This window comes from Anolis carolinensis, chromosome 4, assembly GCF_035594765.1.
Source record: "Anolis carolinensis isolate JA03-04 chromosome 4, rAnoCar3.1.pri, whole genome shotgun sequence".
NCBI classification, from domain to species: Eukaryota; Metazoa; Chordata; class Lepidosauria; order Squamata; family Dactyloidae; genus Anolis; species Anolis carolinensis.
The window spans coordinates 246,268,857-246,413,035 of record NC_085844.1 but is presented as its reverse complement, the minus strand read 5'-3'; the positions used below and the strand labels follow the sequence as shown (position 1 = coordinate 246,413,035).

Below are 144,179 nucleotides of genomic sequence, written 5' to 3'. Positions count from 1 at the left end.
GTATCAACCTAGAGCCGTGAATGATGGGTTGTGTTGTCAAATTTCGAGGTTGGGGGGCTTGTAGTTTTGTTGTTTTGTCTGCTGCCCTCTTTTATATACAGTAGAGTCTCACTTATCCAACATAAACGGGCCGGCAGAATGTTGGATAAGCGAATATGTTGGATAATAAGGAGGCATTAGGGAAAAGCCTATTAAACATCAAATTAGGTTATGATTTTACAAATTAAGCTCCAAAACATCATGTTATACAACAAATTTGACAGAAAAAGTAGTTCAATACGCAGTAATGTTATGTTGTAATTACTGTATTTACGAATTTAGCACTAAAATATCGCGATGTATTGCAAACATTGACTACAAAAATGCGTTGGATAGTCCAGAACGTTGGATAAGCGAATGTTGGATAAGTGAGACTCTACTGTATATAGAAGACTAGCTTTGCCCGGCCACGCATTGCTGTGGCTTATGGGAATCATTTGTTGGCCAGATGGAATAGCAGTGAATAGCTTTGCAGCCTCAAAGCTTGGCCGTTTTCTGGAATAGCTGGAGTAGCACCCTCAATCAAAGAGCTGCTTTGAAGCCTGGCTCCTTCCTTTGTAGGGGAATCATTGTTTGGCCAGCTTGAATTGCACTGAATAGCCTTGCTGCTTGCAAGCCTGGCTGCTTTCTACATAGGGCATCCCTGCTAGGCCAGGTTGAATGGGACGGAGTAGCCTCGTGGCTTCAAAGCCTGGGGATTTTTTGCCTAGGAGAAATCTTGGTTGGCCAGGTTGAAAAGCACTAAATAGCCTTGCTGGCTGCAGAGCCTACCTTTCTAACTAGCAGTTAGGGGGAGAAAGCCTCTTCCTCATTTTTTGTAATTTGGACTATTTTTCTAGGTTTTTTTTATTTATTAAAAGACATATTTTGGATGATTATGTCTTTTGTGGCCAAATTTGGTGTGATTTGGTTCAGTGGTTTTGTTGTTTACTCCATAGTAAAATGAATATTACATTTTTATATATATAGATACACACACACACACATATACATACACATACACACACACATACATACAGTAGAGTCTCACTTATCCAAGCTAAATGGGCCTGCAGAACCTTGGATAAGTGAATATCTTGGATAATAAGGAGGGATTAAGGAAAAGCCTATTAAACATCAAATTAGGTTATGATTTTACAAATTAAGCACCAAAACATCATGTTATACAACAAATTTGACAGAAAAAGTAGTTCAATACGCAGTAATGTTATGTTGTAATTACTGTATTTACGAATTTAGCACAGAATATCACCATATATTGAAAATATTGACTACAAAAATGCATTGTCTAATCCAGAACCTTGGATAAGCAAGTCTTGGATAAGTGAGACTCTACTGTACATATTACATACATTTATAAGGTAAAGGTTTCCCCTGATGTTAAGTCCAGTCATGTCTGACTCTGGGGGTTGGTGCCCATCTCTATTTCTAAGCCGAAGAGCCGGCATTGTCTGTAGACACCTCCAAGATCATGTGGCCGGCATGACTGCATGAAACGCCATTACCTTCCCGCCGGAGCAGTACCTATTGATCTACTCACATTGGCATGTTTTCGAACTACTAGGTTGGCAGAAGCTGGAGCTAACAGCGGGCGCTCACTCTGCTTCCCGGATTTGAACCTGGGACCTTTCGGTCCGCAAGTTCAGCAGCTCAGTGCTTTAACACACTTTGCCACCGGAGGCTCCTACATACACACAGTAGAGTCTCACTTATCCAACGTAAACGGGCCGGCAGAACCTTGGATAAGCAAATATCTTGGATAATAAGGAGAAATTAAGGAAAAGCCTATTAAACATCAAATTAGGTTATGATTTTAAAAATTAAGCACCAAAACATCATGTTATACAACAAATTTGACAGAAAAAGTAGTTCAATATGCAGTAATGCTATGTAGTAATTACAGTATTTACAAATTTAGCACCAAAATATCACGATGTATTGAAAACATTGACTACAAAAATGCGTTGGATAATCCAGAACGTTGGATAAGCGAGTCTTGGATAAGTGAGATTCTACTGTGTATATATGTATAATATATATATATATATACACACACACCAAACATATATATATGTGTGTGTGTGTGTGTTTGAGATATATATATATATATATATATAAATCAGAATCATAGAGTTGGAAGAGACCTCACAGGCCATCCATTCCAATGTGTTGTCGAAGGCTTTAATGGCCTGGATCACAGGGTTGTATATTTTCCGGGCTGTATGGTCATGTTCCAGAAATATTCTCTCCTGACGTTTTGCCCACATCTATGGCAGGCATCCTCAGAGGTTATGAGGTATCCATTACAACCACCTTCCAAGAAGCAGGTAAGTCACATTCAAAGCACTCCCGGCAGATAGCCATCCAGCCTCTGTTTAAAAGCCTCCAAAGAAGGAGTCTCCAGGGCAGCAGAAAATAAGCTTGCTCCCTCCTCCCTATGACTTCCCCTCACATATTTGTACATGGCTATCATGTCTCCTCTCAGCCTTCTCTTCTGCAGGCTAAACATACCCAGCTCTTTCAGCCGCTCCTCATAGGGCATGTTTTCCAGACCCTTAATCATTTTGGTCGCCCTCCTCTGGACACTTTCAGCTTGTCAACATCTCCCTTGTGGTGCCCAGATCGAGACACTAGATCCAAAATCCCATTGGCTTTTTTTGCCGCCGCATCACATTATTGGCTCATGTTTCACTTGTTGTCCACGACTGTTAGGAACAGTAGGCTGTTAGGAATTGTGGGAGTTGAAGTCCAAAACGCCTGGAGGGCCCAAGTTTGCCCATGCCTGGTGTAGATGCACCCCTATCTGGTATGTAGCCACAATAATAAACAACAATGACGAATGGGTGACTTTGTATCTTGACTTCATCTCTTCTTTTCCGTTCTCAAAGAGGAAAGCACTGTGTCATGGGTTTTCTTCTGCATAACTGCTTCCTATTTTGCGTGTTGATTTTTTTGAGAGAGAATGCTAAATTGAGATTCAAGACAGCTGTGTCCTCCCTCTAAATATTTTGGATCCCTTTCCTTGATGTGTCCATGAGTTGAGGCACCTCCAGAAGATGGCACTGTGGTCAACCAAAGTGACAAGGGCCAGTGGCTTGAGTGGGCATGGAAAAGGGTGAAATCTGTTGTAAATTGATAATATTTTGGTTGCAACACGAATCAACAACAATACTGGATCCTGGCACCAATTTTCTGTCTCAGGACTTTCCAGAAGTAGAGGAGAGTCATTCAATGCCATCAGGGGATCCCAATTAGGGAAAAAACTAAAGAGCACTGACCGCTATGTAAATAAATTACTGCATATACTCGAGTATAAGCCTAGTTTTTTAGCCCTTTTTTTAAGACTGAAAAAGCCCCCCTTGGCTTATACTCGGGTGAGGGTCCTGGTTGGCTTATATTTGGGTCAGCTTATACTCGAGAATATATGGTACATTTATTATTTTTCTCTATTATTATTGGTATTATTACATGTATTATTTTTCTCTATTATTGTTGCTATTACATTTATTTTACTCTATTTTTATTATTATTAATACATTTATTATTTCACTCTGATCTTGTTATTATCATTACATTTACTATTTTACTCTATTTATTATTGCATGTATTATTTTCCTGTATTTATTATTATTATTTTATTATGACACAGCAAACAAGATAGATGTGCTGGATTTCGTATCAAAAAATTACAAGTTGAACACTTCCCAAGTGTCTAGGACTGTGTGATGTATTTTCGGATGATGCGTGCAGATCCCAGTAGGGTGGCCTTTTGCAGTTGACAGATTGTAATTATTTCAATGTCTATTGTTTCCAAATGCCGGCTGAGATCTTTTGGCACGGCACCCAGTGTGCCCATCACCACCGGGACCACCTGCACTGGTTTCTGCCAGAGTCTTTGAAGTTCAATCTTGAGGTCCTGATAGCGGCTGAGTTTTTCCTGTTGTTTTTCATCAATGCAACTGTCACCTGGGATGGCAACATCAATGATCCAAACCTTTTTCTTTTCCACAACTGTGATATCTGGTGTATTGTGTTCCAGAACTTTGTCAGTCTGGATACGGAAGTTATTATTATTATTACATGTATTATTTTACTCTATTATTATTAAAAGGATACATAAGCATGTTTACATTGAAGAAGATGAGAATAATGATTTGATCAGAGTTGGACAGTCTTATTTTACTCTTTATTTATTTATTTATTTATTTATTTATTTATTTACAGTATTTATATTCTGCCCTTCTCACCCCGAAGGGGACTCAGGGCGGATTACAATGAACACATATATGGCAAACATTTAATGCCAACAGACAAACAACATACATTAGACAGACTCAGAGGCATTTTTAACATTTTTCCTGTTATGGTTGAGCCTTATGGCTCCGATACTGGGAGACGTGGTCGTAAGACTCCTCGGGAGTCAGACTCTCTTGAGGAGCGAGAAAGGAAACGGCTGCGGGACTTATTTGCAGAACCAACTGACGAAGACTCCTTTGAGGGTTTTACCGAGGGAATGGAGGAAGAGATGGTTAGCTCAGAGGAGGATGATATGGAATGGACTCGTGTGAGGGAGGATTTGGGTGCCACCGGCAATGATAGTATGGGAGGCGACTGGGGGGTTGCAGGATTAGACCCGTGGACGAGCTGGAGGGATGGGACGGGATCCACAGCTGGGGATGCTGTGGGACGTAGTCAAAGGTGTTTTAGCTCTGATGAGGAGGATGATGATGAGGCACCTGGAATTAGGGTAACAGCTGACAGCGATGAGGAGTTGTAACTGGCATAAAATGGGGTTTAGAATCCAGGGCTAATTGCGTTGGGCAAGGTAATCTGGACGGACGCTTGGGCTTTTGTTTGGGAACTTCCTGAAGACGGGTGTGATTCGTTTGCTGAATACGTAAGTTACCAAGGACACTGGGCATAGACGGCGGGAGGAACTGTGTGGGCTTTTCCTGTGCAACTTGTGTTTAATCTTATTAGCTTGGACCTCCGTCGTCTTTTTGACGGACATTAATTGCCTACTCTGGATTGACGCTGGACTGACTGACTGACTACGACCTCGGACTATCCCTTCTGTGATTATTGGTGGAACTGGTGAACCAAAGACGTCTGTACCTGGCCTTCGACCTTGGACCGGATTGGGACCCCGCTGACCGCTTCTGCCCTGATTGATGTGTTTGGACCCGGAGTTCGCTTGCTGCACGGAGGAGTAACAACTTAGTTATTCAACCACAGCTGTTGAGTAGCAGGGAGGAATCTGCTGACAGTTATTTACGTTACATTGAATCTTTGTTTACCAGCTTTTGTTTGTTTAAAGTGCCAGACTGAAGTAAGCATTTTTGGTTTAACCTGGATTAAACTCCCGTTTAATCCGGTTTATCTTTTGAACCGTTTTTTAGTATCTTTTCATATTGAAGGCAAGTGTTTGCCTAGCCCTTTGTCCTTTACGGGCATTTTTGGTTCTGTATCTTTAATAAACTGTGTTGAATCTTATCTGGTGGCGTTCTGTCTGTGACATTTCCAGCTTCATGATTCTGGCCACAGGGGGAGCTGTTGCTTCACCGTCCAGTAGTGGCTGTACTTCCTCATTCCTTTCCTCGTGTTTTGCTGGCAGTTTTATGGTGTTGTAAGTTAGCCTCCCGCATAAAGCGTCCCTAAATTTCCCTAATTGACAGGTGCAATTAAATGATATTATTAAATGATAATAATAAGATCAGACTGAAACAATAAATGTATTAATAATAATTTTTATTATTATTACTACTACATTTATTATTTCAGTCTGATCTTATTATTATCATTACATTTATTATTTTACTCTATTTATTATTACTTGTATTATTTTCCTGTATTTATTATTATTATTATTATTACATGTATTACTTTATTATTATTAAAAGGATACATAAGCACATTTACATTGAAGAAGATGAGAATAATGATTTGATCAGAATTGGATAGTCTTATCTTAAATTTGAGCTTTATGTAAATATTCAAAAACATTGAACTTACTGATGCCTCAATTAATGTAATTGTATTGGTATCTGTTTTTATTTCTGAAATTTACCACCCTCGGCTTATACTGGAGTCAATGTTTTCCCAGTTTTTTTGTGGTAAAATTAGGTGTCTTGGCTTATATTCGGATTGGCTTATACTGAGTATATACGGTATATTTGGCCCTCTGTATCTATGAATTATCCGTCCATGGATTCAACTTTGACGACAACCCCAAGGCTGATGTGACATGCAATGAAAATGAGTGTGACACCCCTGATCTACATTGTAGGCGCACTTTCTGTCCCAGCATGAAAGTTGGTGCACGATCCTCCCTCCATGTTGGGGCATGCTTATCTGTTCTGAAAGATTTCTGCTAGTGCGGGCCAGCCTGGGCTTGGGTTGCAAATGGAGAAGCCTTTTTTTAATCACACCTGCTCTGTTTATCTAAGATAATTCTCAAGGCGCCTGAACCTAGAGGGTAGAGCCAAGCCTTTCTGGTCGGGACACATACGGGTGGCACTAATCCATCCTTCCTTCCTATAATGAAGATATTAAAGGAAACCTTTCATGCCAAGAGAGTGGATATGAAAATGGGCATTAATTCTACAAAGCATCTACACCAGGGTCCCCAAACTAAGGCCCGGGGGCCGGATGCGGCCCTCCGAGGTCATCTACCTGGCCCCCGCCCTCAGTTTTATAATATAATATATTGTATATACATATAATATTGATAATAATATTATAATGTAATACAATATAACACTAATAATAATACCATATAATAATATTAATTCTATATTCTATATTACATATAATATTACTAATAAAATTAAAGTATAGTGGTATAGTTCAATATAGTAATAAATAATACTAATATTGTGCTATGCTAATAATATAATATATTGTATGTACATATAATTTGTAAGCCACTCTGAGTCCCCTTTGGGGTGAGAAGGGTGTGATACAAATGTAGTAAATAAATGCAGTAAATAAATAATAAATAAATTTTAGACTTAGGCTCACCCAAAGTCTGAAATGATTTGAAGGCACACAACAACAACAACAACAACAACCCTAATTAACTTGACTATCTCATTGGCCAGAAGCAGGACCACACTTCCCATTGAAATCCTGATAAATGTATGTTGGCTAAAATTGTTTTTATTTTTAAATATTTTATTGTTCTTTCATTGTTCTTGTTGTTGTTGTTTTTGCACTACAAATAAGACATATGCAGTGTGCATCGGAATTTGTTTGTATTTTTTTAAAATGATAATCCAGCCTCTCAACAGTCTGAAGGATTGTGGACCGGCCCCCGGCTTAAAAAGTTTGAGGACCCCTGATCTACACTGTAGAACTAATGCGGTTTGGGACCACTTTAATGTCTGTGGCTCAATGCTATGCAGTCCCGGGATTTTTAGTTTAATGAGGCAGCAGCACCACTGTATACACATATACATACATATCTATATCTATATACAGTAGAGTCTCACTTATCCAACATAAACAGGCTGGCAGAACGTTGGATAAGCAAAAATGTTGGATAATAAGGAGGGATTAAGGAAAAACCTATTAAATGTTAAATTACGCTATGATTTTACAAATTAAGCACCAAAAACATCATGTTTTACAACAAATTGACATAAAAACCAGTTCAATACGCGGTAACGTTATGTAGTAAAATGTAATTACTGTATTTATGAATTTAGCACCAAAACATTGCAATATATTAAAAATATTGACTTTAAAAAATTGGCTGCTAACAAATTGACTAAAAACAAAGATAGAATTGCATAAAATGAACTGGGAATAGCAACATTGTTGGAAATTACATCTTTGCTGTCTAGAGAAACAACTGTGGATTGGGGCGGGAGGCAAACTGCGTTGGATAATCCAGAACGTTGGATAAGTGAGACTCTACTGTATTTGTAATTCAAAGGTGGTTCCCTGACCTTCATAAATATACCGTGTTTCCCCGAAAATAAGACAGTGTCTTATATTAATTTTTGCTCCCAAAGATGTGCTAGGTCTTATTTTCAGGGGATGTCTTATTTTTCCATGAAGAAGAATTCACATGTATTGTTGAACAAAAAATGAACATTTATTATATACTGTACAGTAGCTGTTATCACAAACCAACATAACCAGACAAACTGTGAATCCTATCAAGAATTTCTTGTTACTACCATTATTTCCATGTACAACTGGTATGTACATTTACCAATCCTGCATGCTCTGGTGTTCTGTTTGGCAGGCGCTGGGCATGCTTCCAAACAAAAACATTGCTAGGTCTTAGTTTCGGGGGAGGCCTTATATTTAGCAATTCAGCAAAACTTCTACTAGGTCTTATTTTTTGGGGATGTCTTATTTTCGGGGAAACAGGGTAGTAGTAGTAGTAGTAGTAGTAGTGGTGGTGGGGCCCTGGTGACACAGCGGGTTAAACTGCTAAGCTGCTGAACTTGCTGACTGAAAGTTTGGCGGTTCAAATCAGGAACAGGGTGAGCTCCCGCTGTTAGCCCCAGCTTCTGCCAACCTAGCAGTTTGAAAACATGCAAATGTGAGTAGATCGATAGGTACCACTCCGGTGGGAAGGTAATGACGCTCCATGTAGTCATGCTGGCTACATGACCTTGGAGGTGTCTATAGACAACGCCGGCTCTTCAGCTTAGAAATGGAGATGAGCACCAACCCGCAGAGTCGGACACGACTAGACTTAATGTAAGGGGAAAACCTTTACCTTTACAACCTTAGTAGTAGTAGTAGTAGTAGTAATACTTTATTACTTGCCTCTACTGCTTTCTCTCAGTATATACTGAGAGCTCACTATATACTTTGCTCCCTTTGATTAGTCTCCTTGAATTTCCTTGTGGAGAGAAAAAGCCTAGGTATAAATAAACAACAATATTAATAATTGGGTTGCTGTGAGTTTTCTGGGCAGTATGGCCATGTTGCAGAAGCATACTTGCCTGATGTTTAGCCCACATTGATGGTAGCCATCCTCAGAGGGTGTGAGGTCTTTTAGAAACTAGTCAAGTGGGGTTTATATATCTGTGGAATAATGTCCAGGGTGGGAGAAAGAATGCTTGTCTTTTGGAGGCAAGTGGGGATGTTGCAGTTGGCCACCTTGATTAGCATTGAATGGCCTTGCAGCATTCCCCCAGGCTGCTTCCTGCCTGGGGGAATCCTTTTTTGGGAAGTGTGTTGATACCACCATGTAACACAATTTGTGTTCCTGGGTTATAAGTGTCCTTTCTAATTGGTTCTATTATAAAAACATGGGAAAAGTTTATTAAACTGCAAAAACTTAATTTTTGTGCTGCAGCACATTTTGCTTTAGTTTTTCAATGACTATCTCATCGACTCTCAACCCATTCAACCTAGTTTGTGACAGCCACAAAAATGAAGTTTCTGGAGTGTAACAACTACTTTCTAAGTAAGGACCGCACAATTCAACAGGAAATAATACTTTCAAGCCAGGAACAGAAAATTGTTCTAATTTTGTTACATATTGTAATGTGTCAATTTTGGCCATTTTAAATATTTTCAATATTTCATCATCAGTTGTATTGTACTCAGTTGTATTATCCACATTTATCAGCTCCCCTTCTGGTCCCATTTCAGAGTCCCACTCATATCAACGGAGAGGCATTTTTGGGAGAAGCCGAATTGCTGGACGGACGGAGCAGGGCCCTCTCCGACCTGTTGGTGCTGAAGCAGCCGGAGGAGGACGCGGCGGCTGTGCGGCTTTTGGACCAGATCCCTCTGCACCATTCAGCATACATCCCTGTGCCCAGGCAAAGGTAGGGTCAATGAGGAATATGCAGCTGCCACAGACTCCGGTGGAGTCTCCTTCTCTCGAGGTTTTCAAGCAAAGGCTAGGTGGCCATCTGTCGGGATGGGTTTGATTGGGTATGCCTGCATGACAGAAGGCATTGGGATGATGATTCTTGGGGGTCACTTCCAACTCTAGGATTCTGTGCCCTGATTAATCCTGTGCTGTCCCACTGTTTCAGCTGCTTTAAAAATGTCCTGGTTTCTTTCTCTCCTCCCACTTTCCCCATTTTGTTTGGTTTATGCAGGCTGAGGTTGCATCTAATGTAATGAGCTATACAAAACACAATAATGGTTCAAAACATAAGTAGTACACAATATGTATATTAGAGCATCATATACATATTATATTCACAGAATTAATGCTCAGTCCTTTGGTATATAACCCAAAAGTATCTAACTCAGTATTATAAATCAAACAAAATGATATAAGTCTCTGCAGTCCTAAAAAGATTAGATGGGCTTAAAGGCAAACCGATTCAGAGTCTCTGCAGTTCTGGAAGGATTCCTCAGGATTCCACAGGTTTAGAATCAATAGTAAAGCCAAGGAGACAGAGTCAATGTTGATGTAGATCCTGAGTAGCTGGTTATTGCCTGGAGTAGGTGGTAATATATCCGTTTACGCCGTTTACAACTGGTTCCCGGGTTTTATCCCAGTTTCAGTAACCCTTCTTCTGGTAAGCGGCAAATGTTTTAATATTTCTTTATTGATGGCTCTGCTTCTTAATGGAAATAAGAATAAAAGGAAATTTGTCTAATGTTGTGCTCTATATAAGATACAAATCACAAATTATATAGACCTTGTGCAAATAGACATGTCAAAGCACCCCAAGGTATGCAGTATTCTAAGTTACAAACAAGGAATTATCTTTTTCCCAGATATAGTAGTAAACATATCTACTCACATGTTTGCAGTATCAATATGCTGCTGTGGATTTTGTGGTGCAAGCAGCCATTCATGGTCCCATAGTGGTTTAAATACTTGATTACAGGAAGCAGGTGAGGTTGCATCTAAACCAGGCATGGGCAAACTTGGGCCCTCCAGGTGTTTTGGACTTCAACTCCCACAATTCCTAACAGCCGTTAGGCTGTTAGGAATTGTGGGAGTTGAAGTCCAAAACACCTGGAGAGCCCAAGTTTGCCCATGGCTGGTATACACTGTAGAATGAATGGCCAGAGTCGAACAGAGCCTCCAAGATGCTGGAAATAAGATGGGAAAAACTGCCTTTACCTCTTTTTGTTTTGTCTGTCCTTGTTAATTGTATAATCAGCATTGAATTTTTGCCGTATATGCGTTCTGTAAGCCACTCTGAGTCCCTTTTGGGGTGAGAAAGGCGAGGTATAAATACTGCTGTATGCACAGATGTCTATTATATACAGCAAAAAGAAAAAAAGGAAAAGTTTGTTATAAGTTATGTATAGTTATTAGGCTTGCTCAAATAATTCGTTTTCCCTGTTAACCGTTATTAATTCGTTATTTTCGTTTGTTTTGAAGCAATTTTGAAGCATTGGTTGTCACACGTCTGGATATCGCGGTTTCGAATCGCGAGAGGCCGTTTTTCGTTATGTTGTCGTTTTTTTCGTTAGGAAAAAAAAGCTTTTGCAAAGCACCCAAACTCCCACCATTCAGGCCCTTCCCTTTTGCCCCTCAGCAAAAGGGGCGTCACGGGCTCAGCCAATGGGAGGGGGCGAGGGGGAAGGAGGCTGAGGAGGAGGAGGAAGACGGAGGGGGGAAATGGCCGCCGCCGCCTCGCCTCAGCAGCTGATAATAATTTATTATTATTACCTCCCAAGGGTGATCTCCCAATAGCCTACCGAGGAAGGACTGGGCCAGGTTTCTGTCTTCGGGAGGGAGGCTCTCGCGTGTCAGCGCCCAGGAAGGCGAGGCCCGCACGTCGGAAAGGAGGCGCGTCCACGTGTCTTTCCTTTCTTCTTCCAGGAGGGAAGGAGGGGGAGAGGGAGGTCCCCCCTTGGTTGCCCTCGTTCCCTCCCGAAGTGGCTCTTGAAAATGGGGCGCTTTTCCCCTTCCCCTCCCGCCCTTCCCGCGACCTTCCCCAAGGTCTCCCCCGAAGAGCCCACCGACCTTTCCTTTCCTTCGGGCGGCGTCCGCTCCTCCTCCTCCTCGGAAGCCTTGCGGGGAGGATGGGGCTGGGAGGGAGGGAGGGAGGGTCACTTAGGAGGCGGAAGGCGAAGGCGGGCGAGGGGCGCGGGCGGCGCTGCTCATGCCTCCCTCACTGCCTGCCTCTGCTTCTCCCTCTGCCGCCCCCTCCTCCGCTTCCTCCGCCTCCTCCTCGCAAGGCGCATCCAGGCGGGCGGAGGCGGCGGATCGAGACCCCTTCCCCTCTGCTTCGTCCTCCTCCGGCGGCTGTCCTCCCTTCGCTCGCTCGCCCTTCCCTGCCTGCCAGGCCTGATACTCAGAGGTTTTGACGTCTGTGCGAAGCTAGGCAAGTGGGGTTTATATATCTGTGGAAGGTCCAGGGTGGGAGAAAGAACTCTTGTCTGTGGGAGGCAAGTGTGAATGTTGCAATTGGTCACCTTGATTAGCATTGAATAGCCTTGCAGCTTCAAAGCCTGGCTGCTTCCTACCTGGGGGAATCCTTTGTTGGGAGGTATTAGCTGGCCCTGATTGTTTCCTGTCTGGAATTCCCATTTTCTGGGTGTTTCTGGGAAGGTAATGGCACTCCATGTAGTCATGCCGGCCACATGACCTTGGAGGTGTCTATGGACAACACTGGCTCTTGGGCTTAGAAATGGAGATGAGCACCAACCCCCAGAGTCAGACATGACTGAACTTAACGTCAAGGGATACCTTTACCTTTACCTATACACACACACACATTATGCAGGGACTATATATTATATATATACACAGACAGTATATATCACACACACACCAATTTAACAAAGTTTCAGCCACAAAAACAAAGTTTCTGAAGTAGAACAATGACTTTCACAGTAAAGACAACCCAATTTAACAGGAAATAAGACTTTCAAACCAGGAACAGATTTCTGCAATTATTAAAAAATGGTTTATTATAAAAGCTATGAAAATTCGCCAAAAATCAGAGGATAAGGGAAACGTTCCAAATTTTGGTGAGCTATCAGTTTTAAATGTGTTCTACCACTGTACCAAGTTGGAAGAAGATCACTCAAAAAATGAGGGTGGGAGAGTCCTGTAAAGTCCTCTCCCTCTGTGCTGTTTTTGGGAATTGCGCATGCGCGTCCGCCATTAACGAATTAATTTAGAAAATAACGAATTTTCGTTAATTTCGAAAATTTTTGGGGGCCAAATTCGTAAATAGCAACAAAAACGAAAAACTGCCCCCTCTAGTTTTGAAACGAGTTTAGAATCAAATTTTTCATGGATCGATCAAGCCTAATAGTTATATACTTCTGCAGTGATATAGTTACTTATATATTATGATTGTAGTATCATATATTATGATTGTAGTAATCTGCCAGAAGGTCTGCTAAATTTTGGAAAAGGAAGTGTCTTCTTTTGGATTAGAACTCCCATTATTTTTAATTCTTATGTGTTTATAGATTGCCTGTATTTTGGTCTGTAGTTCCTCACCTTGACCCATAAGGAAAGGAGATCAGGAAATGATTATTACTTTCTTATGTCATCTGTGAAAGCAGCTTGTGCTAAAATTGATAGCAAATCATTCCTTCCTAAATTTATCACCAATACTCAGTTGTTTTTCTGCAAGATGCTTGGGTTTTGTATTTGTGAAAAGGTGTTTTTAATGATTTGTGTGTGTATAAGGAGCCCCCAGTGGTGCAGTGGGTTAAACCACTGAGCTGCTGAACTTGCTGACCAAAATGTCGGCAGTTTGGATCCCGGGAGCGGAGTAAGCTCCCGTTGTCAGCTCCAGCTTCTGCCAACCTAGCAATTCGAAAGCATGCAAATGCAAGTAGATCAATAGGTACCACTTCAGTGAGAAGGTAATGGCGCTCCATGCAGTCATGCAGGCCACATGATCTTGGAGGTGTCTGTGGACAACGCTGGCTCTTCGGCTTAGAAATGGAGATGAGCACCAACCCGCAGAGTCGGACACAACTGGACTTAATGTCAGGCAAAAAAGTTTTCCTTTACCCTATGCCTGGATCTGCTTTGGGATTCAGTCTGGACTTTAAAGGAGCTGTTTGAGGAGCGGACGTGATGTTTGGCTGAAATGTTTGGGTTTGAATCTGAACTTTAAAGGATCGATCTGAGATACTGAAGCAGATAGGTTTCGGCACTGTGGCCAATTCCACAAAAGATTGGACTAAAACTCAGAGTGGATTCAGTACTTACTAATGATTTTGAAAACCACCAGCTACCGTCGTGACTTTCAGTTGCTATTCCACAATGTAACATGCTTTTGTTCCTGAGTTATAAATGCCATTTCCTAATTGGTTCTATCATAAAAACATGGAAAAAGGTTGAGAAACTACAAATTTTGTTTTTGCGGGAGTGACATCCTGCATCTCATTTTGCGATAGTTTTTCAATGAGTATCTCATTGAGTCTCAACCAATTCAACATACAGTAGAGTCCCGCTTATCCAACATAAACGGGCAAGCAGAATGTTGGATGAGCAGAAATGTTGGATAATAAGGAGGGATTAAGGAAAAGCCTATTAAACGTCAAATTATGTTATGATTTTACAAATTAAGCACCAAAACGTCATGTTTTACAACAAATGGACAGAAAAAGCAGTTCAGTACACGGTAACATTATGTAGTAGTTACTGTATTTACAATTTTAGTACCAAAGCACCGCAGTGTATTGAAAACATCGACTACAAAAACAGTGATTACTGTATATACTCGAGTATAAGCTTAGTTTTTCAGCCCTTTTTTTAAGACTGAAAAAGCCCCCCTCGGCTTATACTCGGGTGAGGGTCCTGGTTGGCTTATATTTGGGTCAGCTTATACTCGAGAATATATTGTACATTTATTATTTTTCTCTATTATTATTGGTATTATTACATTTAGTATTTTTCTCTATTATTGTTGCTACTATTACATTTATTTTACTCTATTTTATTATTATTAATGCATTTATTATTTCACTCTGATATTATTATTATTATTATTATTATTATTATTGCATGTATTATTTTACTCTATTTATTATTACTTGTATTATTTTCCTGTATTTATTATTATTATTATTACATGTATTATTTTACTCTATTATTATTAAAAGGATACATAAGCACATTTACATTAAAGAAGATGAGAATAATGATTTGATCAGAGTTGGACAGTCTTGTCTTAAATTTGAGCTTTATGTAAGTATTCAAGAACATTTAACCCACTGATGCCTCAATTAATGTAATTTTATTGGTATCTATTTTTATTTCTGAAATTTACCACTCTCAGCTTATACTGGAGTCAGTGTTTTCCCAGTTTTTTAAATGGTAAAACTGGGTGTCTCGGCTTATATTTGGGTCGGCTTATATTCGAGTGGTGGCACAGTGTGTTCAAGTGCTAAACTGCTGAACTTGCAGACCGAAAGGTCCCAGGTTCAATCCCGGGAGCGGAATGAGCGCCCACTGTTAGCCCCAGCTCCTGCCATACTCAAGTATATAAAATAAACTTACAATCACAACATTGTTGGAAATTAAATCCCTAAGAAGTTCAGTCCTTGCTGCCGAAAGAAACAGCTGTGGATCCGGGCAGGAGGCAGACTGCATTGGATAATCCAGAACTTTGGATAAGTGAAGGTTGGATAAGCGAGACTCTACTGTAGTTTATGGTAGCTGCAAAATCCAAGTTTCTGGAATATAACAACTACTTTCAGAATAAATGCCACACAGTTAAACAGGAATAACACTCTGAATTGTGTTTTATGACTTCTATTTAATCACATAGTTTGAATTGTGTTATATGACTTTTATTTAGTGCTGTGCTTGCTAGTATGCAAGGTGGGCCAATCAGAAGAGCTCCCCAAATGCAGCAGATAGGATGGATGACACCTGGCTTGAAAAGTGCATGTGAAAGAGATCTAGGAGTCTTAGTAGACCTCAAGCTGAACATGAGTCAACAGTAAGACGTGGCATCTTAAAAAGCCAATGCAATTCGAGGTTGCATCAATATATTTATAGTGTCTAGATCAGTGATGGCCAACCTATGACACGCGTGTCAGCACTGACACGCCTAGCCATTTTTGCTGACACGCTGCCGCATGCAGATTGATTGTATGACAGTTATTTATTACAATTCTATATTTTTGTTATTTAAACTATATATATTGTGAAATTATGGTTTTTTTCTTCTCAAAGTGACACACCACTCAAGCCATGCTAGGTTTTTTTTTGTGAATTTTGACACACCAAGTGCAAAAGGTTGCCCATCATTGGTCTAGATTGAGGGACATTGTCTTCTGCACCATTCATCTTTGGTTGTGTTACAGAGTCCAAAGGGCAAGGTTGCCACACTCCTTGCAGCCATCCGGGACAGGCATCAATGCACGGCTGTGCCTTATGAGCTCTCCAGGTTGTGTGGCACAAACACACACACACACACACACACACACACACAGAGGCCGGCCACGTCATGCTCCCTGCTGCCGAGGGGGAAGCACCCGGCTAAAAATAAGCCTTTAAATCAGGCGGCAATTATGTGTGTATAATCTTCTTAGATTACAAGCACGGAGGCGCAGCTTCACTTTGCCTGAAACAACAGGAAGCGGCTTCCATCTCCTGGGCATTGAAAGTGCTGCGCATGAGTGTGTGTGTGTGTGTATGCGTGCGCCATTAAGCAGCGTAAAATCGGGGAAAGGCATCCCAAAGTTAATCTGTTTGGGCAACAGAAAAAAAAAAGAAATGAGTGGCTGTGGGTTGTTGCGTGTTTTCCGGTCTGTATGGCCATGTTCCAGAAGCATACTCTCCTGACGTTTCACCCACATCTATGGCAGGCATCCTCAGAGGTAGTGAGGTCTGTTGGAAACTAGGCAAGTGGGGTTTATATATCTGTGGAATAATATCCAGGGTGGAAGAAATAACTCTTGTCTGTTTGAGGAAAGCATGAATGTTGCAATTGGCCACCTTGATTAGCATTGAATAGCATTGCAGCTTCAAGGCCTGGCTGATTCCTGCCGGGGGGATACTTTGATGGGAGGTGTTAGTTGGTGTTAGGCTGGGCTGTGGTGCAGGCTGGATAGCAGCCAGCTGCAACAAATCACTCTGACCAAGAGGTCATGAGTTCGAGGCCAGCCTGTGCCTGCGTCTGTCTCTGTCTCTGTTCTATGTTATGGCATTGAATGTTTGCCTTATATGTGTGCAATGTGATCCACCCTGAGTCCCCTTTGGGGTGAGAAGGGCGGAATATCAATACTGTAAATAAATAATAAATAAATTAGTTGGCCTTGATTGTTTCCTCAAAACTCAGGTGTCTATAATCTACAGTGAAACATAAAAAAGGAAAGTATGGTATATAGTATGTAAGTACTGTTGGTAATGTAATATCTTCTATATAAACAAACAAACTAATCTAGTTTAGATTGATGTTAAATATGACACCATAATCCCCTTCTTTTGCAGTTTGTATAACAAGTACCAACAGTACTTACATACTGTATACCATACTTCCCTGGTTGTTTCCTGTCTGGAATACCCCTGTTTTCTGAGTGTTGTTCTTTATTTACTGTCCTGATTTTAAAGTTTTTTTAAATACTATACACAGATTTTCTTTATTTTCATGGATTTCCTCCTTTCTGTTGAAATTGTCCACATGCTCGTGGATTTCATTGGCTAACAGCTCCCAACAAAAAATTCTCCCAGACAGGAAGCAGCCAGGTTTTGAATTTGCAAGGCTATTCAATGCTAATCAAGGTGTCTAATTGCAACATCCACACTTGCCTTAAACAGGCAAGAGTTCTTTCTACCACCATGGACTTTGCACAGATATATAAACCCCACTTGCCTAGTTTCTAACAGACCTCACAGCCACTAAAGATGCCTGCTATTAATGTGGGCAAAAAGTCAGGAGAGAGTGCTTCTGGAACATGGCCATGCAGCCCGGAAAACTCACAACAAACCAGTGATTCCAGCCATGAAAGCCTTCAACAACACAACGAGAAATGACCTGGTGGAGTCTCCTTTTTCGGAAGTTTTTAAAGGAGAGGCTGGATGTCGGGAGTGCTTTGATTGTGTCTTCCTTCAGAATTGGACTGGACTGGATAGTCCTTGGGGTTTCTTCCAACTCTGTCATTTGATGAGATTCACATGTTACCCAAATATGCTTTAAACAAAGGCTGCCACAGTGTGACTCTAGGCCAACTATTTATTTTATTAGAGTTTTCTCACTTTCACAGATATGCAAGCCTTCTTTATTTGGATAATATATGCACACAATAACAACTGTGTATTGTATGCAAGCAATAACAATTTGCATAACATATGTAAATTTGCATAATATATGTTGATTTTATGGAGGAAGGCACTTTGAATCTGCAGGGATACATTATTATTACTATTATTATTAATTAATAATAATGCCTGTTTTTATTGATATCAAGTTTCTCTCTCTTTCTTGAGACCCAAGGTGGGTCACAACTTAAAAAACAACAATTATAATTATGTATTTATATTACATGTAATATTACTAATAATATTGCAGTATAGTGTTATAGTACAATATAGTAATACAGTATAATGCTTACATTGTGCTATGCTGGTGTGGGCGGGCTGTGGCGCAGGCTGATGAGCAGCCTGCTGCAATAAATCACTCTGACCATGAGGTCATGAGTTCGAGGCCAGCCCATGGCGGGGTGAGCACCTGTCAATTAAAAAAAATAAAAAATAGCCCCTGCTCTTTGCTGACCTAGCAACCTGAAAGATAGTTGCACCTATCAAGTAGGAAATAAGGTACCACTTATAAAGTGGGGAGGCAGATTTAACTAATTTACGGCGTTGGAATGAGGAAGTGCCGTCACAGTGGATGATGAAGCAGCTGCTCCCCCCTGTGGCCAGAATCGAACATCCCCTCAGGAGAAGGTTAAATTGCCTCTGCGTCTGTCTCTGTCTCAGTTCTATGTGTATATGGGCATTGAATATTTGCCCTATATGTATATAATGTGATCCGCCCTGAGTCCCCTTCGGGGTGAGAAGGGCTGTAAATAAATACTTTATAAATACTGTAAATAAATAAATAAATAAATATGCTAATGATATAATATATTGTATGTACATATAACTTGTAAGCTGGCCTGAGTCCCCTTCAGGGTGAGAAGGGCAGGATATAAATGTTGTCAATAATAATAATAATAACAATGCAATTTAAAATCGACAATGTATAAAATTACAAAAGAATTAAACCTACAAGTCAGTTAAAATCTCTTAAAACACTATTGTGGAATGAATGCAGCTTGACTCCACTTTAGCTGTCATGGGTCAGAGTAATTCTGGGATTATTATTATTATTATTATGTACGCCAGAACTCAATTAATAGACCCAGTCTTTTAAACTTGAACACGCCAATTTGCATTTTAGAATGTTTTTATGAATGCTGATGTAAGTTAATAATTTGTAATCTGATTTATAGTGTATTGTATAATTTATATATGTGTGTTTATTGTAAGCCGCCCTGAGTCCCCTCTCGGGTGAGAAGGGCGGGATATAAATGTTGTAATAAATTGTAATAAATAAGTTGTAGTTTGGTGAAGCACCAGCATCCTTTGGCAGAGAAGGCTAAAGACTTTGCAGAACTACAACTTCTAGGAATCCATAGCATTGAGCCATGGCAGTTCCAGTGCTAAACTGCATTTATTCTACAGTGTAGATCAGTGGTTCCCAAACTTTGGTTCCCAGAATCTCTGACCATTGAACATTATTTGGCTGGAGTGTGCAGCCAGGAGGGCCGGGCAGTGTGTGCGCATGGCTCTGACCCTGAAACCCAACCGGCGCAGAGTCTCCTGGCTCCCGCCGCGGCTCCGAAGAGACCTGTTAAGGCATTGAGCTCGTAGAAAACATTTCGCCTTGGCCGCTTGCCCACTTGGCATCGCCTCTGAAAGCCTTTTCCGGACCTGGCTGTGTACTCGCTGGGTAGGTTAGTGTTTGTTTTGTGTACTTGTTCTCCTTCTCCACCCCAAAACCTCCAAGGGATTCGAGGGGTTTGGAGGGGGAGGAAGCCTTTCCCTTCCTCTCTCCTTCACTCTGAATCCACTTTTTATTCCAGAAGCTTTTGAGGTGCAACAAAACTGTAAAACGAATGCAAATTTGGCACCATTTTTAAGTGCCATGGCTCAGTGGCTCAGTGCTGTGAAATCATGGGATTTGTAGTTTGGTAAGACACCCAAACTCTTCGGCACAGAAGGCTAAGAACCTTGTAAAACTATACCTGTCATATCTCCATAGCATTGAGTCATGGTACTAAAAGTGGTGCCAAAGTGCATTAGTTCTGCATCCAGACAGAATGAGATTTTGGAACTCTCAGAAATTCCCTCTTGACATGTTGCTGCAAAGCTTGGAAACATTAAGTATTTGGATTACAGTTGGCAGAATCCTCCATTCAGCTTGTTGTCCTGGGGATTTGGGGTGTTGTGTTCCATGTGGAGGAGGAGGGAATATATTATAGCCAGTTCTTTTTGGGAAAAAGAGTAGAAAAGGAACCAATCCAAACCCAGCCATTGTCCATCTCCCTTTTGTTTCTCTAGGTTTTGGCAGCAGAGTCTGTTTTGGAGTCTCCTGCTCAACGAGCGGAGCCGAGTTACAAGCTTTGTTCCAACTACTTCGGGGGAAACAGGTGCAATGTTTGGGATGCTTCCAGGGCTTGGAAAAATTAACTTTTTGGGAGACCCGAAGTCCCACAATCCCCCATTCAACACAATATTAGACATGGAAGGCATTAGGTTCAATTACTGTTCATTACATGTAAATCTTCTGCAGTCTATTTGGGTGTATCTATACCAGGCATGGGCCAACTTCGGCCCTCCAGGTGTTTTGGACTTCAACTTTCACAATTCCTAACAGCCGGTAGTGGCTGTTGAAGTCCAAAACTGTGGGAGTTGAAGTCCAAAACACCTGGAGGGCCAAAGTTTGCCCATGCCTGATCTATACTGTCAAATTAATGCAGTTTGACTCCACTTTAGCTGCCAATGCTATGGACTTGTGGGAGTTGTAGTTTTACGAGGTCTTTAGCCTTCCCTGCCAAAGTTTACCTGTGCCTTGTCAAACTGCAAATCCCACAGTCCTATGGCATTGAACTGTGACAGCTCAAGGCGGTGTTAAACTGCATTAATTCTACAGCGTAGATACACCCTTTTGTGAGGCCTTTGTTGTGATCATAGTATTCTGGGTTTTTCTTAATATCTTGGGATTCTATGTAGATTCCAAATTTAAAAATATTGCAGCCTTTTCAACATTTCACAAATTAAAACGTGGGTCCTTCGTGGCCAAACATCACCAGAGTATAGCCAGGATAAAAAAGTGTGCATTTTCTGGGCTGTATGGCCATGTTCCAGAAGCATTCTCTCCTGACGTTTCACCCACATCTATATGGCAGGCATCCTCAGAGGTTGTGAAGTATCTGAGGATGCCTGCCATAGATGTGGGTGAAACGTCAGGAGAGAATGCTTCTGGAACATGGCTATACAGCCCAGAAAATGCACAACAATCCAGTGGTTCCGGCTATGAAAGCCTTCAACAACAACAACAACAACAAAATAATAATTATAATTATAATAACAACTGCAAAAGGCCACCCTACTGGGGTCTGCATGCATCATCCAAAAATACATCACACAGTCCTAGACACTTGGGAAGTGTTCGACTTGTGATTTTGTGAAACGAAATCCAGCATGTCTGTCTTGTTTGCTGTGTCATAATAAAATAATAATCTTGCAACTGCAAAAGGCCACCCTACTGGGATCTGCGCGCATCATCCGAAAATACATCACATAGTCCTAGACACTTGGGAAGTGTTCGACTTGTGATTTTGTGATACGAAATCAAGCATATCTATCTTGTTTGCTGTGTCATAATAAAATAATAATAATAATAATAATAATAATAATAATAATAATAATAATAAAAATTAGGGTTGTCATGTGTGTTTTCATATGGATGCTAGATCGACAACATTGTTCTCTGGTAGATAGACAACATTGTGGAACCTATGAATCATGATGCCGATAGTTATGGTATTATTGCAACATATTGTATGTTTTATTTGCTGATCCTTGACCGCAGTGAAATGTTGTTTACTTAAGCGCATATCATGAGTGGGAGAGGCTAAATAATCAGTCGGAGACACACACACACACACACACTCACAATGCTTAATAATGGCACATACCGGTGTTTCAAATGCTTGTCAGGGCTACTGCTTTCCTAGCGTTCCGGATAAAATAAGTCCTTTTGCCCTCTGAAGTTATAGTGCTATTTTCCCACTTTAACTGCCAATAGAATCATGGAATTTGTAGTTTAAGGAGCAATATTTAGAAATGTTCAAACTTGAGAATTCTAGTGCTTCTCCAAGCACAGCATTTCCTAGGATGTATCCATGGCATTTATAGTGGAGTCGTAGTCTTGTATTTGAAAGCGTGGAAGGACCACAAGTAACTTTGGATTTCCTAATTTTATTAATTAGGATATTATAGAGCTCGGCAGAAGCATTCCACAAATGCTCCGTGTTGTTAAAGAACTTCTAGGAATTGTTTTGAACCGTATTTTAAAACTTGTTTTTAATAAGTGTAATATTGAGTTCTATTTTAATATGTATATTTTGTAGGTGTTTTACATTGTCTAGTTTTTCAGGTTGTGAGACGCTTTGGGTCTCAGTCTTGGGAGAAAAAAGGTAGAAATGGAAATAATAATAATAATAATAATAATAATAATAATAATAATAATAATAATAATAATAGGGTTGCTGTGAGTTTTCTGGGCAATTTTTCTGTGAGTTTGAAGCAAGTGTTAATGTAGCAATTGGCCGCCTTGATTAGCATTTAGTGGCCTTGCAGCTTCAAGGACTGTCTGCTTTCTGCCTAGAGGAATCCTTTGTTAGGAGGTGTTAGCTGGCCCTGATTGTTTTCTGTCTGAAATTCCCCTGTTTTCAGGGAGTTTTTTTTATTTACTGTTCTGATTTTAGGTTTTTTTAAAATACTGGTAGACAGATTTTGTTCATTTTCATGGCTTCCTTCTTTCTGTGAAATTGTCCACATGGTAGTTTGTTGTTAGAATGGCCTGGCATTTCTGTGTTCTCAAAGGATTCCCCCAGGAAGTAAGCAGACAGTCCTTTAAACTGCAAGGCCATTCATTCCACAGATATGTAAACCCCACTTGCTTAGTTTCCAACAGACCTCACAACCTCTGTGGCTGCCTGCCATAGATGTGGCAGAAACGTCAGGAGAGAATGCTTCTGGAACATGGCCATACAGCCCGGAAAACTCACAGCAACCCAGTGATTCTGGTCATGAAAGCCTTCAACAACACAATAATAATTATAATAATTGTAATAATAAATTAGGGTTGTCATGTGTAAACATGTGTTTGGGATGCATCTTTTCAACAGTACATGTGAAAAGGATCTAGGGACCCTAAGATTAACATGAGCCAGCAGTGTGATGTAGCAGCAAAAACAGCCAATGTAGTTCTAGACTGCATCTAGATGCAGGCAAATAATACATTTGCAAATTTAACTTTTGCAGATTTGTTGTTGAAGGCTTTCATGGCCGGAATCACAGGGTTGTTGTGTGTTTTCCGGTCTGTATGACCATGCTCCAGAAGCATTCTCTCTTGACATTTCACCCACATCTATGGCAGGCATCCTCAGAGATTGTGAGGTATATATTTTGCAGATTTGATTAATATTTTCTCTCTGGCCCCTTTACGGCTCCTCTGTAGCCAACATCTGGCAATCTAATGGCTGTAGCGGCATCTGGTTGCCAAAGCCTATCGTCCTGGTAACATCTGTTAAACATATTTGGCTCTTTGCTTTCGTTGAAGCTACAAGGACAGCAACAGGAAGACCGGTCTCTAATTTCCCTTTTCTTCTCTCTGAGCTGGATCTTTGCCAGTCCCAGGATGGGCTTTGGAGTCAATGCAGTGGAAAGTAGGGCTTGTTTATTCCGTTATATTTGTTTGTCCTTTTCGGAGGCGGTGAGCGGCCAAAGGAAGTGGTGTGGATATGGTTGGAAAGAGGTTCACCGAAGTGTCTAAAAGGGAGCCTGGGGTTCCCATTGGCTCTCTTTGTCTCCTGAAGGCGCTGATAGGTTGCAAGCCTTTTGCGGCTGTTTACATGCAGTGTGTGTGTGTGTTTTAAAGAGCAACCGAGCAGCATCTGCGGCCTGATAACAGTCAGGGACTGCTTTGCAAATGCCGGAATTGAGACCAATACAGATCTCCACTGACCATTTAATGCAGCTGGAAACTAGCTGGAAACATTTAATGGAGTTGGAAACTAGCTGCAAACTGTGGTGACTGGGCAGCAAACTCCCACTAAAGAACATTCTTAATGCGTATTAAATTATCTGTGGTTTATCACCACCGGGGCCTCAAACTTATTCTAGGGTTTCCTGTGTAATCACCTGCACGGCAAAACCACTTTCATCGATTACTTCCTTTATTCCATTTGCAGGCAAATCTCAAAGGTGCATCTGTACAGTAGAATTAATCCAGTTTGACACCACTTTCACTGCCATGGCCCAATGCTATGGAATAGTGGGAGTTGTAGTTTTATACGGTGTCATCATCACTGCAAAGATGTGCTGGTGCCACATCAACCTGCAACTCGCAGGATCCCTTAGCACTTAGTCGTGGATGGTCAAAGCGGTGTCAAACAGCAGTGTAGACATGCCTTCATTTGCAAAACCTCTGGCAATGGGTGCTTTTAAACACAGCCCATCAAGACCTCCTTTTCTGTTTCTCCTCCTCTGTCCATTTTTAGCTACATCGGCATTGGAAGGATAATGAACAAGAACTAGAGAAACCCAGATTTTTGGTGTTGGGTTGCAGCTGTATGATTGCAGGAAATAGGGAAATAAACAAAACTAGAACTGGGAAAAAGCAGAGTTTGGTTGTAGCTGTGTGTCTCTGCCTATTTTTGTTGTTGTTGATGACACAATGACACAGTATGACATCAAACAAGATGTCTATGCTGGATTTTGTATCACAAAATCACAAGTCAAACACTTCCCAAGCGTTTAGGACTGTGTGATTTATTTTCGGATGACGATCCCAGTAAGGTGGCCTTTTGCAGTTAACAGATCGTAATTTTGTCAATGTTTATTGTTTCCAAATGCCAGCTGAGATCTTTTGGTACAGCACTCAGTGTGCCAATTACCACCGGGACCACCTGTACTGGTTTGTGCCAAAGCCTTTGCAGTTCAATCTTGAGGTCCTGATAGCGGCTGAGTTTTTCCTGTTGTTTTTCATCAATCCGACTGTCACCTGGGATGGCGACATCAATAATCCAAAGTTTTATTAGAAACACAACAAGATGAGTCCAGAGCAGACATTCTGCTGACTGTTGTATTGGATCACACGTCGGATTATTATTATTATTATTATTATTATTATTATTATTATTATTATTATTATTAGATACACAACAAGATCAGTTAGTACGCAGCAAACAAGATCACTATACTGGCTGTTGCATTGGATCACACGTCAGACCACCTTGACTGGCTTGTGCCAGAGTCTTTGCAGTTCGATCTTTAAATCCTTGTATTGTATAAGCTTTTCCAGTTGCTCCTCGTCAATTATGCTGTCACCTGAGTTTATTATTATTATTATTATTCTCTCATTTTATCTCTATGATTAAGATGCAAAGCAGCTAAAACAGGTGAGCAAAACCATACCTGCCTCCAGAAACCTTTAATAAAAGAGAGCAAAAAGGGAAAACAGATAAGCATGCCACACTGGCTAGGCCTAGCATGCTCAAAAAGGTATAGAAATAATAATAATAATCATCATCATCATCGAGGATTTAAAGATTGAACTGAAAAGATTCTGGCACAAGCCAGTCAAGGTGGTCCCAGTAGTGATTGGCTCACTGGGTGCAGGGCCTAAAGACCTTGACCAGCGTTTAAAAACAATCGGCGCTGACAAAATCAACATCTGTCAGGTGCAAAAGGCCACCCTACTTGGATCTGCATTCATTATTTGCTGATACATCACATAGTCCTAGACACTTGGGAAGTGTCCAACGTGTGATCCAATACAACAACCAGCATAGTGATCTTGTTTGCTGTGTACTAATCTTGTTGTGTATCAATAATAATATAATGAATTTATTACCTTACTCTATCTGCAGCTCGAGGAGGGGTACATTGTTAAAACAAGAGATTAAACACTATTAAAACACATACAACAGCATACGCAGAGTTAAAATATAAATTGAAATCTGGATTGAATTCACAACTTAAAACTGTCTAGATAGGCCTGTTGGAAGAGATAGGTCTTCAATTCTGTCTTGCTATATTAATTAAGATGGATAAATTGTTCATATGGACATTACTTGTGGTTATGTATTCATTTTCAATACATATATTGAATTATATTTAGCAGAAGCCGAGATGCAATTAATTAGAACAAAAAGTATACATATGTAATAGTTTGCTGGTTGCCTTTGCTTGAGGAGGGGGAAAGTTTATTATGTTTTCAATTTTTAAATTACTTTTTTTTTTTAAAGGTGGTGCTGGAGTTTTGTTGTTGGTTTTTGCTGGTAGGAATGAGGAATAAGTGGGTGGGAATATTATGGGTTTGTTTTTCTATCAAAGTCTCTTTTTTAGTGTCTGTGATTGTTTTATTTTTTGTTTTTAATTTGTTATGGATATATATATATATATATATATATATATATATATATATATATATATGTCCCAGAGCACTGTACCACACTAACTCTAACCTTCCAAATTACTGAGCCTTGCAAAGGGAACAGCGGCCATCCGGATAGCAAAAGCACAATGCCAATGTGTTCCTGTGGCGAGGAAATAGAGTGGCAGATGCTGAAACCGCAGGCTGGTCTTGGCATTTCCTTCCTTTTTGACATTTGTGGGAGAAACAGGAAGCTTTCTTATGGCCAGTTTGATTTTCAGGTCGGTCGGCGATTTCATCCTGCTCAGGTTGCTTCCCTCTGAGAGTGTTCCTTGCATTGGCATTCCTTGGCAAAATTACTTTTATCTCATCATTCTGGCATTTGAGAGTTAAACTTCCCCAGTGTGGTGTGTACAGTTGGACCTTTTTTATCCGTCAGGGTTTGGTTTGGTTCCAGAACCCACTGTGGATACCCGAATCCATGGATGCTCAAGTCCCAGTGCATCTAAAATACACGGGGAAAGGTAGATGCCAGACAAATGTAGTTTCTGGTTGCTTGAGAGTTAGTATTAAAAAATCAGCCTAACTGATATGGTATGGGATACTATTTCCCATACTATACCATATCAGCTCTGTATTGGCTTGACATTAATATCCAAGCTCTCTTTTACTAAAGGTTTCTTGGGCTCGGGCTGTGGCGCAGGCTGGAGAGCAGCTGCAATGAATCACTGCAATGAATCACTCTGACCAGGAGGTCATGAGTTCGAGGCCCGCTCGGAGCCTATGTTTGTCTTGTCTTTGTTCTATGTTAAAAGGCATTGAATGTTTGCCTATATGTGTAATGTGATCCGCCCTGAGTCCCCTTCAGGGTGAGAAGGGTGGAATATAAATGCTGTAAATAAATAAATAATAATAATAATTATTATTATTATTGGATAATAAGGAGGGACTAAGGAAAAGCCTATTAAACATCAAATTAGGTTATGATTTTACAAATTAAGCAACAAAACATCATGTTAAACAACAAATTTGACAGAAAAAGTAGTTCAATACGTAGTAATGTTATGCTGTAATTACTGTATTTACGAATTTAGCACCAAAATATCATGATATATTGAAAACATTGACTACAAAAATGGCTTGGATAATCCAGAAGCTTGGATAAGCGAGGATTGGATAAGTGAGACTCTACTGTAAAAACAAATTTTTAAAAATGTCAAACCTAATGTAACACAAGCAGTTTAATAATAATAATAATAATAATAATAATAATAATAATAATAATAATAATAATAATACAGTAGAGTCTCACTTATCCAAGCTAAACGGGCCGCCAGAAGCTTGGATAAGTGAATATCTTGGATAATAAGGAGGGACTAAGGAAAAGCCTATTAAACATCAAATTAGGTTATGATTTTACAAATTAAGCAACAAAACATGTTAAACAACAATTTTGACAGAAGAAGTAGTTCAGTACGCAGTAATGTTATGTTGTAATTACTGTATTTACGAATTTAGCACCAAAATATCATGATATATTGAAAATATTGACTACAATAGGCTTGGATAATCCAGAAACTTGGATAAGCGAGGCTTGGATAAGTGAGACTACTGTAAAAGCAATTTTTAAAAAAAGTCAAACCTAATGTAACACAAGCAGCTCTATAATAATAATAATAATAATAATAATAATAATAATAATAATAATAATAATAATAATAATAATAATAAAAGGTAAAGGTTTCCCCTGACGTTAAGTCCAGTCATGTCTGACTCTGGGGGTTGGTGCTCATCTCCATTTTTTAAGCCGAAGAGCCGGCGTTGTCCGTAGACACCTCCAAGGTCATGTGGCCGGCATGACTGCAAGGAGCGCCGTTACCTTCCCGTCGGAGCGGTACCTATTCATCTACTCACATTTGCATGTTTTCGAACTGCTAGGTTGGCAGAAGCTGAAGCTAACAGCGGGGGCTCACTCCATTCCCAGGATTTGAACCTGGGACCTTTCGGTCTGCAAGTTCAGCAGCTCAGCGCTTTAATGCACTTTGTTATGGAGGCTCCTAATAATAATAATAATAATAATAATAATAATAATAATAATAATAATAATAATAATTTATTTATTTGTTTATTTATATACTGCCCTATCTCCTCAGGGCGGCTTCCAACATGATAAAAACAATACAATACAGTACACATAATAAAAACAGAAACATACAACAATTTAAAAATAATACAAGTAATAGACATTTGTGAATGCTGCACATTTTCTTCGGGTTTTTTGCCGTTTGCTTGAGAGTTCTGGTTAACTAAGTGTCTACTCCATAAAGCAGCAAAAATATATGTTTCCTTTTTGGATATTTTAAAAAATATTTTTGAGCCACGGAAGGCTAATTCTGCAATTGCAGAATCCATGGATACGGGCGAACAACTGTAATAATAATCGCTTCTTGGAACAGGATTGTTTGCATGTGATCTGGCAACCCCTCTGATGAAGGGCCAGGCATCTCTGCTGGATAGGGATGATGGGTGTTGCAGTCGCCTGGCACAACAGGAAGGCTCCAGGCTGGGGAAGGAGAAGGAGGAGGAGACGTGTTGGCAGATAAAACCGAGGTTACCAGATTACCTGGAGACATGTCTTGAAAAACGAGCCTTCCCCCTGGAACTTAGCATTTCCTTGGAATGTAAAAGATTAACCGCAGGGTTGCACAATCCCTGTCCGCAAGGGCTGCGATGGGAGGTTTGGAGAGCGAGCGAGCGTCTCCTTGCCCTTTCGAGAGGGCTGTTGGAGACCTTGTAGGAGGCGGAGGGGGAGCCGCCAGAGAGAATAAAGGCTTTGTTGAAACCGTGGGCCTAAACTCCCCGCCCCGAAACACGGATCTCATCCCATGGACTCAAGCCAGGGCTTGTTGTGAGAATTAGGAGCGAAGCAGTGGCTGACGACTTGGGGATGGAAGGAGAAGAAGGACAACACGTCGGGCCAAAACATCACACAATTTTTGTTCCTGGGTTATAAATGCAATTTCCTAATTGGTCCTATCATGGGACCCTCCGGGGTCTAGTACCTCTAAACAAATAAATAGATGTCAAACCAGAACTTGCTGAAAACCCACCTCCTGATTTTAAAAAATATGCATTTAAAAGCCCATCCATATATATTCCTGTGACTATTCTCTTGATAAACTCAAGGGATAGATTTAACATGTCAACATGAGTTTTCAAACATAACTTCCTGAGCACTCCTCAATTGTTTCTGCATGAAATGCAGAATCCCATTTTCAATGAATTCAGGGCTTGCAGCTGATAAACTCAACTTTGGGCTGGGTATCAGGAGCAGAAAGAGTAGATACTATTTATTTATTTATTTATTTATTTATTTATTTATTTATTTATTTATTTATTTACAGTATTTATATTCCACCCTTCTCACACCGAAGGGGACTCAGGGTGGATCACATTATATACATATAGGGCAAACATTCAATGCCCATAAACACATCGAACCGAGACAGAGACAGACAGAAGCAGAGGCAATTTAACCTTCTCCTGAGGTGATGTTCAATTCTGGCCACAGGGAGGAGCAGCTGCTTCATCATCCACTGTGACGGCACTTCCTCATTTCAATGTCATAAATTAGTTAAACTTGCCCCCCCACTTTATAAAAGTGGTACCTTATTTCCTATTTGATAGATGCAACTATCTTTCGGGTTGCTAGGTCAGCAACGAGAAGGGGCTATTTTTTATTTTTTTAATTGACGGGTGCTCACCCCACCATGGGCTGGCCTCGAACTCATGACCTCATGGTCAGAGTGCTTTATTGCAGCAGGCTGCTCACCAGCCTGCGCCACAGCCCGGCCCCTACTACGATTGAATCCCTTGCTGAATCCCATCCTGAGTCCCTTCAGGGAGAGAGGGCGGGATATAAAGTTTATTATTATTATTATTATTATTAAGTATACTTTCAGGAATAATATGGCTTCTGGGAATCAAAAGGCTCATGGAACTATGAAGCAGCTTCTGGGGGTTGGTTGTGTGCAATAGGTGGGAAATGTTAAATCCTCCAGTTGTTTTGGACTGTAACTCCCAGAGCCTGTTACCTTTAATAATGCTGGCTAGAGATGTGAAAGTTCGCAACTCTTGCTGTAAAATCAATATGGTAGCTGACTTCTTGTTATCTGCTGACTCTCTAATTAAGTTGTTACTAAATAAAGGATAGGTAAAGGTAAAGGTTTCCCCTGACGTTAAGTCCAGTCATGTCTGACTCTGGGTGTTGGTGCTCATCTCCATTTCTAAGCCTAAGAGCCGGCGTTGTCCATAGACACCTCCAAGGTCATGTGGCCATAGGCATGACTGCATGGAGCGCTGTTACCTTTCCGCTGGAGCGGTACCTATTGATCTACTCACATTTGGCATGTTTTCAAACTGCTAGGTTGGCAGGAGCTGGAGCTAACAGCGGCCGCTCACGCCGCTCCCGGGGTTTGAACCTGGGACCTTTCGGTCTCCAGCTCAGTGCTTTAAAGCATTTCGCCACTGGGGCTCCTGCAAATATAGTGATGAATTTTTTAAAAGTCAATTCATATAACCCTATTATGGATTCCGTAACTCAGACAACTTCCACACTGAGAAACTTCTGAGATCAGCCCTCGGTGGTGCAGCAGATTAAACCGCTGAGCTGCTCAACTTACTGACCGAAAGGTTGGTGGTTCGAATCCAGGGAGCGGAGCTCCCGCTGTTAGCCCCAGCTTCAGCCAACCTAGCAGTTCTGAAAACATGCAAATTTGAGTAGATCAATAGGTACTGCTCTGGCGGGAAGGTAACGCTGCTCCATGCAGTCATGCCGGCCACATGACCTTGGAGGTGTCTACGGATAACGCCGGCTCTTTGGCTTAGTAATGGAGATGAGCACCCAGAGCTGGACACAACTATAGACTTCATGTTAGGGGAAAACCTTTATCTTTACTATAGACTACATAATCAAGACAACTTCCACAATAAGAAGCTTCTGAAATGAGATGGGTCCTGGTGGCTTTAAGGGTTGTTGTTTCCCAAACATTTGTCCTCCAGGTATTTTGTACTTCAACTTCCAGAAATCCCACCCAGTTTAGCCAACAGCCAGGAATCCTGGAAGCTGAAGCTCCAAATTCCTAGAGATCCAGAGTTTGAGCATTTAAAGGTCAATTGATGTAACTTTGGTAACTATTTGAAAGTACATGATACTTATTGAAAATACTTTTTATGATCTGAAAAAGGTAGAATGGAGAATCTGGAGGGATCAAAGGATTCATATGGTGGCTCAGAGCTATGCCTTAGCAATACCTATAATATTATGTATTACAAATTTTTCTGTTCCTGGTTCAAAAGTTTTATTTCCTGTTTAATTGTGCGGTACAGTAGAGTCTCACTTATCCAAGCTTCTGGATTATCCAAGCCATTTTTGTAGTCAATGTTTTCAATATATCGTGATATTTTGGTGCTAAATTCATAAATACAGTAATTACAACATATCATTACTGCGTATTGAACTCCTTTTTCTGTCCAATTTGTTGTATAACATGATGTTTTGGTGCTTAATTTGTAAAATCATAACCTAATTTGATGTTTAATAGGCTTTTCCTTAATCCCTCCTTATTATCCAAGATATTCGCTTATCCAAGCTTCTGGATAAGTGAGACTCTATTGTACTTACTTTGATAGCCGTTGTTATACTCCAGAAGCTTCATTTTTGCAGCTGTCACAAACTAGGTTGAACTGGTTGAGACTCGATGAGCTATTCATTGAAAAACTAGAGCAACATGTGCTGCAGGATGTTGCTCCCACAGAAACAAAATTTGTGCAGTTTAATAAACTTCTTTCCATATTTTTATGATAGAACCAATTAGCAAATGACATTTATAACCCAGACAAAAAATTGTGTTACATAGTGTAATAGATGGCAAAGCTTTACTGATGTCTGGAGCCTGGAATGTTGTCTGTGTCAGTGGAGGTGTCTCAAGACTTTTTTTTTCTCCTTGCCTTTCAGGAGACTCTCAGGGAAGGCAGGGATCGACGAGGTTATGGCAGCTGCGGTCCTCACAAGCTTGTCCACCAGCCCAGTTGTGCTCAACAACGCACCTAACGGTTTCGGCACAGGTATGGCAAAGTCTACACAACCGTAGCACTCTCACAATCTTGTGGATGGTTGGAGCGATAAGGCGGGAAGCCAAGCAAGGAATCTTACCTGTCATCAGCTACCCAATGGCTAATCAGCCTTCGTTGATTAGTGGCCATTTGGGCACAACAGGAGGGCCAAGCAAAGAATCCTACTAGATTCATCACCAGCTAGACAGAGATGGATGAGCTTTGGCTGACACTGTAGTGGCCATATGGGCAGGAGTGGGCTGCCAAGCGGATTGTTTTTTGCAACCACAACGTGCTGCAGCAAGCAGCCTCCTGAACACACAAGCAATCTTCCATAGGGGCCGGGCTGTGGCGCAGGCTGGTGAGCAGCCTGCTGCAATAAATCACTCTGACCATGAGGTCATGAGTTCGAAGGCAGCCCATGGCAGGGTGAGCACCCATCAATTAAAAATTAAAAATAGCCCCTGCTCGTTGCTGACCTAGCAATCCAAAAGATAGTTGCATCTATCAAGTAGGAAATAAGGTACCACTTATAAAAGGTGGGGAGGCAAATTTAACTAATTTACAACGTTGGAATGAGGAAGTGCGGTCAGAGTGGATGATGAAGCAGCTGCTCCCCCCTGTGGCCAGAATCGAACATCCCCTCAGGAGAAGGTTAAATTGCCTCTGCGTCTGTCTCTGTCTCGGTTCTATGTGTATATGGGCATTGAATGTTTGCCCTATATGTGTATAATGTGATCCGCCCTGAGTCCCCTTCGGGGTGAGAAGGGCAGAATATAAATACTGTAAATAAATAAATAATAGTTCACCATGGCATCAAGGGGTTCAAAACATGATGAAAATGCCTCCAACTCCATCTTAGGATATGGTGCATTTTGGAGCTATTTAGGTGGAGGTTTGCTATTGGGGGACACTTCTCTCTAACCACACCCAGTTGTGTATAGTCCTAACAGTAATGTCAATAATGTCTGGACTGTACACAAAGATTTCCTCATTTTCATCACACGGTAATAGTAGTAGTAGTAGTAGTAGTAGTAGTAATAATAATAATAACAATACTTTATTTTTCTATCCCACCACCATCTCCCCGAAGGGACTCTGTTCTCTCCAACACAACAGGCAATTTGCGTCATCCAGCTGTCTTAATATGCATGCGGTGTCACTGGCAGAAGGAGTGTCATAATAATAATGATAATAATAATAATAATACTATGAGGATTTAAAGATCGAACTGCAAAGATTCTGGCACAAGCCAGTCAAGGTGATTCCTGTATTGATCGGCATAATGGGTGCAGTGCCTAAAGACCTTGGCCAGCACTCCATTCCTCCTTAGGATTTTACGGTGCATTTTGGAGCTATTAAAAGAAGCCCCGGTGACGAAGTGTGTTAAAGCACTGAGCTGCTGAATTTGCAGACCGAAAGGTCACAGGTTCAAATCCTGGGAATGGAGTGAACGCCCACTGTTAGCTCCAGCTTCTGCCAACCTAGCAGTTCGAAAACATGCCAATGTGAGTAGATCAATAGGTACCGCTCCGGCGGGAAGGTAACGGCGCTCCATGCAGTCATGCCGGCCACATGACCTTGGAGGTGTCTACAGACAACGCTGGCTCTTCGGCTTAGAAATGGAGATGAGCACCAACCCCCCAGAATCGGACACAAGTAGACTTAACGTCAGGGGAAAACCTTTTACCTTAACCTTGGAGCTATTAAAAGTAATTGGGTGGGGGATTTGTCACACCAGGCTATGTTGTGACCTCCAGCTGCGTTCAGATGCAAGCAGAGTTACAGAGTTTGTGTTACTGGCAGAAGGAGCACTGTATGTTCTTCTCTCCCTCGGCAGAGACCCGCTGTGACGCCTGGAAGGAGGGTCCGGCCATGTCCTCCAGCTACAGCAGCGGCAGCAACACCAGCGGCGAGTGGAGCTGGGACCCCCCCAGCGACCTCTCCACCCCTTCCACCCCATCACCGCCCCTCTCCACGGACATCACCACCAGCTTCCTCTCCTCCCTCCAGGCCGACCTCGAGGAGACCGAAGCCAGCCACTTCCTCTTTGGGGACCCCATCCCCAGGAAGCGGAAGGTGAGCAAGACCTTGGAAGACAGGTTGGCTCTGGACTTAGAAAGCAACATAGACTCAGTTAAGAACAGGGCTGAGACAATAGGAAGTGAGAGAAATCTAGACCAGGAAGGGGAATCCCCTCCTGAAAGAGTTATTATCATGGGGAAAAGGGGTCTCCATTGAAGCTTTATCAACAATCCCTGTTTCCACAATTGGCCATTTTTTTTTTTTCAAAATCAATTTCTCACCGGGACAGAAGGTGAGTTGAAATAGCCCACATTTGACAAACTAGTCAAATATGGGCTAGGTAAAACTGCAGTTAGGTAGCTCTGTAATTGGTAAAGCCAACGAATCCAGAGGGTGCTCACCAATGCTTCCTCTTCATCCTGGAAAGAAGTGACGAGTGGAGTGCCAGAAGCAGGGTTCCGTCCTGGGCTCGGTTCTGTTCAACATCCTTATTAATGACTTAGATGGAGGGTTAGAAGGCACGATCATCAAGTTTGCTGACAACACCAAATTGGGAGGGATAGCAACAACAACAACAAAACTTTATTTTTATACCGCTCTATCTCCGACAAGGACTCAGAGTGGTTTACACATCATAAAAACAATCAATACATATACATAATACAAAATACAAGAAACCAATATAACAGCAATATGACAGCAATTAACAAACACGGTTTTAACAGATTAGAGAGATGATTGGCCAAAACTAACAAAATGAAGTTCAACAGGGACAAATGCAAGATACTCCCCTTAGGTAGAAAAAATGAAATGCAAAGATACAGAATGGGGGACGCCTGGCTCGACAGCAGTACATGTGAAAAAGATCTTGGTGTCCTCGTGGGGATCAAGTTGAACATGAGCCAACAATGTGATGCCAATGGGATTTTGGCCTGCATCAAGAGGAGTCTAGTGTCTAGATCCAGGAAAGTCATGCTCCCCCTCTATTCTATTCTGCCTTGGTCAAACCACACCTGGAATCACACTGTGTCCATTTCTGGGCATCACAATTGAAGGGAGATATTGAAAAGTTGGAATGTGTCCAGAGGAGGGTGACTAAAATGATCCAGGATCTGGAGAAAAAGCCATATGAGGAGCGGCTTAAAGAGCTGGGCATGTTTAGCCTGCAGAAGAGAAGGCTGAGAGGAGACATGATGAGGGCCATGGATCAAGATGGGAGGAAAAGTCATAGGGAGGAGGGCGCAAGCTTGTTTTCTGCCTCCCTGGAGACTGGGACATGGAACAATGGCTTCAAACTAATAGAAAGGAGATTCCACCTGAACATGAGGAAGAACTTCCTAACTGTGAGAGAGAGCTGTTCAGCTGTGAACCTCTCTACTGCGGACTGTGGTGAAGGCTCCTTCTTTGGAGGCTTTTAAGCCGAGGCTGGATGGCCATCTGTCGGGGGTGCTTTGAATGTGATTTTCCTGCTTCTTGGCAGGGGGTTGGACTGGATGGCCCACGAGGTCTCTTTATGATTCTATGAAATCTTCTGAGTAGGGGCACAGGCAGCAAAGCAAATGCCATCGATATGTTCACCCTTCCCATTGTTATCCAAAGCTAATATGTGTATATATGTATATGTTTGGCTGGAGTTACACTTAAATATTTACTTGTTTTGGCTTACAAACAAATTCAGCTATGGAACAAACCTACAGAACCTATTTGGTTTGTAACTTGCGGACTGCTTGTACAGTACAATCCCCATATTATTGCTTTATCTCGCCAAGCGTGTTTGCAGAGGTTGCTTCCTTCTTCCAAATGTTATTCAGTCCTTTGATTCCCTTTGTCTGGGAAGGGAACATCCATGAAACTTTCCTCTGGATGGAAAGGGAGACATTGCTGTTCCAAAGAGCTTACTATAAATTTGTAGTACTTTTTGCAGACTCTTCAGTTAATTTTTTTAAAGCAAAGTTAATGCTAATGTAAATAGTTGTCTTGTGTCCGCTGTTGCTGTAAGACCCTCTCTCTGGTTTCGTGGTTGGCTTTGGAGTCTCGTAAGCCCAACCTCCCAAGATAGAGCTTCCTAATCTTCATGACAAAGCAGGAGAGTTTGAGTGAGACTGTGAGCCTTATGAAGCTGTCCTCTCTCTTTTTTCCTGCCACAGAACTCCACCAAGGTGATGTTCAAGTGCTTATGGAAGAACTGCGGGAAGGTGCTGAGCAGCTCGTCTGGAATGCAGAAACATATCAGGACCATCCATCTGGGGTAGGTTTGGCCCTTGGGGTCATTCAGGGCAGATCCTTTTGATAGGTGGCTTTGAAGAATAGGCTGAGAAGCTGGAAAGATATCGTGGCCTGCTTTTGGATTCCTTTCTTTCTATCCTTTACCACACTGAGTCTCCCTCAGAGAGAGAGGGCAGTCTATAAATAAAGTATTTAATGTATTGTCAAAAGCATTCATGGCCGGAATCACTGGGTTGCTGTGAGTCTTTCGGGCTGTCCATGTTCCAAACGCTTTCTCTCTTGACGTTTCACCCACGTCTGTGGCAGGCATCCTCAGAGGTTGTGAGGTACCTCACAACCTCTGAGGATGCCTGCCACAGACGTGGGTGAAACGTCAGGAGAGAAAGCGTCTGGAACATGGCCATACAACCCAAAGGACTCACAGCAACTCAATAAAGTATTTGTTAGCGTATTTATTATCTCTTTCTCTCTTACTTTAATTTGACACATGAAAGTATCTAAAACATCTATCTATACACATAATACCCAAAGGAGCCCCGGTGGTGAAGTGTGTTAAAGCATTGAGCTGCTGAACTTGCAGACCGAAAGGTCGCAGGTTCAAATCCTGGGAGCAGAGTGAGCGCCCGCTGTTTGCTACAGCTTCTGCCAACCTAGCAGTTCAAAAACATGCAAATGTGAGTAGATCACTAGGTACTGCTCTGGCGGGAAGGTAACGGCTCTCCATGCAGTCATGCCAGCCACATGACCTTGGAGGTGTCGACGGACAACGCCGGTTCTTCGGCTTAGAAATGGAGATGAGCACCAAACCCCAGAGTCAGACATAACTGGACTTAACGTCAGGGGAAACCTTTACCTTTTATACACATAATAAAAGTGAAAATGTGTATGTGGCGGCGTGCCCACTTACACAGATAGACTCCCACCTCCACAAACAGCTGTAGTTCCCACTACGTAGGAGACACCATGACCCTCCCTCTAGTGACATCGCAGGTTATAGTGAGCACCACATCCCAGTGTTTGTTTCTCTCTCCATTACTATCGAATTCGCATGACCACGCCTACTACCTCTCCCTTAACCCTTTCCTACTCTTTTCAACTCCGTCTGCATAACAAACAGCAGTACTGATTAATAACTAAACATACTGGAGGGGTTTGTGGAACTGACTTCATAGAATCATAGAATCATAGAATAGTAGAGTTGGAAGAGACCTCAAGGGCCATCTAGTCCAACCCCCCGCTAAGAAGCAGGAAATCGCATTCAAAGCACCCCCGACAGATGGCCATCCAGCCTCTGCTTAAAAGCCTCCAAAGAAGGAGCCTCCACCACGGCCCGGGGGAGAGAGTTCCACTGCCGAACAGCCCTCACAGGGAGGAAGTTCTTCCTGATGTTCAGGTGGAATCTCCTTTCCTGTAGTTTGAAGCCATTGTTCCGTGTCCTAGTCTGCAGGGCAGCAGAAAATAAGCTTGCTCCCTCCTCCCTATGACTTCCCCTCACATATTTGTACATGGCTATCATGTCTCCTCTCAGCCTTCTCTTCTGCAGGCTAAACATGCCCAGCTCTTTAAGCCTCTCCTCATAGGGCTTGTTCTCCAGACCCTTAATCATTTTAGTTGCCCTCCTCTGGACGCTTTCCAGCTTGTCAGCATCTCCCTTCATCTGCGGTGCCCAAAACTGGACACAGTATTCCAGGTGTGGTCTGACCAAGGCAGAATAGAGGGGGAGCATGACTTCCCTGGATCTAGACGTTATTCCCCTATTGATGCAGGCCAAAATCCCATTGGCTTTTTTAGCTGCCGCATCACATTGTAGGCTCATGTTTAACTTGTTGTCCACGAGGACTCCAAGATCTTTTTCGCACACACTGCTGTCAAGCCAGGCGTCCCCCATTCTGTATCTTTGATTTCCATTTTTTCTGCCGAAGTGAAGTATCTTGCATTTTTCCCTGTTGAACTTCATTTTGTTAGTTTCGGCCCATCTCTCTAGTCTGTCAAGATCGTTTTGAATTCTGCTCCTGTCTTCTGGAGTGTTAGCTATCCCTCCGAGTTTGGTGTCATCTGCAAACTTGATGATCGTGCCTTCTAACCCTTCGTCTAAGTCGTTAATAAAGATGTTGAACAGAACCGGGCCCAGGACGGAGCCCTGCGGCACTCCACTTGTCACTTCTTTCCATGATGAAGACGACGCATTGGTGAGCACCCTTTGGGTTCGTTCGCTTAGCCAATTACAGATCCACCTAACCGTAGTTTTGTCTAGCCCACATTTTACTAGTTTGTTTGCCAGAAGGTCGTGGGGGACTTTGTCGAAGGCCTTACTGAAATCTAGATATGCTACATCCACGGCATTCCCTGTATCGACCCAACTCGTAACTCTATCGAAAAAAGAGATCAGATTAGTCTGGCATGACTTGTTTTTGGTAAATCCGTGTTGACTATTAGCAATGACCGCATTTGTTTCTAAGTGTTTGCAGACCACTTCCTTAATGATCTTTTCCAGAATCTTGCCTGGTATTGATGTGAGGCTGACCGGACGGTAATTGTTTGGGTCGTTCTTTTTTCCCTTCTTGAAGATAGGGACCACATTCGCCCTCCTCCAATCTGCTGGGACTTCTCCTGTTCTCCAAGAACTCTCGAAGATGATTGCCAGTGGTTCTGAAATAACTTCCGCTAGTTCCTTCAATACTCTTGGATGTAGCTGATCTGGCCCTGGGGACTTGAATTCGTTTAGAGTGGCCAGGTGTTCCTGGACAACTTGTTTCCCTATTTGGGGTTGGATTTCCCCCAATCCTTCGTCCATTCCATGTTGCTGAGGTTGAAGATGGCTTTCTTTTTGTGAGAAGACCGAGGCAAAGAAGGCATTAAGCAGTTCTGCCTTTTCCCTATCCCCTGTCACCATCACCCCATCTACTCCTTGCAGTGGCCCTATCGCCTCCTTTTTCTTCCTTTTTCTACCAACATAAGCAAAAAAACCTTTTTTGTTGTTTTTTATGTCCCTGGCAAGCCTGAGCTCATTTTGCGCTTTAGCCTTGCGAACCTTTTCCCTACAGGAGTTGGCTATACGTTTGAATTCTTCTTTGGTGATTTCTCCCCTTTTCCACTTCTTGTGCATGTCACTTTTGAGCTTTAGCTCAGTTAGAAGTTCTTTGGACATCCATTCTGGCTTCTTTGCACTTGTCTTATTTTTCTTCTTTGTTGGCACTGTTTGCATTTGCGCCTTGAGTATTTCACTTTTGAAAAACTCCCATCCATCCTTAACTCCCTTGTTTTTTAATATCGGCGTCCATGGAATGCCGCTCAGTAATTCCTTCATTTTTTGGAAGTCAGCTCTCTTAAAGTCCAGAATGCGTGTTTGACTTGTCTTAGTTTCAGCATTCCTTTGTATTGCAAACTGCAGGAGCACATGGTCACTTGCCCCTAAGGATCCAACCACTTCAACTGTATTGATCAGGTCTTCCACATTTGTTAAGATTAGATCAAGAGTTGCTGATCCCCTTGTTGCCTCTTCTACCTTCTGGACCATAAAATTATCTGCAAGGCAAGTGAGGAATTTGTTGGACTTTGTACTCTTGGCTGAGTTTGTTTTCCAGCAGATATCGGGATAATTGAAATCACCCATGACTACTATATCTCTTCTTTGTGCCTGTTTGGTCAGCTGTTGACAGAAGGCTTCATCAAGTCCTTCATCCTGACTCGGAGGTCTGTAGTAGACACCCACGACAAGATCTTTTTGAGTCCCGGTTCCCTTGATTCTTATCCAGATGCTTTCAAGCTGGTTTCCCGGATTACAGTCTTGCATTTCTTCTGCAACGTAACTGTTTTTGACATATAAAGCTACTCCCCCTCCTCTCCCCTTTGTTCTATTTATGTGAAAGAGGTTATAGCCCTCAATGGTTAAATTCCAGTGATGGGAGTCATCCCACCAGGTTTCAGTGATGCCTATGACATCGTATGTGTGGTGCTGTGCTAGGAGTTGGAGTTCGTCTTGCTTATTTCCCATGCTCTGAGCATTAGTGTAAAGACATGTAAGCCCCTGTGACCTCCCCTCGAACTGTTTATTTGGGATTATTGTGCTCTCTGTACTTGGTCCTTGCTGTGTTTGTGCAGCCCTCCGTTTAGCCTTACGGCGGTTCCCTGTGGTCGTGGGTAATATAGTGTTCGCCAGGCTGTTGTTCCCCTCCCCCAGTGGATTTAGTTTAAAGTGCGCCTGATGAGGTTTGTGAGTCTGTGTGCAAAAAGATGTTTTCCTACTTGTGTGAGATGCACCCCATCGCTTGCCAGTAGTCCATCCTCTTGGAAGAGTAGACCATGGTCAAGGAAGCCAAAATGCTCCTCTTGACACCATTTTCTGAGCCAGTTATTGACCTGTACTATTTTTCCGGCCCTTGTAGAGCCATGTCCTACAACGGGGAGGAGGGATGAAAAGATCACATGTACATTATACAGTTTTAGCTTTGTTCCCAGAGCTCGAAAATCATTTGTGATCTTTTGAAAAGTATGCCTAGCGGTGTCATTGGTACCTACATGAATCAACATAAGGTGGGGAGGGTGATGGGGCTTTAGGAGCCTGCTGAGCCTCTGAGTGATATGGTGTATTTTTGCCCCCGGGAGGCAGCATGTTTCTCGAGCCATCCCATCCGGTCTGGAAATGATGGCTTCCGTTCCTCTAAGGAGGGAGTCACCTACTACCAAGACCTGTTTCCTTTGAGGATTGACAGGGTCCCTTTTGTGCAAGACAGTGTGTATGTCCCCTGAAGAGTGTTCCTGTTGAAGTGAATCATGTAGGTGTAAAGTGTTGTCCTCCTCCTCAACATCCCCAGTGCATTCATCAATGACAATCCATTGAGATACATCCGAGAGCCCATTACTCTCCCAAGGATGTTCCTGTTGCTCCTGGTCTATGATTGGGGATGGAGCATTTGCATGATTACATAAGTGTGACTGTGGTGATGCACTGTCCCTGTCAGGGCTATCCCCTGCGCATTGATCCAGGATGGTCCACTGAGTGGTATCTAAGAAACTGTGGTCCTCCACAAGATGTGTTTCCTGATTGTATGTTAATGCTGTAAGAATTTCAAATCTGTTGTGTAAATGCAGCTGAGCAGAGGAGTTCTGTGGAGGCTGCCTGGTCCTGCGTCTCCTTCTATGGGTGACCTCCTTCCAAGCCTGAGGGTTGTCTACCTTTGAGTTGATCTCCCCATAAGGTTCCTGATCATGGTCTTGGTGGTGTTGGTGTGATGCAGGCTGCTGATCTACAGCAGCGTGTTGTGCAGTGTCCAAGAAGAGCTCGAGTGCCTGAATGTCCTTAAGGGTCTTAATACGGTGCTCGAGCTGTTGGATCCTCTGCTCCATCAGAGTCATCTGTTTGCATTTGGAGCAGATGTAGTTGTCTAGTTTTTGTGTGAAAAAGCGGAACATGCCACAGCTGGTGCATGTGATGGGAATGTTTTGCTTTTGTTGCATCTCTTGGTGAGCGTGGTGGCCAAGTGGGATCTTTGTACAGTTAGGTAATATGCACGCACTTTATGTGCAGACTGCAACAAACCACGTCTTTGTGTATTTGTTTATGTTGCTTTGTTTCCTGTATGTACTGCAAAGGACGGCGCGCGCGACACTGGCAAATAAAGCTTTCCCAGAAACTCAATTAACAGGGGACAATGCCTGCTGTCAATCAACTTAAGTACCTGGCTCTCTTTCAACACAACAGTCACACAACAGTTAGACTTTGACCACAGGAGCCAAGCCCAAACTCAGTTTAAAATCTTAGCCAAATCTTAGCCAAATCCTACCTGAAGCCAGGGAGCAAAAATGTCCTCCTGCTTCCTCTGCTTCTGCGAGAACCAACTGCCCTTCTGGGATCAGGCTCTGGCAGAAACTCACACTGGCAAATAAAGCTTTCCCAGAAACTCAATTAACAGGGGACAATGCCTGCTGTCAATCAACTTAAGTACCTGGCTCTCTTTCAACACAACAGTCACACAACAGTTAGACTTTGACCACAGGAGCCAAGCCCAAACTCAGTTTAAAATCTTAGCCAAATCTTAGCCAAATCCTACCTGAAGCCAGGGAGCAAAAATGTCCTCCTGCTTCCTCTGCTTCTGCGAGAACCAACTGCCCTTCTGGGATCAGGCTCTGGCAGAAACTCACACTGGCAAATAAAGCTTTCCCAGAAACTCAATTAACAGGGGACAATGCCTGCTGTCAATCAACTTAAGTACCTGGCTCTCTTTCAACACAACAGTCACACAACAGTTAGACTTTGACCACAGGAGCCAAGCCCAAACTCAGTTTAAAATCTTAGCCAAATCTTAGCCAAATCCTACCTGAAGCCAGGGAGCAAAAATGTCCTCCTGCTTCCTCTGCTTCTGCGAGAACCATGATGGAAGTCGTAGTTCACTCTGCATCAAGACACGGCACTATGACCCCCACTGACAATGGACCTGGACCACATTTGGCACACAGAACCCCCATGACAAAATTAAAGTACTGGAGAGATTTGGGGTGAATTAACCTTGATTTATAGCCATTGTAGATACTCGGATTTATAGTTCACCTGCAATCAAAGAGTACTCTGGACCCCACCAACGATGTCTCTGGAGCTAACTTAGCACACAGAACACCCATCACAACAAAAAATGCAGGAGGGCTTTGGGGGAAATTTAGAAATTGTTGGAGAAGGCTGAAATTTTTCCATACCTGGGATAGAGGATAAGGTTCAGTACCAGAGACAGCTCCTTAAATGCCCTACAATAGGGTCACCATAATTCAGAGGGGACTGTGCCTCCCTATGATTTCCCCTGACAAGGGGCCGGGCTGTGGCACAGGCTGGTGAGCAGCCTGCTGCAATAAATCACTCCATGAGGTCATGAGTTTGAGGCCAGCCCGTGGCGGGGTGAGCACCCGTCAATTAAAATAAAAAAATAGCCCCTGCTCGTTGCTGACCTAGCAACCCGAAAGATAGTTGCATCTATCAAGTAGGAAATAAGGTACCACTTATAAAAGTGGGGAGGCAGGTTTAACTAATTTACTATGTTGGAATGAGGAAGTGCCATCAGAGTGGATGATGAAGCAGCTGCTCCCCCCTGTGGCCAGAATCGAACATCCCCTCAGAAGAAGGTTAAATTGCCTCTGTGTCTGTCTCTGTCTCGGTTCTATGTGTTTATGGGCATTGAATGTTTGCCCTATATGTATATAATGTGATCCTCCCTGAGTCCCCTTCGGGGTGAGAAGGGCGGAATATAAATACTGTAAATAAATAAATAAATAAATAGTTTCAGTGTCTCCTGCCAGACATGGGCTCTTTTTGCTTGTGTGCACTCCCTCTGTATCCACTTCTGATAACAGCCCTCCCTTTGCTCCCTCCAGGCGCAAAGCCGACCTCGACCAGAGCGACGGGGAAGAGGACTTCTATTACACTGAGCTGGATGTCAACGTGGACTCCCTGACGGACGGCCTGTCCAGCCTGACGCCCGTCTCGCCCACCTCCTCTGTGCCGCCCGCCTTCCCCATCTTGGAGGAGGGACCCCAGACCCTGCCCATCCCCTTCAAGCCAGAGGTCTCTTCGGTGCCTCACTTGAGCCAGCTGACACCTGTGACCATGCTCAGCCAGTCAGCGCCCACCAGCCTGTGCCACGTCCAGAGCGACCACGCGTACCAGGTGAGTTCCCAAAGCAGGCGCATTACGACCCACGTATCCATAGAGGGTTAGTGAAAATCACAGAGATTAGTAAAGTATTGCAGACATGAGCCAACTTGGTCCCTCCCTCCAGGTGTTTTGGACTTCAACTCCCACAATTCCTAACAGCCGGTAGGCTGTTAGGAATTGTGGGAGTTGAAGTCCAAAACACCTGGAGGGCCCAAGTTGGCCCATGCCTGTCTTAAACTAAAAGCATTTTCTTTCCCTTCCAGGCTGTAGGTCCTTCTGGGACGCTTGTGGATATGAAAGCCCCGTCCCCTGGCATGGAAATCAGCATTTCATGGCAGCAACCGACCTTTTTCCCACCCCCTTTGCCCCCCGTCCTGTTTAAAAACCCGTCGGTAAGTCATCCTCCAGCACAACTCTTGAGGTCAAAAACTGACCATAGAATTGCACTTCAGGAAAGCCTTGAAGACATGGTTGTGTACACAAATGTTTAATGAATGAGAACATCGGTTTCACATGGTCTGGACTAAGATTTACGTATGAGGATTTTAGATGAATGGATTTCAACTTGGATCTGTTTTTAAATTTTGTATTATATGTTTTGTTACGTTATGTTATTGTTTTCATATGAACTGTTGTTTTAATGTATTGAGTCAGGCATTGAATTCTTGCCTATTTTTGTAAGCTGCCTTGAGTCCCCTCGGGTGAGAAAGGCAGGGTAGAAATGCTGTAAATAAATAAATTCATAGCTTAGAGATACACAGAGCAATCTTGTTGGGGCCTGGTGTTCTTAATGCTGCACAAAAAATGGAGGGCCTGCAGTATTGTATGTATTTTAATTTATACACTGCCTTAAATCTCAGATTTTTGTTATAAAAATAATTATAAGGATCAGAAAGCCCCAACTGCAGAAGTTGCCTGGCCTTCGTAGAAAGTCCAACAGAAGTAGATAGCTTTGTTATCTCTACTTTTAATAGTTTTCATCTCTACAGGGGTAGATATTTTGTAGAGTTTGTGGTGCTTTAATTGTCTTTCCAAGACAATTTTTTGCTTTTAAATGAGTTTTATGATAATTGTAATGTATTGTTTTATAGTGTCGATTTTATTGTGGTTTTATTTACTGTAATGTGTTTTAACTGTTGTATTTGTTTTGTTAGCCGCCCCGAGTCCCTGTCGGTAGATGGTGATGGGGTATAAGTATAAAGTTACTTACTTACTTACTAAGACCAGCTGGTCTACAGATATTGTAGATTAATAATATTACTTTAATAATACTTTATTTTTCTATCCCGCCTCCATCTCCCCAAAGGGACTCGGGGCTGCTAACATGGGGTCAAGCCCAAAAGCAAGAACAAAGTATAACAAGTTAAAACATGTATAAACAGTATCAACACAACAGTCTAGTAAAATAAACAGAATTCAAATGTAGTTTTACAATATTACACCATGATAACCAGATAACAGATAAAGTAATAAAAACAAACATCTAATGCAGTGATGGCCAACCTATGACATGCGTGTCAGCACTGACACGCCTAGCCATTTTTGCTGACACGCTGCCGCATGTAGATTGATTGGATGACTATGTCTTTTGTGGCCAAATTTGGTGTGATTTGGTCCAGTGGTTTTGTTGTTTACTCCATGAGAATTATGCACATTACATTTGTATGTATGTATATGTGTGTGTGTGTGTGTGTGTGTGTGTGTGTGTGTGTGTGTATATATATATATATATATATATATATCATTCTGTTATTCTATTATTATTGTATTATATTATTATATTATTACTATTATATTATTATTATATTATTCATTATTCATGACTACATTGAAACTACAATAGAGAGAAATCAGCGTGGAAACTGCAAGAGGTACCATAGATTGTTGTACATGGAAATAATGGTAGTAAATAGTTTTTTTTATTTATTAAATACAGTTATATATTACATTTATATATTTTTGTTATTTAAACTATATATATTGTGAAATTATGGTTTTTTTCTCGAAGTGACACACCATCCAAGTCATGGTAGGTTTTTTGGTGAATTTTGACACTAAATGTAAAAGGTTGCCCATCATTGATCTAATGGATAGGATGAGGGGGGGGGGGGGGTTCAAGTCTAAAAGTGCATAGTTTCAAGACCATTTAATAAAGTGCCTGGACAAATTTCGTAGAGTTGTCTTAGAGAGTTTGAGGTAGGATGGGATAGGAAGAAAGATAAAGTGCAAAAACAAAACAAAACACTATGTCTATAAGAGGGGTCTATTTGTGTTGTTGATTATTCAAATGCACACTGGAAAAGTCAGATTACTGCAATGATAGCTTATAATGATGCAATGCGGCTAGGAATGTATACGATCCACGATGCCAGCTACTGTTTGCAGCTAATCTTAGAAAGGGTGATGACCCATGTCATCATATGCCTGCCCTGTAAGCTCTGGTGCTATTGCAATGTTGTTGCTGCTTTTTCTACTCCGTCCCCAGTGTTGCCAGGCTGTGCTCGTAGTTTCTTAGGCTTCAATAGTTGAGACTTCTCTCTATGCCTTACGTTTGTTGTCCTTTCCCCACAGGGCTGCTTAACTCCCATCCGGCCCGCTGACTTGGGAGAGAAGCGTCCGCAGGTCCCTCCCGTGCCCATTGCCAAAGGACACCCCCTTGTGCCGTCTTGCATGCCAAAGCCAGCCACAGGCACACGGTAAGTTCTTATACATGGCTATCAGGTCTCCTCTCACTCAACCTTCTCTTTGGCCGGTTAAACATACCCAGGTCTTTAAGATACTCTTTAGAGGGATTCATGGTTTCCAGACCTTGGATTATTTTCGAGATATTGACACTTTCCGGCTTGTCAATATCTCTCTCTTTGCCCAGAATTGGACACATTATTCCAGGTGAAGTCTGATCAAAGCAGAATAGAGGGAGATTTTTATCCAAACTCCTGTTGTTGCAATCTAGAATTGCATTGGCTTTTTGAGCTGCAGTATTACACTGTCGGCTCATTTGATCTTCTAAGGCGCCAAAATCGTTTTCACACTATTTATCTATGCATTTAATTTTTTTTCTGCATAAGTGTAATATCTTACTGCAAAGATGTTATTACGACTGAGGTTTTTTCAGGCAGGGGGGAATCTTTTTATCCCACCCGCTGCCCCAAATTTGTAAAGGATCTTAATTACGAGGAGTTGCCACCAATTTGTAATGGAACTAATTATGACTGCCACCAATTTGGAAAGATGGAACCAACAATTGAAATGATCGAGCCACCAAAGACTCAGGGAGGAGACCTGTTACTTTTACTTCTTTCTTCTTTTACTTATTTACTTTAGATGGTAGCGTAATTGATTCAAAATACATATGACAGAGGCTTCGATGTTGGAAAAACAAGAACAAGTTTATTCAGGCACAAAGCTTAGTGGTTACAATGATGTTTCTCACAAAGAGGTATTCTTAATAACAGTTACAATACTTGAATAAGATGAATCAACTTTCTAAAATATTACTTCTTTTACTTAAGGAAACCCCATTCCTCAGTCACTTTTATACCACAGTCACCCCTGTGATATGCTTTCACAGATTCTCTGTTCCTTACTAGGACACAGATTATATTACATAAGTCACCAAACTTATTTTAAACTGACTCAAAATGACCAATTGAGTCTCTCTGATCCCTTTAACCTAGGATCACTCTTCCCTGTGCCTCATCAGAGCACAGACTGGCTCTCTTTTTTTAAAACTCTGCACTTCTTCAGCAAAACGGCAGTTGGCTCCGCCCACTTCTCCATGGCAACCAGCCTCTGAGTGCTGAGAGCAGCAACTGCAATACTTATCCTTCTAAAACACAAACACACAATTAGACATAACATTTATAAACCAAAAATTTGTACTTCATTACACTTACATACTTCTTTTTTCTTTACGATTCCTGCAACTCCCCAAATGCCACACTAATGGTGTTAGTGTGAGACCTATGCTCACTCACACATACATTTTATTATTTATTTACAGCATTTGTATTCTCACCGCAAAGGGGACTCAGGGCAGATCACAAAACACATATACAGCAAACATTCAATGCCAATTATAACAATGACAAGACAAACAACAGATAGAGCTATACGTATATAGGCTTTCCCATCTTTCGGCATCCTTTGATGCTGTGCTCGGTTATGGCCACCAGGGGGTGCTGTTGCTCCATTTCCCTGCCAAACAGCTCTCTTTGTTCATAAACATCCTCCTTTTTCTAATCAGTTTCTATTTATCTACTCACATTTGTTTTCAAAGTGCTAAGTAGGCATAAGCTGGGCTAGAGGTCAGGAGCTCTCCCTGACCTGGGCTTCGAACTGTGAACCTTCCGGTTGGCAGGATTTATTACAGCTTGGTGATTAAACTGCTGTGCTAAAGCCCGGCCCAGACAAAAGAAAAGTTTTCAAGTTTTGGTCCAGCCTCCTTGGGAACCTGGTCTCTGCACACCATTAAGGATCTCTGCTTCGTGTTTTCATAAAATCCTAGAGCTGGAAGAGACCCCAAGGGCCATCCAGTCCAGCCCTTTCTGCAGTGCAGGGACACACCATCAAAGCACTCCCATTAGATGGCCATCCAGACTCTGTTTAAAACTCTCCAGAAAAGGAAGCTCTATCACACTTCCAGGCAGCATTTTCCATTGTCAGGCAACTCAGGGAATTCTTAGTATTGTTTAGATGGAATCTCTTCTCCCACAATGTTTAATATGTTTTATGTTCATGGTACGATGTCTCTTTGTATGGTTTTTAATGGTTTTAATTCATATTTATATGCTATTGATTTAGTTGTGTTATCTATTGCTTTTATACGTATGTTGAGTTATATGTACAGTAGAGTCTCACTTATCCAACATAAACGGGCCGGCAAAACATTGGATAAGCGAATATGTTGGATAATAAAAAGGGATTAAGGAAAAGCCTATTACACATCAAATTAGGTTATGATTTTACATATTAAGCACCAAAACATCATGTTTAACAACAAATTTGACAGAAAAAGTAGTTCAATACGCAGTAATGCTATGTAGTAATTACTGTATTTACGAATTTAGCACCAAAATATCACGATGTATTGAAAACATTGACTACAAAAATGTGTTGGATAATCCAGAACGTGGGATAAGCGAGTGTTGGATAAGTGAGACTCTACTGCCATGTTGTACTTTGCTCTGAGTCCCCCCCCCCCAGGAGTGAGAAGAGCAGTATAGAAATGCAATAAATAAATAATACATAGTAATACACTTTATTTATATTCTGCTTTATCTCCCCGGAGGGACTCATAGCGGATTACAGTAGGCACATATAAGGTAAACATTCAATGCCTTTTACACAGTGAACAACAGTGACATACAATACACAGGCAAAGTTCCCCTTCCATCTCCAGTGTCTGGAGGCCGGGCTGTGGCGCAGGCTGGTGAGCAGCCTGCTGCAATAAATCACTCTGGTCATGAGTTCAAGGCCAGCCCGTGGCAGGGTGAGCACCTGTCAATTGAAAAAATAAAAAATAGCCTCTGCTCGTTGCTGACCTAGCAACCCGAAAGATAGTTGCATCTATCAAGTAGGAAATAAGGTACCACTTATAAAGTGGGGAGGCAAATGTAACTAATTTACAATGTTGGAATGAGGAAGTGCCATCAGAGTGGATGATGAAGCAGCTGCTCCCCCCTGTGGCCAGAATCGAACATCCCCTCAGGAGAAGGTTAAATTGCCTCTGCGTCTGTCTCTGTCTCGGTTCTATGTGTATATGGGCATTTAATGTTTGCCCTATATGTATATAACGTGATCCGCCCTGAGTCCCCTTCGGGGTGAAAAGGGCAGAATATAAATACTGCAAATAAATAAATAAATAAACACTGGCTATCAGAAGGTGCGCTTGTTGCATTTTTCCATGCTGAGGAGCCTGTTGTCCGTAGACATTTCTGATCGTGTTGCTTGCATATCTGCATGGGGTGCCCTTTTACTTTCCCACCAAGGTGGTACCTATTGATTTACTCGCATTAGAATCATAGAATCAGAGAATAGTAGAGTTGGAAGAGACCTCATGGGCCATGCAGTCCAACCCCCTGCCAACATTACATGGTTTTAAACTGCTAGGTTGGCAGAAGCTAGGGCTGACAGCGGGAGCTAACCCTAACTCATGGCTTCGAACTGCCAACCCTCCGATCAGCAGATTTCCTGCATCTAGTGGTTTAACTTGCTGCGCTACCGTGGCTTCATTGTGTTGTGTTGAAAGAGAGCCAGGTACTTAAGTTGATTGACAGCAGGCATTGTCCCCTGTTAATTGGGTGCCTGGGAAAGCTATATTTGCGAGTGTCCCAGTATCCAGAGCAGCAGGAAACAATCTTGCCCCCTTCTTCTCAGTGTGAGATCCTCACCAATATTTTAAACATGATGCTGTTCCTCTTTCCAGGAAGCCGCGAGGAGAGGCCAAGAAGTGCCGGAAGGTGTACGGGATGGAGAACCGCAACATGTGGTGCACAGCCTGTCGCTGGAAGAAGGCCTGCCAGCGGTTTGTTGACTGAGCACCGCCCCGTCCGTCCATCCATCCATCAATCTGCTCCTCTGTCTGCCGGTCCCGCTCTCGGTCCTCCCGCGTTTTGCACTTCCGTGCCACCAGCCCGGCCTCCTTCCCTGCCCGTCCGCTCCTTTTTCCAGGCAACTCCACCACCGCTGCTCCCCAGTCCCTCGCACAAAAAGATGGGGAGCGGGTGGATTTCCCTGTTGTGCCTTGGCTCAGGAAGGAAGGAAGGCGTCTGGGCGCAGACAGCCATGGAGCGGGTAGCTTTGCAGACAAAGACGTCGTGGCCCTCGGTGGAGACGCCTTGTCGGTTTTCCAATATTCATATATTTTTTAACACCTGCCACCAACTTTTGATGGGCTCACGGCAGTGTTATCCGCTCCCGCGTATGGGGGTTGAGCCTTTGTCTTTTGGGATTTCCTTCTTCATCAAAATAAGCTATTTTTTTCCCTATCCCTTCTCCCGCCCTCACTTCCTAACCCATTTGGGATCTCACAGCCTTTAAGGTTTCAAGCGAGGGAGAATTAGCAAATTCCTATGGGAAGGGTATGGCTGCTGGAGCCAAAAAAGCCACATCAGCCAAAGGCTGCTCCTTTTTTTCTTAGCCTTGAGTAGTGAGCAAGGGCTATCCAAAAACACTTCCTGGTTTTATCCCAGATTTTTTTCTTCTTTCTACTTTTAAAGCTTTGGTGTTTTGAGACTCACAGCAAACAATGAAGCAGCAGGCGTTGGAAGGACAACGTTGCTTCGCTTTTTCTCTACTTTTTACCCCCAGTTTGTCCTTTATCAGTGCAACAAGCTTCTCGGGAAATGGGATTTTCTAAGTTTGTTTTAAATCCGGAACTGAGATGTCTTGTCCAGGACACAGAAGTGAATGGATGACTATCTGGGGTCTGTGAACCTGTTTTGTTTTCCCTTTTCCTTCCTGCTTTCTGTCCTCACTTCTTATCCATTAGTCCTCCTTCCTTTGCCTGGAGAAGAAGGCTCAGCTATAGGAAATCATTCAGATCTTACGAACGGCCTCTTGGTGAAATAAATGCCTCTGTTTCTGGCAAGGAATAAGCTATTCACTGGAAGGGCTGCCTTGCCTATTCCCCGCAGCGCTGGACTGAATTTGCATCAATAAGTGACGCTGACCACACAAAGGGACGCTTCAATGTCCAGATGTGCAATCCCAGACTCGGATCTGTGACAGATTTGTCGGCGGGGAAGTCGGAGATGGATCCGCCTCGGAGTTTGTTGTCTCGGCGCTGGATCAGCAGTGCCAAAATTCACCCCGCCGCTCGCTTGCTTTGGCTTGAAGTTGTATCTTGGAATCAGGATTTTTTTTTTAAAGAGGAAATTGTATAATCATCTGTATACATCTCTTGAGTTTTCGCAGCAGGAAATCTTGCCAAATGTCGAACGTGGAAGTTTTGTTTTGCTTTTTTTGGATTATTCTCTTTGCTTTTCTACCTGTCTAAAATGATGTCGCTTTTGTGAGGTGGGGATTGATTGGTTTGTTTATTTTTGGCTGTTGTTTGTGGGTCAAACGGACCCAGAATCCAAATGGTGTGCTCAAGGACACTAAAATGCATCAGGAATGAGAATTGCGTGGCCTTCCAGATACAGTAGAGTCTCGCTTATCCAACATAAATGGGCTGGCAGAACATGGGATAAGCGAATATGTTGGAAAATGAGGGATTAAGGAAAAGCCTATTCAACGTCAAATTTAGTAATGATTTTACAAATTTAACATCAAAACATCATGTTTTACAACAGATCAACAGTAAAGGCAATTCAATACATGGTAACGTTATGTAATTATTGTTAAAAAAAACTTACCATACTCTTTGCTCTCTGAGACTGATGCAATGCACATTGGGCCTCTCCATGCACCAGGCGTTTGCCAGGAGGGGTGAGATGTAGCCGGTGCAAGCTGGATGCTGTCCTTGATAGGAAAGGTCTGTGCCCCTCCCAGCGGGTGCCCAGTACAGGGAGAAGCCAGCTGCGTGTTGCTGTCTAGAGAGACTTCTCTAGGCAGCAACGTGCATTGGGCCTCTCGCTCTTCCCGGCGAAAACCTGGTGAGCAGAGAAACCCACTGCATGTTGCTGCCCAGAGAGGTTTCTCTAGACAGCAACATGCAGTTAGCCTCTTGCTCCTCCCGGCGAGCACCTGGCGAGCAGGGAAGCCTGCTGTGTGTTGCTGCCCAGATAGGTTTCTCTAGACAGCAACGTTCAGTGGACCTCTCGGTCCTCCCAGCAAGTGGAGAAGGCCATTGTGTGTTGCTGCCCAGATAGGTTTCTCTAGACAGCAACGTTCAGTGGACCTCTTGGTCCTCCCAGCAAGTGGAGAAGCCCATTGTGTGTTGCTGTCCAGAGAGGTTTCTCTAGGCAGCAACGTTCAGTGGACCTCTCGGTCCTCCCCGCAAGTGGAGAAGCCCATTGTGTGTTGCTGCCCAGAGAGGTTTCTCTAGGCAGCAACTTTCAGTGGACCTCTCTGTCCTCCCAGCAAGTGGAGAAGCCCATTGTGTGTTGTTGCCCAGAGCGGTTTCTCTAGGCAGCAAGGCACAGTGGACCTCTCAGCCCTCCCAGAGAGCGCCCGGTGAGCGGAGAAGCCCGCTGTGTGTTGCTGTCTAGATAGGTTTCTCTAGACAGCAACATTCATTGGACCTCGCGGTCCTCCCAGCAAGCGCAGAAGCCCGTTGTGTGTTGCTGCCCAGAGAGGTTTCCCTAGGCAGCAATGTGCAATGGGCCTCTCGCCCCTCCTGGTGATTTAAGAAGCCTGCTGGTTGTTGCTGCCTAGAGAAGTTTCTCTAGGCTGCAATGTGCAGTGGGCCTCTATGCGCTTGCCAGGAGGGGCGAGATGTGGCTGGGACAGGCCGGATGCTCCGACAGGAGAGGCCTGCTGTACAGGAGAAACAGTTGAGCTGACCACGCCAGATAATCCAGAATATTGGATAGCGGAGGTCGGATAAACGGGACTCTACGGTATTGACTGCCACTCTCAGCAGCCCCAGCAAGGGAGGCTATGTATTTCTCGCTCAGCAAGATCTGCAGGGCCACATAAATCCCACTCCTGGTAGTAATTCTTGAGTAATGGCTCGTAGGAGCCCAAAAGCTGTGGCTTTAGACAAGAGCTCACCTGAGGCACCAAAGTCCCTTCTTGCACAAATCATCTGGGGGCGGGTTTTGCACAAGTGCCCCGGCTGTTCTTGTGCGAGAGTATTTTGCAGTGCTGTATTGTGCCCTAAACTCTCTAATTGTGTGTGTGTGAATGGGGGAAATTATGCCTAAAATGTTCTAGAATGGAAATTGTGCCTAGGTGTATTGCACATGGGAAGATTATTAGTATTCACACCCACTTCCATAAATACTGAGTTAGGCTGAGACATCCATACAGCCGGCCCTCCATATTTGCAGATTTGACTTTATACCAGATTTTGATTATTTATGAATTGGCTCATGCCTGGTATATATGTGAGTTAAAGCTAGCTCTGTTCTTCAAAACAACTCACATTCTGTGTGTGTTGTCACACAGCACACTGTCCAATCCCTAGTTGTGTCTTGCGCAGCTATGAATCTTGCGTGGAATCTTGTCCTATTTGGTGGATAATAATGGAAAGCCATCAGGCCAAGCAGATGCCGGGAATAAGCCGGACTCAGCCAATGCCTCATCAGGTGGCCACCCTTTCTTTGCACTATACCAAACTGCACAAGGTTTCTATTTTTATAGATATATGTATAAAAAATACATTATGTGCACGAAAAGCAAATGGTAGCCAAATTGGTATTTTTGGTAGCAAAATCTTTTTTAAAAAGCAACGCCTCGTATGCACAAAATGTGTGGGAGAGTTGAAGAAAAAGAAAGTGTCTTTTAACAAAAAAAAAATGGGTTGCTGTCAGTTTTCCAGGCTGCCTGGCTATGGGCCAGAAGCATTCTCTCCTGATGTTTCGCCCACATCTATGGCAGGCATCCTCAGAGGTTGTGATGTCTGTTGGAAATTAGGCAAGTGGGGTTTATAATATCTGTGGAATGTCCAGGTTGGGAGAAAGAACTCTTGTCGGAGGCGGGTGTGAATGTTTCAATCGGCCACCTTGATTAGCATTGAATAGCCTTTCAGCTTCAAAGCCTGGCTGCTTCCTGCTTGGGGGAATCCTTGCTTGGGAAGTCCATGTTGGGAGAAAGAACTCTTGACTGTTGGAGGCAAGTGTGAATGTTGCAATTGGAACAACATTCAGAAAGCAGGGGAATTCCAGATAAGAAACAATCATGTCCAGCTAATACCTCCCAACAAAGGATTCCCTCAGACAAGCAGCAGCCAGGATTTGAATCTGCAAGGCTATTCAATGCTAATCAAGCTGACCATTTGCAACATTCACACTTGTCTCAAACAGGCAAGAGTTTTTGTCTCCCAATCTAGACTTTCCACAGATGTTATAAACCCCACTGGCCTAGTTTCCAACAGACCTCACAACCTCTGAGGATGCCTGCCATAGATGTGGGAGAAACGTCAGGAGATAATGCTTCTGGAGACATGGCCATACAGCCCGGAAAATTCAGTAAACCTCTGATTCTGGCCATCAAAGCCTTCAACAACACACACAAAAAATATTCTCTATTTTAGGTTTTGTTTTGGTCTCCCCAAAGTGTTAGTCCTGATCATAGGTCAGAAAGGGGTCTTTTGAGGACTACAAATTGCACAATCCCCCAGCACTATAGGATTAGGGGATTCTGGGATTTATAGTCCTCAGAGGTCTGCCTCCTGTTTCTGTACAGATGCAGATAACATTTTTACCCTTTATATTGATTTACTTAATCTTTCTCTAAGTCAGCCATTTTTCATGTGTCTCTTTTTCACACCACACAATGATCATATTGGCGAGCTAAAGCAGGCATGGGCAAACTTGGGCCCTCCAGGTGTTTTGGACTTCAACTCCCACCATTCCTAACAGCCGGTAGGCTGTTAGGAATGGTGGGAGTTGAAGTCCAAAACACCTGGAGGGTCCAAGTTTGCCCATGCCCGATCTAAAGTAACTCCAAATAATCCACGGAGCTGTGAAACCCCAGTATCCATGTCCCTGAATTATGTAGCGTTAAAGAGATTTTAAATCTTTAGTTTCCTTCCATGATAAGAGGCTTCTAACACGGCAGCCTTTGTTTCTTAAGTTTTCAGGCTTTGCTCCGGTGCTTGTTAATGTTCGATGATAATCAGCCCTTTCCCTGTATGATCCCTTCTCCCTTCGAAGTTGCCTTTGGGAAGCGGACGCAATAGTCCTATGCAGAAGTATAGTAATGGGGGACGGATAGAAATAATGGCCCCGCAAATCAGAAATTTGCCTTCCGCAGTGCAATTTTAATTCTAGCATGGATTGCATTACTGTAAGAACCCCCATAAGTGTGAAAATTGTCTCAACTTCTCTGTGCAATTCTCTGATATGCTTCCCCTGAAAGTTTCCATAGAGTTGCATTGGAAGAGCTAGTAAACTAACACTTGGACTGGAAGTAGGGTGATTGAATGTTGTTCGGTGGTTCCACATAACTGCGACCTGGATGGGAACATATTCCTTGCCGTTATGTGGGTTTTAAAACTTTAGAAGCACAGTTGAGGTAGCCAAAGAAAAGTGCAAAGTGACCAAGAGAATTCACAAATGTTTGTGGAAGTGATTTTCAGGTTCAAGTTTGGGAAGCCAAATTCTTTGGGGTGATTATTTCCCCTCTCCTCCTCGCTCCGCCCTTGGTCCTATGCATCCCTTTCCTTCCCACGGGTTCTGTTGAATGCAAGCGGACTTTACTTCTGCGTAAGCAATAGGATGGTGTTGCATGGCAAGCCAGTGTGTGTGTCTGTGTGTGTTTTGTGTGCATTTCTGTTCGGGAAGCTTTATTTTATATATACATATATATAAAAGCAGCTTTGGAATCTGTAAAGGAAAAAAAAAAGTGGAGATGATTATTTTTTAACTGTGCGAGATCTTTCAAAGACCGACCAAGATCGTAAAGTGTTGTTTCTACTTGCAGAGTTATTTCTCGGTATAGAATTGTGCTGTAAAGATGTGATCCGAATGGAATGGTACTTGGGAACGAGCCCCATTGGAAGGGGTTTGGTTGTGTGTAAAATACAGAAGGACACCCCATATCCATGGTTTTTATTTACCTGCGCCTGACAAAATATGTCCTTTTCTAGGTTCTCCAGGCAGTCTATGGTATGCTGGAAGTGGTTTGTTCAATGGAACTACAATATGCTCTCAGCTAAACGGAACTCTCAAGTAACTGGCAAAAACATCAAAGAAATAATAAAGACTATACTTTAAATAACATTAACTGCTATTTAATTGCATACTACATTCACAACCTAGCAGTTTGAAAACATGTAAATGTGAGTAGATCAATAGGTACCGCTCTGGCGGGAAGGTAACAGCATTCCATGCAGTCATGCCAGCCACATGACCATGGAGGTGTCTATGGACAACGCCAGCTCTTCGGCTTAGAAATGGAGATGAGCACCAACCCCCAGAGTCGGACACAACTGGACTAAACGTCAGGGGAAACCTTTACCTTTACCTTACATTCACAAAGCTGTTTTTATAATACAGTAAAATTGTTACGTTCAGTTTGTCTGCATTTAATTTTAATAACTATATTTCAATATTAATATCAGAGTTTGTGGTATGGTTATAGTATGAGGTATAGTGTTAGTTAGGCCTAATTTTAATAATTCCCAAACAACCAGAAACTCCCATTTGTCCATGTCAATCCCATTGGGTTCCGGGTAACTGAGTCTGCTACTGCATTACATAACTACGCACTGCTTGGAACATACACTGTTTTGATCCCTTCATCCATCCTTGGCTTTGCCACATTTGATAAGGTTAAGGCAGGCATGGGCAAACCTGGGCTCTCCAGGTGTTTTGGACTTCAATTCCCATAATTCCTAACAGCCGGTAGGCTGTTAGGAATTGTGAGAGTTGAAGTCCAAAACACCTGGAGGGCCCAGGTTTGCCCATGTCTGGGTTAGAGGCACAGGACCCCCACAAAAATGGAAAAAACATGAAGTGAAAAAACTTTAAACTCTGGAGATATGCTAGAGGGCCTGGAGAAAACATGAATTCCAAGAGTGAAAATATTAAATCTGTGAACAATCCACAAAACTGAAACTTGCGTATGTAGAGGGACAATTATTTGTCAGTACATGGAGATATTCAGGACTGAATCTCATTGCTACAGTAGACCCATTAAATCAATTTTAAATGGTGAGTCAGTGCTTGCGTAAATCCCTTTAATCTAATTGGTACTATCAACAAAATCTGGGTCCAAGTTTTCTAAACCAAAGAGCCAAACATTTCTGATTTCGAATCTCATTCCCCTGCTCCAAGATAGGCATTACAGTGATGTTTTCACCCTCGTTTCTAGTACATTGCTAGTTAAAATAGTGTCATTAGCCGTAGGTAGGTAGGTATAGATTGAGGTGTGAACCAAGAGGTGGTGAGGAAACAGGATTGTTTACCATAGTTGGAAAGTTAAACAGGTTGTCTTGAGTCAGAAATACTCTCCTGATATCATACAAGAATAAAGTTGGAAGAGACCACATGGCCATCAAAGCCAACCCGCTCCCATGCAGGAAAAACACAATCAGAGCACCCTTGACAGATGGCCACCCAGCCTGTTTAAAAGCCTCCAAGGAAGGATCCTTCACGGCTATGTGTAGTCACAAACCTGCTTTTTTACCCAATTTCTTCTTTCAAAGCAAAACTTCTAGGACATTAAAAATGTACAAATGATGCTTCTTGCGCTGCTCAGCTGTGCTCAGGCCACCTGTTTGTACTGGAGGAAACATGCTGATCGGTTTAAGAAGCATCAGATATTCAAACCCATTTAAAAAGGAAAAAAAAACAAATGCTTGTCTTGGTCTTTAAATACTGTAAAGCAGGCATGGGCAACCTTTGGCCATCCAGGAGTTTTGGACTTCAACTCCCACAGCTGTTAGGAATTGTGGAAGTTGAAGCCCAAAACTCCTGGAGGGCCAAAGTTTGCCCATGTCTAGTTTAGACATTCTTATAAAATATTGGGCGGTTTTGGGTGCCTCCAAGTCATCTCCAACATATGGCAGAACCTTACCTACAGAAATACAAGGGATGGGTCCTAGAAGAGTCCAATGGCAGCAGAAAGTAAAATTTGGGAAGAGCCCCAGGTAGATGCACGTTACTGACCCACAAGATACAATGCTGATACCCCTGGAGAATTAGGTGTTGCTTTTTGTTCAACAACATTGGGAGAGATTATATTCTCAGTATTTGCCATGTAAACATTCATGCTTCAAAATCAATTTCTGCTGGTACATGGAAAATCCATGTTGTGTTCTTCCAAAGTTGTTTCCAACTTTGGCAACCCTTTCATGGGGTTTTCTTGGGAAGATTTGCTCAGAGGGGGATTGCCTTTGTCTTCCTCTTAGGTTGAGAGAGTGTGACCTACCCATGGTTATCAGTAAGTGGTTTCCGTGGCCAAAGCCTGGTCTCTTAAGAGCAGTATCCTTAATGCCACACTGGCTCTCCTATGTTTTTTAAAAAGACATTTTTAGCAGTCGTAAAACACTTTTAGCAGTGTTTCACCATGTTAAAACAGTGGATGTGGCTCTTAATGAGACATGCCGCATTATCACAGGATATCTTTGCCCTACACAACTGGAGAAATTATATTGTTTAGCTGGTATTGCACCACCTGACATCTGTCAAAACGTAGCAGCCAATAATGAAAGGACCAAGGCAGTGACATTTCTGGCCTATGCTCTGTTCAGATATCTACCAGCATGCCAATGCCTTAAATCAAGAAACAGCTTCCTAAGATCCATAGATACTCGCAGGAACACCTCAGCAAGCAAGAGTCCAAAAGTGGCAGGCTAAAACCCAGAATCTCAACACATGGCTGATACTGGATGAGAGACTCTGCCCTGTGCACACAGAAGACTGGGCAACTTTGAAGACTCTCGACAGAGTGCGCTCTGGCACAAGATGAAGATAACCTTAAGAAATGGGGCAACAAAGTGGAGTCTATAACATGTGAGTGTGGAGAAGAGCAAACCACAGACCACTGACTACAATGCAACCTAAGCCCTGCCACATGCACAATGGAGGATGTTCTCATGGTGACACCAGAGGTATTTCAAGTTGCCAGCTTCTGGTCAAAGGACATTTAGAATAATGCCAAGTTTTTTTTTATTTTTGTGTTTTTAATGACATTATAAATGTACCCTCAATTCGCTTCTGACACGATAAATAAATAAGCAGCAGTATTTCAACTTTATTCAAACAGGTTGATTGTTGCAAATTTCTCTAAGGTAATTCCATGACAAAGTGAACATCAGACAGGCAGACCCTGCAGGTTGAGATTTTTTTTTTAAAGTCATGGTTACCTGAATTATGCTGACAGAAAATGGTACAAACGCAAATCATTTCTCATCTTGACCTACATTAAGTACTAAAATTGCCCCATAATGGAACTCCCTTCCCAATATTAAACATTTCCATAACAAACACAGGTTTATAATAATATATAAAGTCAGTATAATATAGAATATTTGCAGCAAAAAGGATAACAATAATAACCCGTGTCCAAACACCGTCCTTTTTTTGTTTGATTCCATTAGGTTTTTTAAAGAAGACAGGTTTAAAACACACTGAAAAATAAATATATATATGTATTTATGAAAGTACACTCACACTGCACTTCTAACCATGAAGGACTTGTTTTTTTTTAAAAAAGGCATAAATCCAAACCATACATTTAAAAGAGCCTAGAAAATTAAAAATCAACAAAAACCATCCAATATGGCTTAAGATTTGCACACGTCACAGGATGAACGGGTTAAAATAAGGATATCTTCAGTATTGCAAAAGCTTTTCCCCTTCAATTTATTGATGTCTTTTTAAAAATTAGAGCTTCTCTCTCTTTAATAATAATCATAATATTAAAAAGGAAAGATGTGCAAAACATTTTTTGCCTTTTAAACCCATGAAAGTTTAAGCAATCGACTTCAAATGAGACGGACAGAAAAGCACCAAGGGGAGGAAATGGCCCACCTTCCATCACCCGCCAAGCAAGACTCAAATCTTGTCATTAAAATGAAAGGCAGTTGTGAAGTTTGTAGGAAATCAGGCAAGCTTCCTTTCTTGGGCAGCAATACAGCTCTGGGAAGATGCTTCAAAATGGATGGGAATATTGATTCGCTCCACACTCCAAAGTCTATGAAACGCCTTGCGGGAGATTGGCATTTGGGAAGGATGCAGAAACCCAACAGCAGGTCCCATTTCCTAATTCCCAGCATGGTACAGTTATTCACATATCTAACAAAACGGGGGAAAAACTCTGTAGCCCTTCTGAGAAAAGAAAAAGAAACATTTCTGTGGAATGCCGTGTACTGCTTCAGATGCCTTCTTCAAGAGTAATACCCAGATCCATTGCTTGAAGATCTTGTGACCTTCACCTCCTCCATGACTTATAAAGGTGAAGTAGCAATTTACAGTAAGAATAAAAAGCCTTTGTTCTCTCCCTCTGACATTTTAAGTTTCCTTCATTACATTAGTACTCTTCCAAGAATCAATGTTGGGTTGAGGAGATGGAAGAGCAGAAAAATAAAGACTGAAGAGTTGGAAGAGGCCATGCAGTCCATCCACTTGGTATAAGTGCTCTTCAAAAATGGTGCAACCTCTAAGAAATCTGCTGTCCTGACTGTAGAAAACAGTAACATTGAAAAATAGCATCTTTTATCTTTTTGGACTCCCTGGTTTTGAGAGTGTCAAAGTTAGTCATGCTGCACAGTGAGTGAGGGCCAATGTTTGGGATTCACTGGTCTAGAAATAGCCTCAGAAAAGTAGCAGTAACCCTACATAAATCACTCACCAGTTCTTAAGATTGAGACACCAAATACTTTTCTGCAAATGTACCAGGGTACATGCATGCTGCCAGATATGGTACCAGAAACTTAGTTGATTCCTGAACTTCATAATCGTCTTTTTAAAATAATGCAAACCCAAATTGTGTGTTTGTGTGTCAGGAGCAATTTGAGAAACTGCAAGTCACTTCTGGTGTAAGAGAATTGGCCCAGGGGACGCCTGGATGTTTTACCATCCCGTGGGAGGCTTCTCTCAGGTCCCCGTATGAGAAGTTGGAGATGACAGATGGGAGCTCACCTCACTCCTCGAATTCAAACCGCCAACCTTTTGGTCAACAGTCCTGCCAGCACAAGGCCTTAACCCATTGTGCCATCGGGGGCCCCATGCAAAGCCATGAAACACATTTGGAGGTCTACCATTGGGAGAAGCAGCCTCACTTTTCCTTGTAACAGAATTGTCCTAAGGATGAACTGTGCTGTGCCAGGAGTTTCCACAATTCCCTTCTGAAGTGCTAGATCAATAGTTCTCAACCTGGGGTCCCCAGATGTTTTTGGCCTTCAACTCCCAGAAATCCTAACAGCTGATAAAACATCTGGGGACCCCAGGTTGAGAACCACTGTGCTAGATGAAAAAGCAAGGACTGATAGAGCTGCCTTGGGAAATAAGAGCTTCCAAAACCTCTCTTACCCGCACACTCTATAGCAGGTATGGGTAAACTTTGGCCCTCCAGTTGTTTTGGACTTCAACTCCCACAATTTGTAACAGCTTACTGGCTGTTAGGAATTGTGGGAGTTGAAGTCCAAAACACCTGGAGGACTGAAGTTTGCCCATGCCTGCTCTATAGATTATGGCAAAGCAAGTGATAACTGGACTTATATTGTTAGGATGTTCCATTCAAAAATTGCATATATCATTGTAGAGGAAGACAGTGAAGCAAAGTGCACTTAAGTGGGCACGCCACAAGGGGGCACTTTTGCCACAGCTATTCCTCACCTTCTTCCATCAAGAACCAAGCTGTGGATCTGGGCATCCTTCTCTTACAAATATCAGCGGGATGAATTAATTCTTTTTATCAAATGACCTTAGGAAAAGAGAGTTTTTTTTCTAGTGAAGTTTGCTAGAAACCCTGAAAGATTATTGTTCTCTCTGGCATATCAAACACACAGCATTCTGCAAGGGAATGCCCACAAATCCTCCCCCTTGCTTTGTTTATTCCTGGTTACCTTGTTACCAAATCCCTTGCTGTTGGGAGTAGCAGTTATTTTAAAACATTTTATCATTATTGTTTGGGTAGCAAGAGTTCTCTGCTTTTGAAGTTGACAGTGGAAAAATATTTGAGGAGGGAGGAAACTCAGCACAGTCTGTATTCAATCTGACTGACTCCCATTGAAAGGCAGGGACACTAAAAGTGGTACCATCACAGGAAATATTTACTGATATGAATGGAATAGATAAAGAACTTGTTTTCTCTTTAGTTTCTTTTTTTAAAAAAACCTTCATGCACAAGGGCCTTTTGTATACTGAGACACAGACAGAGCTATTTGAGTTTCTCCTTCTCTTCCCTACTGTAGCCCCAAACCAATGAGGAAAAGAGCAGAAATCCCTAAGAAATCCAAGTGAAATCCTTGTCGGTATCTCCAGAGTTCTCATGCTCCTGCGGGGAGTCGACCCCATCTCTGTCGTCCTCCAAGATCCCGTCATCTTGTGAGATTTCGATGTCCTCATCCTTCCATTTCATGTCGTCATCGTCATCCACCAGGTCTTCATCTCCTTCTGCCTTGAGGTCTTCACCATCTTCCATGTATTGGCCTTCGGGGCCATACAGTCCATCCGGAGACCTGTCTCCTCCACTGGTATCCAAGTGGCCGGCCATGCCTTGCCCGGAACAATCCGTGCAAATGCCGTGGCGCCGGGAGCCATGCTTAATCCCCACGCTGGCTGCAGACATGAACACTCTGCTGCACACTTTGCACACGTATTTCTTGTCTTTGCTGTGAACCTTGGAAAGAGAAATAAAATTGGGACAAATCAATCAACGGAGGTAGATTGACAGATAATAAGGAGTTCTGTGGTCTAGTGGCAGCTATTTATTTCCAGAATTTATACCCCGCCCTTCTCACCCGGGGGGACTCAGGGCGGCTTACACAGTTGGCAACATTTAATGCCAAGAACATAATAATAAAACAAAAACAGTACATATAATCAATTAAAACTATAAAAATACATCATTAAAATACATTATAAAAATTAAAACATATGTAAATTAGATCCATTTGTCTAAAAACCTCATGCTTCAGCCTTCAATCGGACCATGTCGACGTTATCATATCACTCGTTAAAAGCTTGTGCACACAGCCATGTTTTCACAGCCTTTCTGAAACCCAGAAGAGTTGGGGCTTGTCGGATATTTGTGGGGAGGGTGTTCCACAGCCGGGGAGCCACCACCAAGAAGGCCCTGTCCCTCGTTCCCACCAGCCGCGCCTGCGAGGCAGGTGGGACCGAGAGCAGGGCCTCTCCAGATAATCTTAGGGATCTAGCTGGCTCATATGAGATACGTTCGGATAAGTAAATTGGGCCAGAACCGTTTAGGGATTTATAGGTCAAGACCAGCACTTTGAATTGGGCTCGGTAGCATATTGGCAGCCAGTGGAGCTGGCTTAGCAGGGGGGTGGTACGCTTCCTGTATGCCGGCCCAGTTATTAATCTGGCTGCCGCCCGTTGTACTAGTTGGAGCTTCCGGGCCGTCTTCAAAGGCAACCCCACGTAGAGAGCGTTGCAGTAATCCAAACGAGCTGTAACCAGAGCGTGGACCACCGTGGCCAAGTCAGACTTCCCAAGGAACGGGCGCAGCTGGCGCACAAGTCTCAGTTGCGCGAATGTTCCCCTGGCCACCGCCGAGACCTGGGGCTCCAGGCTCAGCGATGAGTCCAGGAGGACCCCCAGACTGCGAACCTGTGTCTTCAGGGGGAGTGCGACCCCATCCAGCACAGGCTGTAACCCTATTCCCTGTTCAGCCTTACGACTGACCAGGAGGACCTCTGTCTTGTCTGGATTCAATTTCAATTTGTTGGCCCTCATCCAGTCTGACACAGCGGCCAGACACCGGTTCAGGACCTGAACAGCCTCGTTAGTGACAGGTGGGAAGCAGTGACAGAGCTGGACATCATCTGCGTACAGATGACACCGAACCCCGAAACTCCGGATGATCTCTCATGTATATGTTGAACAACATGGGGGACAGTACTGACCCCTGCGGGACCCCACAAGACAATGGTTGTGGGGTCGAGCAGGTGTCCCCCAATGACACCATCTGGGAACGACCCTCCAGGAAGGACCGAAGCCACTGCAAAACAGTACCTCCAAGACCCATCCCGGCAAGGCGCCCCAGAAGGATACCGTGATCGACGGTATCGAAGGCCGCTGAGAGGTCCAGCAGAACCAGCAGGGACACACTCCCCCTGTCCAGTTCCCGGCGTAGATCATCCACTAAGGCGACCAAGGCTGTCTCGGTACCATGCCCCGGCCTGAAACCAGACTGCGCCGGATCTAGAAAATCAGTGTCAACCAAGAATGCCCGGAGTTGTGCGGCCACCACACGTTCCACGACCTTGCCCAAAAAGGGGAGATTGGAAATAGGCAGAAAGTTCTCCAATTGAGTGGGGTCCAGTGATGGCTTCTTCAACAGCGGTTTGATCACAGCTAATTTGAGGCTCGCTGGAAAAATGCCTTCCTGAAGGGAGGCATTCACCACCACCTTCACCCACTCGGCCAATCCCCCTCTGGCTTCTCTCACCAGCCAGGATGGGCAGGGGTCTAGGATGCATGTGGTAGCCCTCACCTCTCCAAGCACCTTGTCCACATCCTCGAGCTCAACCAATTGAAAAGAATCCATCAAAATGGGACAAGCAGGTGCTCGTGTTACATCCTCGGAAGCTGCTGTTAATATGGTGTCAAAGCCAGAGCGGATCAAAGCAACTTTGTCCGCAAAGAACCGAGCAAATGCTTCACAGTGGGCTGCCGAGTTGTCAGGGATCCCGTCTTGGGAGACGGGATATAACAAACCTCTGACAACTCGGAACAGCTCCGCCGGACGGTTCTTTGCGGACGCAATATTAGCTGCAAAGAAAGAATTCTTTGCAGCGTCTATTGCCGCGGCATATGTCCTAAGATAGGAACATAGCCGTGTTTGGTTTGACTCGCTCGGCTCAGAGCGCCACACGCCCTCTAGTTCCCTCTTCTTTCGCTTCATCACTGCCAGCTCCTCAGTGAACCAAGGAGATGGTTTAGCTCGGGTACTTGAGAGGGGACGTTCCGGAGCAATTGTGTCTCTTGCCCTAGTCGCCTCCTTGTTCCAGAGGGTGACCAGAGCATCGACAGAATCACCAGCCAAGGTGGCAGGAAACTCCCCAAGAGCCGTCAGGAATCCATCCGGATCCATAAGCCTCCTGGGGCGGACCATTTTTGTAGGTCCTCCACCCCTGCGGAGGTTGGGGGGCACAGTGAGTCTAAACCTGATCAGGTGATGGTCGGTCCATGGCAACGGAACGATGGTGAGCTCCTCCACACCGCCACGTTCCTCCCATCTCTGGCAGAAAACCAAGTCAAGTGTGTGCCCCGCTCTGTGGGTAGGGCCAGATACTAATTGGGACAGCCCCATGGTTGCCATGGCGGCCATGAAGTCCTGAGCCGCCCCGGAAAGAGTGGTCTCGGCATGGACATTGAAGTCCCCCAGCACAATGAGCCGCTGGGACTCCAACGCCAGGCCCGAGACCACCCCAGCTAGCTCAGGCAGGGAGACTGTAGTGCAGCGGGGTGGTCGGTACACTAGCAGAATCCCTAAACTGTGCCGGCCCCCTACCCTCAGATGAGCACATTCGAACAAGGTTGACTGCGGGATAGGGCACCTGGTCAGGGGGATGGACTCCTTATAGACCACTGCAACCCCTCCTCCCCTTCCTCCAGAGCTAGTAGGCCATATTACACTAATGCTGGAGTATTTTCTTTTTAAATAATTACTTTCTTTAATTTCTTCTTTAATTCAAGCTGGTTTTCACCTGACAACCATTAAGTATAGCTGCAGCAATATTTCACACCATAAAAGTGCAATACAATAGACATTCAGTTATGCCATGGAACCCATGTGGATTGGTAGATACCAGAGAAATGTAGTTTCTGTTTGCTTGAGAGTCACTTTTAAAAAAAGTTATAATATACTCCAGTCAAACAGAAAAAAATTGAATCACATGTTATTCACTCAGCCCTCCAAAGCATTGGTGCTGATACAAGCTCTGGACTTAGCAGTGTGGGCAAAGTTTGTTTACAAGTATGGATAAATCCCATATGTTATTATACAAGGCCTGCATGGCTGGGATTTTTTTTTTAATTGTGTAAGAAGCAAGATGCTTCTGGCGTGAGAGAATTGGCAGTCTACCAAGACATTGCCCAAGGGATACCCGAATGTGTTACCATACTGCTGGGAGGCTTTCTCATGTCCCTGCAAGCTAGAGCTGACAGGCGGGAGCTCACACTGTATCCCGGATTCAAACTAGCAACCTTCAGGTTAGCAGATCAGCTGGTACAAGAGTTTAACCCATTGTACCACCGTGGCTCCCACGGCTAGGAACTAAAATCTGCTCTTCTTATGCCAGCAGCAATGCCCATTTTGTTCTACAATGCCTCCAGCTTTTAACTGCTTGGAGCAGAAGGATATTTAATTAAGGATATATTTAATTAGTGCACTGTACCCTTGGCTATATTTTGAATGTGTTTTTAACTATTTTACATTAATGTTTTACCATTTGTTCAATGGCTTTTAAAAAATTGCACTATATATCACCTTAGCTACTGTCTTCTAACTTATATTGTAAGCTGCTTTGAGTCCCTTAATAAAGGGAAGGCAAGACGGAAATTAAATAAGACAGTGCTTAATACACTTTAAAACAGACATGGGCAAACTTTGGCCCTCTCCAGGTGTTTTAGATTTCAACTCCCACAATTCCTAACAGCCTATGGTCCAATACACCTGGAGGGAAGGCTGAAGTTTGCCCATTCCTGCTTTAAAATGTACATAGATTTAATTTTGTTTATAAATACAAAAACTCCTAGTTGCCCACTGAGGCAAAGCAGAATGCAAATAAAATGGTGCCTTCTTCCATGTTTTGGGAGAGCATGAGCCTGCCTTTGCTTTATAATCACCTCACACAGAATGCTTCTTGTTTTTAAGAGTCAACAAACTGCATTTAATGATAAACCAGTCTATCCAAGATACCCCAAATGCAATTAGAATGGCAAGTTCCTCTCATTTGACAGAGAAGAACCCTGACATGTGCACAACTTCAGCTGGAGGTACATTTCCGCTACCAAATGCCATGAGGCAGGCCTACCCAAAGGAGGCAAAGTGAGGGGCATCTCCGGGGCAATCGCTCCTACGAACAGATGGCTGGGCATTCAACCACATGGGCAAGGCAGGGAAGCTGTGGGGTTTGGGCTACTATGGCAACCAAAGCCCTTTTAACAGGTCAGGCTGCAAAACATACTACCTGGTGCATATCTTCCAAAACGCATGATTGAGGAAAGCAACAACAATATGCACTGATATTTTCCTTTCATAGCAAAAGTTGATATTCATCTGTCCTTGATGCCCATTGCAGTGTAGGGTTCTCCAACAGAAAATCAGTGTTGGAATGCATTCTTGAAAAGGGGAATAAGGGCTTAGTCTCTAGATTATACAAATATATCTTAGAATGTTGCAATTGTTTTGCTGGTTAATGCAATTTTTGCTTTTGCTTGTCACTTGTATACAATAAAATTAAAAATTTGATGCCTGTTGCAGCAACCCCGAAGGCTCCGACTTACCAAGGTGTGCCGCTTCATGTGCTCCCGGCGAGTGAACTTCTTCCCGCAGGTTTCGCAGGGGTAGGGCCTTTCCCCCGTGTGGGAGCGCATGTGCCGCTTCAGGATGCACTGGTGCATGGCGGAGAAGCTGCAGTAGGGACACTTGAACTTCTTCCTGATCACCGTGAACTCATTCACTGAAAGGGAAACATAACACAAGGCGGCTTAGAATGTCCTGTCTTGTCCGAGATTTTAAGTGGAATAAAGCTGCTTGTCCAGCCGAATACCTCCAAGAGACATACTGTCCTTTCAGTTTCTAGAAATTTGGTTATGGCAGCAGCCATCCTGGGCAAAGCTTTGGCAACTTCTTCTTTGCAAGTACCTGTTACTTCTGTCCTAACCTGAGGGGCTATAATGCATCCACAGAAGAAGGGGAATGAACATATAATCAGCTTTTCCCTTCACCCTTGAAAATGTAGCTCCATTCCACATTTGTCCAGGACTCCATGACAAAGGCGAGGAAGATGGTGAAATAGTGTGCACTAGACACCTTTGTTTATTTCCTTGTTCGCACATTACTCCACTATACCTTTACAGCAGGCATGGACAAACTTTGGCCCTCCAAGTGTTTAGGACTTCAACTCTCACAATTCCTAACAGCCGGTAGGTTATTAGGAATTGTGGGAGTTGAAGTCTAAAACACCTGGAGGGGTGAGGTTTGTCCATGCCTGCTTTATAGCATTTACACAAAAGGGTTGTGCAATACATTTGTTATCTAAACTAACTCAGAATCCATAAACCAGACCTCTCTTTGTGGAAAGCTTGTCAATTCTTTGAGAGAGTCTACAGTATGCAGTCCATAATTTTACTTCAGTAATTGCCAATCTTGAGTCCCCAGATTTTGTTAGACATCAGCTGCCCAGTAAGGGATTCTGGGAGTTTTAGCCAAATACCTGGAGACTTAAATCTGGGATTATGGTTTAGTGTGGGAGGCATCCCATTAAAATTAGGCTGACTAACAAAAATGTTATCTTGTCTTCTTAATAGGTCCACGGGACTGTATTTGGAAATGTCTGAAAAGCTTTTAAGATTCCCCAATGAGAAAACTGTGGGCCTAAAATAGTGTACACTAACACAAAGTGATGGCATCTGAACAGAAGAAGAGTTTTGCTGAGGAATAACTTAGCTTGACCTACATTACTGCTCAACCCCAGAACATCTAGCCACAGAAAAATTGTTAACATGTTCGAGCTTCCTATTTCCATATTGCTGACCAAGAACAAGGTACACCCATGCTTTCCTCTTATATAAGTCACTCAAATAAGTCAATTCTAAACAAGAACAGGTAAAGCCAAGCTGCCTCCAAAAGATTCTGCCACCTCAATGCCAAACCGTTGTATACATGCTAATTCCATTTTTAGAGGAAATGACAATTTTTTTCTCAAAGCTTATCTCAAAGTTTTCTACAAGGCAAAACAGTTTAATATATGGAAACATTGATAGAAGCAGTAACACCTTTTCAATACTTATGTTGCTGGCAGCCAACACATTCCCCTGCATTAGTAAGGAACAGGAAATATTAATTACATATTAGTTACATTTATATCACATCTTCCCTCCAATTAGGTACACTCATAATTCTATTGCATTTCATGGCTCAGTGGGAAATATTGCTCCCAAACCTCAGGCTGGTTTGCAGCCCTTTATCTCTCCACATCCCTTGAACTTCCCTTTCCCTGGCCAAAAAAAGGTGATTTGCCTCTACTATAAAACCCATTTTCAGGCCATCATGAATGGCTTAATATTAAAACAAATACCAATTTTACAAAACCAGAAATGAACTTCTGACCACTCCAGTTGCCCATCTCTGTTTTCTGTTGGTGTTTTCAACTTACAGCAATTGGAACACAAACCTATTACAGGGTCATTTGAAGCTGAGTGTGACTTGCCTGGGGTCACCTGGGGGGTTTCCATGGCCAACACTGGGTCTCCAAAATCATAGTCAACACTCAAACCACAACACCATGCTGACTGTCATTGTACCAGCTCTGTACTACAGAATATATCAGAGATACATTTTTTGTTATGTCTATCTGCCATGAGCACAGATAGCCACCTGTCAGGAGTGTTTACTGGATTGCATTTCCTTGTACAACAGAACGGGGTTGGATTAGATGATCTTGCGGTCTCTTCCAACTCCATGATTCTATAAGTCTACAACTGAAATATTGCACTACTGCAGAAGAATGTTAGTATTTCCAAAGTCTATTGAGGTACCAATAAAAAGAAGCAACAATCTGCTAAACCAATCTTCTCCCATCCAGTGTCCTCCAGTTGTGTCAGATTGCAACCCACACAATCCCTTGGCAGATCAGAACAACCTTGAGGGCACCAGAAGGTTGCATTAGAGTACGTCCTCTGTTACCTGTCCTACATACAGGTGGCCGAGATTCAATCAGAGCTTGTCTTAGCAACAATGCTCTTGATGCACAGAATTAGGTCAGAAATAACTTGATGTGAGCCACTGAACCAGAAATGCAATGACATACCAACAACTGGATTTAGGTCTGCGCTTCACAACCCAAAAGTAGCCCTAGAGTGAAATGACAGTTGCATGGTATTACTATGCTTACTTCTTCAATAGGAACAAATAATGATTAATCAAATTGTAGCAATTATCTGTAAACCACTGTCATTGTTGAAAATAGGAGGTGCATACAAGTAATCAAGTACAAAATCTTGAATTTAATTGATCTTACACACACGTTATTACAGTCCAAACTCTTGCATAGCAAGTATTATAGGGCTCACATTTTGTCACCTTTAAAATAGTTTTGGATGGGAATTTAACAATATTATCATTATTATTTGTCTGTTAATAATACTGCTTCCTGTTGTCATCCTTTTCAGAGGAGCAACAGCACTCAGATGGACTCCGGGGAAGGTACACTGACAAGAGCCCCAGGGTCCAATTTAGCAGGATTCACAGAGCCGTTGGAGAAACGCTTCCCCCTCTGGAAAGAATATGGTCTAACAAAACAGGTGAAAATAGCAGCTTGGACGGTGCTTATTACACCTACATTAATTCCTTCTTGTAGAATAGCTGTATTAGTTTGTTCAACAAACAATGGCAAAATGTTATATGCATATCTTCCAACATTTCATACATGAAAATTGTGTGGCCAACCAACATCAGAGGGTCGTCATGGTGACAAAAGAACAACAAAAAGAAAGTGAGGAAAAACACAAAAGCGAGGAAAGACTGCTGCAGTTTGTTTTTGGCTAAGCCACCTTTCCAATGCTCCCCACACTGGCAACTTAACGGAGTGCAATTTTTATTTTTTATTTTTGCGTTTCCATCCTAGTCTGTAGCAACTAAAATAAGATGAGGACTAAGGAGAAAAGTTGGAGGAGCAATGTTGAAGGACATTTTAAAAGCAGCCTGAAAATGAGACAATAAGGAATTAACTGGGATCACCCCGACAAACTGGGACAGTTGCAGATTGTGTGCATTTATGTTCAGTTGGAAACCAATACCTATATTACATGACTACTAAATGGAGAAAAAATATTGCCATATTAACAAGAAGTTTCCTCCTCTAGCACCCTAGTTAATTCTCTATCTAATGTAGAATTGGCTCTTCAACTGCTCATAATCAGTGTGCAAAGTGAACAATAAAGTATAGAAAGACTACACATTGCTTACCGTGTTTCCCTGAAAATAAGACAGTGTCTTATATTATTTTTTGCTCCCAAAGATGTGCTAGGTCTTATTTTCAGGGGATGTCTTATTTTTCCATGAAGAAGAATTCACATTTATCGTTGAACAAAAAAAATGAACATTTATTATATACTGTACAGTGGTTTTCATCATAAACCAACATAACCAAACCAGAAAAACTGTGATTCCTGTCAAGAATTTCTTATTATTACCATTATTTCCATGTACAACTCGTATGTACATTTACCAATCCTGCATGCTCTGGTGTTTTGTTTGGCAGGCGCTGGGCATGCTTCCAAACAAAAACTTTGCTAGGTCTTACTTTTGGGGGAGGCCTTATATTTAGCAATTCAGCAAAAACTCTGCTAGGTCTTATTTTTTGGGGATGTCTTATTTTCGGGGAAACAGGGTATTAAAAGTAAGTAGGTAATTATGTATACTTATTTGCACTGTCACTTCTTATATTGCAACTCAGTTATTTAAAGCAGCTTTCAGAACTAATTAACAGTTCACTAAATGAACATCAGCTGAGGATATTGAGGAAAAGCCAAATCAAGAGTAAGATATTCTTCTGCAAAGAAGCACATTTTAAAGACCAAGCACAAGTGTATCTTGGAGTACTACACCCTCACATCCAAACAGCGATTGCCACACACAGTCTAATCATGTAATTTTAAATACCCATCATTCTGACAGTTTAGACACAATCTGACTCGCTACCTGCTAATGTTTATCTTATTCTTATTTAATGTTGAAGAGATTCACTATTATTGTGTCATAACGAGGTCAGATTTTGCATCCCTTATCCAGAATGCCAAAATCCCAAATATTCCGCACTCCAAAATTTTCCACCTGGGTGGCTGAGATAGTGTTACTTTTTCATTCTGATAATTCAATTATATGTTTTTTGTCTCATGTACAAAATTATTACATTACAATATTTATAAAATCACCATGAGGCAAAGGGCAAAAATTGTATATGCAACATACATGAATTGTGTGTTCAGACCTGGGTTCCATCTTCACAGGTCCACTTCTAACCCAACTCCTAAAAAGTTTAGACAAGATGATCAAGACACAAGTTGCTCATGTAAAGTCCCCTGAGAGTTGCTTAAAGGCTACCCTTCAAAATCAAAGCTATTTTCAGCACCATTCTACCCCTGAAATAGAACAAGCAACTTTACAAAAGAGCAGCACTTTAATTGTCAGTTTCCCAATGACAACTGGAGGCAGGATATAATACAGTCATTGTTGCCAGGGATAAGGCAATTCATTCCATGATAATCATTATTCTAGTGCTTCAGAAAGTCAGCCAAACCTGTTTGACCAGAGATAACAGCAGGTCGAAAGTACTGCACCTTCAACTATAGACAATGGTCCATGGGATTATACTATTTTTAGAAATCTACTGTCCCTCTGCAACCTACATCTGCTCCATCTAAGTTAATCAAGAATGCTTATAGGACTCATTGGTTAACAAATAGCAAAAGTCAGAACGGCTTTTCAACAATTTTTTATTAAAATCTATCCCCAAGTACACATTTCTAGCTCTGTAAAACAGTATTACTAGAAATTATATTCCATAGTTTATTTCTCAATTTCACAGTACTGGAAACATGCCTGCCTTGAAGCAGTGAACCGCTTTGTGAAGGTGCCATAGTACAGGTAGTTACAACACACCATCAGTATAATACAAATTAAAATACATTTAAAAGTCAATCTAAAACACACACCATGGGACCAAAGAGCAGCAGTATTTGGAAACTAAAAATGATGCCGGTGCTTTCTGAGCTGTAAAGCTTGATTTTGGAATATGTTCTATCAGAATGAGAAAAGCTTTGGGCATATTGCCTAGAAGGTACCCTTAATATCACTAAGAAATAAATTCTTAGACCAATTGTACAGTCTTTCAAAAAAGAATGGTCAGCTAAACATAAACACAGTGCTTTTAAAAAACAAAAGTAGGTAACCTGCCTGTACCATGGAGAAAGGACAGCTACGCTAGAGTTTGACTTGCAGCTATGTATGAATCAATCATTCCCCCCCCCCCCCCAAAAAAAAACCCTCTAATTGTTCCATAACTGAAACTTGTGCACTAAAACTCTTTTCATTACATTGGATTTCAGCCATGGTTACATTCACAAACTCTGAATAAAAGAATGGGAAAACAGAATGCAGTTGGATTGGAGTCGAGTGGAAGATGCGTTTGCGTTGCCGCTACCAGCAAGGAATGGACAACAGCAGAGTGAAACCATTTGAACGAAGAGCACCATAAAAATGGACACACATTTACAACAGCACTGGCAACTTTTATGAAACAGTTTCTTTGCAATTACATTCATACAAAACATTTGTCATGTTTTTAAACAATTTTGGTTATCAAAATAAAGTATTATTAGTTGCTTGACAATAGCTTTAGGGAAAAATCTCTTATGCTTTCAGGATATATATTTAAAAACATCTTTGGCATTGTAATTGTAGCAGACCTGTAGCAGTTACTCAAAAGTTATTACAACTTATAAAAAGTCTTTCATTTCCAACTTCAGGCAGTCTCTCCCAAGTTACGAGTCCCTGTTCTGAGGATTTCACCTCACTTTCAGTCCCTGTGATAATTGGATTTTGAAAAATGAGGATTGTTGTGGAAACAAGAATTGGAAAGAAAGCTTCATTGGGACCCCCTTTTCCCATGATAATAACCCTTTCAGAAGTGAATTTCCTTTCTGAGGAGTAATTTCTCACTTCCTATTGTCTTGCCCATTTTTAACTGAGTCATCTGTAAATTGGATGTTGGTAATGGAGACTGCCTGTATAATAAAATTTTGCATCATTCCCAACATGGCAATCACTTACAGAGTTTCAAAATAGCTCCATTCCCTGAGAAAAGTCTAATAGCACATACCCATAATGGTTCAATCAGAACTGCATTGTCAGGACTATCTGAGTCCAGCATTTCTTTAAAAAACAGATACACGTACACACACTGAGCACACATAATGGAATACATATTTTATTTTAGGAATGAAAACACGACCCCCAAAATCATACATAAAGCTTCTTATGTATTGGGAAATCATGTCTGTCTGCTTAAGCAACTGAGGAAAATCATATATTAAATCCTGCTGGATTTACTGATATGAAATAAAGCCAGCACCAATTTTTCTAACCTGAGAAACGCAAAGAACACAAGGAACAAATGTTGAGGGTAATACTGGAATTGAGTTACTTTCCCAGGGCATAGCTCAGCTAATCCTTCTGAATAGAGGTAGTTTAAAATATACATTGCATAGTAGAGTAAGTCATACACTCAGCATCAAATGAAAGTATTTTGTTCTCATTATTAGTTACAGGTTTGAAAAGTAATTTACTGCTAACTCATTGCTGTATGGAAAAGCAAAATTTCCATTGTTCTGCTGCTTGTTACCTTGTCATTACCTTCCTATTATGGTCCTATTTTGAATGACAAAAAGGAGGAATGGCAGAGAAGATGAAAAACATGTCAAAAATATCTGCAGAAATGCTCTTAAAATGTTACTTTAAAAAACCCAAAAACATTGTCATGATTCTGAAGCCTAAATATAGACACAAGCCTGTCCCATGATAACTCTTTACAAACTACACTTCAAAGCTGACAGGGAATAATTCTTCTTAGTTTAAATAAGGCAATAAAATATTCCCAGATTATTCATTGCTTTTAAAAAGCAACCACACTTTAAAAATACATAAATAAATAATATAAAATATATATACATAAAGTATAGGGCAGGCTAGCGAGATATGAATGAGTGAACTAAAATCAGGGGCACAGAAAGGACTTGAGTTCATGTTAGCCCTTGATAACTTTAATTGATGTAACAGAGGTAAATAAGAATGGAAAAAACTTTGGATTAGAGATTGATTTAGTTGCTCTAAAAGAGGTATCAGTGTTCTATGTATATACAGATCAACGACAGCCATGCTCATCCAGATAGAGATCAGAAATAAAAGTAGCACAGCAATGATAAGGTCAAGAGCTAAGCAAGCATGGACCTTGCTGGTGAAGTTTATCTTGGGGGCAAGGGCACTGGGAGAAAATGAAATTTCCAGTGCTTTGAATAACTGCTTTGCACTGGTTTAATGAGCAGAGATACATAGGTTTAACAAGCATGTTTCCTGAAAGTGTTACTGATATGACAAATAAACCCTATCTTCCAATATTTCACAGAGGAAAACCACGATATCAGAATGCAGTTAAGATGGCAAAAGTTAATAATGTGGAAGAATAAACTGGCTGAGAGACAGCAGCAGTTTGCTTTGCCTAAGTCTGATGGGAAGGGAACATTTTTACAGTGGCTCCATTTTTCCCTAGGATGAACCCAGAAGGTGGTGCTCGGGGACTCTTGTTTAAACCCTTGGCCATTCACCTGTGGGGTCCCTTCAGGGATCTGTTTCATCCCCCCGTGCTGTTTAACATATATAGGAAACAGCTGGGAGAGGTCATCTGGATTTTTTAAGTACAGTGCCACCTATATGCAAAAGACACCCTACGTTTTCCAACTAAAGCCAAGGAAAACGTCCTGACTAAACCAATGCCTGCCACCCGTAATGGTCTGGATGAGGGCAGATTTAAACTTAATCCAGACAAGACAGAGGTGCTCCTGGTCAGTTGGAAGGCAGACTAGGGAATAGGGATGTAGTCTGTGCTGGATGGGGTCACACTCCCCTTGAAGATACAAGTCTGGAATTTGTGGGTCCTCCTGGACTCGACATTGAACCTGGAGGCTTCTAACTGTGAGAACTGTTCAGCAGTGGAACTCTCTGCCCCAGGGTATGGCAGAAGCTCATTCTTTGGAGGCTTTTAAGCAGAGGGTGCATGGCCATCTGTCAGGGGTGCTTTGAATGCGGTTTTCCTGCTTCTTGGCAGAGGGTTTGACTGGATGGCCCACAAGGTCTCTTCCAACTCTATGATTCTATGAATCTATAGTGGCCAGAAGGGCCTTTGCGCAACTAAAACCTGTGCGCCAACTGTCCTTGAGAAGCCAGATCTGGTCACACTGGTACGTGCCTTAGTTACATGGCTTCTGGATTACTCCACTGCACTCTCTGTGGGGCTGCCTCTGAAGAGTGCTTGGAAATTGCAGCAAGGTTGCTCACTGGGGCTGGCTACAGGGAATGGGGAACCCCCCTTCTGCAGCAACTCCACTGGCTGCCAGTCTGTTTCCGCCCACAAATCAAAATGCTGGTGATGACCTCTAAAGCCCTAGACAGTTCAGGTTCAACCTTGTCAAACCTGGTCAGACCCGGAGATCCCTCTCAGGAGAGGCCCTTCCTTCTCTCGGTCCCACCTCCATCTCAAGCTTGGTTGGTGGGAGCGAGAAAGGGGGCCTTCCTTCTTGGTGGCAAATGCCCCTCAACTTTGAAACTCCCTTCTTCTTAGGGAAGCCAAAATGGCCCCTCTCTGCTGTTCTTCCAGAGGTAGGATAAAAGCTTTCTATTCAAAAAGATGAAGGTTCTTCAGACTTAACTGGGGAAGGGGTGTACTGCTATGTTTTATGTAGTTCAACAGGTTTTTAATGGTTTTAATGATTTTACTGGATTTAAGTCCCATATTTATTTCTTTTTAATGTTTATATACTTTAGGTTTTAATTTATACATTGTGCAATTTTGATTATTAGCCACTTGAGAGAGAGAAAGAGGAATGCAAATACTATAAATAAACAAGAAATAAAACTAGTTAATTTTAAAAGTGATGATCCAGTCCTTTTTTCTATTTCAAAGCATCAATTTGAGATCTGTCTCTGGTTTTCCTGTGGAAACACAAGGAGTCAAATCAGAGACAGTTCTTCAAAAAAAAATGTAAAAAATGTATTACAATGCTGAATGCTTCAAATTTTTTGGCAATGCACACAAAAATTGCCTAGGATTGTACCATAAACCCAGTAGGACCAAGATACACTACCAAGATATTCTTTGCAAAGCCCAAGATATACTACCAAAATACACAGCATCCCCCAAAATATACTGAATGTATTTTAATCCAATACACAGCAGCCTCTCAAGGATAGCCATTATTTTGGGCTGTAACACCTGCTTCCTCTTCCTAAAACACACATACAATTCCTGGAGATACAGGGTGTTTTCTCTTAAGTACAGATATCCTATTTGCTAATCTTTGCCTGCCTTGCTGTGCTTTCTCTTCTCCTCACCTACTGTTTGTCAAAGAGCAAAATAAATTATTTAGCAGCTGCCAGACTGTAAAATTGCCGGCTAGCTGTGCTAATTAGAATACAGAAAATATTTGCTTACACAACCATAAAACACCCAAAATAAAATTTTGCTAGTCAACACAGACAGTTTAAACCATTTCTATTTAAAAGAAAAAGATCCAAAGGCAGGATTTTTCATCTGGTTTTTGATTCTATCCATATAATATAAAGGAATTATAAAGAAATTAAATGTAATCCCAGAATTGGCAAGTTAAAGGATTATTTAGCAACTATTTATGAAGAATTGGTGATAAGAAAACTCCATACCCGTTGGTTTCCAAATCTTTCGGTAGACGACTACACAGATGAAAAACTTTAAACACTGCAACTTGTGAAAATAAAGCACTTTTTAAAAACTTGTCTGTTGTGAAGCAAGATAGTAGAGACATACACTTCCTTTGAGATAACAGAAAGTAGGATAAAAGTTAGTGTCTTCCTATTAATGGAGGGGCTTTGCCCCAAACCCTGGATAAAACCTTTTGTTATGAGAACATTCCAAATAAAAAGTGTTTTAGGTTCTTTTTCAACAACCATTAATAAAAGACAACCCTATTACAAATTGGAAGGAACTTTTTGACAATGACAGCAGTTTGGTAATGGAACCAATTGCCTGGAAAAGAAATGTGTCATTTTCTGGATGTCTTTAAAGACGTTAGGCAACTCTTTGCTGGGGATGGTTTTGCTGGATATCCTGCAATGAGCAGGGGGTTGCTTTCCAGAAAATGTACCACAAATTTACTTTTAAGTGCTGATAAAATAGTTGTTTCTCACTTACAGTGACCCTAAGGTGAATCATGGTATTTTCTTGGCAAGATTTGTTCAGAGTAAGTTTGCTCATGCCTTTCTCTTGGGCCTATAACATAGCCTATAACATAGCCCAGTGGGTTTCCATGACCCCAATCTCCAGAATCCTAGTGCAACACTCAAACGGCTGCACAATAGCTATTATGCTTACAATATAAAGCTTTAAATTAGACTCACTCTCTGTATAAAGCATCATTTTAAAAAAACAGAGTATAAAAATAAAACATTACATCCTAAGGAAATTTTACCTGAATAAAGGCCCGTAAGGTCTCTTCCAACTCTACGGTTCTATAATGCATTTGTACCTGACCCTGAAATTTGAAGACCATCTTAGTTTTACCATTTCTGTAAGTCTGAGTCACAGAGGTGAAGAATGTTAAGACTCCAGTTCATTATCTAGACCAAACATGGGCAAAATTCGGTCTTCCAAGTGTTTCGGACTCCAACTCCCACAATTCTTAATAGGTCATTAGGAATTGTGGGAGTAGAAGTCCAAAACACCTGGAGGGCTGAAGTTTGCCATTGCTTGATCTAGACATTTCCCTGCCTTCCTATCACTCAATATTCACAGTGCACTGAGAGTATAGGCAGGATCTACTGGCCCATAAGTAAATGTCTAAGAGTTCACCCTCACTCTCTCCGCAGCCCAACAAATTTCTTATTCATCATCATCCGATTCCTGACTTTGATTGATACTATTCAGAAGCTCTTCTGGTATTGGCTGCGTGGAAGTCAGATAGCAAACTTTCATGTGACTAGTGCAATTTTTCTGGGTGCCAAAGCCCTTCCCGCAGAACAGACACATGAACAGCCGTTCACTGGAGTGTACAGACATAAGATGCCTATTCAAGTCTGTTTTGTCTCGGAACAGTTTGAAACAGTGAGGGCACTGCATCTTCTTCCGGTTGAAGTGGATTGTTTTCTCATGTCGATCCATGTTGGATTTGAGGGTGAAGCTTGCAGGACACTTTGAGCACCGGAAGCGAGCAAACGGACCAGGAGACGTGCGTCCAGAAAGACCAGACAACACTGGCTCAGAATAGTCAGCTACGTCAAAAGGGATAATCATAGGGAAAGTATGTTCCTGAATGTGTTCTTTCAGTTTTTCCACACATTCAAATATCTTCCTGCAGAAAGCACAAATCAATTTCTTGGGTACAAGGGAATCCAAGAGTTCATGGCCCAAATCCACATCTTCAGACTGTGAAGGAGTCATATCTAAAACAGGAAGGCAAACAAAATTAGGTTTTAATTGTTATAGACAGAATCATTAAACCTGAGCAATATTCATTCCACTTACCTGTGTCTGAGCTGTCTGCCTGCCACAATGCTAGGAATCCATCATAGATGACCTGCACAGGAAAGCCATGACCGTTGGGCAATTAAATTCATGAACACTCAAAAAATTATTGAACATATTAAATCTGGCTCTCTCAAACGTTATACTATTAAATACCTCTTGAACCTTGCATTAATATTGTTCTAGAGGTACACATTTTAATTAATTTTGTACCATTTTAACACGATTTAGGTAATTTGATTTCTAGAACTAAGTGCTCTTTTGCTTCCATTTGCTAGTCACAGAATAGTCAGACTTTTAATAAAACTCATCACAGGTGCTGAAGAGCTGTAATGATTTTTCTGTTTCAACCTTCTTAAGCAGACTTGATCCACAAGGTTATGTACAGAAATGACAGCTTTGTGCATTATACTGTTTTTACACAGGAAGCATTCCCAGAAAGGAATGTGAAACCAGAAAGTTCCTGATGAAGGGATTTCAGTGTGGAGATAACAGCCCTGATAATATTCTTATACCAAAAATACTGGCAGGGCATAAATTGTACCTAACAAAATAGCTATTCCTACCTAAAAGAATGAATTCTTATTTTCTCTCAGTACAGTTGGCCACCCACATTTGTGGATCTGACATATTTGCAGATTTGATTAAAATGTTCTCTCTACAATTCTAGGGCCTCCAATGTGAGACCACAGAGCTGTGCTGGAGAACATAGAGATTCCCTGAAAGATTTTAAAATATATTGTTCTAGTTCTGGCCCTACACATATCATTCTGAGAACAGCATGATGATGTAGGCCAGATTCAGAAATAATGAGCTTCATTGCTGAGAGACAATTTGAACCTGGGTATCTTGGTCCAATATTATAACTGCTACACTAACCTAACTCTTGACCTCTCCCTGATGTACACAGCCTAGAAAAATTGGAATAGGAAGTGCGACATACTTGCAAGTCATTTACATTCTTTGTTGTTTTCATAAAGTGTGAATGAATTTTCAAAATACTACAGGATGCAAAGAGATCCCTACAGTGTGGTTCTATAAAGATAACCGTTTCAAATGTAATGCCTAATCGTCAATATTAATTTTGATATTTCCAAAGATGGTCATATAAGAGAGTGAGGGTTTTTTTCTTGCTTAAATTTCTTTTAAGAGTGGAATAAGAAATGTTTCAAATGGTGCTAGACTGTAACTCCTAAAATTGCCCATCATTGACTTATGTTGGTTAGAGTTGAATTGCAATCCAGCCGTTCTACATGATCCCAATCACTGCTTTAGAGCGACTACCTACATATTAGTACATTCTTATTTCTAAAGAAAGCTTATCTGTCTTCAAATTACATTAGTAGTAGTATTTATTTGCACGCCAGAAGACTATTCCCCATGGATTATAACAGATCAAGTCAGGTTTTTCAGAATTTGTGGTAGACTAGACACGGCTTCTTAAACTATGGGTCCTGACCCTGAATTGGGTCCCATAAGAGAAAATGGGGGTTGTGAAATATTTGGCAACACATAGTTTCTGAATGCCACCTAGTGGCTGTTTCAGACATTTACATGAATCTATTAAAAACAAGGTGCAGAGTTGACAATGAGCTCGGAAATAAATGTTTCAGATGCACTTTGTAAAAAAGGGAAATCAATTTGTATTGTCGAAGTCTTTCATGGCCGGAATCACTGGGTTGCTTTGAGTTTTTTGGGCTGTATGACTGTGTTCCAGAAGCATTCCTTCCTGATGTTTTGCCCACATCTATGGCAGGCATCATCACAGGTTGTGAGGTATATTGGAAACTAGACTAGGGAGGTTTATATATCTGTGGAAAGTCCAGGGTGGGAGAAAGAACTCTTGTCTGTTGAAGGCAGGTGTGAATGTTATAATTAATCACCTTGATTAGCATTTAATGGTCCTGTAGCTTCAAGGCATGGCTTCTTTCTGCCTGGGAGAAGCTTTTGTTGGTCCCTAATTGTTTCATGTCTGTTTTCAGAGTGTTGTTCTTTATTTACTGTTCTGATTTTAGAGGTTTTTAAATACTGGTGGCCAGATTGTGTTTATTTTCATGGTTTCCTCCTTTCTGTTGAAATTATCCACATGCTTGTGGATTTCAATGGCTTCTCTATGTAGTCTGACATGGTAGTTGTTGGAGTAGCCCAGCATTTCTGTTTTCTCAGATAATATGTTGTGTCCAGGTTGGTTCGGCAAGTGCTCTGCTATGGCTGACTTCTCTGGTTGAATTAGTCTGCAGTGCCTTTCATGTTCCTTGATTCGTGTTTGGGCAATGCTGTTTGGTGGTCCCTATGTAGACTTGTCCACAGCTGAATGGCATACGGTAGAGTCCTGCAGAGGTGAGAGGATCCCTCTTGTCCTTTGCTAACGTAGCATTAGTTGGATTTTCTTAGTCGGTCTGTAGATAGTTTGTAGGTTGTGTTTCTTCATCAGCTTCCCTATGTGGTCACTGGTTCTCTTGATGTATGGTAAGAATACTTTTCCCCTGGGTGGATCTTTGTCTTTTCTCTCGTGGTTTGTTCTTGGTCTCACCTCCCTTGCATAGTCAGGAGAGAATGCTTCTGGAACATGGCCATACAACCCAGACATCAATTTGTTTAGCAAGCTTTGCTAAATAAATAATCATCAAATGTTTGATCTTTATACCTATTTTATATACCTACATACCCAGGGTTGCATAAATATGTCTCAGGCAGAAGGGTCATGAGTGGGAAATTAATTAGCTCTAAATAATTTCGTAATTAATGTCTATTTTTTCTTTCAGCTTTTTTTCAAACCCAGGGAACTTTTTTAAAACTACGTTTTCACACATTCAAAATTGACAATTGAAAAGCCTAACAATTTCTCTCTACAAGGCATCATCCCAGACAACTATGCTCTTACCTGAGCAGAAGGCACCATTCTTTTTCCAGTTTCTGGTGATAAGTCACCAGAAGAGGAGATAATGGCAGGGGGGCTCTGGGTGGCAAGGTGTGATGAAGCCAGGAGAGGAGGTGCTGCTTCCACTTTGCCATCACTTTCACCCCTTGAACGATTCAGGTTGGTGCCAGGCCCTGAGGAACACAGGAAACGAGTCTCACCCACATGAACTAGCACCAGCCAGAGGGGTTTACAAAAGGCAGAGGGAATGGGCAGTTGCAGCTTAATCTTCCATCAGGAGGAGGGAACGGAGCAGCACAGACATTCCAGTGCCCTTGGTGGTTTTACACAGCCTCCCCACCCAAAAGTGCGGCAGAAACTATCAAACAGCAGCTAAGTTATAGCTAAAAGAAAATCAAACACAGGAAGAAAACACAAAGCAGCACAAAAAATGTTAGAACAAATACAATGCTTTGATGTTTACATGTAATTAATCAATTATTGTTTCTCTTCAAGCATTTGGCAGCATTAAGGAAGTTTCTATCGATATGTGTTTTCCAGATGCTTTCTCAGAGCCTTCTGAATTCAGAACTTAATAATGTCACTTCACAGTCAGAAATTAACTTTGAGGGTGCTTTTCACACCGTGCTTTTATTATACAATTGCCCTGAACTGATTAGAGAACTTCACAGGGGATCCAGACAGAATTACCTTCCATTTGTTAGCCTTCCTCTCATGTTTTCCCACCACTTCTTCCTATTTTTAATACTATTGTCATGGCTGAAAATCCATTAAGGAGAGAGAGACAGAATAGCTGTACAGAACAATGCTGCTTTTGATTAGCAGTGGTAGAAGTTAATTTTTTGAGAAATACATCATATATATGAAAGCTGACATATTACAAAAATGCAAGCTTAAAAACTTATTAAACTGTACCTAAAACCCCAAATAGTTACTTATAAAATTTTAATAAAATCTCTTCTTGCAGGGTGAGTGGAGAAGGAATCAATACACATAAACAAAACCACTGTTTACCTTGAGTTACCATACCAGCCACCACGTTAGCATTTGCATAAATTGAAATGGGTCTTACATACTTAACGTAGGTCTGCTAAAGTAGTGATGGGGAAAGGTATACACATGGGACTTTAATACCATGCTTTCAGTAGATAAATCTAATCATATGTCTAATATATGTAAGTTGGCTACCCTGGAGTAAGCACAATACATTTTTACATAAGAAAGAGTTGGCATAATGGTCAGAAACCAGCAAGTATCCAGTGGCAATGAATTAATTCATGGGCGACATTTCAGAGGACAGCACTTAAAGATAATATGAGCATGACAGGAATTGTATTGTTGCTTTTATTTCTCATATCAGAAGCGAACCGAGGGTACAAGTTGTAATGGATTTGCAAACATAGAGATTTTTTAAAGAAAAAAACGTGGCATTAATACTAAATGTCTTTTGCCCAGTAGCTGTCCACTTGGAGTGCCTCTGGTATTGCTGCTAGAAGGTCCTCCATTGTGCATGTAGCAGGGCTCAGAATGCATTGCAGTAGGTGGTCTGTGGTTTGCTCTTCTCCACAGTCGCATGTTGCGGACTCCACTTTGTAGCCCCATTTCTTAAGGTTGCCTCTGCATCTCGTGGTGCCAGAGCGCAATCTGTTCAGCACCTTCCAAGTTGCCCAGTCTTCTGTGTACCCAGGGGGAGTCTCTCATCTGGCGTCAGCCACTGATTAAGGTTCCGGGTTTTAGCCTGCCACTTTTGGACTCTCGCTTGCTGAAGTGTTCCTGCAAGTATCTCTGTAGATCTTAAAAAGCTATTTCTTGGTTTAAGGCATTGGCGTGCTGACTAATATCTGAACAGGGGATGGGCTGGAGATGTCAATGCCTTGGTCCTTTCATTGTTGGCTGCTATCCCGGCAGATGTCAGGTGGTGCAATGCAGGCTAAGCAGTATAATTTCTCCAGTAGTGCAGGACGTAGACATTCTGTAATAATGCGGCATGTCTCATTAAGAGCCACATCCACTGTTTTAATGTGGTGAGATGTATTCCACATTGACATGCGTATTCAGCAGCAGAGTAGCAAAGCGCAAGGACAGATGTCTTCACTGTGTCAGGTTGTGAACCCCAGGTTGCGCCAGTCAGCTTTTGTACGATGTTATTTCTAGCGCCCACTTTTTGCTTGATAGTAAAGCAGTGCTTCTTGTAAGCCAGAGCATGGTCCAGAGTAACTGTAAAGTATTTTGGTGTGCTACAATACTCCAGTGGGATTCCTTCCCAGGTAATCCTCAGAGCTCGAGATGCTTGTCGATTCTTAAGGTGGAATGCACATGTATGTGTTTTAGATGGATTAGGGATCAGCTGGTTTTCCCTGTAATAGGCAGTAAGAGCACCTAAAGCTTCGGAGAGCTTCTGTTCAACCATTTCAAAACTCCCCGCTTGGGTGGTGATGCCACGATCATCAGCATAGATGACACTCTCTGTCCCTTCTGACAGTGGCTGGTCATTTGTGTAAATGTTAAATATTGATGGAGCAAGCACGCTCCTCTGAGGGAGGCCGTTCTTCTGTTTTCGCCATTTGTTTCTCTGACCCTGAAATTTAACAAAAAAGCTCCTGTTTAGTAGCAGATTTCCTATGAAGCGGGTGAGGTGGTAGTCCTTTGTGATATTATAAGTTTTTCTCAGGAGGAGGCGACGGTTTAGTGTCATAAGCTACTGACAGGTCTATGAAGACAGCTCCTGTAATCTGCTGCCTTTCAGTGTCAATGTTGACTTTTGTGGAGAGGTTGCTACCAAGGTAGTGGAAAGGGTCAACATTTTCTAACTTTACAGCATTAAGCTATTTCTGGCATTGCAGAGGGATTGGCTGGTGCCTGTTGAAAGGGCACTTTGGTTTTCTCAATGTTCAGTTAAAGGCCAAGCTTTTCGTATGCTTCTGCAAAGGTGTTTACAATGGCTTGTAGGTCTTCTTCTGAATGAGCACAGATTACATTATCATCAGCATATTGGAGTTCTATAACATATGTTGTTGTGACCTTGGTTTTGGCTTTCAGTCTGCTGAGGTTAAATAGCTTGCAATCTGTCCGATAGGTGATTTCCAAGTCAGTAGGAAAAGCTTCCCATCAATAAGGTGCAGTTCATGGTGATGAAGATGGGGAATAAGTCTGGGGCAATAACACACCCCTGTTTGACACCCAATTCCACCTAAAATGCATCACTTTGGGAGACACTGCTGTCTAAGACTGTTGCCATCATGTCACCATGGAGGAACTGCAGGATGTTCACAAATTTGTCAGGGCATCCGATTTTTTGGAGGATGGCCCAGACAGCATTGAGATTCACTGTGTCAAAAGCCTTTTGCAAGGTCAATGAATGCCATGTACAGAGGTTGATTTTGTTCCCTACATTTTTCTTGGAGCTGTCATGCAGTGAAGATAATATTCACTGTTCCTCTGGAGGGATGAAAGCTGTTCTGAGATTCTGGAAGGATGTCTTCTGAAATAGGTAGAAGGCAGTTTGCGAGGATTCTTGCAAGGATTTTCCCAGGGGGTGATGATGGTGGCAACTTAGACATCTGCTGGAATTTTCTTGGTTGCTTACTTTTTTTCAATGCACTGGTGGAGTTGTGTCAGCTCAGGTCCACCCTCCTTAAAGATTTCAGCAGAGATCCCATCAGGTTCGCTAGCTTTCCTGTTTTTTATTTGGCTGATGGCTTTGCTGACTTCCTCCAAACTAGGCAGTGCTCCAAGCTCATCCCTGGTTTGTTGCAAGAGAACTCTTTAGCCACGTTGGAGCTGCGGAGTTAAGGAGGTTGTGGTAGTGCTCTTTCCAACATAGTGCAATTGATTTTTTTATCCTTCAGAAGTTTGGTTCCATCTGATGAGCAAAGAGGGTGTATTTCTTGGTCCATATATGACCTTTGTGGTGTTAAAAAATCCCTGTGCAAAATCCCCGTGCAGATGTTAGCTTTCTTGAGCCTTTTTTGTCCATCAAATGTTCTTGAATTTTCTGGTCCTTCTTTGGACCTCAGCTTTTGCACTTGTGTAGATCTTTTTCTCAGCAGCACAGTTGATGTCTCTGCCATATTTGGAAGACATTCTTTTTCTTATTATCTGTTGGGTCTCATTATCATTTTTATTAAACCAGTCTTGATTTTTCTTAGTTTGGTATTCAATGGTTTGTTCACAGGCTGTGGTGATGGAGGTCATCACAGAAAAAGTAATACTATGCTGTTACTAAGGAAGAAACAGAAAACCACTCTGTTGAGCTGTCCATGCATCTCCCTTATGCCTTCAGAACTACTGGTCATTTAAAGCATGAATGACACCAGAGGGCCAACTTATGTGATGCTTATTTCACAAATGCAACTAATGCACTTTCCCCCCTTAGTATAAACAGCAATTATACTATGTCTGAAACAGCACAGAGGAAGAATTGTACATACATACACTTATTCAAAAGATGCAGCTCCCAGACAAGCTGTTGCCTACACAGTAAGAGAAGCAGAGTTGGGGAAGAAATGACCCTGCAAATGTTATTGCCCTTAACTTTAATCAGCTCTACCCAGCATAACCAATAAGGACAGATGATGGGATTTACAGCCCACAATCAACTGGAAGGCATTATCTTCCCCAGTAATGTCATGGAAATCTTTCTTTAAGGGCAAACACCAACTGGACAAAGTAATCCTTATCACTGAATTCCCGATATTACCTGAGTTCCCGATATTCCCGATACTACTATTTGCATTACAAAAATGTTGCAATTTATTTTATTTCAACATTTAACAACAAGACTAATTTAATGAAGAGAGTTGCCACATATGTTGACAAGGGACCCCCGACCCAATTTTCTCCTTATATTTTTTGTATCAGTTCATTGTAAGACACCTGGAAAAACAAGTAAAAACATAAGCAATTGCAAAACTGCCCTAATGTGAGTTAATGCCTAGTATAAACATAGTTATTTAACTAAAGTTAAGGTATCTTTTTCTTATTAAAATCTATTTCAGATGTATGCAAGCATTAAAAAACCTGATGCCCAGTGAGATAATTATCAGTTTTTGAAAATCCAAACTGTAATTTAAGATTATAAAATGACAATTATAAGCAACTCTTATCCTGCATTGCAAAATCAAGACAAAAGCATATTAGCATTCTAGGATTAGACTGAAATATCGATATATCAGCAGGATTGCTAAATCTTGACCCAGTGATAAATGAAACCTATGGACAACTGGAAATATAAAAGATATGAAAAATGGTATCATAAATGTATTTTGTCAGTTTTTGAAGGTGCAAATTGTTGACTGTCAATGAATTTTGTATTGGTGGTCATTTGTTTTATTAAACAATAGTCAAGTATATATTGGGCTTTTTGTAGAAGATGCTGCTATAGTTTGAAATGGAAATTGATGTAAGTGCTAAAACTAAAACTTACCAAGAAGCAAGCATTTGTGAAATCATTCCAGAAACACATCCTTATCTTGCCATAAAGCCAGTTAATAAATTATTCTTTCCATAGAGAAAGGAAGGATTGTGTAAAAGTACATGTCAAGCCTCAAGCTCTCAATTGTCATTATCTACTCATTAAATTCACAATAGATTTTATATATTTTATTCCCTGAAGTTTCTGAACTTGTTTTTGAACACTTTAATTTTGTAGTATGGTGCAAGTACAAACTGCTTCAATCCTTGATTTGAAATCTCAATTTCAGCTCTGTATAAAGGCTTATCAGATACTTTTTAGATTTCACATATAATACACACACATTTAAAAAAAATAACCTTTTCATGCTACTAATTAGACCTTTGTAAAATTTCCTCATGCAGTCCCAATGAATACTTCATATTTAATTAAAATTATTCATTAACAAATATGCAAAATATAAAAAGATAAAACAATCTTCTGAAGACCCTCTAGTAGCAAACGTCTTTAATATAAGCCTTAAATATGAGGTAGCTGTTGTCTTTGCACCAGTCTTATAACTGTGGAAACTTCACCAAGAGGTAATGAAAGGTTATTTAATTAGTTATGACATTTATACCCCATTTTCCACATAGAGATTTTCCAAAGGAGCTTACCTCAGATGAATCAGTAATACCACCCTCAATCTTTTTCTCTCTGTCTCTCTCTCTTTCACACATACACACACACACAAATTCATATAATACCACACAACATTCAATAAACAATTCTGGAATAAAATATTATGTTTTTTACATACAGAGGCCTTCATCTGATATAAAAAAGGCAAAGGTTTCAACATCGAGTCTTCCTGGGGAGAGCATTCTACAACCAAATGTGCTAGCACCAACCAAGCTGTTGTTCCCTCGGTGCCACCAGTTGCACCTCCATCGATGAAACACCAGTAAATTAATGGGTGGAAAGTATATTTGAACCAGAAAGAAAAAAGCCAGCTGAATTCACAACTCTGGATACTAAACCAAGTAAATTTCTATTAAATGTAGTATTGTTTAGACTGTTGTTTTAATACTGAAAATATCACTAAAGGATCCACTTATTAAATTGCTAAATTCAAAACAGCACAAAGAAAGGAAGATCGTTCAACCAAAAGGTTCTCAGTTCTGCATGGGCTCTCTACAGTAAACACCTGAAGATCAGTGTCATTTTGTGAACCACAAGGCGTTCTCAAATCCACATAAAATTTAATCTGTTGCTACCCCAAATGTAATCTGAACACAGGGCCTGAGCAACTTCGAAGACGTCGACTGCTATTCCTCTCTATCCTTGCTGCAACAAAAGGCACACAGGTCATACAACAAAAATGAAACTCAGAGAGCAAAATCCATATTCGGAACTTGGTATATGCACATGAACAAGTGGGAAAGCCTGTTGTGGAAAGACATGTATGCATTTCAAAAGCTGTTTTAATTCTTGGCCCCCACTATGTTTTTGGAGCCAAATGTACTTCCCTTCTCTCCACATCCCCCAGATCCTTTGCAGTGAAAAAAATCAATAGGGATTTTAATTAGATTGATTGCAATGAGAAAGTTGACTTTCTTCTTTACTTCTGCGTTAAGTTGCTTTGTTATTTAGGAACACACAATCGGTTTGGTCTCTGCTATGTCGTTATAACTTTCCACTTATTTACAGTCCTCATATTCAAGAACTTTCACTAAGGAATCAGAGCATTCATAAGGGACACAAGTTTCTTATCCACATGGAAAAGAAGTATGTATTTGCTTAGCTAACAAATAAGCTCACCAATGATAAGCCTGTTTATAGGTTTCTAATCTGGATTATGGGTTCACATTATTGTATACAAGGAAAGGTTAAATAACTAGCAATAATTAGCTTTCTAAATATGTGAAGTTAAGAACCTTGAGATGCTTCTGTAAATGCAAAACACACATTCTCAATACAAATGTGCCTAAACTCCTCACTGCCTATTCTGATAGTATCTGATCTGATACTAAAAAAATACCAAAGGTAGCATATACTTATCGGACTTCAGTAATCCCCTTCTACATAACGCTACACTTTGTGTAGCCTGTGGATCTTCATATAGACAACCAAATTCTACAATTTATGACAGACTCCAAGACTGAAGCCAGACTAATACGATCTAATCTTCTGAGTAAGGACTAGTTATTAGAAAACTACACACGTAAAAACACATTTGTGTCCTGAAAATCATTTCATATTGCAGTTCAGGAACTCGCATGGCGAAATTACACACACAAACACAGGCCCTACACCTCTGTCTCTATCACACTCATAAAGATATATCCGGTGGGAAGAGGGGGGGAGAAACTAAGCATTAAAAGATCTAGTAGCACAGGAAGATGGTTCAGATAGAACCCTTTTATGTGCAAGACATTTTTCTGTATGATGATGCTCTGTCATATGAGTCATATGAATCTTCCAATATCAAACGTAATATCAAATGTCATGATCAAGACACGAAGATCTGTGAGAACTAGACCCAAATTGCTCAGCCACAAATTACCATTTTAAAAATCTATAAGGCAAATAACTGAGTTTGCATCAGTTTGGGATTGATCTATCATTTTAAAAAACAACCAAGTAACATCTTTATGACTGCCATTTACCTTGATTTGGGTACAAAGGAACAGCAACTTACAAGACAATGAATGTGTGCCTTTGGGTAAGTATTCAAAGAGCAGAGAACTTTCTTCGCCCAGCATGTCAGCTTTCAAGGACAGCAAACTGTTCTTGCTCATAAGAGCTGCCCGCAGGTTAGCCACGGCCACGGCCTGAAGTGCATTTTCCTTCTCTGGTGTAAGAGGCTGAGAGAGATAACTGGCTTCACCCCCTAGAAGGGCTTCATCAACTGCTGAATAAAGGTCCACTCTTTCTATTCTGCTGTCAGAACTGTTGGCTTCTGCCCCTGTCAGGTCCACACCTAAAGGGAAAAAAGGAGTATAAATAACCATGTACCAATGGTGTTCTCTTGGACACATGTGCATTTGTAGTGCTCCCCAGCCTTCATCCTTAATATCAGCAATCCCAATATTCTATTTAGAGGGATCTAAGATTATTTGCTTTTCCAGAGTAAACTTCCATGTTATTTTATCTACTTACAATGAATTCAAATGCAAACTCTTACAAAGTTATGCAGTGATTTATGGAACACAATACACATCCTAATTTGCTACTACAGAAATAGTGGTAACATGAAGATGAGCTTCTTGCTAATACTCTTCACATCAGGCCACAATAGTGTATAATCCCTGAGGACAAGGATAACTTTAGATAGGTGTTCCCTTTTATTTGTCCATCTGCAATTTATTAAAAGAACAAATAACTATTGAATATCTCAGTTACATTCAAACATATTTTTTGTAATGCAATACTTTTTTATATAAAAAGGTAATGACAGCAGCACTCTCATCCCTGGTCTCTTTCATATTTGAAATACAATGACAACATGCTCTGGGCTTTTTAACAATTTCCAGACATTAAATAACAAAATGCAGATGCTGCTGACAGTTTCCATATAAATTATTACACACTGCTCATTGATATTAAATGCTCCTTGAAAGCCACTTTCAAGTAAGTGGGTTCAGGGTTTCTCATGTTAGTTTGTGGCACCAAAAATCAAGAATGGATTGCTGCACTTTAAAATCTAAAACAACTATATTGTGGCATGTGCTTTCATTACATCAGTCAACTTCATCATATGCATGGAACTCTATCTTTAGTTTACCTATATACCCAAGGAGGGTGAACTACAAAGAACTAGATCAGAGAAAATTGAAATGCTGAAATGTTAAACTGCTAAAAGTATCAACTGTGACAGTTTCCTTCAACAGCTACAAAACAACATAATAATAATAATAATAATAATAATAATAATAATAATATAAAACTTTATTTATATCCCGCCACCATCTCCCCACGGGGACTCGGGGCGGCTTACATGGGGCAGTGGCCCAAACAACATAAGAACAAAATATAAGCAACACAATACAATCACAATATAAAAAGATAAAACAATAATACAATATATCAATATAAACAACAATATAAGATAAAAATTTCATTTAAAACACATAAATGGTAAGACCGTAATAAAAACAGGATAAATTATTAAAAACCCACTGGGGCTGATTAATTAATGACTATCTCCGAAGGCCTGTCGAAACATCCACGTCTTCAGCTGCTTCCTGAAGGAAGGTAGAGAGGGAGCCAACCTAATCTCCCTGGGGACGGAGTTCCAGAGTCGGGGATCCACGGCCGAGAAGGCCCTCTCTCTCGTCCCTACCAAATGCAGTTGTGAGGAGGGTGGAAGTGAGAGGAGGAATCTCAGCGATCGGGTGGGTTCATAGGGGACGACGCGGTCACGAAGATAGGCAGGTCCCGAACCGTTTAGAGCTTTATAGGTAATAACCTGCACCTTGAATTGGGCCCGGAATATTATTGGCAGCCAGTGGAGCTGCTTGAACAGGGGGGTTGACCGCTCCCTGTAAGCAGCTCCAGTTAGTAACCTAGCTGCCGACCGTTGTACCAACTGCAGTTTCCGGACCATCTTCAAGGGCAGCCCCACGTAGAGCGCATTACAGTAATCCATCCTTGAGGTAACCAGAGCATGGACCACCATGGTCAAGTCACATCCTTGCAGTGGTATACAAGTTAAGATTGTCAGTATTTTACAGCTACAATAATTACATCTGTGGAAGGCAGCCCAATTAAATCAAACAGGAGGTCTGTGCCCAACGAGATAGATGTTGCAAGTCTAAGATAAAGGTAAAGGTTTCCTCTGACGTTAAGTCCAGTCATGTCTGACTCTGGGGGTTGGTGCTCATCTCCATTTCTAAGCCGAAGAGCCGGCGTTGTCCGTAGACACCTTCAAGGTCATGTGGCCGGCATGACTGCATGGAGCGCCATTATCTTCCCGCCGGAGAGGTACCTATTGATCTACTCATATTGGCATGTTTTCGAACTGCTAGGTTGGCAGGAGCTGGAGCTAACAGTGGCCACTCACGCTGCTCCTGGAGTTTAAACCTGGGACCTTTCGGTCTCCAGCTCAGTGATTTAACGCACTTCGCCACTGGGGCTCCTGTCTGTAAGCTGTTAAAATTTAAGAATTAGGCTAGAACATCTCCTAGTTTCCAAGCAAGCAACCAAACCTTACTCAGTCCAATGAGCAGCGTGCATACTGGATTGAAAAGAATCTAGAGTAATCCATCTCATCCAAGAACCTTATAACTAGATCACTGTGTTTCCATTAAGAAATGGCAGACAAACATTTTTCAAATGTCTAGTAAATATCAATCAATCAGGTGGTTGGGCAGCAAAATATTTTCAGATTTTTGTAAATCTGTCTCAGAATTCCCTTTCCACATCCACATCATGGAGCTGATGAACCAAGAACTATACTGCCCAGGATTAAATTTACTGCTGCAGAATGAAGAAGGGCAAGTCCATGAACTATGATACAATGCTGATAGAAGTTGACACAGATAAATGAAAAACTTAATTAAATTGTGGGAGCTGCATCTGAGACATGGCAGGAATACAAACTGAAAACCCTCCTCCATCTGCCACAGCAAGGAGTCAGGGTCAGGAATTAGAATCCCAGCTTTAATAACCTTAAAGGAAAATTTCCATGTAAAAATAATGTTCCTGCTTACTATAATCAAAACGAGAAAACAATAATGTAAATTCAAGCTGTAATATAAAAAATATATATATAAAGAAATGCAGCTTAATTTAAAAGGAAGTTCTCCTTGATGCTGTTAATCTTGAACATAGGCAAGTATGTAGGGGAGGCATGGTGGTATTTTTTACATGTGCTGAGGAACACCAACATCAACCCTTTTAAAAATATCTCAATTGCCTCATGTTTCCTTGATCATTTCACTTTTACACTCGCAGTATGAGAAGTATTCTGTGTGGTGAGAATGACTTTGCATATTTTATAATTGTTATTCCTTCCAAACTTATGGGATACTGCACAATTGCTAAGATCTAAATTAGTGGTTCACAATCTGTGGGATTTCTGGGAGTTGTAGGCCAAACACCTGGGGACTGACAGTTTGAGAACCACTGATCAAAATAAAACATGCAGTCTAAAATAAAATATGTTTGTTGTCCAAATTAGCACTAATAAATATTTGTTAGCTCAGGAACCAAACTCAGATTAATCCTTCTCTGGTACCAATAGTACAGTAGGCCAATAAAACAAAGACAGACCTAACTGCAATTACAGTCCCAACCAGAGTAAAACTTGATAACGCCCAGTTTAATTGAGTTACAGGGATTCAACGGGTCTACTGTAGTTTGTATAATTTGATTTAGCCTATTATCCCTACTCAGAAGAGCATCTGCTTCAAAAAGAGCTTCTTCGATTATTAAAATCTGTTCAGGAAGCGCTGCTAAGAGTTTAGCTCTTGCAGATAGTTCTGTCTTTAGTTGTTTAACTAGGATTATTTTTGAAGGTAGACTTTGGAGTTTATAAGGAGGCCTATTATGTTCCTCTTAGTTTTAGGTCACTGGGATGGATTTTCCTGTATTGCAAGACCTTTAAATTGATCACTAATGAGACTCCTGGGTTTTAGAATTCCAACTGTAGTTTGTTATTAAACACAGTGTATTCCCTTAATTATCTGAACATTAAGCTTTTTAAATATAGTTTTAATGGTTCTTGTATGCTTCATGTACCACTTAGTAAATGAATTTTTGAAACAAAAAGACAGATTTTATGACTGTTGGCCTAATCAATCAGAATGAGTTAAGTATATTGATGAAAAGAGCTTTTGAGTAAAAACATAACCATAGAAAATTCTTATCTATATATATAAAAGGGTTATGGAATCGCGGCACCGAGCAAAACAGCAAAAGTAAAGGCCCCCCAACCTCGAAATTTGACAACACAACCCATCATCCACGCCTTCAGGTTGAAACAACACAAAATCATGTCACGCACCTCCACATGGACAGAACCCACAACGCACCATCGGGAGCCATGCCAGGGAGGGAAAAGAGAAGCCCTCATGGCTGCCGGCAAGAGGGAAGGCAGGCAATGGGAAAAAGCTGTCCCCTGGGTCCTAGCGCCCGCCCATTATCCGAATTATTTACAGTACAGTCTCACTTATCCAAGCCTCGCTTATCCAAGTTTCTGGATTATCCAAGCCATTTTTGTAGTCAATGTTTTCAATATATCATGATATTTTGGTGCTAAATTCGTAAATACAGTAATTACAACATAACATTACTGCATATTGAACTACTTTTTCTACCAAATGTGTTGTCTAACATGATGTTTTGGTGCTTATCTCCACAATCTCCACCATAAAAATAATAATAGAATCCTACAGTCACACAGATAGGAGAGACCCCTAAAGCCCATCCAGTCCAACCCCTTCCTGCCATGGAGAACACAATCCAAACATTCCCAACAGATGGCCATACAGCCTCTTGAGAATGATAATGCTAATAACAATATCATGGAATCCTCATGTTTCCAGACAGCCCTAACAATCATCCAGTACAACTTCCTTCTACCATGCAAGACCACACAATCCAAACACTCCTGACAGATGGCCATCCAATATCTCCACAATCTCCACCATAAAAATAATAATAGAATCCTACAGTCACAGACATAGGAGAGACCCCTAAAGCCCATCCAGTCCAACCCCTTCCTGCCATGGAAAACACAATTCAAACATTCCCAACATATGGCCATACAGCCTCTTGATAATAACAATACTAATATCACAGAATCCTTATGTTTGCAGACAGCCCTAAGAATCATCCAGTACAACCTCCTTCTACCATGCAAGACCACACAATCCAAACACTCCTGACAGATGGCCATCCACCCACTATATAATAATAATGATGATAATAAAGATAATAATCATGATGATAACAGCAACAATAATAATAATAATAATAATAATAATCATAGAACTATACCATCCAATAATTTGGACACACCCCTAACGGCCATCCACCCCAACCCTTTCTACTATGCACCAAGACACAATCTAACCATTCACAACACTTGGACAATGTATTTATTTATTTATTTATTTATTTCCACCATTTATATGCCGCCCTTCTCACCCGAAGGGACTCAGGGCGGCTCACAATCTGGCAAATTCGATGCCGGTATACAGTACAAAAATAAACATAGCAATTAAAACAATCAATTTAAAACAATCCAATAAATACATATAGTATGCATACTATACAATACTACACAGCGACCCCCTCTACTCTCACCACTTTCACATTACACAAACAACCAAATACATACTAAACATAAAGACAACCATACAACAGATATTCAATACCACCACTAACTCACATTTCTCACCAACACCACCAGACAACGCCACAGCAACGCGTGGCTGGGCACAGCTAGTATATCTAAAATGTCTGTTGGGGTGTTTTACATAAATAAAGTAATATTTTTAAAAAATAACTGCAGAAAAGATAATAGGAAGTAATATTTTTATTATTTTATTATTTGTAGTTTTTGATATATATTTAGCTAGCTTAGTTTACATGAAGGTAATATAATAATTGTGTGGATTTTTCATCATATGATTTATCCAATTTTTAGTACATGTATATTTTCTTCTATAAATATAATAAAAAATAGGTTAATAAGCAAATACAATGCGGTCTGGTGAAGGAGTTACAATAGCAGGCTCAAAATGATTAAAGCAAACAACAATCCAGATTTCAGAGAAACTTACTGTTAGGTTCACCAAACAAAAAAACAAAACAAAACAGTTAACAAAATATACTCAGGCTTTAAAACTTGAAAAAAACAAAAGACAGTGGGATCAAAGTTGCAGTTGTATTCTACTGGGAGGCTTCCAATAAGACTCCTAAATGAACAGAAAGTTCTACTAGACATAACTTTTTGCTCTTATATTCTTAAAGAATATTTCCAAGGCAACAAAATTAGTTTCCATGTTATTAATGGAAAATGTTTACTTTGGGGTTTGCATGTTTTTTTAAAAATGTATATAACTGGAAAAGAGTGATGTTAAGTGATATAAATTTTATAACCATTGTCCTCACAATGCAAACTGCTGCTGCTGCTACTGTTGTTGTTATTTTCCACTTTCCTCTCTCAAATGAGACTCCAAGAAGTAATATTACTACTGTATGTTTCTCTTCACTGGGAGAAAGCTGCCAAAACTATGCAGAATACCCTTGTGGCATAGATTCTTTTAATATACATATACATATATATTGATGAATAGTATACTCTCTAGCTTAAGGAAATAATTAAGCCAAGCCAGGTAAGTACTCAAAATAGAGGAGATGGGCTTCAAATATATAGTTAAATTATAGCAAGACAGGCTATTTTCATGGGGGGAAGACAGCTAGCTTTAGATCTTGGGGAAAATGGAATGTAGGGTGGAGAAGCAAAACAGAGATATAACTAAAAGCTGGACTAGGGTGGGGTCATTTTAAACCTAGGGTGTATCCACTGATGTTGAGCTTCAAGCAATCTATTCAGCTTCCTACGACTTTTAAAAATAACTTGACATAACCCTTTAATAAAGGAACCTCAAAACATAGGTATTCCTACTTTATTCCAATGTAGGTATTCTCATCACTTTAGTTAACCTGGACATTATGGCCTGCTAGTGATTCCTGTCATGAACATGGCAGTGTCTTAACTACAAGTCACTGAATGGTCTGTTGAAAGTTTGTGTCAAATGTGTAGCGCAAATTTGTACCTCAAAAAATTAAAACAAAGTAATCTTCAGATGAACCCTTCCCTTAAGGCAGTGATGGCAAACCTGTGGCCCTCCAGGTGTTTTGGACTTCAGCTCCCAGAATTCCTGGGCATTGGACAAGCTGGCTAGGGCTTCTGGGAGTTGGAAGGCCAGGTGTTTGACACCTCTGCCTTAAGGGAACAAAGGGTTATATAGAGTTGGAAGAGACCCCATGGGCCATCCAGTCCAACCCCCTGCCAAGAAGCACGAAAATCGCATTCAAAGCACCCCCGACAGATGGCCATCCAGCCCCTGCTTAAAAGCCTCCAAAGAAGGAGCCCCCACCACACTCCGAGGCAGAGAGTTCCACTGCTGAACAGCTCGGTTAGGAAGTTCTTCCTGATGTTCAGGTGGAATCTCCTTTCCTGTAGTTTAAAGCTGTTGTTCCATGCCCTAGTCTCCAGGGCAGCAGAAAACAAGCTTGCTCCCTCCTCCCTATGACTTCTCCTCACATCCTGATCCATGGCCCTCATCAGGTCTCCTTTCAGCCTTCTCTTCTGCAGGCTAAACATGTCCAAATCTTTATGCCGCCCTCCTCTGGACACATTCTAGTGTGTGAACATCTTCCTTAAATTGCGGTGCCCAGAATTAGACCCTTTATTCCAGGTGTGGTCTGACCAAGGCGAAATAGAGGGGTAGAATGACTTCCCTGGATGTAGACACTATACTTCTATTTATGCAGGCCAAATTCCCATTGGCTTTTTTAGCCGCCACATGACGTTGTTGGATCATGTTCACTTTCCTACCCACGAGGAAAGATCTTTTTGACACATACTGCTGTCGAGCCAGGCATCCCCCATTCTGTATCTTTGCATCATTTTTTCTGCCTAAGTGGAGTATCTTGTATTTGTCCCTATTGAACTTCATTTTGTTAGTTTTGGCCCAACTATGTAATCAGTTAAGATTGTTTTGAATTCTGCTCCTAACTTCTGGAGTATTGGCTATCCCTCCCAATTTGGTGTCGTCTGCAAACCTGATGATCAAGCCTTCTAGTATCAATGTACTTGGGCTAGATCTTCACCATCTGACAGGTCATGGTAAAAAGTCTTTATTATGCAACAAAAAGACTCTTATTCAGGACAGCATAATTTATTTTAAAAGTTAATCTGCAAGCAAACTGCTTCAGAATTGAAAAGTTTTTTTGGTAAAAAACCCCCCACCAACAACAATGCACAATGGTCGGGGGAGGGGGGGGGATCTAATACAGTGCAGCACCCAAGTGGCAGAGTAATGGGATAGTTACCTTCATGGAAGCATTCCTTGGATTAATCTTAGCATCAACGGACAAACTAGGAAACACCTGTCATTTATAGTTATAATAGCATCAAGCTCTTAATAGAAATTACCTACAATATGGCAGAACTCAAATGTGACATAGCATGATACATAAAACAGCAAAATTCAACTGTGGATACAATATGGAAGATTTATGTTTCTAGCATGTCACAGTATACCCAATATATTTCTGACAAATATCATAATATGCACAGTGCAATAATAGCACACTTGCAGTTCATTTGCAGTCTTTCAAGTACAGTAGAGTCTCACTAATCCAAGCCTCGCTTATCCAAGCTTCTGGATAATCCAAGCCATTTTTGTAGTCAATGTTTTCAATATATCGTGATATTTTGGTGCTAAATTCGTAAATACAGTAATTACAACATAACATGACTGCGTATTGAACTACTTTTTCTGTCAAATTTGTTGTATAACATGATGTTTTGGTGCTTAATTCGTGAAATCATAACCTAATTTGATGTGTAATAGGCTTTTCCTTAATCCTTCCTTATTATCCAAGATATTTGCTAATCCAAGCTTCTGCTGGCCCATTTAGCTTGGATAAGTGAGACTACTGTACATTGAAAATATTCCACAGACTAAAGTCCTGAAGGTAGTGGTGTTTTAAGCAAAGTTGTTGTGAATACTGACTTTTTTTTATTCTGTTTACTGGACATTAGCACTTACTTTAAGCACCGCTACTTTAAAATGTCCAGTTCTTCTTATATCAGTATTAATATTTTAAAATATTTCAGCAAGCTATCAAAATACTGACATGTAGATTAATAGATCCCAGCCAAATGTACATGGCAGTATTCTGATAGCTTGTTGAAATGTTTCAAAATATTTGAGTGTGAGCTGAATTGAACAAACTGTAGCGCTGAAGCAGAACACAAATCTTTCTGGTTCAAGACAGAAGCAGCAGGCAAGATAGAATGCAATGCACTGGCAGCACATAGGCAAATCTACAACCCTTTATAATGGGTGGTGAATGAAAGAACATAAGGGAGAGTGGGATTACAGCACCATCCGCTCTAAAGGTAGTGGTGGCCAATGTATTGTCAATATTGACAAGTGAACAGGAACCACAGAGAAAAACCAAGTCTCAGAGTGCACACAGTCTCAGTACTCACAATTGATGGCACTGTATGCACATTATTACTTGTTTATATCCCACATTTTAGCAAAGATTGACTTCCAAGATTATGGCAGAGACTCATAATTCACAACAAAATAAAAAAAGCTCTTCTCAATTAGTCCACATGTCAATCTAACCATGGTGGGAACAAGATGCCACTTGGAAGACATGGGGACAAAACCATCCTCCTGATCATGCTTCACAAGTATTATTCAGAAACATATCACTCTAACAATGGAGAAAATATTAATATGGGTTGAATATCCTTTATCTGGAATTGCAAAGTCCAAAAGTGTTCAGATAGGTAACTGGGACAGTGACACCTTGCTTTCTGATTATTCAATGTACACAAATTTTGTTTCAAGCAGTGTAAATAAGGTGCATACGAAACATGAACCAATCTCATGCTCAAATTTGGGTCCCATCTCCAAGATAACTTATTATGTATATACAAATATTCCAAAATAAAAAACAAGCCAAGAGCCAAAACAGTTCTAGTCCCAACCATTTTGGATAAGGGATTCTCAACCTGTATCCAATGAAAGTTGTCCTATTCTACGAAGGTGTCCTCTCCCCTTTTACATCCTTCTATATTAGTGACAAGCCCTGTATCTTGTGGTAGGAAACACTATTTAACCACATATCCTGATAAGTAAAGTTGGCCCACATCAAAGAATTTATAACAAATTAGCCATAGAAGAAGGAAAGAGCATTACTTTAAAAACATACCTGACATTGGGTTGTTGTATGTTTTCCGGGCTGTATGGACATGTTCCAGAAGTATTCTCTCCTGACGTTTTGCCCACATCTATGGCAGGCAACCTCAGAGGTTGTGAGGATGCCTGCCATAGATGTGGGTGAAACGTCAGGAGAGAATACTTCCGGAACATGGCCATACAACCCGGAAAACATACAACAACCCTGTGAACCCGGCCATGAAAGCCTTCGACAACACATACCTGACATTTAAGATTCATCCATCACTATACTATATGATGAAAAGTAGCAAGGGTACATATCAATGTATTTTATTTTACAATACCTTTCATACACTCACCATCAGTGAAGCAGCACTGAGTGATTTTGCAGCATTGAGCCACACCCCCCCCCCCCCCCGAAAGTCTCAAGGTGTTGTTTATTCATCATAACTCCACTGTCGTAAGTGACAAAGTGTGTGCTATTTCATCAAAACTGTCCACAAGAAGAAAATTATGGGTAAGGGTTGAAGAACAACACTGAAGATCTCCTTTGCAAAAATCCCTTTGCATATATCCATGAAACTGACAGATTTCACACATGGTATTTTTATTCTGTGACTGTTTCAGTTCTTCCTGCCAAGGTAATTGACCTCCAGGATGCCTATCTTTAATATAAGAAAATCCCACAGCCAGAGGGTACAGTCTTTAGTTAATCCTATAAAACGATATTCCTAATACAACTGAATGACCAGAGGGGTAAAATACATGAAAAAAGTATTTCTGACATTCTTCTTTCAAAATCCTTATTTCCATGCATAGTAATTGTGCAAAGGGTTTTTTTTTCATTTGTTAGCCATAAAAGCAAGAATGTAAAAGGTGGGAAATAAGCCAGTTAAACCCTCAATCTGATTCCCGAAGAGCTTTCCAAAGGAAAAAAAAATCACTATGTTAAGGAACTACTGTATTTACTGGCTTACATACTTCAACAAGAAAAGAAACCCACAAAAAGTGTTTTCTTTCTAAAGGATTTATCTTGCTAATTAATGACACAGTTGTAATTCAATATCCAATTAACTTTCACTGTTTCTTGCCTTTTTAAAAATACATTTCACTGAAATTTTCCTTTTAAATCTAGGAATGGTGCCATCACGAATTCCCACCTGGGACATTTAACCTAGAATATGTGAAGGACTATAGTCAACTGCTGGACTGTGCAGCAGTTTCATTGCAACAAAATTATTATTATTTTTAAAAAACAGGAATGGCTTTTCTAAAAACATAAATATATTCTGCTTTTCTGTCTGAAGATGACAAAAGCAATTTAATAAAGGTGTGAAAATATCACCAGGAGCAAGGACAGATACAGAAAGCATATTGCCTCCTACCCTAAACACTATCTAGAACAGTGGTTCTCAACTTGGGGTCCTCAGATGTTTTTGGTCTTCAACTCCCAGAAATCCAAACAGCTGGTAAACTGGCTGGGATTTCTGGGAGCTATAGGTCAAAAATATCTGTGGACCCCAGGTTGAGAACCACTGGTCTAGAAAGACAAGTGCAAAATTTTCTATCTAAGATCTACTAGGCCAGGCATGGACAAACTTTGGCCCTCCAGGTGTTTTGGACTTCAACTCCCACAATTCCTAACAGGATGGAGGGCCAAAGTTTGTCCATACCTAATCTAGGCAGATCTATAGAACCAGATGAGCCTGATAATACTATTATTTATTATTATTTATTTATTATTTGCGGTATTTATATATTGCTCTTGTCATCATCTTGTCATCCCCCTCGATGGATTGTCACCTTGCCGTGGTGAGGGGGCTTGCGTGTTCCGATGAACCTGTGGGCACAACCACTGGAGTGATGCACTCCCAGGAGTGGGCGCAGGGGAGGTTCCAGACCAAGCACAATCCGAAGACCCAAAGACCTCAACGGCGGAGCAGGCGGAGGATAACATGGTACATGTTACAACGGCTGTGAAGGCGGAAGAAGGCTGCAACAGACTGAGAAGCCACTCTCTGTGAAGACTGTGTGTTGACCGGCCGTGCACCGACCTCCACACATTAAAAAAAATCACGCACAGGCGTCTTCCAACAAAAATAAAAACAAACCTACAAAAGCCCCATGGCGATTAGCGAGTGGTGACGGGGGCAGGACTGTGAAATCTGGAAGCCCCTAGTCACAGACTGGCACATGGGCGGTGGATATGGATTCAGTCGTTCTACCTCAAGGACCAAGGCAGTTGAGTAGTCCGGCAGCTGTATCCATGACTGAGCAGCCCTTTTTAGGATCCGCTCTGCTCACCCCACACGGGGAAGGGGCTAGAAAAGGTGCCCTAAACATAGTCTGCCTCTCCTACCCTGACTGGACTGCCACGTCCAGAAGGGTCACCACTCTGCGACCAAAAAAGAAAAATGAACTTTGGAACATGGAACGTACGGACACTGTTGGATAACACTGACAGTGAATGCCCCGAACGCAGGACTGCTATCATTGCAAGGGAGCTGGGACGCTTTAAGATCGACATAGCAGCCCTTCAGGAGACCCGGAGAGCAGGAGAGGGACAGCTGAAGGAAGAAAAGGGAGGCTACACCTTCTTCTGGAAGGGACTGCCTGAAGAAGAACGAAGAATACACGGAGTTGGCTTTGCTATCAGAAACGACCTGGTGACGCACCTGACTGAAGCACCCCCTGGCATCAATGAACGACTTTCAACCCTCCGAATTAACCTTGCTCTTGGGAAGACAGGCGGACAAATGTCAGCGTGCTGGAAGAAGCAAAGACCACCAGCATTGAAGCGATGCTCCTACGCCATCAACTTCGCTGGACTGGCCACGTTGTCCGAATGCCCGATCACCGTCTCCCAAAGCAGTTACTCTACTCCGAACTCAAGAATGGGAAACGAAATGTTGGTGGGCAGGAAAAGAGATTTAAAGATGGGCTTAAAGCCAACCTTAAAAACTGTGGCATAGACACTGAGAACTGGGAAGCCCTGGCCCTTGAGTGTTCTAATTGGAGGTCAGCTGTAACCAGCAGTGCTGCGGAGTTCGAAGAGGCACGAACAGAGGGCTTAAAGGAGAAATGTGCCAAGAGGAAGGAGCGTCAAGCTAACCCCGACCGGGACCGCCTTCCACCTGGAAACCGATGTCCTCACTGCAGGAGAATATGCGGGTCAAGAATAGGTCTCTTCAGCCACCTAAGAACCCACCCCCAAGACACCAAGGATGGAAGACAATCGTCCTCGAGCTACGAGGGATCGCCTAAGTAAGTAAGTTGTCCACCCCGAAGAAGACTCAGGGTGGTTCACAGTGTTGGCAACAATTCAACGCCCTCAATAAAAACAGTGTAAAATATCAAAGTTAAACCTCCCCTAATAAAACATTAAACATTATTAAACACATCACATATCACATAAAGACACAGACATTGCCATACTATTCAGATATGTCTGGATTGTACTAACTGCTGCAAAGACAATGATAGAATCCAGAGCAGGGCCTACAACACTTGTTGAAGTTGACAGGTAGGTTAATTTGAGAGAAGGGCTGTAAAAGTAAAAGAGATCTGAACTGGTCCAGAAGACTTCAAGACAGGGCTATTCCTGCAGTTTGTAAGGAGAGCTCCAACCGCATCCAACCATAACCACTATCATTTTGCTTTTCAAGTTCTGATCAAATCATCATGTCTAGATTTGCTTTAAGTATTAAACTGTTTATTTTGTTCAGGAAAGGTATAGGATTATCAGTATTACCAGATGACCATTACTACTTGATGCAAGTAGAAATTAAAAGCAAGTAACTGCTAAAATGTCTCCAAAAATTCTATGATTGTAAAATTGTTAGTTCAGGAAAATAAGGAGCCTTTTAACTTCATAACAAAACTAGCAGAGTTAGCAACAACTCCTTCTACCCAACATATTTTAAGCTCCTCTGAGACCCAGAGATACATGCTATCAAATCAACGGGCGAACAGAAATATGGCAGAGAGTCGCAGAGGAGGCTTTATACTGCCAGTGTTACTCCCAGCCATTACTAGTCTGAAAGCCAATTATTTAAGAAAGCTACTTAATGGTTTGCCTGTCATGCTTTAGCATGATCAAAAAAGATAAGCCAACCTAGGCAATGTGTGCCTGTGGCATGTGTCATTTCTCTCATATAGCTGACTGCTATTTTGCTGAGCTACTGAGGAAAGTAAAGTAAGCATCATAACTTTTATGTATCATTAACTAACGTACAGTACAGACTTATACCCAAATGTTATTCTCAGAACTAGATTATGTGGGAAGCAGGACACCTCATTACAAATCTGTCTTTTTAGTGTTATTTAGTGTAACACAAGTGCCAGAGAACTATCGGTTTCATTTGAATAATGGCAATCTGGAGTTGAACCCCTATGTTTTATCTTTATTAATTACATTTTTAATTTATCCAACAGTAGAAGTTATTTAGGTGTATTATGAAAAACTAAAAGAATGGAATACAGTAAAACACAGTAAAATAGAATGCAACTTCCTAAGAAAGGTGATAAAGACAAATATATATCTAAGATCTAAAACTCTATTTTTAAAAAATGGTTTTCTCAGGCCAGCCTCTTTAGGGAGAGCATTTTATGAGTAGTGCACCACAACTGAGGAAGTACCCATTCTGGCCACCATCCACCCAATGCTCTACAGATGGGATATCTTGTGAACAATACTACAGTTATTTAAGGCTGTGAATAGGAACATACAGGATGAAATAATCTTTGAGATTCTTTATCAGGCAAACAAGCCATTATAACACCATCTCCATTTTCCCTTGTTTATGTTTCAATTTATTAGCCTTTATTGATTCTATTATCTTATGGTTATCAATTCAACATTGTACTATCTCGCCTTGGTTAGAAAAAAGGACAAGGTAAAGCCAAATATCATTTGCATATCAGTATCACTTTAGCCCTTATTACCAGATAGGAACTCTCAGCAGTTTTATGCAGATGTTAGAAAACATGGAATGCAAAATTGAGTCCAGTTGATATAAGAATCATGGTGCAAAGCCATTAGGAAATGACTATCCAAGCACAACAGGACTACTGCAGACTCAGAATGCTAAACCCAAATGATTTAACAAAATCCGCTAGGCTTTATCAGCCTCACCCCTTCTCTGTTTCTGTCTCTCTCTCCCACTTCCACCACTGCCCTTCCCCATAGCTAAGATTCAGTTCCAAAAATGAGTTTAAAGCTGTATTAAAATGGATTGAAAAATCAACTTCATCAATGAGGACAGGCAGTCCCTAGGATAAGAACAATATGGGTTCTGTAGGTTTGCTCTTAAGCTGAATTTGTATGTAAGTCAGAACAGTTACATTGTTAAGTGCAACTCCAGCCTATCTATCTATTAGGCTTAATCGATCCACGAAAAATTTGATTCTAAACTCGTTGCAAAAGTAGAGGGGGGCAGCGTTTCGTTTTTGAAGGTATTTACAAATTTTGCCCCCAAAAAATTTCGAAATTAACAAAAATTCGTTATTTTCTAAATTAATTCGTTAATGGCGGACGCGCATGCGCAATCCCCAAAAACAGCACAGAGGGAGAGGACTTTACAGGACTCTCCCACCCTCATTTTTTGAGTGATCTTCTTCAAACTTGGTACAGTGGTAGAACACATTTAACACTGATAGCTCACCAAAATTTGGAACGTTTCCCTTATCCTCTGATTTTTGGCGAATTTTCATAGCTTTTATAATAAACCATTTTTTAATAATTGCAGAAATCTGTTCCTGGTTTGAAAGTCTTATTTCCTGTTAAATTGGGTTGTCTTTACTGTGAAAGTCATTGTTCTACTTCAGAAACTTTGTTTTTGTGGCTGAAACTTTGTTAAATTGGTGTGTGTGTGATATATACTGTGTATATATATATATAGTCCCTGCATATGTGTGTGTGTGTTTGTGTGTGTGTGTGTATAGGTAAAGGTAAAGGTATCCCTTGACGTTAAGTTCAGTCATGTCTGACTCTGGGGGTTGGTGCTCATCTCCATTTCTAAGCCCAAGAGCCAGTGTTGTCCATAGACACCTCCAAGGTCATGTGGCCGGCATGACTACATGGAGTGCCATTACCTTCCCGCCAGAGCGGTACCTATTGATCTACTCACATTGGCATGTTTTCAAGCTGCTAGGTTGGCAGAAGCTGGAGCTAACAGCGGGCACTCACTCTGCTCCCGGGATTTGAACCTGGGACCTTTCGGTCTGCAAGTTCAGCAGCTCAGTGCTTTAACACACTTCGCCATCGGGGCTCATGTATATATAATATACATACACATACACACAATGTGGAGAATATGTGGAAAGGTAGATAGATAGATAAGTTGGGAGCCACAGCGAAGGCACCTTCCTGGGATCAAGGTCTAATAATAATAATAATAATAATAATAATAATAATAATAATAATAATAATAATAAAAAAATCCCTTACAATATCCAAGATGGGTACCATTATTGGCAGAGAAAGCCAAGCTGTAGGAGTTGAAATCCAATCATTTATCCTCCCTATAGAATCAATTTTATATGCATTTTTAGCTACAGAAAAGCTAAAATCAGGACAGTAAAAGAACAACACCCAGAAAATGGGAATTCCAGACAGGAAACAATCAGGGCCAGCTAATACCTCCCAACAAAGGATTCCCCCAGGTAGGAAGCAGCCAGGCTTTGAAGCTGCAAGGCTATTCAATGCTAATCAAGGTGACCAATTGCAACATTCACACTTGCCTCCCACAGACAAGAGTTCTTTCTCCCACCCTGGACCTTCCACAGATATATAAACCCCACTTGCCTAGCTTCGCACAGACGTCAAAACCTCACCGCCGGGCCCCTCTCTGTCTCTCTCGGTCTCTCCATTCCCGGCTCCATCCGCCGCCTTCCCGCCTCACAGAGAGACACCAGGCCTGAGCTGAGGCGAGGCGGCGGCGGCCATTTCCCCCCTCCGTCTTCCTCCTCCTCCTCGGCCTCCTTCCCCCTCGCCCCCTCCCATTGGCTGAGCCCGTGACGCCCCTTTTGCTGAGGGGCAAAAGGAAAGGGCCTGAATGGTGGGAGTTTGGGTGATTTGCAAAAGCTTTTTTTTCCTAACGAAAAAAACGACGAAATAAGAAAAAACGGCCTCTTGCGATTCGAAACCGCGATATCCAGACGTGTGGACAATCAAAGCCGTATATTGCTTCAAAACAAACGAAAATAACGAATTAATAACGGGTAACGGGGAAATCGAATTATTTGAGCAAGCCTACTATCTATCTATCTATCTATCTATCTATCTATCTATCTATCTATCTATCTATCTATGCTTTGGATAGCATAGGGAAGAATAAACACCTCTGTGGTGTTCACTTTGCTGTCTGTGCCCGTTCAGAAGATTTCACCTCATTTTCTGTGCCTGTGATAATTGGATTTTGGAAAATGTGGCTTGTTGTGGAAACAAGGATTGGAGATAAAGCTTCAGTGGAAAACCCTTTTCCCCATAATAATAATTCTGTCAGGAATGGATTTCTCTTCCGAGGGGTAGATTTCTCCCACTTCCTGTTGTCTCAGCCCCATTCTTAGCTATGAGTCGTTTGTAAGGCAGACGTTTGTAATTCATGGACTGCCTGTACTTTGAATTGATCTTTACCCACTCAAGCATCCTGACTAATCTAATCTTACCTGAAGATATTAAATACCATGAAAAATGGTGAAATATCAGTGTACAGTGAATATTATTGATAGTGGGCAGAGTTTAGAATTGTTGTTGTGTAGCTGTTTCTGATTTATGACACTGCTAAAGCAAAATGACAATCTTGGCAAAATTGGTTCAGAGGGCGTTTGCTTTGCTTTCCTCTTAAGAGGCGAGTGCATGGCTTGATCAAGATCACCCAGTGGGTTATCATGGCTGAGTGAGGATTCAAACACTGGTCTCCAGAGTCACAGTCCAACCTCAAAACATCATACCACGCCAAGAAGAAAAGATACAGTGATGTGTCATACATAGCCTTCAAGTACTCTTACGACTTGTCAGTAGTGGGAAAAAGAACAGCTACTGTATTAGGAAGAAAGAATGTGAAAATTTAAGGGAAAACCAAGAGCTACTTCTCTCATACTATACACATACCTAGAGCACCCAAAGTTATGAGTCTCTGAAAAAGCATACTCTGTATGATTATGTATGACATAAAATTGAAAGGAAATCTTACTTGAGTCTCGACTACTGTATGGCCATCCAGAGGCAGACAGAAAAGGTGGGACTGGAGAGTTTGTCCTGCTCTCATCTCCCAGTTGCTGTGTAATGTGCCGCACAGTATCCTTATTTTTCCTGTTCTTCCTGCGCCCTGTAGGCTGCCACCCATCCATTGCACTCTGTTCTGAGAAAGCATTCTGCATTGCACTTTCTTTGGTAGACTGGAGCTCATTCCTTCCGTAATGGGACGGAGAGATCTGCTCTTCTTTGATACGTAATGATCCATAGCCTAGGTCACTTGACCAAAGAGACTGGGAAGAAATGTCATCGTGATTATCTGGTTTTGGTTCTTGATCCTCTTTTCCGTATGTGCTCCCTCCTTCATGACAGCTAGCAATGGCTGAGTCACCCGAGGAGTTTGTTGGGCTTGTCCGCCGTGCTAACCAGGGAGATATGCTCCTACCAGCTACTACGGCTGAAATCAAGGCATCTGTACTACTGCTGGATGAAGCCCCAAGTTCATAATCAATAAGATCGTCTGATGCATCAGATTTTATGCTTATGTCAAGAGCAGCTTTTATAAAATTATGACAGGCTTGGACAATATCAGTCATCTGGAGATAGCTAGCAGCTGACATCACCTCGATAACATTCCTGCTGGTCAGTGCAAGGTGTGCTGAGTACATGAAATCAATGATTGCTTTAAAGCCCTGTGCAGTTACAATGTCTAAATGAGTGACGGTTGCCTGCTCAGAGGTCTTCTGTACCTGGCAGTACAGTGTTTTGAAGTACCGGCTGCTCCCAAGTAAAACGTTTTTATGAGCCTTGAAGATTTTCCCCTCCACGATAATACAAACATCACAGAGGATACCATGCTGTCTTTGTTCATCGAGTTCTTGAAGCAGATGACGGTAGTGGGAGGCAATCTCCATATCTTCCTTTCGATTGTTCATTTGCACGACTATGTCTGCACCACTCTGTGAGGGAGGGAAAAGGAGAGCGTTATCTTATTAAATAGGCCATCATATACAGAAAATATCCAAAAGGCATTCAGCAATCTTAGCAGGGGGCCATTCACATCAAGCAATTACAGCATATTCCATTTTAACTGCCATGGTCTTCCATAATTCCATCCTATTGAATCCTGGGGTTCATTGTTTAGCGAAGCATTAATGTGCTTTGGCTGAGAATTCAAAATGCCCTTTCCTAGACTGCAATAGCCAGCATGGTGTAGCTGTTTGAGCGTTGGACTACGACTTATTGTCCATGGTTCAAGTCTTTGTTCCTCCACAAAAACCCTGCGTAACCTTCGGCAAGTCACTCTCTCTCCACCTCAGAGGAAAGTAAATGTAAACCTCACCTGAACAAATCTTGTCAAGAAAAGCCTATACTTTAGTGTCACTGTGGGTTGGAAAGGATTTGAATGCAAACAACAACAACAACAGGCAAAGCCCAGGATTCAATAGGTTGGAACTTGGAACCATGACAATTAAAGTGGAGTAATGGCACTATAATTCTATAATGTGAATGGACCTAGTTTGAGATAGCAGTAAGATATTATTCTTAAAATAGTTTGTTCAATATATGTGCTATATATTCTTACCTGTAAGCCATAACAAAATTAGACATGGTATTAAAATATGCTTTGCTAACTGTGAGCACTGAGAAATGGCAATAGTCATGTCACTGATTTCCTGGCTCTCTACTGGCGCAGCTCTTTCAATCTCTAGGGTCAAAGACCAAGCAGAGTGGGCAATTAGTTTGTTCTTGGTTGAAACCGCAAATGTGGATCCCACTGATATGGAGGACCGACTGTACTATCGGCTAAGGAGGAAGGTGCCATATTTACTTCAATCTAATGCTCACCTATTTTTGGCTAAATTAAATAGCCAAAAGTGAGGTGTGCATTAAATTTAATGGCATGTTAGAATCACACAAGTAAATCCACCTGCACCCCTCCTTAAGGGCAAGGCTAGCAAATCATTAGCTTCAGCCTGACGAAGGGGCACAGCTTTGCAATTGGCCTTATTCATGAGGCCGTCAAAACCTCCCCCTTGCTTTTGAAGGCCATGCAAATGAGGCCTTAGTTGGGAAGTCACTGCTCAGCCTGATGGAGGGGCATGGCTTCCCCTTGCCTGTTGGCTATGCACAAGGAGAAGTTGCACATTACATTTGTCAACTTTTTTTTTTGCAATACACACCTTCAAAATTGAGGTGTGTGTTACAATCAGTGGTATATTTTATGGTAATTGTTTGGATTTCAATGTGGTATAATGGCAGGTATATGGAAGCGAAGGCTTTTATTTCCGGCTGTATGGTCATGTTACAGAAGCATTCTCTTCTGATGTTTTGCCCACATCTCAATCAAGGCATACGCAAAAGGTGTCAGTGGACAAATCTAACTACATATGCATTTAAATTTTTTATAATTCACGTTTTAATAGAGTTTAATAGTGTTTTTAATTGATGGGGTATTGTTGTAATGTTTATTGATTTTGTTATTGTTTTATTGAATGTGTTTTGGGCAATGTAAATTGCCGACTGTTGTAAGCCGCCCTGAGTCCCTACGGGTGAGAAGGGCAGGGTAAAAGTGATGTAAATAAATAAACAAATAAATTTCAAAAGGCAACGAGTGAGGATTGAAATATTTCCTCTCTCACTTTAAACAGCCTCTAAAGCTGCTATTTACACATTGGAAGGAAATCAGCCACAGAGTCCATTGGGGATTTCCTATTAACATAAAAAGCAATTTCAGAGAGGGGTTTCTTTAAAACTAGTTGTTAAATGTCTCATGTATTTACATTTTGCTTTTACAGTTATAATCAAGACACTTTTAAAACAATCTTTCCGGAAAACTGTATTTCTGTAATCAATAGAGGAAATAAACTGTCCACATCTTCACATGCTTCCCTTTTGGTTATTACAATGCTGTTGATTAAGCACATTTATTACACTCAATTCTGTATCTTTTTCCTACATGTACTGTGTCCTTTAGATTACAAAATTTCTCAGACACAGATACATACCAGTAGATGTAGGCACCAACAAACTCTTACTAGTCACCTCTAATTTGCATATAAGCAATTCTTCCTAAACTGTACATGTTGCATATTCTTTATCCAAAAGTCCAGAGTGTTCCAAAATCAAAACTGTCCATATGAATGACTGATATAGTGATACCTCTGCCTTCTGATGGTTTAGAATATTGTGTATAAAATTACCTTTGGGATACATATATTTCACATCATGTCTATGTAAATAATCCAAAATTCCCTCCAAAAATCAAAATCTGAAACATTTTGGGATAGGAGATATTCAATCTGTAGTATCGCATAGCAAATTGGAGATGACTTTTAGTAAGAGATTACTGTACTACACTTTATTTGGAAACAGTTTTGTTGGTGCTTTAGTATCTATCCTGTAGCACATACCTATTGATAAGTAAACACATGCAGCAAATTACTGCCAAGCTTTCAATAGTTAATCACACATCTGAATGCAGTGAAGTACCTTCCACACAATATGGCTTTATGATCCAATTTATTTTTCTATTACACTTCCATACACTAAGTTTGTTATTAACTCAGCTCTCACCAGAGGTGCAGTGTCCTTCCAGTGTCTTCAAATAATTATTTGTTGACATTAGGCTCATTAACTTACTTTTTCCTGGAACACAAAGTCAGCTAGCTGCACATGATTTACCATACCCCCTTTCCTCATTTAGCACTCTTACAACTGCAACAGCCAGATAGTATAATGAAAGATCTTCTAATTGAGTGGGTTTTGAAATGAATTCTATTGCAGGAATATCTTTGCTTCTTCAGGTATGTAACCTACAATGGAATTTGCTTAGGCCACTCCTATAATAATTCTACTTTTGTTGTTGAATGATATCACAGCAAAACATAGAGACGTCAATTAGAGTGCTGAGCTGTGGTGAACCAGTTTAGAAAAAAAACTGGGTACCTGGGGAGAAATGAAGTGTAGTAATTTCTATATTTAGCTGCTTTGGGTGACATTCACAGGTCTAGCATGTGTTCTGGTAAGGCTTGAAGAGACATTACGTATTCTGATACAAACCGGTGGATAAGTCATGGGTCATGCTGTAGAGAAGGGATAGTGCCAGCAGCTGCACTATTTTCCCACACAAGCATTCAAAAAGTCATTTTGCCACTCAACTCACAGAATGGTTCCTTTTAAAAAAAATAATCAAAGTTAACACAGTAATATTGCTCGAAAAGGAACCACTGAGCCAGTCTACTCTCTCGGTGCTCTTTTGAAAGGAAGCACCAAACAGCCCCTATTCCGTTGTGCCACCCAGGCATTCAAAAAGGCCAGAAGCTGTGCTGCAGGAGGGTGAGCAGGGAAGGCGGTGTTTATTTTAGATTCTCTCAGGATGGACTTAATTCTTGTCTTTTACCATTTTACTCAAGAGATGGGTCCTTTTAAAAATAATAGTTAACGTATAATACTTACATTGACCTGTGGATAATTCAACACAGGTTTTTTGGGGCGATTGTTTGACTGAAATATCTAGACTTATGAGTATATACAGTAACCTATTTTCAGGTTTGACCAATCTGGGAAGAAGTTTGAACTTACATCTCTTAGCACAAATTTGTAAAATTGAAAGAACAAAATGCAAGCTAAAAAACCAAAATGCTAGGACAGTGGTCTTGCATTCTGTTTAGTAGTACTGATTGTTTAAATGTCTATACACGATCAGGTTTATTTGTGAAATTAAAAGCCATAATGGAGCTTTCCAGGCTACAATAATGGAAAATAGGTTGATACACTGATATTTCCTCTCATTTGTCAGCTTATTTTTTCATACTGCAAAAACTAAATGATATTAAACTGTTCAAGGTAACACAAACAGAAAAATACCTACAAAGATCAATCAAATTTGATAAAAATTGATACTCTAAAGGAGTGAAGAGGTACAGCTACATGAAACAGATCTGCAATTATACTAACAAGGAAGAAAAACAAGTCCCAAATAATCCTGTTGCTTCTGGCAATAAGCCTTCCAGGCATGCACTGTCAAAATATATGAGGGGAAGGTTGTAAATCTGATTCTAACCTGTAGACATGAAGGAGCAATCAAGTTACCCAGACGGTAACCTTTGAATTTGTCTGATAATAGGTATCATTCTAACATGGTTTAACGAATGGTATAGACAGACTTTCAAAAGTAGGTCCTTCTGTAAAGAGAGTATGATGGCAACACAACGTTAGCTTCAAAGTCAATGTAGTGCAGTGCTCTAAGGACTGGACTATGATGACTCTGGATCCCAGAGTTTGAATTCTTGCTCAACAAGTGGATAGATAACCTTGGAGAAGAGGAAGCCAAAGGTAGAACAAAACTTCCCTAAAAAGCACTGTGATAGGTTCATTTTAGGTTTGCCATGTCAGGCATAATTAGAAGTCACACAATGAACTTAACAATGTTATTCTCATCATAATTTTATTACAGCTGATCACTCAGCATTTGTCTAAAAGGGAAAGCAGTGATGATCTGATTTCCATGACTATCTTTACCACAACAAATTTGTCCTAGTAAGGAATTGCATATGTATACCAGGTTTCACTCATATATCCCAAAAGCATTTCCAGCATCTGCATTATTGTAAGTTTAACTCAGGCCCCTTCTACACTTCCATATATCCCAGGATCTGATCCCAGATTATCTAGCAGTATAGACTCAAACAATCCAGAATCAAAGCAGAAAATCTGGGGTCAGATCCTGGGATACAGGACAGCGTAGATTCAGTCTCAGCTGCATTGTAAACAGGGTAAAGATCTGCAACAAGAGATTGTTCCCAAAGCCCTCAGTGAAAACTCCCACAAAGCAATATCCTTTACCAGGACTATCAGAAGGAAAACAGCTCCTAAATTGTGCAACAGTTTTTCTTATTGTAGAGCTCCATTTTATGATAAAGAAGTATAAACAGTTTTTTTTACCATCAGTGGATAAATGTATTTATTATATTAATGTTTTTCTATTAAGGAGGAATCTTGCTTATCATGTCATATGCCAAAGAAAATATTTCTACTTTTCAGACATGGAAATGAATTAAGATGTATTTCAGTCAATCTTAAGTATGCTTTTAATTATAGACCTATGGAAGTAGGACCCCCAAGCTGCAAACCTGCATCTTCAGGGAGAATGTAACCCCATCTAACACAGATCTACACCATCTGTTTCATCCAGGAACCTACAAGAACTGAGAGATAACCACACACTTGAATACCTTGCCTTAAAAATGGAATGTTAAACACTGGCCTAAGAATTAAGCTAAGAATTAGTTTCTAGTTCACTCCTAGCAAATCAAACTGAAGAACAGTCAACAACCCTGATGTGGCAGCTAAAAAAAAAAGCCAATGCCATTCTAGGCTGCATCAATAGAAGAGTAGTGTCTAGATCAGGGGAAGTAATCGTAATAGCTAGAACTTGTCCAGAAAAGGGCAACCAAAATGATGAAAGGTTTGGAAGTCAAGCCCTATGAGGAATGGCTTAAGAAGTATGTATGTTATGATTGGATATGTTTAGCTTAAAGAATGCAATAACACTGTCATTGAATATTGTTCAATGAAATTAAATGCTTTCCACCAGCACACATCACAAAACACGCCCATCCCTCCACAGTCCAGCCTCCACCACACAGCCCCCAATGCCACATCAATGTGAAACCATGGAGTTCAATATAGAAGGCTAGGAGAGGCGACATGATAACTTTGTTTAAACGTCTGAAAGGATGTCACATAAAAGAGGGACAAGTTTGTTTTCTGCTGCTCTAGAGACTAGAACATAGAGCAATGGATTCAAATTGCAGGAAAAGAGAGTCCACCTAAACATTAGGAAGAACATTCTGACATAAGAGCTGTTTGGCAGTGAAATATGCCACCTAGGGGAGTGTGGTGGTCTCTTTCTCTGGATCTTTTAAAGCAGAGCCTGGATTTTATTTATTTATTTATTTATTTATTTCATCATTTCTACCGCATCCTTCTCACCCCTCAGGGGACTCAGGACTTACAATATGAGCATATACATCAGAACAATTTATATCACGTTTAAAAATCCGTTTAGATTAAAAATTACATTAAAATTAAGAACTTACACTAAAAAAACCTAGATAGTTATACATATAAATATACATTCAGGCGCATTTCAAGTCCAAGTGAGGGCTATCAGTGAGACGTATAGTTCTCATATCTCATTTCTACTGCTACTCTTGCTCAGAAGCCTGGTCCCATAACCACGTTTTTGTTCTTTTTCGGAATGACAGGAGGGAGGGAGCCTGTCTAATTTCATTTGGGAGGGTGTTCCATAGGTGGGGGGCCACCACTGAAAAGGCCCTGTCCCTTGTCTCCGCCAGCTGCAGCTGTGAGGCTGGCAGGAGCGAGAGCTGGGGCTCCCCGGAAGATCTTAGATTCTGCGATGGGTCATAGTGGGAGACACAGGTAAACTGGGCCGGAACCATTTAGAGCTTTATAGGCTAAAGCCAGCACTTTGAATTGTGCTCGGCAGCTGATCAGCAGCCAGTGGATGTACGGGATGTAACAAGAGTGTGGTTCACTGTGGCCAAGTCAGGCTTCCCAAGGTACAGGCGCAGCTGGCGCACAAGTTTTAATTGTGCGAAGGCTCCCCTAGCCACCGCTGAGACCTGGGGTTCCAGGCTCAATTATGAGGCTAGGATCACCCCTAGACTGTGCATCTGCGCCTTCAGGGGGAGTGTGACCCCATCCAGCACAGGCTGTAATCCAATACCCTGTTCGGCCTTCCGACTGACCACGAAGGCCTCTGTCTTGTCTGGATTCAATTTCAATTTGTTGGACCTCATCCAGTCCGAGACAGCGGCCAGACACCGGTTCAGGACCTAGACAGCCTCCTTAGTGACAGGTGGGAAGGAGTGACAGAGCTGGACATCATCTGCGTACAGATGACACCGCACCCCGAAACTCCGGATGATCTCTCCCAGCGGCTTCATGTAGATGTTAAATAACATGGGGGACAGTATTGAACCCTGCGGGACCACACAAGTCAATGGTTGTGGGGCCGAGCAGGTGTCCCCCAAAGACACTATCTGGGAACGACCCTCCAGGAAGGACTGAAGCCACTGCAGAACAGTGCCTCCGAGACCCATCCCGGCAAGGCACCCCAGAAGGATACCGTGATCAAGGTTATCGAAGGCCGCTGAGAGGTCCAGCAAAACCAGCAAGGACACACTCCCCCTGTCCAGTTCCCGGCGTAGATCATCCACTAAGGCGACCAAGACTGTCTTGGTACCATGATCCAGCTGGAAACCAGACAGCGCTGGATCTAGAAAATCAGTATCTTCCAAGAATCTCTGGAGTTGTGATGCCATCTATTGGGAGTGTTTTGATTGTATTTTCCAGCTCTATGATTCTATGTCCCCAGTTGTTCTCAACCTGTGGGTCCCCAGGTGTTTTGGCCTACAATTCCCAGAAGTCCCAGCCAGTTTACCAGTGGTTAGGATTTCTGGGAGTTGAAGGCCAAAACATCTGGGGGCTCACAGGTTAAGAACCAAAGAAAATCCCACAAGATGATATACAGAATTATGACTTAATTTCAGGATGCCCAAGTGTAAAGTACCTAAATATTCCCCACATTTAAACATATTTCTCAAACTAAAGCCATATTTACTTTTGAAAAGCATTGTAGATGGTAAAGGAAGATGTGAATTTCTTCCAAAAACCTGCTATACAAACTGCACTGTGTCCCTTCTAAGCTGCATTAATTATTGTTTTCCCCAAAGGCATGCAATCTGAGCACACATTTCATTTGATAAAATAGAAAGAAGGAGTATTAAAGCAGAAATACTATGCTAACTCTAACCTCTCTATTAAAATGTGACATTGGAAAGAACATTTCTAGGAATTAAATGGTCACCTGACTGAAACTAGTTGTTTCTAGGCAAAGTCTCAAGAGTCAGCCTTTCTGAGATTTGATACCTCTTCTGTCTGCATATGTCACCATCCAGAGTATGTAAAGATACCCACCTGAATAACAAACTTTTTATTGTGTATCTCATGGTTTGACTGGATATTAATGTAGCCTATCACAGAAGGTGTTTTGGCATCTAGTACAACTGTTTACTCAATTCAACAAAGCAAAAGCTGTAACATTTCCAAGTGGAAGGTGTCTTCTCTTAACTTGAAGGGAAACTTTACCACCCCTACCAACATCAGTAAAAGGATGTAATGAAGAACTGTTCTCAGAACTAAAAAACCTTTATCTAATATTCAAGTAAAATCTATCTTCTGATATAGCTTAAGCCCATTGGATTCATCCTTATCCTCTGGGGAAGCAAGTCCCCTTCCACTTCATAGACTTCACACATGTAAAGAATACAATCATGTGTCATCATTACCATCATCACTACTACCACCATAACTATCCACCTCAGTCTTCTCTTCAGTAGGCTAAGCATTCCAAAATCCCTTTAGTCTTTCATGACAGGACTTTCCCACACCAGTCTCCAATCTTCACTGTTTTCCTTTAAACTGTGTTGTCGAAGGCTTTCATGGCCGGGATCACAGGGTTGTTGTATGTCTTTCGGGCTGTGTGGCCAGATGTGGGCAAAACGTCAGGAGAGAATGCTTCTGGAACATGGCCACACAGCCCAAAAGACATACAACAACCCTGCTTCCTGTTTCATTTGCCCGAAGCAAGGATAAAGAATCTAAGGACTGTTAGTTGGGCGTGAGCCATGGGAATTCCCCATCCAGACCACAAGCTTTCTCTTCTGTTATCTCTCATCAATGATCAGAGCTGAGACATAAAAGGGGACACAAAAACCAGGAAGCTATTGCATGGAAATAAACACTGCCTCACAGTCTGGAAAACCGAAACATCAGGTTTTGCTCCTGGGTTCATATTCATAGAACTAAAATATACTTTGTATGTTTGGTTGAAAATCTCCACCTGCACAGGAATTATATCTGCCCCACTCACTTTAGCTTGGTTCTATCTCAGGTCCTAAGCAAAGAATGACCCATTGCCAGTACAGACTTTCACCAAGTCCCATTTCAATATGGAACGTAGTGATTACACTAAAAAAAAATTGTCTTTCCAAGTTTGACAGCAATGTGGTACCCAGAACTGATGATGTCTGATTAATGCAGAATGAAGAACCTAGTTTTTCCCAAGAGTGGGAAATTATTATGATTCTCTTAATAAAACCTGAAATCACATTTGTCCTTTTTTTGGTAATTTCATGTTGATGTTAAACTTGGGAACAATTGCAATCCCAAGATCTTTTGTGTCGTTACTACTTTAAAGCAAAGTATTGGCCCATACTGAGATTGCCTTTGCTGAATTTCAGTTTGTTCACATCAGCCCTATTTTCAATGTATTAGATTATTACGAATTATATTTCCAACTTTTGAGATACAAGCTACAACTCCAGTTTTGTGCCACTGCAAATTCAACCAGAGAATCATAGAATCATGGAGTTGGAAGAGACCTCGTGGGCCATCCAGTTCAGCCTCCTACAAAGAAGCAGGAAAATTGCATGCAAAGCACCCCTGACAGATGGCCATCCAGCCTCTGCTTAAAAGCCTCCAAAGGAGCCAAGATTCCTATACCTTTTCATCAATGATAAAAAAGTTGATTACCAGACTCAAGACAGGCTCATCGACCAGCTCTTCAAAATCTCTCTCACTTAATGATAAATCATTGATGAGATATTGATGTGGTTTTCCTGCTATTACTGAACCCACTTGATGGTATATTGTGTGGTACACACAGAACCAGCTTTCTAACCAAAACCCAAAACTTTGCAAGATGCTTTGCTGAAATAAGGAAAATTACATCCAAAACTTTCCCACAATCCACTAAGTTAGTAACTTTAGTCAATAGAGAGAAAAGTTAAGTTTGGTAAGAAGTATTATTAAAGATCACACGCTAATTTCTGCATTTTTTTCTTTAAGGCTTTTCTTTACAGAATTCATTTTGCGTTCATTCTGAGAAAAGGCTTAGTTTCAGGCTTAAATAATTCCATTTTACCCACTTAGAGAGGCTCACTGTGTCTTACTTTAAAAGGTAGGGACAGAGTCATTTAACACATAACAAATACTGTATTAATCCTATTGTGCAAAGTGTCAGGATTTTCTGGCACAGATACAAAGTAATAGAGTTCAGGGAATTATGAGCGTAAGGATAGCTATTTGAATTTCAGGGAGTCTTTCAAAGATTTAAACTAAGCTCCTTTTATCCTTTTATTTACCAATTAAATTAAGAATATAGCAACAAGGATTACTCTGCGCTACAAATAAAGCAGGGAAGTCAAATTGGGGTCTAGAGGCAGCTGCTGAAAGAGACAAATAGAACACAGTTGAAAATGGGACTTTGGGCAAAGGAGGTTGCTCTTGAAAATAATCTTGATGTAAGGAGAACAAAAAGGTTATACTGTAGATGTGGGGGGGGGGAACTATGGGGGTCTCATATTACTCAGAGCACTGAGGGGAAGTGAGATATAGCAATTAAAAAGCAAGAAAAAATGCCTTGCTATATATTAGCAATCATTTTCACTTACTAATTTAGCCATAAAGTGCACTGCAATTGTTTTAGAAACTACTCAGAAGGCTTTTTAGAAGGTGTACCACATGGAAAGAATGAACACAGGATCTACTGTATGAATGTCCTAGAAAAAATACAAGCCATAAGGACAAAATGGCCCATTTCCTCTGTTCTCTGAAACAGAGAAATTCAAAGTTCTGACCTGCATATCACTGATCAGAATGGTTACAGTGTCTGTCTAACAAGCCAATAATTCAGCTTTAAACAAAACCAATAGACTTCTATATCAGAAAACTAACTGAACTATTCCCTTAGAAATAAGTGGACATGGTCGCACAAAGTAAACGACATGTCGTACAGTGTAAATGACAGAATATTAAGTGGAGCCACTCTGTCACAACACCAAAATGTAAACAAGAGATCCATCAGCATTCACCATCTTTTAAATTGAGAATCAATAGTCCCAAAAACTACAATCCTATACTGTACATGCTTACTAGTAATGATGCCATGCAGAAGACAGTAGGAATTAGTTATAAGTAAATGTGTTTAGGATTACATTGTCAGGTTTACTCATTTTCTAAGGAAGGAACTAGGCAATTTAGCACATTAAGACCTCAATTTTGTTTTAGGAAAAAACTTGTCATATGACATTGCTTAATAGTATATCTGAGTGATGATATTTACTTCATGTTGAAAATTATAAGAAATACTAATGATACACACATTCCTTGCATCACATAGATTTAAAAAAAGGAAACACAAGCAGTAACTGCTCAACTGAGTTGAACTCAGTTCAATATAAGGTAAAGGTTTCCCCTTACGTTAAGTGCAGTCGTGTCCGACTCTGGGGATTGGTGCTCATCTCCATTTCTAAGCCAAAGAGCTGGCGTTGTCCGTAGACACCTCCACGGTCATGTGGCTGGCATGACTGCATGGAATGCCGTTACCTTCCTGACGGAGCAGTACCTATTGATCTACTCACATTTGCATGTTTTCGAACTGCTAGGTTGGCAGAAGCTGGAGCTAACAGCGGGCGCTCACTCCGCTGTTCAGCAGCTCAGTGCTTTAACACACTGAGCCACCGGAGGCTCCATCAGTTCAATATAGACAATCAATAAAACAATACTGGCTGTCAAATTTAAGTGTTTTTCCCTTAATTTTTCAAATATGATAGTATTTAAAAGGACATGGTAAAAACAGCCAAATACTACAACACATGGTATAGAAACTACACTGAAAAGTTTTCTAAGACTGCAATTTTTTAGTTTGCCTCATCATGAAAAAGCAGTGTTTCATATTTCCTAATATCAAACACGAAGTCTTTCTCTTTGGGAGAAGTCCCCTTAAAATTGAATACAGAAAAAATATAGTACCAAGTTAAAAGTGACAAACTGAAAATGCTAATTACATATTTTTTAAAAGCAATAATTCAACCCTTAGAACTCCTGTATAGCTGCCTGAAAAGCACAGCTTAAAAGAAACACTTCCTTGTTAGCATATCTTGAAATGATGCTGATAATAATCTTGTCCTCGTAATCCATGCTAAATAAATCCCTCCAACTCTATAACTGAATGAACAGAGAAAACTCACTTCAAGAATAAAAATGCCCTTTGTTTATATATTCTTGCCAGATATGCAAGATACAGAATTGTTCATTACTTATGCTTCAGCCTTAGGACAGTAAGCAGTAATGAATATAGTCCTGGAAATCTGCTTCATTCTTTATTTGTCATCTGGGATTGAATTATCAGGCGCTCCATGCATTACTTTTGTGGAATGGACAGGGCATATCTATTTACAGACACAAAAAAGGCAATGAATCTACACCTTGCAAACCTTTCCCTATTACAATCTTTTGAAAAGAAAACCTTTCAAGACAGGTAGCTTATTAACACTCTTTATAATCATTCTTTAGAGGTGGCTGACAGTCATGCACACACACACATACACCTTCCATTAAATTTCCCTTACCTCTGGACAAAAAATTCCAGGTCAATTCCTTCACTTGTTTGAAAGCATGTTCTCTAAGTGGATCTTCCCAGAAGATTTAGAAAGAAGCCGGCTGAGTTTAAGACACAACCGAGGGTCACTTCCAACCTTGCAGTTTGCAATTAAAATGGAGTCATGGCCAGGCGAGATCTATGCCTGGCTTTTAGGGGAGGGGGGGGGGGAGACAATAAAGCCCCAAACAGGCCTGGCTTTAAAGAGGCAGGAGCAGCAAACAAGCAAAGAGAAAGCCAGCCCAGGAGAAACAGGCGTGCTTCACCAAGCGCAGGGTTGTTATTATTACAATTATTATTACCTCATCCCTTTCTTCAAAGCAGTTCTGAGCCACTCTCTCCCTTTGTTGAAAACACTTGGTCCAAGTTGTACAGAAGCTGGTTTTGAAAGGACCCTTTAAAAAAAAGAAAGAAGATGATCTCAGGCTAGAGTGGAAGCGCTTGCTATTTTTGCAGGCTGGAGCGCCTGCTCGAATGCCCCCTTGTCTCCTCTCCTTTCCTTTCCCTTGAGCTGTGTGTTGACGCAGCAGAAATTACCAGCTGGAAAATTCCCCTTTTGGAGGTTAGAGGGAGGGGTTGGGGGGGCGAAGGAGGAGCAGGAGGGGGTTAAGCCCTGCCAGTCAGAGCCTGCCCCCCTCCAGCCAGCCCCAAATAAGGCATGGTGCCCTGGGGTGAAGGGAGAGCAGCACAGGCGCACCCTGCCCTTTCCACGCAGAGGTGGGAGTGGGAAGTCTCCTTCCAGACCCCCCTTCCTTCCCCAATTGATTGAACAGGATTGCATTCAGCTGCCCTCCAATCCATCTGAGAGCAGAGCCTGGCTGCACAAGGTGGATTCCTCATACCCCATAGTCTCTCTCTTTTGGGCAGTGCCAGCTGTAGGGAGGATGGGGAAGAAAGGAGAGAGAGTTAAAGGCTTGTCCAAGGCTCTCATAAATCAATGGGTTCCTTTGAGTTTCTGAGCTGTATTTCCAATAGCCTTATTTCCTAACTTTTCGCCTGCACCTGTGGCTGGCATCCTCAGAAGTTTCATAGAATCCTAGAACTGGAAGAGACCTCGTGGGCCATCCAGTCCAACCCCCTGCCAAGAGGAGGAAAATCGCATCCAAAACACCCCCGACAGATGGCCATCCAGCCTGTTTAAAAGCCTCCAGAGGAGGAGCCTCCACCACACTCCAGGGCAGAGAGTTCCATTGCCGAACAGCTCTCTCTCACAGTGAGGAAGTTCTTGCTAATGTTGAGGTGGAATCTCCTTTCCTGTAGTTTGAAGCCATTGTTCTGCGTCCTAGTCTCCAGGGCAGCACAAAACAAGCTTGCTCCCTTCCTCCCTATGACTTCCCCTCACATATTTGTACATGGCTATCATGTCTCCTCTCAACCTTCTCTTCCAGGCTAAACATGCCCAGCTCTTTAAGACGCTCCTCATAGGGCTTGTTCTCCAGACCCTTAATCATTTTAATCACTCTCCTCCGGGCACATCCCAGCTTGTCAACATCTCTCTTCAATTGTGGTGTCCAGAATTGGACACAGTGTGATTCCAGGTGTGTTTTGACCAAGGCAGAATAGAGGGGTAGCATGACTTCCTGGATCTAGACACTAGACTATTTATGCAAGCCAAAATCCCATTGGCTTTTTTTGCCACCGCAGCACATTGTTGGCTCATGTTTAACTTGTTGTCCACTAGGATTCCAAGATCTTTTTCATACGTTCTGCTGTCGAGGCAGGCGTCCCCCCATTCTGTATCTTTGCATTTCATTTTTTTCTGCCTAAGTGGAGTATCTTGCATTTGTCCCTGTTGAACTTCATTTTGTTAGTTTCAGCCCATCTCTCTACTCTGTAAAGAATGTTTTGAATTTTGCTCCTGTTTGTTCGGAGGTCTGTGAGAATGAGGCAAGTGGCGTGTCCAGGGTGACAGAAATAACTCCTGCCTGTGAACATCACCTCCTTCAAGGTGAACTGAACTGCCTAAACTGGGCTCTACAGGCCAATGGAGACTCCACCACAGACATCAGAAGACCCGTAAGACCAAGAACAAGACAAAGATCCACCTAGAGGAAAGTGTCCTTGTCATAAAGGGAACCTCTGACCGCATAGGGAAGCTGATGAAGAAACACAAGCTACAAACAATTACAGACCCACCAAAAATTCAACAAATGCTACGTTCAGCAAAAGATAAGAGGAATCCTTTAATCACTGCAAAATCTACCGTATACCATGAAGCTGCGTTCAAGTCTCCATAGAGACCACCAAATGCAGCAATACCCAAACACAAATCAAAGAGCATGAAAGGCACTGCAGACCGATTCAACCAGAGAAGCCAGCTATACCACATCGCTTACTGAACCAACTTGGACACAGAATATTATTTGAGAACACAGAACTGCTGGACCACTCTTGCAACCATCATGTCAGACTGCACAGAGAAGCTACTGAAATTCACAAGCAGCGGGCAATTTCAACAGAAAGGAGAAAACCATGAAAATGAACAAAATCTGATTACCAGTATTAAAAAAAAAAACCCCAGAATCAAGACAGTAAATAAGGAACACCACTCAGAAACAGGAGAACTCCAGACAGCAAATAATCAAGGGCCAGTTAACATTTCCCAAAGGATGCCCACTTGCAGCAAAAGCCAGGCTTTGCAGCTGCAAGGCTACTCAGTGTTAATCAAGCTGGCTAATTACAACATTCACACTTGCTTTAAACAGACGAGTTCTTTCTCCCACCCTGGGCGTTCCACAGATATATACACCTCACCTCGTTTCCAACAAACCTCTGAGGATGCCAGCCACAGATGCAGGCAAAACGTCAGAAGGGAATGCTACTGGAACATGGCCATGCAGCCCAAAAAACTCACAGCAACCCAGAAAGGAGAGAGTTAAAGTGTGTGAAGGGGATGTCCTTTAATTAGGAAATGCTGGGGATAATAATAATAATAAACTTTATTTATACCCCGCCACCATCTCCCCAACGGGAACTCGGAAAAATACAATATCACAGAATATAAATAGAACAACAAATCATAACACATTAAACAATACAATAAAAGATAATATACACTACATTAAGCAAAATCAAAAGAACAATAAACCAAGGGCAGGCCACATAAGCACTAGGTTAAAAACTCGGGGTGAGAAAGGGAATAGGAATAAACCACAGAAAACAGGGTCATAAAGTAGTGGTGCAATCTGGAGGACAGATATTGGAGGAGAGTAACAAAAGGGATTTCTGCAGTAATTACTCTCCAAAAGCACAACGGAAGAGCCATGTTTTCAAATCTTTCTTAAAGGCTGTTAATGTGGGAGCTTGCCTAATCTCACCAGGCTGTGAGTTCCACAATCGGGGGGCCACAGCAGAGAAGGCCCTCTCCCTTGTTCCCACAAGGCGGGCCTGAGATATCGCCAGAGGCGACAGGAGAGCCTCCCCTGACAATTGAAGGGATTGGGCAGGTTTATGATAGGAGATACGGTCACGAAGGTAGGTGGGTCCCAAACCGTTTAGGGCTTTATAGGTGATGGTCTGCACCTTGAATTGGGATGGACAAGAGATAAAACTCTAATTATTGAACATCAGGAAGAACTTCCTCACAGTGAGGGCTGTTCGACAGTGGAACTCTCTCCTCCGGACTGTGGTGGAGGCTCCTTCTTTGGAGGCTTTTAAGCAGAGGCTGGATGGCCATATGTCGGGGGTGCTTTGAATGTGATTTCCTGCTTCTTAGCGGGGGGTTGGACTGGCTGGCCCATGAGGTCTCTTCCAACTCTACTATTCTATGATTCTATTTGGCCTGTATCAGTGAAACAGAGCCTGCATGGACTTATCTTAATGTCAGATTTCAACTCTGGTTTGAATCCCACATTCAGCCATAAAAAGCTACTGGGCGATCTTGGGCACGTCACTCTCTCTCAGCCTCACAGGAAAACTGCATGGACTTCTTACATTTAGAAGTCATGAATTTGTGTGTGTATATACATATATATTTACACACACAATTTTAATACATATGTATTTTATTGGTTTTACATTATATTTCCGTTTTATGTTTTATTTATGTTTTATTTATATTTATTTACTCTATTTATACCCTGGGTTTCTCTACCCCGCAGGGGACTCAAGGTGGCTTACATAGAAGCAATTATTCAATGCCTTAAAACATATACAATTAAAAAAATTATAATTAAATTAGATTAAAATTAGACATATTAAACATTTAAAAACATTACATTACATAAAATCATGATAAAAATCATATATACAGTATACACACATATATATACTATGTGAGGGAACTCTTTCTGTCCTCTCCCTGCTTCCCTCAGGCCAACTGGATCCAAAAGGGGGCGGGGCCAGTCTCAAGCAGCCGGCAAAAAAACCCCGAAGACGCGTGCTGGTGGGCGTGGCCTAGATGAGAAAGAACTTCGACTCCGTCGCTGATTGGGTACGGCCTCTCAAAGCCACGCCCAGGTGGGAGGAGAAAGAGGAGGTCGGTTTGAGTTTTTAACCGTCGCCAGTGGCGGTTGGTGTGGCCACGCCCCCTGCTATTTAAAAAAAAGGGGGAAAGGGGCGGGGCGAGGGAATAACTGTCAAGGAAACGGACACAGCTTGGAGGGGAAAGGGAGGCGCGCGGAGCATGCTGGGAGAAAGCGAGCCCAAGGGCACGCGGGGGCTCCTGTCGCCGTGGCAACGGACAGGGCCTGCCCTCCCCATTGCCCTCCAGCAAGGCTTCCAGGAAGGAGCAGCTTGCTCTAGCTCCTCATTAGGCCTAGTTTCCAGTCAAGAAATTGAAGGCAGGATTTTTTAAAGGCTTAAACCAGTCTTATGAATTAAGGATTCAACCTCTTGTTGTGAGCCTCTTCAAACCATTTCTGGCTCAAGGCAGAAGGTCTTTCTTGGCCAGATTGGCTCAAAGAAGAATTGCCATTGAGGCTGAGAGAGTGTGGCTTGCCCAAGGTTACCCAGTGGGTTCCCACGGGTGCGTCTACACTGTAGAATGAATGCAGTTTGACGCTTGGCTCAGTGCAATGGCAGCATGGGACTTGTAGTTTTACATGGGCTTTAGCCTTCTCCAGCATATGTGACCATCACAAAAAGCACCAATACAAACAGAAGTGTGTCATATCAGAATCAACAAAGGAGTGCATCAAGGAGACAAACCTGTTTGCAGCAACTTTGGAAATACTCTTCTGAAAAATCTAAAGGTGAACCACTGTGTCATCTCTTCGCCAAAAAATCCAGAAGATTTACAACATCAAATCCAACAACTAGCTCGATTCTCAAAATCAGGATTGGAAATGAACTTGAAAACGAAATGGATGAAAAATGAGCCGTGTGTCCAGCGCCGCATCGTTATAAGTGGAGATGGAATTGAGAAAGTGATTGAATATGTATATCTTGGTCAACAAGTACAGTTGAATAATTTGGCAAATGACAAACAGGCAAAAAGGCGCAAGGATGCTTGAAACCTGACAGTGTTAACGGATGCTAAACTGCCAATGAAGGTTAGCGCAGATATCTTCAACACTACAGTTTTAACAGCAATGTTATACGCATCTGAAACACAGGCAACAACAAAGTTAGAGGACAAAAAACTGACCGTGACTCAGAGAGCAATGGAAAAAGAAGGATGTGTGGCGTGACAATAAGAGATAAATTCAGCAATAAAGAGCTCATCAAAGAACTGGGGTATGCAACATAGTCAAATCTATGAGGTTAAAAGAAGATGGGCAGGGCATAGAGCAAGAAAAAAAGACAACCGATGGACATGTCAACTCACGAACTGGATACCAAGAGAACACAAGAGGCCCTTGGGCTGACTCCGTACTTGATGGGATGAACCAATGGTTAAACTATTCAGCCAGAAATGGAAAAAAAAAGCACGGGATCGTATATTTTGGCAAATGGTAGATTTGCGTGAAGCCCAAAGGAGTGGATTGAAGACAAATTGGATAGGATAGAATTTAGCCTTCTCAGCCAAATAATCTTCATGCCTCACCAAATTGCAGCTCCCATAATTCGATAGCACTGAACTATGATGGTTAAAGTAATTTGAAAATTCGTAACGTATTTATTTACTGTGACAGCTATTCAGAATATTCTGATTGGCTGAAAGCTGGCCTGGCTAGGATACGGGCTTCCATTGGCTGGAAGCTCCATGCAGCGGCTTCCATGATTGGTTCTCTTGATGGTGGGAAATTCAAAGAGTTGTCATTTGCCGGTTTAAAGTATAGGTCTGTTTAAAGGCCCACCTCCAAGAGGGGCACGGACATCAGGAATGTTTGTAAGTAAGTTCATGATTGGCTTAATAGCTAGTCCAGGTAAACTTCCACAAGGACTGCAGGACGTTTCTCAATGGAATAAGAGTCAATACAGCAAAGTTTCAGTTCACGAGTACAGAAGAGACTGTATCAATGGGAATGGGATGCGTTTTCCCCGATCCCTGATCCATTGTGAAAGGATTAGTTAGACTGGCCTTAGGTAGTTTTCCAAAGATTATTTGATTGACACAGTCTTGGGAAGGCCCGCTTGGCTTTATTGAAATGGTGAAACATAGGGAGACAATCTACTGGCATTGTTTGGAAAAGATTTCTCTGTGTAACACGATTTTTGTTCCTGGGTTATAAATGTCATTTCCTAATTGGTTCTATCATAAAGATCATGGAAAAAGTTTATTAAACTGCAAAAACTTTGTTTTTTTGTGACATCCTGCAGCACATTTTGGTATAGTTTTTCAATTAATATCTCACTGCATCTCAACCAATTGAGCAAGGTTTGTGGCAGCCAATAAAATGAAGTTTCTGGAGTAGAACAATGACTTTCAAAGCAAGCATAGCACAATTGTACAGGAAATAACACTTTCACATAGTGTATTTAATATAAATTTCTCGAAACCAATCACATGACCCTCCCAGCTAGTGAGAAGTGTATATTTGTCTCTCTCTGAGTTGTCTGGTCAGGAGGCCATGGCTTTGCTTGATCACATAATTTCCTATTCTCTAAATAGGGGCATTTAAGGCAAAAAGCAGCTATCAGTCATGCAGTGTGGCCACTATTTGGGCCATCCAATCATAAAACAAAGAGACAGACAGCAGAAACCTGAGCATTCTTTACATAATTCAGCAATTTCTACACTATGGTACTTTGGGGAAAAAAAAACAACCCAAAGTTCAATTCCTGTTTTAAAGACTTCACACACAATATTTGTAATAATTTTTGTACATGAAACCAGTCTTGTGTATATTAGAACATTGTGAAAGGGTCACTATCTCTCCACCCCAATTTGGACAATTAAGTTTTTGGAGCATTTCAGATTTGAGGATAAGGGATGCTCAACTTATATTCAGAAACACAGATGTCAGAAATCAGTTGCGAGATCAAGTACAAGAGAGGATCTCAATCTCACAACTGGTGGCTAAATAAAGGTATATTAACCACCTTGAATCAATCACTGAATCACCAGAGGAAATTGTGTGTTTTGAGAATAGTTGATTCAATAAGAAGAAATCATCTACTGTCCTTAGATTGTCAAACTTTTTGCAATCAAACTTCAGTTTTCCCAGTGTGGACTTCTGAAGACAGAATGGTATCATCCAAACACAAGAAATGAAGTGAGGGATGAACAGGTTCTTGGGAACCAAAATATTGAAAACTATTAAAAACAAGCGTATATACCTGGTGTTGCAGGGTTTGCATTTTGTTTGTGGTTTTTTCTTTTCTTCATCCCTTTCCTTTATACACTTCGTCCTCTCTCTTCTTCCATTATTTTCTTCTTTGCTTTCTCCATCTTTCATTCTTTCCTTTGTCTTCCTTTTTCCTTCTCTTTCTTTTTTCACCCCTTTCCTTCTCTCCCCTTCTTTCTCTTTCTTTCCCCTTTTCCTTCTTTTAACCAGCCTTTTCTTGGAAGTCACATTTTCTAAACCTCAGAGCAAAGCCCAGACACACATCTATCCCTTCCAAAATATAAATCCTGATTAAAGTGCTTACTTCCTTATGGGGTGGATGTCCCAGTTATGGCTTTTAGGGCTGTGTTGTTGGCCTCATAGTTGACCAGCAGCTAATCCTTTCTATATATTGCCCTTATGTGCCTGCATCTGAGCACTTCATATATACATCCATACCTAGAGGCCAGTAGCTAAGGCATTCTAATCAATTCTTTTCCTTTTTAGGGCCTTCACCCCAAAATGGGATTGTTTTTGTAGTCGAAAGCCCACAATTACTTTAAGTTTGGTAATGAAGGGTATGTGTGCCAAGTTTGGTCCAGATCTATCAAACCATCTAGGAGCTTTTGTGGTCCAAACCAGCTAACCAACCAACCAACCAAAATACAAATTTGAACTTTTATTCATATATTGATAAATTAGAAATATAAGAGGAAGCATGATTCCCCCAAATTGTGAGCTTGTTCGGTGCCCTATGTTTATTAAGTTATGAAATGCTGAGCAACAGCTGGAAAATATGATAATAATAATAATAATAATAATAATAATAATAATAATAATAATAATAAAATGAAGAAGGGAAAAATCATTGAAAGTGAGGGCATTAATATGCCTAATGGCCAAACAATAAAGTGTCACCAGCCAGAGGCCTATAAATATCTGGGCATACTACAGCTGGACAACATCAAGCATTAAAATGTGAAAACTGTGGTCAGCAAAGAATACACACAAAGGGTCAGAAAAATTCTCAAAAGCAAGCTCAATGGAGGCAACACCATCAAGGCCATAAACACCTGGGCCATACCTGTCATAAGATATACTGCTGGCATCATAAACTGGACACAGATGGAACTGGACAATTTGGACAGAAAAACAAGAAAACTCATGACCATTCATCATTCACTGCACCCTCGCAGTGATGTTGACCGGCTGTATCTGCCTAGAAGATCAGGGGGCAGAGGACTCTTACAAGTAAAACAAGCAGTCAAAGAAGAAGAACATGCCCTGGCAGAATATGTAAAGCAAAGTGAAGAACCTGCTTTGATTGAAGTCAAAAATCAGAAACTCCTCAAAGCACAGCAGACAAAAAAACCAGTACAAGAAAACCGCACTACAAACTAGAGCTGACAGCTGGCACAACAAAACATTGCATGGAAAGTTCCTTGACAAAATTGAAGGAAAAGCTGATAAGGAGAAGACCTGGCTCTGGCTCACGAATGGGACCCTGAAGAAGGAGACAGAAGGCCTGATCCTTGCAGCCCAGGAGCAAGCCATCAGAACAAATGCAATCAAGGCCAAGATCGAAAAATCAGCTGATGACCCAAAATGCAGACTGTGCAAGGAAACCGACGAAACCATTGATCATATCCTCAGCTGCTGTAAGAAAATTACACAGACAGACTACAAGCAGAGGCACAACTATGTGGCCCAAATGATTCATTGGAACTTATGCCTCAAGTACCACCTGCCAGCAGCAAAGAACTGGTGGGATCACAAACCTGCAAAAGTATTGGAAAATGAGCATGCAAAGATACTGTGGGAATTCCCGAATCCAGACTGACAAAGTTCTGGAACACAACACACCAGACATCACAGTTGTGGAAAAGAAAAAGGTTTGGATCATTGATGTCGCCATCCCAGGTGACAGTTGCATTGACGAAAAACAACAGGAAAAACTCAGCCGCTATCAGGACCTCAAGATTGAACTTCAAAGACTCTGGCAGAAACCAGTGCAGGTGGTCCCATTGGTGATGGGCACATTGGGTGCCGTGCCAAAAGATCTCAGCCAGCATTTGGAAACAATAGACATTGACAAAATTACGATCTGCCAGCTGCAAAAGGCCACCCTGCTGGGATCTGCGCGCATCATCCGAAAATACATCACACAGTCCTAGACACCTGGGAAGTGTTTGACTTGTGATTTTGTGATATGAAATCCAGCATATCTATCTAGTTTGCTGTGTCATAATAAAATAATAATAATAGGTAAGAATGAAAAAATGTGTGTGCGGAGAGAGGTACCCTAGAAGAGATAGGGGCTTGAATGGAAGGCCTTAACACTGCAAGATTTCCTTCCTAAAGCTGAACCTGACTCTGGAAGCAGAGGAGCAAACAAATTATGACACGATGGATTAGGGCCATATTGGGCATGCATATGGTTAGCATTTGCTCTGGGATTCTGCTAGAGGAAATGATCCAAGGATTGAAATTTTAGGCAAGCGTGTGGGTCCCATATTGGATCAATAACAGCCTCAAAGCAAGGAGACACTATTTCATCAAAGCTTCAGCTTGAATGAGTTTTCTAAAGTGTTGTTCAGCTCCACTCATTCATCGTCAAAAAAGATCTTTTGATCTTAATAGATATCCCAGTCAAGTAGATTTCATTTTCCCCGCTGTGTGTTTTTCAGTTCAGATCTTTCTGCAGAGAACATCTTGATTTTAAGGGGGAAAGAAGATCAATACCAATTGATCAATGCTACAAAGCTCTGTCTTTCAGGGGGGCATAAGCCTCCTCTGCCAGTAGCTAAAGGCAACATTCAATAGAAAAAGTTCTCTTGCCATTCAGATCAATTACCGTATAGGTTGCGATGGCCGTGTATTTGTACAAATCCAAAAGAGCAATGTAGGATAAGAAAAGGCCAATTTATCACTATGTAGAATTAAAAGTTGTGTGTTCCTTGATATCAGACAGAGAAGTGTGGTCTGGATCAAGTCAGGCATCCTATCCACAAGCCTTGAATGTAAATCCAAACTCACTCTACTGACTAAACAGAACAAACCACAGCCTTCCAGGTATTCCTTCATCACAACTCTCATGAGATCCAGTCATGATGTCTAATGATGAGGAATATAGGAGTTGTAGTTCTGCATCTGGAAGAGGGCCACATAAAATGACCTTAGAGGATCTAGGTGATAATGGTGGTTGAGAATGATGTGGTCCTCCAGATATTGCTTGACTGAAACTCCCAGCCTATCTCGTCATTAGCCTTGGTGGTTAACAATACTATGAGCTGCATTCATCAACATCTGAAAGACTATATAATCCCTATCCCAGTGTGAATCCTTCTGCCTTCTCCTTGCTTGAGCCCCTTTTCTCTCCCTTCCTGGATTCTATCCCGTATTTATTATGGTCTTACCATGTATGTGTTTTAAATGCAATTTTTTATCCTTGTATTGTTGTTTTAATTGATATATTGTATTACCGTTTTATTTTTAATATTTTGATTTGTATTATGTTGCTTATATTTTGTCCTTATGATGTTTGGGCCTCTGCCCCATATAAGCTGCCCCGAGTCCCTGCGGGGAGATGGTGGCGGGGTATAAATAAAGTTTTATTATTATTATTCTCTTTGTTAACCCAGAGTGCATCTACACTGTAGAATTAGTGCAGTTTGCAATGCCTTTAACTGCCATGGCTCAATGGTATGGAATATCTTGGGAACTGTAGTTTTACAAAGCCTTTAGCCTTCTCTGCCAAGGAGTGTTGGTGCCTCAGCAAACTTCAACTCCCAGGATTCCATAGCATCAAGCCATGGCTGGCAAAATGGCACCAAACTGTATTTATTCTAAGGTGCAGACCCTGTTGCTCACCAGAGTTCACTATGGCTTCCCTGCCTCATCCCTGAAACCCAGAAGTATGTTTAGGATTGTTGAAAATGGCACAAGAATAAGTAGTCTTTATATTTCTCACTTTGCTGAACTCTGGCCATTTGCTTTCAGAAAATATTAAAATAACAAATGGAGCAATTTTACAGATGTCAGCATTGTTTCCGTGGCCATCCTTCTGAGCAAAAGGTTGATGCATTGCACTCTTAAGGTCTGCTCATTCCACTGGCTTATGACTCTGTACATTCTCTGTAGCCTCCTCCACTTTGGGGAATGAATTTGTTTGATTTCAGGCAGACATGCCCCAGTTCCCACCCCAAACCCACAACGTTTCTTTCTCCTCCTCCTCCTCTTCTCTCTGCAGGAGGAAGGCATTTATTTATTTAGCTGTGTGTCAAGCAGGATTCACTCCCCTGTGAGCTGGAGCAGCTGCAACCTGGGTTTTTTTTGCCTTGGGGAATGTACTCCAGAGATGGAGAGGGCAGATTGAGGCTGAATCCCCTTTAAAGGGCCTGGGGAAAGCTGGAAGGGTCAAATTCCACCCTACTCCCACCCCCTAAAAGCTGGCGACAAGATATTTTATTAGATTGCACTGGATCTAGTCATCATTCATTTTCCTTTCGGTAATTTAGCTGTCATTGCATTTGAGGAGGTTCATGTCCTCCAACTTTCCCCATTAGTCTGGGACAGTCCCAATTAGTTTTCATTCATCCCACTTTTCCCCAGCTGTTTTTAAAATATATCAGTTGCTTACTCCTCTTTCCACTTTCCCTTTTAGCTTCAGCTTTCTTTTCTACTGTCAAGGCTCATATTTTGGGATCTTGAGATTGGCAGATTTGAGAGGCACCAGTCCTCTTTCCCAGAGAAAGTTTAAAAACACTTTTTTAATTCCATGGTATTGAACCATGGCAGTTAAAGTGGTTCCAGACTGCATTAATTCTACAATGTAGATGCATCTCAAGTATACTTCCTGTTAAAGGTAATGCCACCAACATTCTTCTCTGTGTTAGGGCCCTTCCAGACAGGCCCTATATCCCAGGACCTGATCCCAGATTTTCTGCTTTAGTAAAATAATAATAAATAAAACTTTATTTATAACCCACCTCCATCTCGGTGGAGGGGACTCGGAGCGGCTCACATGGGGACTGAGCCCAAGAATCAACAGATAAAATCAGAACACAATAACAGCATATATATTTAAAACAATAAAATAAACATTCATAAAATACACCAGCTTTAATCTGGATTATAAAAGTCCCCACTGCCAGATAATCTGGGATAAACAAAAAACCTGGGATCAGATCCTGGGATATATCTGACTGGAAGGATCCTTACTCTCGATGGTGCTGTAAGATCTCTTTGCATATTTGTATTCCGTACTAAAAAGGCTTTGAATTCTACTCTAATGGCAAAAGTGATCAAAAGTAGCTAGTAGATGCTGCAGCAGTTTGCTTTTGCCTGAGACCAGATCTATACTGCCATATAAGATCTGAATTTTCTTCTTTGAACTGGATTATATGGCAATGAAGACTTGTGTAATTCAGCTCAAAGAAGATAACGTGGATTATCAACATTGATAATATGGATTATATAGCAGTGTAGAAGGGGCCTAGGACAGAGAACAATGGATTCAAATTACAGGAAATTCCACCTAAACCTTAGGAAGAACTTCCTGATGGCTGGAGCTGTTCAGCAGTGCAACGTGCTGCCTCAGAGTGTGATGGAAGTCTCCTTCTCTGGAGGTTTTTAAGATAAGGCTGGAGGGCTATCTGTCAGGAGAGGTTTGATTGTGTGTTCCTGCATGGCAGAAGGGGTGGACTGGATGCTTGTAGGAGGTCTTTTCCAGCTTCATGATTCTATGAAACTATCATTGCAATATGAACTCACTCGAGTTCAAAACCAGCAGAAGACAAAGGGAGGAAATGGAGAGAAAAGAAGAGAGAGAAACTGGGACATTTTGAAAGCTGCTAAAAAAGTGGGAGGATAGATGATTAATGGGGACTGTCCCTAACAAATTGGGACATTCATAAGATATTATTTATTCAAACAAAAATGGGAAGTCTGTGTATGTATGTGTTTCACATCTGATGAAAATTCCCCCCCACAGACCTCAGAACCCTTTAGACATTTGCTATCTCTTTTTTTCAGCTATATACTGGCCAAAATGTCAACAGTGCAGTATATACAGTAGAGTCTCACTTATCCAACACTCACTTATCCAACGTTCTGGATTATCCAACGCATTTTTGTAGCCAATGTTTTCAATACATCGTGATATTTGGGGGCTAAATTCGTAAATACAGTAATTACTACATAGCATTATTGCACATTGAACTACTTTTTCTGTAAAATTGTTGTATAATATGATGTTTTGGTGCTTAATTTGTAAAAACATAACCTAATTTGATGTTTAATAGGCTTTTCCTTAATACCTCCTAATTATCCAACATATTCGCTTATCCAACATTCTGCCGGCCCGTTTATGTTGGATAAGTGAGACTCTACTGTACTATATTCACAATTCACAAGCGATGCATCTACACTGTAGAATTAATGCAACTTGACACCACTTTGGCTGCTAGGGCTCAATGCTATGGAATCCTGGAAGTTATCATTGACATAAATATAATTGCTTCCAATAGCATATTCTGAAAAATGATTACCATAAAACCAAACAATACAACAGAACAAATTTTACTGTTGTCAGAACTTGGCCAATGATGTATTAGGTCTTCTGAGATGTGTAGTCTCAAAAGGTAACTGTTTAAAGTGTTGGAATTGGTCATCAGTGCATACAAAGCATATATGAGAAGAAGAAAAACAAACATATCAATGCTATTGATTTCAGTTTATTTCTTGGAGAATTTTGTAGCAATTACCCTATACAAGGAGCTAGGGATTTCTAGCAGAGCTTCCCGAGCTCCCTTGCTAAGCTAGAATTCCCAAGGTTCTTTCTTGAATAAACAACACATCTTTTGAGATCATCCCATTCCTTTCTAAGGTGTCCCCGGTGTCCTTTATTTGTGCTTCTTGGCACGTTTTCAGTGTGTTCTCCCTGAGGTTAGCTCATCTTTCTGCTCTTGTTTTCTTCTAAAATATTACAAACAATGAACAGGGATTACATACAGAGAAGTCAATAAAAAGACAGCTGTTGGGATCTCCTTGTCCCACTTGAAACCCATGGATTTGTAAACTATGAGATATTTAGATTTTCCTGCCAAAAAGTGTTAAAGACTCCTGAACTATCATGGCAGTTAAAGCAGAATCAAAATGCTATAACATTAAACCGTGAACAAGCCCCTGTACATCTTTAAGCTATACGCTGCCTCTTTGTTTTCTTTTGGGATGGTTGCTTGAGTAATTCTTCATAAATCAATCCGTTCTTTGCTAGACATACTTTTTGTGATGTTGAAAATTGACACTTCTCACAGTATGTAATTTTTCAGTAATCCCTACACTGTGGAATTAATACAGTTTGACACCACTTTAATTGCCATATGTACTTGTCGAGATTTCTTCCGAGGATGTTTGAGGCTGAGAGTATGTGACTACCCAAGGTTATCTAATCGATTTTCAATGCTCAAGTTGGGGTTTAGATCGTAATGTCTTATAATCCTAGGGGTGCATCTACACAGTAGAATGATGGCAGTTTGACACCACTTTAACGTCTATGGCTCAATGCTACAGAATCATGGGAGTTGTGATTTTACAAGGCCTTTTGTCTTCTCTACCAAAAAGAGTGCTGGTGTCTCACCAAAATCCCAGGATTCTGTTGCATTGAGTTGTGGCAATTAAAGTGGTGTCAAACTGCATTAATTCTACAGTTTAGAATCCATCTTCTGAATCCAAAGGTCACCTGTTTTCTTTAGCAGGAGGCCAAGGGGATGGTTGGCTTTGGAGAAGATGGGGAAGTGGGCAGTGACTGGAGCCATTAGCAAGGTCATCTTAAAACTAAAGTATTTTTTAAAACAATCTATATGGGAGGGGAACTTTCCTTGTATCTTGTTTCCCTATCATAGAAATACTCCCAGCCTGCAAGTTAGTGAATTAGAATACTTTCAATGGTGGGAGTTGACCAAATGTCATTTTTTCCATGATGTGAAACAAGGCATTTGTTGTGTTGTGGGAGGAAACAGCTCAGGGGAATTCTCTCTAAATTAGCAAGGCAAGTTAAAAGGCTACAAGGCAGGTTGGGAGACGGAGGAGAAAGGGGACAAAATAGCATTGCAGGTCCTTCAAATATAATGCTTTCCATGGCTTTTCAGCACAATGTTCAGCCTGTAGTTCCCATCTTGTTCAAAGGATCTTATGCCCAAGATGCATCCATAGCATTGCAGACTTTGGCCTCTTTTCCTTGTTGTTTTCTGACAGAAAATTATGTTACCAAGTTGACCACCTTGTTTCACTTCTGTTCCTTGTGGGTGTCTTGATTTTTTCTTTTTCATAAAACACACATTGTCCCCCTGTTTCAAGTGAAACCAACATATTCAAAACCTTTCACCCCAAAGACCAAAAGGAAACATGTTTCTGGTGGGTAAATGTCACTGGAGGTGGGGGAGAGATTGTGTTATTTGGAATATAATGTAATGCTCTTAACTCAGAAGTTCCAAGGCAACTTTGGTTTCTTTGGGGAGGGGAAGTTGAAGGTGCTTTTCAAACAGTAAACAGCTTAGTGTTCTCTGGATTTAGATCTCACTCACTGATAAAGCCTTTCATGGTATTTCTGTTTTGCCCACGGGGAACTATATGCTATATTTTGCATTATAATCTATAAGCATACATTTAGAAATGACATTTGGGGGATAAACTTGGCACCATTGGCATTTGGGAACATCTGTGTCATTGGGACAGTCAAAGGTACTGAGCTATTTGGGGGAGAAGTTTTAGCATGTTATTTAATGTTTGTTGTTGCCGTTGCCGTTGTTGTTGTGTGCCTTTGTTGTCGACCGCACTTTGGGGGATCGGGCCCTTAAGGAGAGACCCGACCCGGTCCTGAGGGAACGGACCTTGGCGAAGCCAAAAGGAGAATATAAGCCGCAATACAACCTGAAGCCTGAAATGAAGAAGGTCCGCCAAGTTGAAGGAAAATCCGCCAAGGAGTTTTTATTGAGCAATTCAGCTGAAAAGGACGCTAATAGCGATCATTCAATCTACTAGCGTAACATATGTTTCAAATAAAGCCATATTTATACAATGTTTCGGTCTGACAGCCCTTTGAATTTCCCGCCCCGCTTCCCTGCCCATCAGATCGCGGATAGGCTGAGAGTTTGAACGAGGCGGGCTTTCGTTTCCCGCCTTGCTCTGCTGGCCCAATGGGAAGCCGCTTTTGTCCCCACTCGGGCCAATCAGAGAGGAGGAGGCGGGAGCTATTGAAACAATGTGGTGACCGGACAGGAAATATCAGATTAATCCTGGCCCGGCCGATTTCTAAAGGAATTAATGGCACCCATCAAGGGTGTCCGGGGTCCTGTCACGTTTACAGATTTTAGATATGCCTTGGGGTGTCAGACGGGAAGTGGTGATGGGTGGTGATGAGCCGTCATTGACGGGCCCCACAGGGTGCCTTCCAGCGGCGTCCTGGCCTAGGATATGACAATGTTTGCCTTGGGGGCGAGTCACCTTTTGGAATTTGGTGACTCTAAACCCTATATTGTCCATGCGATCGGAATGAGATTGGATTAAACTGTGGCAGATTATCCTTTTGTTTTTGGGAAGGGAGGTCTGGGTCATAGGGCTAAGGTTCACGTTGGGGTCATAATATTTCCCATTTGATTTCATGATTTGGCAATTATATGGGATAGAATGAAAATTAAAATAAAGTTGGAACATAAACCCAGCTGGGAAAAACACATATTTTCCGGGGATCCCAAAGAGTATAAATACATATAGGCAGATAGGTAGATTTCAAGGAGGAAAGGGAGAATCCATAGAGGGGGGGTTACATTGCACAAAGGGGAACCATGAATGATATAAGCAATAGAAAACATTTGATAAGGACGAAGTTCACAACATCTGGGGAACCCGATATGGAAATTCATAAGAGTGGAGTTCTAGCAGCATAATTTCACAATCCACGAAGTTAGCCCAACGATTAGAAATTCATACAACAGTGAGTCATGAGAGTGTCCAAGTACATAGAATATGAAAATTCATGGATACATGAGGAAAAAGAGTTCATCTGTGATGGGAGGAATTCGTAGAGGTGGCATGGGGAAGAGGCACATGTGGGTTGCAGTCTTTGGAAGTATAGGATTTCATAAGTCCAGGGGTAGGTCTGGGGAAGAGTGTTCTTCTCCTTCATAAAATCATGAAAAGTATGAATGAAACGTGGAGGGCATCCGTCCGGGCACCCCCTGGCAGCTGCAGAGAGGGTAAGGGTACTTGGAGAACTATGTTTCCCCAGCGAGAGAGCGATCCCCCATCCCTAGTTCACAGAAAGGGGCTAGGGATCTCTTAAACCCATTCCGCGGGGAGAGGAAAGTCCGGGATAAGGCAGCAGTTTAGCTTGAAAGGAGCCGTCGGTCCCGTTTGACAGTCAGCTGTTGAGGTGCCGAAAACCGGACCGATTCCGGTTCTGCTGGTTGTCTTCGAGTCAGGAGCCTTAGAAAGGGTTAGGTCTAAAAGAGGAGCGTTCTAGGGGTAATTTTGATAGAGATATGAGCCGATTTATATCGACCGCCATGTTAATCTATGGCGGAGAAATCTCAGCCGGAGTTAAAGGGACGAGAGAGAGAGAGATTTCATGCAAAGGAAGGAGTCAGAGAAAAGATACAAAATAACCAGATAGAGAGTGTTATTGTTAAAATAAATGCTACTTTTATTGGGGGATTTTGTTACTTAGTTCAGGGAAGGGGAAAGTGAAGAAAAAAAGTCTTTTAATAATAGTCTGCTGCGGTCCCGCTTCGTTCCTTTTGTTGAGCAATCTGCGGAACTCTCCGCTGGGTTTTTTTTTTTTAATTTAATTTAAAAGCCGGGGTTTCGGTCATCATATTCCCCACTCGGTAAGGGCGGGGCGAAGTGGGAGGAGCCCATTTCGCCCCTGCCCTACCGCATAAGTATTATAACCTCTCAGCGGCAGCATGGCCATCTGCTGAGAGGGGTTCGAATGGTTCTTTTTGCGACAAATTTGGAACAGAGCGGGCAAATGCGACCAGCAGCAGCTTATTATTAGAAGGAAAAGGATTACAGCTAGAAAGAGGAGAAAACCTTTCCTCAACCAGTCTAAAGAAGGGAGCCAGTCGGTCAGAAAACTAAGGTCGAATCCAGTCGTCTCCTTAATTCCTGAGGCCAAATCATTCAAACCCTCGATGGATTTATGAATCATAGGAGTCTGGTCTGTCAAATTAAAGCAGCACATGTGCCTTACACTCTCACAGCCATAGTGGTTTTTCAATAGGAGGAAATCAATAGCTGCCCTGTTATCTAATACAGCCTCCCGCAGCTCATGCATTTCCTTTGCCACTGATGCCAAGGCTTGAGAGGTATAATTGATGTTTTTGACCAGAGCGCAGGCCAGATGCTTTATGGCCCTATAATTCATGGCTGAGGCCACTCCAGGAGTGAACAATGCAGCCGCCACAAATTGTGGGATGCCTTTTAGTACCACTGAGGGGTCACAATTTGGATCCAAGTTTTGAATGGATCTTGCCTTCCGACCCAAAGAGTGTGCCAGTTCTAAGTCGTTCTTGGAAGGCATAAAAAGAGACAGCCTACCCAAGGCACAATTCCCCATGGAGGTATTGGCAGGTAGATAACCATAGGCTGTCTGTCCACACAGGAAAAACCATCCTGGGGGCAGGACCAAATGGGCATTCAGATGAGACAGTTTTTCTATATGTGTGCAATTTAGAGAGTTGTCAATGGGAAGCTGATGGCACTCACCGATGCAGGTGGGTATTTGAAAACAATTTTCTGCTTGAGGAACATGAGCAAGGCGGATGGTAGCCATGCCGGGCAACTTGTCCATGGAAACTCTTCCCCAGTTAGAGAGATCTCTGTAAGACATATCCTTTGGGATGTCTTGGAACATGGTATAATTTCTAAAAATTTCCAGAGGTTCTGGAATGCCAATTAAACAGGTGGAAAACAGGTCTGTGGCGGAGGCCCCACTGGACAGGCAAAAATCTGAGACATTTAAGGCTTTTGTGGCCAACTGTTGCCAGAAGTTTACTTTAGAAGAAAGCCATTCATACAACACCGGGCTAGAGCTGGCAGGGAGAGTCAGAGAAAAAATGAGAATTAGGGTTAGCATTTTCTAGGGTTAGTACGCTGGACAGCTCCCCGCGGGGAAAGATAGAGAAAGAACAGGGAGAGAAAAATAGAGTGAAAATTAGAACTCACGGCTCCTGATTCAGCACGCTGGATAGCTCCCAGTGGAACCGCGGCGTTAGTTCTTCCGAGCGGGGGGGGTTGAAGTGAGGGCCGATTTGACAGCTGTCAAAGTGAGCTGTCAAATGTTTGTAGGTCCAAATGGGGGTGTTCCCGTGGTGCTAGAGGGATGGGATTTGGAGGGGTCCTCGGAGGGGGTCTTGTGCTTCCGTCTCTGACGTTTGGTCTTTCTCCGGACCTCGGGAGGGTGTGGGTCAGGACAGCTTGCGGGCGGCGGGCCCTGAGGAGGTGTTTTCCGGAACAACACCTTCAGGTCGTCTCCCGGCTCAGCAGTCCACAGGTCTTTGTCTTCCTCACCGCTGGTGGGGGCTGGTTCTGGTTCAGGAGCACCTTTGATGGATCCTGGCATGGATTCCAGCACCTTGCAAGCGATGCAGGAGGTCAGG

General features: G+C 41.6%; 3 protein-coding genes and 1 long non-coding RNA gene across 7 annotated transcripts in view; 1 reads left to right on the top strand and 3 right to left on the bottom strand.

Moving 5' to 3' along the window:
* Nucleotides 1-57,455, top strand: part of slc2a4rg (SLC2A4 regulator) — a 62,677-nt gene extending 5,222 nt beyond the window's left edge. The window contains exons 2-9 of the mRNA XM_062979087.1: nucleotides 9,658-9,836; nucleotides 32,635-32,744; nucleotides 34,573-34,811; nucleotides 36,905-37,005; nucleotides 44,343-44,634; nucleotides 44,886-45,014; nucleotides 47,194-47,318; nucleotides 51,050-57,455. Of these exons, the coding sequence (XP_062835157.1) occupies nucleotides 9,658-9,836; nucleotides 32,635-32,744; nucleotides 34,573-34,811; nucleotides 36,905-37,005; nucleotides 44,343-44,634; nucleotides 44,886-45,014; nucleotides 47,194-47,318; nucleotides 51,050-51,161 (1,287 nt within the window). The 3' untranslated portion in view covers nucleotides 51,162-57,455. The remainder of the gene's footprint in view (nucleotides 1-9,657; nucleotides 9,837-32,634; nucleotides 32,745-34,572; nucleotides 34,812-36,904; nucleotides 37,006-44,342; nucleotides 44,635-44,885; nucleotides 45,015-47,193; nucleotides 47,319-51,049) is intronic.
* A 5,981-nt stretch (nucleotides 57,456-63,436) lies between these two features.
* zbtb46 (zinc finger and BTB domain containing 46) lies at nucleotides 63,437-128,230 on the bottom strand. Of its 4 annotated transcripts, XM_062979086.1 has the most exons (7): nucleotides 128,131-128,230; nucleotides 124,174-124,266; nucleotides 110,339-111,299; nucleotides 91,901-92,182; nucleotides 83,811-83,980; nucleotides 80,927-80,978; nucleotides 74,077-80,844 (listed from the first exon to the last, which is right to left on the bottom strand). In XM_062979086.1, the coding sequence occupies exons 3-7, from the start codon at nucleotides 111,273-111,275 to the stop codon at nucleotides 80,285-80,287; spliced, it is 2,001 nt and encodes a 666-aa protein (XP_062835156.1). In that variant the 5' UTR covers nucleotides 111,276-111,299; nucleotides 124,174-124,266; nucleotides 128,131-128,230; the 3' UTR covers nucleotides 74,077-80,284. The 4 variants fall into 4 exon arrangements, with proteins under 4 accessions (XP_003220743.1, XP_062835156.1, XP_062835154.1 ...); XM_062979084.1 differs by lacking the exon at nucleotides 128,131-128,230 and having other exon boundaries at nucleotides 124,174-124,943; XM_008110237.3 differs by lacking the exons at nucleotides 124,174-124,266; nucleotides 128,131-128,230 and adding an exon at nucleotides 123,843-124,152.
* Nucleotides 93,133-102,560, bottom strand: LOC134298546 (uncharacterized). The gene is made up of 2 exons (XR_010005662.1): nucleotides 102,360-102,560; nucleotides 93,133-102,174 (listed from the first exon to the last, which is right to left on the bottom strand). It is a non-coding gene; the product is annotated as an uncharacterized LOC134298546 (long non-coding RNA).
* A 13,454-nt stretch (nucleotides 128,231-141,684) lies between the features above and the next one.
* LOC134298545 (uncharacterized) lies at nucleotides 141,685-143,656 on the bottom strand. Its single transcript, XM_062979083.1, has 2 exons — nucleotides 143,142-143,656; nucleotides 141,685-142,886 (listed from the first exon to the last, which is right to left on the bottom strand). The coding sequence occupies exons 1-2, from the start codon at nucleotides 143,654-143,656 to the stop codon at nucleotides 142,391-142,393; spliced, it is 1,011 nt and encodes a 336-aa protein (XP_062835153.1). The 3' UTR covers nucleotides 141,685-142,390.
* Nucleotides 143,657-144,179: the final 523 nt, after the last annotated feature.

Excerpts from the sequence above, each read along its gene's own strand:
- LOC134298545 (XM_062979083.1), bottom strand. The coding sequence starts at position 143,656 with ATGCTAACCCTAATTCTCATTTTTTCTCTGACTCTCCCTGCCAGCTCT. Across the intron at positions 142,887-143,141 it reads GGTTATCTACCTGCCAATAC|CTCTCAAGCCTTGGCATCAG; the intron begins CTCCATGGGGAA and ends CATCAATTATAC.
- zbtb46 (XM_062979086.1), bottom strand. The coding sequence starts at position 111,275 with ATGAACAATCGAAAGGAAGATATGGAGATTGCCTCCCACTACCGTCAT. Across the intron at positions 92,183-110,338 it reads ATACAGTAGTCGAGACTCAA|GTGTGGACCTGACAGGGGCA; the intron begins GTAAGATTTCCT and ends TTTTCCCTTTAG. Across the intron at positions 80,979-83,810 it reads GAATGGTGCCTTCTGCTCAG|GTCATCTATGATGGATTCCT; the intron begins GTAAGAGCATAG and ends TTTCCTGTGCAG.